General features: G+C 43.8%; 4 protein-coding genes across 18 annotated transcripts; 2 read left to right on the top strand and 2 right to left on the bottom strand.

The window, feature by feature from the left end:
• Positions 1–24513: 24513 nt before the first annotated feature.
• Positions 24514–65637, bottom strand: HIF1AN (hypoxia inducible factor 1 subunit alpha inhibitor). 2 transcript variants are annotated; one of them, XR_016038776.1, is made up of 9 exons: positions 65422–65637; positions 64908–65158; positions 61508–61656; positions 58864–59009; positions 57964–58070; positions 57506–57569; positions 57169–57279; positions 48951–56317; positions 24514–46723 (listed from the first exon to the last, which is right to left on the bottom strand). XR_016038776.1 is itself a non-coding variant. In XM_055424853.2 (8 exons), the coding sequence occupies exons 1-8, from the start codon at positions 65596–65598 to the stop codon at positions 56273–56275; spliced, it is 1050 nt and encodes a 349-aa protein (XP_055280828.1). In that variant the 5' UTR covers positions 65599–65637; the 3' UTR covers positions 24514–56272. The 2 variants fall into 2 exon arrangements, 1 of the variants encoding a protein (XP_055280828.1); XM_055424853.2 differs by having other exon boundaries at positions 24514–56317.
• Positions 65638–68538: 2901 nt separating this feature from the next.
• On the top strand, positions 68539–74268 carry NDUFB8 (NADH:ubiquinone oxidoreductase subunit B8). The gene is made up of 5 exons (XM_055424854.2): positions 68539–68697; positions 68957–69083; positions 70538–70637; positions 71528–71683; positions 74088–74268. The coding sequence occupies exons 1-5, from the start codon at positions 68613–68615 to the stop codon at positions 74178–74180; spliced, it is 561 nt and encodes a 186-aa protein (XP_055280829.2). The 5' UTR covers positions 68539–68612; the 3' UTR covers positions 74181–74268.
• A 3088-nt stretch (positions 74269–77356) lies between these two features.
• On the top strand, positions 77357–108175 carry SEC31B (SEC31 homolog B, COPII component). 14 transcript variants are annotated; one of them, XM_055424872.2, is made up of 26 exons: positions 77358–77448; positions 80025–80111; positions 80463–80586; positions 86593–86788; positions 86966–87061; positions 88043–88183; positions 88554–88696; positions 89551–89650; positions 89769–89930; positions 90481–90615; positions 93850–94080; positions 95069–95143; positions 95405–95503; positions 96951–97050; positions 97539–97717; positions 97983–98109; positions 98470–98615; positions 99297–99470; positions 99935–100096; positions 103275–103452; positions 103843–104151; positions 104379–104437; positions 104736–104882; positions 105175–105291; positions 105754–105825; positions 106061–108171. In XM_055424872.2, the coding sequence occupies exons 2-26, from the start codon at positions 80033–80035 to the stop codon at positions 106238–106240; spliced, it is 3531 nt and encodes a 1176-aa protein (XP_055280847.2). In that variant the 5' UTR covers positions 77358–77448; positions 80025–80032; the 3' UTR covers positions 106241–108171. The 14 variants fall into 14 exon arrangements, with proteins under 14 accessions (XP_055280835.2, XP_088698389.1, XP_055280833.2 ...); XM_055424857.2 differs by having other exon boundaries at positions 88040–88183; XM_055424860.2 differs by lacking the exon at positions 105754–105825 and having other exon boundaries at positions 77357–77448; positions 88040–88183; positions 106061–108175.
• Positions 108176–111299: 3124 nt separating this feature from the next.
• On the bottom strand, positions 111300–140372 carry WNT8B (Wnt family member 8B). Its single transcript, XM_055424874.1, has 6 exons — positions 140308–140372; positions 115234–115267; positions 114342–114480; positions 113359–113484; positions 112048–112190; positions 111300–111845 (listed from the first exon to the last, which is right to left on the bottom strand). The coding sequence occupies exons 1-6, from the start codon at positions 140370–140372 to the stop codon at positions 111300–111302; spliced, it is 1053 nt and encodes a 350-aa protein (XP_055280849.1).
• Positions 140373–143269: the final 2897 nt, after the last annotated feature.

Here is a 143269-nt window from a genome sequence, read left to right as displayed (position 1 = left end):
GGCCCATTTTTTGATTGGGTCTTTTATTTTTCTGGAATTGAGCTGCAGGAGTTGCTTGTATATTTTTGAGATTAATTATTTGTCAGTTGCTTCATTTGCTATTATTTTCTCCAATTCTGAAGGCTGTCTTTTCACCTTGCTTGTAGTTTCCTTTGCTGTGCAGAAGCTTTTAATTTTAATTAGGTCCCATTTGTTTATTTTTGCTTTTATTTCCAATATTCTAGGAGGTGGGTCATGGAAGATCCTGCTGTGATTTATGTCGGAGAGTGTTTTGCCTATGTTCTCCTCTAGGAGTTTTATAGTTTCTGGTCTTACATTTAGATCTTTAATCCATTTTGAGTTTATTTTTGTGTATGGTGTTAGGGAGTATTCTAGTTTCATTCTTTTACAAGTGGTTGACCAGTTTTCCCAGCACCACTTGTTAAAGAGACTGTCTTTTCTCCATTGTATATTCTTGCCTCCTTTGTCAAAGATAAGGTGTCCATAGGTGTATGAATTTATCTCTGGGCTTTCTATTTTGTTCCATTGATCTATATTTCTGTCTTTATGCCAGTACCATACTGTCTTGATGACTGTGGCTTTGTAGTAGAGCCTGAAGTCCTGCAGGTTGATTCCTCAAGTTCCATTCTTCTTTCTCAAGATGGCTTTGGCTATTTGAGGTTTTTTGTATTTCCATACAAACTGTGAAATTATTTTTTCTAGCTCTGTGAAAAATACTGTTGGTAGCTTGATAGGGATTGCATTGAACCTATAAATTACTTTGGGTAATATACTCATTTTCACAATATTTCTTCTTCCAATCCATGAACATGATATGTTTCTCCATCTATTAGTGTCCTCTCTGATTTCTTTCACCAGTGTTTTATAGTTTTCTACATATAGGTCTTTTGTTTCTTTAGGTAGATATATTCCTAAGTATTTTATTCTTTTCGCTGCAGTGGTGAATGGAATTGTTTCCTTAATTTCTCTATTTTCTCATTATTAGTGTATAGGAATGCAAAGGATTTCTGTGTGTTGATTTTATATCCTGCTAATTTACTATGTTCATTGATTAGCTCTAGTAATTTTCTGGTAGAGTCTTTAGGGTTTTCTGTATAGAGGATCAGGTCTTTGCTTCAGCTTTTTATTTTGAAAAAAAAATTTAAACCAACAGAGAAGTTCACCATTGCAATGAACACTTGTTTATACCCTGACACAAATGAAAAATTTGTAACTATTGTCCAGATTTGGTTTATCTCTCCCTTTCTCTTTCTGAAACACTTGTTTGTTCCTTGCTGACATATATGACAATTCACCCCTAAAGATTTCAGCATTTACCTAGGTCAGAGACTTCCAGCTACTGCTCCTGGGATGAGACAAAGCAGTCCTACTTAAGGGATGACAGGCAGACTCAGTACTTGTTCTGGAGTGGGCTGACCTGCCACCATCTTGGAGTCCTTAGGCTCAACAGCCTTCTCCTTCATGCTGCCATCAATGTGACTTTGTTTGTAAGCACCCCTGTCTCTGGCCCCATCGATCCAAATGACCAACTCCCAAGAGCAGAAATCTGATTGGTTCACTGTGAGTAAGGTATCTGACCCTGCCTCAATCAACTGTGACCAAATGTGGCTCCTGGGAATCCATGCCTGTGGGTGGGAAAAGTGGTTCCCAAAGATGCTAGGCAGACACTCCAAGAGCCACATGTCATAAAAAAATCTCTCCAAAGATTAAAAACTCTGGAGAAGAATAACTCCATCATAAAGGTCAAGGCCTTGGCCCTAGGGTATATTGATCAGAATTGAAAGATGGGGCCAAAAAACACATTGCCAAGTCCCATGGACCAATCACACTGTAATAGGACTGGAGGGACATGGTACACAAGGGAAGTATGTCCAGAAGGTGTAGTTCTGTGAGTCTAGATGTCTGGCCAGGGTGAGGCTGAAACACCAGATACTGATCCAGTTTCAGGATTCTGGGTCTTCCAGATGGTCAGTCTCACTCACTTTCCCGACATGTTGCTTTGCTGTTGCCAGCTCCACAAAAGGACATATATCAAACCTTCCTCTTTGGCCTCAAATCCTAGAGCCCCTTAGGTCCTTTCCACTTATAGAAGTGAGTTTGAGAGAAACATCAAGGGCACATCAGTGGTATTTGATATTTTTGAGCAACATGGAAGATTCAGTTCCTTTTTTTTTTTTTAACAAAATATCCAATGTACTTGAAGATTTTAAAAAGAGATTTACATAATTAAGGAAGTGTTTGGATTTGAATTACTGTTAAGAACACAGAAAATTAAACCAACATAAAAACACCAGAAAATAATTTTATTCCAGGGAAAATAAAATGCACTGGACAACTCAAGGTAACGGTTTACCTATGAATAGACGTCACATTGTTGTTTAGTCACTAAGTTGTGTCTGACTCTTTGTGACTTGTAGACCGTAGTCCACCAGGTTCCTCTGTCCGTGGGATTTCCTTGTCCAGGAAGGATTCAGTTCTTTCCCAGCCTGGGTTGTTACCCCTGCCCATTTTTGGGGAATTCTGGTTAGTGCTTTTTCTCTTACCCCTAGACTTTGCAAAATCCAAATATTAAAAAGTTACAATAAACATGTATCTAGACCACGCAACAAATATAAGCTGTGCCCAGGAAACAGCACGTTTTTCCCAGCAGTGTCCTGTCTTGGTGTGCCTTCCCCACCCAGGCCGGTGCAAGCTAAGGCGATGCAGTTGGAGCTGGAAGCCCTCCACCCACCACGGAGTAGCCGGCCTAGGCTGGACTCAAGCTGCCCAAGCTGCTGCTAAGTAAGTCTCCTTGTTGTTCCTTCTCTCAATAAGTAATGTCCCATTTTATCTCCATTAATGTTTTTGCTTTTAAATTCTTACTTGTTATCAATATTGCTAGCCCAGCTTCCTTTTGGTTAGTATTTGCCTAGCATATCTTTCTATATCTCCATTTTCAATCTTTCTGTAACTTTGTTTTAGGCAAGTTTTTTGTGAACAGCCTATTCCTGAATTTTTAAAAAATCCACATGGAAAGTCTCTTTTAATGGGGCAAATTTGATATGTCTACTTTTATTGTGATTAATGCATTTGGACTTATTTATATTTTCTCATTTTGTGTTTCTATCCTCCCTGCTTTTTATTTGCTTTTCCTCTTTTCCCTCTTTCATGCCTCCAATTGCACTGATAAAGTTTTCTTCATTCTGTTTTTTCTTTTTTTTTTTCTACTGGTTTGGAAGTTAAAAACATTCTATTTCTAAATAAACAGTTACTCTTAATTTTTAAACCTTTTTACATTTTACCATTTTTACTTAACAAAAGCTGATCTATTTTTCTGTTCTTTTAAACAATATAAGGATCTTAGACTGCAAACCAACCTCTTCCATATTTTCATGTTATATATTGATCAGTAGTATTTTAGTTTTATTATATTTTAAAAATATATTTCAAAAGTTACTGTTCAGTTCAGTTCAGTCACTCTACATATTTGCCAATTTCTTTGTTCACTACTGCTTCTAATAGCCTTATTCTTCCTTTTAGGTTCAATTTCTTTCTCAATGAAGTCTTTAAAAAAATTTCATCAGTAAGGTCTGTAAATCACTAAACTTTTTTTCAGTTGTATCTAAAATTGTCTTTATTTCACCCTTTCTGTGTTGAATGATAATTATTTGAGTTATAGTACTCTATGTTGACAGTAATTTTCCTTCAGCTGTAATTACTTATCTTCTGTTTCTCCTAATGAGAAGCCTGTCTAATTGTCATTATTCTGTTAGCTTTTAAGACTTTTGTCTTTGATATTTACAATATCACAACAATGTGCTTAGGTGTAAACTTGTTTTTATTTATTCTCCTCAGAAATTCAGTTGTATTCCTATTTACTAGGAATTTTTGCATTCGATACTGGTCAATTCGCCACCACTGTATCTTCTTCATATACTGCTTCTCTCTCTCTTCTCTCTTCTTTTGGAATTTCTAATATTTCTATTGTACCTTCTATTCCTCATGTCTCAACTTCTTCATATTTTCCCTGACTTCAAATGCAGCTCTAAGAGCTACATTTTGGGTACTTTTGAATTTGTCTTCCAATTCACTAACTCTTTTTTGAGCAGTGTTATCAACTGTTCAAACCTTCCATTGAATTGGTTTTATGTAAATATGATTTTATTTCTAGAAATTCTATTTTATTCTTTTCTGACTCTTCCAGCATGTCTTATTCTTGCCTTTTGGAGTCTGTTCTTTCCTTTTTTGAGGGAACATTTTAAAGTATTTTTCCATATTGTTTTCTTTTAATATAAATTTATTTATTTTAATTGGAGGCTAATTACTTTGCAATATTGTATTGGTTTTGCCATACATTGACATGAATCCACCACGGTATACATGTGTCCCCTATCCTGAACCCCCCTCCCACCTCCCTCCCCATCCCATCCCTCTGGGTCATCACAGTACACCAGCCCCGAGCATCCTGTATCATGCATTGGACCTGGACTGGCGATTCATTTCACATATGATAAGATACATGTTTCAATGCCATTCTCCCAAACCATCCCACCCTCGCCTTCTCCCACAGAGTCCAAGAGACTGTTCTATACATCTGTGTCTCTTTTGCTGTCTCACATACAGGGTTATTGTTACCATCTTTCTAAATTCCATATATATGCGTTATTATACCGTATTGGTGTTTTTCTTTCTGGCTTACTTCATTCTGTATAATAGGCTCGTGTTTCACCCACCTTATTAGAACTGATTCAAATGTATCCTTTTTAATGACTGAGTAATACTCCATTGTGTATGTGTACCACAGCTTTCTTATCCATTTGACTGCTTATGGACATCTAGGTTGCTTCCATGTTCTGGCTATTATAAACAGTGCTGTGATGAACATTGGGGTACACGTGTCCCTTTCAATTCTGGTTTCCTCAGTGTGTATGCTCAGCAGTGGGATTGCTGGGTTGTATGGCAGTTCTATTTCCAGTTTTTTAAGGAATCTCCACACTGTTCTCCATAGTGGCTGTACTAGTTTGCATTCCCACCAACAGTGTAATTTCACAATTTGTATGGAAATACAAAAAACCTCAAATAGCCAAAGCAGTCTTGAGAAAGAGGAATGGAACTGGAGGAATCAACCTGCCAGACTTCAGGCTCTACTACAAAGCCACAGTCATCAAGACAGTATGACTGGCACAAAGATGAAATATAGATCAATGGAACAAAATAGAAAGCCCAGAGATAAATCCATGCACCTATGGACACCTTATCTTTGACAAAGGAGGCAAGAATATACAATAGAGTAAAAACAATCTCTTTAACAAGTGGTGCTAGGAAAACTGGTCAACCACTTGTAAAAGAATGAAACTAGAACACTCCCTAACACCATACACAAAAATAAACTCAAAATGGATTAAAGATCTAAATGTAAGACCAGAAACTATTAAGCTCCTAGAGGAGAACATAGGCAAAACACTCTCCGACATAAATCACAGCAGGATCCTCTATGACCCACCTCCCAGAATATTGGAAATAAAAGCAAAAATAAACAAATGGGACCTAATTAAAATTAAAAGCTTCTGCACAACAAAGGAAACTATAAGCAAGGTGAAAAGACAGCCTTCAGAATTGGAGAAAATAATAGCAAATGAAGCAACTGACAAATAATTAATCTCAAAAATATACAAGCAACTCCTGCAGCTCAATTCCAGAAAAATAAAAGACCCAATCAAAAAACGGGCCAAAGAACTGAACAGACATTTCTCCAATGAAGACATACAGATGGCTAACAAACACATGAAAAGATGCTCAACATCACTCATAATCAGAGAAATGCAAATCAAAACCACAATGAGGTACCATTTCATGCCAGTCAGAATGGCTGCTATCCAAAAGTCTACAAGTAATAAATGCTGGAGAGGGTGTGGAGGAAAAGGAACCCTCTTACACTGTTGGTGGGAATGCAAACTAGTACAGCCACTATGGAGAACAGTGTGGAGATTCCATATTGTTTTTATTGCCTATACAGTTATTAAAATTCTTCAGTATACTGTGTTTGCTGATTCTCATAGTGGTTCATTTATTCTTGTGGTTTGTAGTTTTTGATTATGAATTCATCTCTAGCAAAACTTGGTTTCTGGAGAAGGAAAAGTTTACCTGCCCTTGGCCATGGAGGAGGAATCATGTCATGTCAAAGTTTTGCCTCTATTGGAATTCTATGGGTTTCATCATTTATGGACCAGTTTGTTATTTTCTTGAATTGAGTTTCCCACATTTTGTGAGTAGTACAAAATTTGCAGTGTAGAACCATGTTTGGCACAGACTTGGAGTTCTAATTTTTCACAGATGACTCTTATTCTACCCTCAGCCTCCAAAAGATGACAAGCTTCTCTACTGAATGTTTATCAATGAGTGGAGTTTTCTGGTTCCTGTTGCATAGATAAGTAGCTCTTCATGGTTCCTAACTTTATGAAGGGAGCTCAGTTTTAGCTCCCCAAATGCAGAGGTTTTAGGCTTGCTACTCTATCCTCATCACTATAAACTCTAGCTCTTATGACATATTACTGCTCTGAGAACTCTGTGAAATCCCCCTGGACACTTTGGCTCTGAGTTTTCTTTTTCATTCCTGGCATTTAGCCTCTTCCATTTATTGATTTAGAATGTGATTATATACTTGTCAATTATTTTGCTTTATATTTTTAAAGTTTATCATATACACAATTATAAATTTCTGTTTCTAGTAGGAGACTAGAAACATATATCAATTCAGTCTGTGACATTGTAATGAATGTAACCTACCCCTTACATTCTTGTGCTTATGATCCATTCCATCTTTTCCACTAGGTTATAAGCTCTTTTAAGGTCAGAGTATTTACTATTTATATTTTTATACTATTCAAGTACATAGCCCAATTCTCTTAACTGAGTAGGTCCTCAGAAAATGTTGTAATTTTTCTGATTATTTTTACTATCTCCAACCTCACTGTTCAGGAATGATGGAAAATCAGGTTCTGGATATGCTATGAGCATTCAAACTATACAGTTAGTCTGTTCAGCCTTTGGCATTGCTCATTTGAATTTCATTATTCATGAACAACATCTTTCTCAATCACCTTCAAGGACAATTCATCATCTATTAGACCAGTGTTTCTCAAAGTGCAGGCTGCAATCCATTAGTAGGTCAAGAAACCAATTTAATGAAATACAATAAAATAGAAAAAAAAATACCAAGGTGTTTCACATATGTAAGTGTAAGTACTGATTACAGAAATTATATTTCACTTTTGTATGTGTGTGTGTGCACACATGCATACACGCATATACACATACTGGGCTACCGTGCACAATGTATTTCAATCTGTAAGTCAGGGTGAAAATGTTTGAGAGTCATTGATTAGACTTTTCTGAGCCTCCACTAAACCTACCATCCATTTCTAGCAGGCCCATCTTCAAGAGCAAAAATTAATTGCAAAGCCAGGCAATTCAAGACCTATCTTTTCCATATGAAGTTCTGCCCCAGCGAGGCGGGCAGGTTTCACAAAGGCCCACACTGCCCTGGACTGGAAGCCCCACAAGGGGTCAAGAATACGCAGTGTGACCTGTGAATCACAGATATTCTCTGTGCTCCAGGTCCCTGTACTTCACTCCACTACTCCTATCAAAAGCCTGGACAGGCCTTTCAGCTGATGTTTAGCTGACCTTTGAGACCCTTAAATGCAGTTATTCTAGGGTCATGACCCTAGACATCTCCTTCAATGTAGTTCTCAAGGCCACCATATAATATCCACCTGGAAGGACAACTGGACAGTTACTCCCCTGCAGTCAACTCCCAGGGAAATTATCATCTGGAGAACTCCCCTGCAGTCTAGAAGGTAGAAGTATCAGATGTAAAGACTCTGTTTGGAGCATCAGCATTATTGAGAAAGACCCCAGCACTTGTTTCTTCTCTGTACAATCTTGAATATCTGCAAATCACACAAGGATTCAACCCATCTCATATAAAACGATCCCTGGCATGAAGGGATTTGAGCCTCACTTAACTGCACATTTGGCACATTCCAAGGTTCTGAATTAAAAGAAAGAGCCAGTTATCTCTAAAAATCAGACTGGCATTTTTTGAGCTCCTACTATGTATCAAACACTTTTACATGCATCATCTCATTTAATCTTTACATCAACCCTATGAGGTTAGTATGATTGTCCTGATTTTATAAATGAGTATAAGAGTGAGAAAGGTTAAGTAACTTGCAAGAGGTCACCTAGCTAATAAGTGCTTGGTGAGCTGGGATTTGAACTTCAGTTTGGCAGACTCTTGGCCTGAGCACTTAACCACTATTCCATACAGTCCCCAAATCAAGCCCCTCCGCCGCTGCCAGTAAAGAGATAGACTCCAGGACTGACTCATACAGACCAGTGCTTTCTCTGCATGACTGGCCTAAGAAATGAAATGATCAGAAGTGGATGCCTGTTCCCTGGCTAAGTCACTGTGTCCTTAGGTAAGCTACTTACCTCTCTGAGCCTCAGATTTCCCGTCTATACTAACAGTTGGACTATCTCCTTCAGAGGGCTGATCCAAGGAAGACGTAAGATAATGACACGAAAGTATTTTGTAAAGCATTAAGTGCTACACCAACGAAATATCTTATAAAAAGCCATATAATTAATTAGCTGAATGTGTCTGCATTTTTCCTGTTGGCTTGGGAGCCCCAATTGGTTCCAATTGCTTTTCAAATGAAATTCAAAATGCCAACTTGGCATGTGAAGCCTGCATGGCATAGCCCTTTGTTCATGGTTCCTTTCTCAATGTATTCCAACTTTATTGGCCCCTCTGTTTTCCACCTCAGGGCCTTTGCACATGCTGTTTTCTCTGCCTAGTACATTTCCCACCTCTAGCCACTGCTCTCTACTCCTACTTTGCCTAACTGCTCATCTTGTAAATGTCAGATTAATTTCCTTGCAACAGTCTTAACTTGACTATGCAAGGTCACTTTGGAATATATTTACTTGATATGGCATCGTAAGGATGGCTGTTTGAAGTTTAATAGTGTCTTCCCCATTGAAAGGGAGGCTTGATGAGAGCAAGGACCATATATATTTCAGCAAGTCCTATATCCCCAGCATCTGGTAAAGTACTTGGCACAAAGTAAGGGCTTCATGGATATTTATTGAACATATTCTGAAAATCAACAAATGTGAACAGAGACTGCTTTACTCATATTTTATCACCTATTAGATGTGCCACAAAGGTTTGATCTGCTATAAACTCTTTAGACTGGCAGCTCTGAGCATGAGGTCCATAGGGTATAAATGATTGCTGCATAACAAAAAGGAGTCTGGGGTCAAATAATTTGGGGAACAGAAGGTTAAACAAATATAAACAGGATTTTAACTTCTTTAAACCATGATGCTTCTTAAAACCATGCTTGGGTTCTTCAGAGAGAACAGTGCAAAGCTGAGTCCCCAGCCCAACCATGATGCACACATAGTATGTGTGCCTTAAACTACTGAAACGGGGGTTGCTGCAGCCACACACCCATCATCCTGACTTATACAACTTCCACATACAATTTGTTTGTTTTTTAATCAGAAGATCCTCAGACATAGAAAGCCAGGAGGTTTCTGAGAACCCAGGAAGAATGAGTCCATTGAGAAAGTGAGTAGCTAGGTGAGCTGCACTTGCTCATTCACTAGGATCAGGAGGTGAGAGTCATTCTGTCCCACCCATGGTCAGGGAGACAGAACCATTCTTATACAGTAGGTGAAAGTTGATGGGTAGTAGGTTAGACTTTCAAACTATTAATAAACGATATTCACTGAGCACCTAATTCATAACAAACACTGTTAGGTGCTTGGATTACAGCAGTGAACAAGACATAGGTTCTCAGGGATCAGAGCCTAGAGCAAGAGAAATATAAATAACAAGTCAATTTCAGTATGATGTTTTGAAAGTTAAAAAGGCACCCAACACAGAGGAAAGGAAGGCACCCAGCACAGAAGTATTGGAGAAGTTTCTTGGAAGTGGTGACATCTGAGTTGTGATCCACAGGATAGTTAAAAGGTATCTAGGTAAGAAAGGAGGGAAGGGCATTCCAGGTAGAAGGAATTACTTTCAGGAGGTGAATAATCTGCTGCAGACCATGGGAGGAATCCAGCAGGAGACAGTGAGGCACCAACGAGCACACTGCCTTCTTTAAAGTACAAGGCAAAGGAGACACCAGACCCAAGTACCAGCCAGGAACCTGAGTGAGGAAGAAAACTAGCATAAACTTCAGTCATTAAGTATGCTTTAGGTAATGGGATTTAAGAGAGCAGGGAGAAATGGGTGGGCCTGAGGAGGTAGAGCAGAGCCTCTTCTAAGGATAAGTCACCCAAGAAGCAGAAGAAATGGCCATGGTTGGGGAGCAGGAAGACAGAGGAGACTGAAATACAAAGATGAGCCAAACCTTGACTGTTCTTCCTCACTAGGAGACTAGGCCCCTAGGAGCCCAGTGGCTTTGAGGTGCAGAGGTATGCAGCTGGCCAGGGGACAGATGCTTAGGGAAAGCAGCTAAGAAGGAGGCCTGGGGAGGAACTGAGCATCCCCCTATACACACTCCCAGCCTCGGTCAGATCATAGTGCCAGCCTGAATCCATCCTGCTTGACCCACCCAGAGCTGAGGTGAGAAACAAGAAGGTGTTTGGCCCATAAGCTGTAGCAGCCAAATTCAGCTTCCAGTCCAGGCACTGAGAGTGTAGCTTTGCTATTTTCCCTTCGTTTGGTAATTAAGATTTTAAAATTCTAGGCAGATTCAGTTGAAATAAAAGGCAAAACTGAACTAAAGGGAGGCCACTAGTGATGGTGGTCAGAAGTCTGGACAAGATAAAAGAGAGTTGCTCCACATTATCCCCCTCTCCTGAGTCCTCTATGGACAGCTAACCCTCTTCTCCAGAACCCCTCTTACCTTAAGAAACTGCCAAGGGTGAACCAGTTGGTCTTTAAGGGATACTTTCCTGACTGTAGAAAAATATCTCCCAACTTCCAACCTTACCCTGTCCTCTGTATACTTTCCTGAATTCATTCCTTCATCCATTAGATATATACTAGAAATAACATGGGCTTCCCAGGTGGGTCAGTGGTAAAGAATTTGCCTGCCAATGCAGAAGACAAGAGTTCAATCCCTATGTTGGGAAGATCCCCTGGAGGAGGAAATGTAAATCCACTCCAGTATTCTTGCCTGGAGAATCCCATGGACAGAGGAGCTGGTGAACTGCAGTCCATGGAGTAACAAAGAGTCAGACACAACTGAGCATGCATGCACGCAGAAAGTGAAGAGGAACTCAAAAGCCTCTTGATGAAAGTGAAAGAGGAGAGTGAAAAGTTTGACTTGAAGCTCAACATTCAGAAAATGAAGATCATGGCATCTGGTCCCATCACTTCATGGGAAATAGATGGGGAAACAGTGGAAACAGTGTCAGACTTTAGTTTTTTGGGCTCCAAAATCACTGCAGATGCTGATTACAGCCATGAAATTAAAAGACGCTTACTCCTTGGAAGGAAAGTTAAGACCAACCTAGATAGCATATTAAAAAGCAGAGACATTACTTTGCCAACCAAGGTCCGTCTAGTCAAGGCTATGTATGGTTTTTCCCGTGGTCATGTATGGATGTGAGAGTTGGACTGTGAAGAAAGCTGATCGCCGAAGAATTGATGCCTTTGAACTGTGGTGCTGGAGAAGACTCTTGAGAGTCCCTTGGACTGCAAGGAGATCCAACCAGTCCATTCTAAAGGAGATCAATCCTGGGTGTTCATTGGAAGGACTGATGCTAAAGCTGAAACTCCAATACTTTGGCCACCTCATGCGAAGAGTTGACTCACTGGAAAAGACTCTGATGCTGGGAGGGATTGGGGGCAGGAGGAGAAGGGGACAACAGAGAATGAGATGGCTGGATGGCATCACCGACTCGATGGACGTGAGTTTGAGTGAACTCTGGGAGTTGGTGATGGACAGGGAGGCCTGGCATGCTGTGATTCATGGGGTCACAAAGAATCGGACACGACTGAGCAACTGAACTGAACTGGAGTGCATAAAAAAGCACAGATTTTGGAACTGGACAGAAACTCAGCTCTACCACCTAAAACCTGTGAGAACTTATAGAGTTGTTGGACTTCGTTGAGCTTCAACTTCTTTACCTATAAAATGGGGATAGTACTTTCTTTAAGTAGGATTAATTGAGATATGTATAGAAGCATTTAGCATGATGCCTGGCACAGTAAGCACTTGATAAGTGTTAGTTATTACTAAGATTATTAAAATACTGATATTATTAAAATAGAACTTCAACCTGCACTTACCTGGCTCACTGGCTTAAGTGACACCATCAATTCTTTTGTAAAACATACTAACATTCATGGCTCATCAAACCTTCATGGCTAGGATGCTGTACACTTGTGCTCCCCCATTGGGTTAAACTGCATGTTTACCAAGAGTCATTTGTTTCTAACTCTGCCTATTTATGCCAGCTGTGAATATTATTCTTATTATCTAATTTAAATAAATACTACATAAGCCATTAAAACACGAGTGCAAAACTAATGTTGCTGGGACTTCCCTGGCAGTCCGGTGGTTAAGATCCCCTTATAATGCAGGGGACATGTGTTCAATCCCTGGTTGGGGAACTAAGGTCCCACATGCTATGGAGCAACTAAGCCCATGCACCACAACTACTGAAGTCTGTGTGCTCTGGAGCCTGGAGGCCACAACTACCAAGCCTGTGCACCATAATCAGAGTCTGTGTGTCGCAGTGGAGGATCCCACATGACGCAAGGAAGATCCCACATACTGCAACTAAGAACCAATATAGCCAAATTAATTTTAAAAAACAAAACAAAACTAGTGTTGCTGTTTGGAAAGTTTCCATAACAGCAAGTTGCTAAAGAATTTTGTTATCAAATTTCGTATTGGTGATGCAACTGAAAAAGAAGAGGAAAAATTATTTAAAGTCTAAGGCTCTGCATTCAGATTGTTTCTCTCTCTCTTTTTTTTTTTAAAGTTTCCAATCCATGTGAAAGAAATCAAAACTGAAAATGGCAGTCAGTGCATTCTGGGTATAGCTCATGCAGGGAAGATGATGAAGGAATGCTAGCTGGCACACCCATATACAAAGAAAGGTCTTAGCCATACATCTAAAAAAACTGGACAGTAAATAGTCTTTTTGTTTTAACTCAAAAATAAAACATTTAAGGTATGCAGAGGCAAACTAAGAAATGATCTCAGCCTTCAAGAAATGTATGGTCTAGAGGGGGAGACAGAGAAGTAAGTTATTAATCATAGTAAATTGTGATGCAGGTTAATGGAGCAGATGGAAGGGGATACCTAACTTGGGCAACTGTGCAGAGCATTCCTGGAGGGGGTGGCTCCTGAGCTGGCTCTGTCCTCCCTCACATCTGTCCCTCAACTCCTTTCATATCTTCCTCCAACATAAAAACCAGAGACTTGCCCTGCAGCTTTGCCCTATGCTTCCTTGAATTTCAGGTCCCATATTGAATAAGTCCCACAGAGTGTTACAGGGGACATGGCTGTCCTCCCTGGTATTAAGGAAGAGCCCCAAAGATCAGAGAATGACTCACAGACCTACCGTATAGGCATTTATTTAGACTTTGATTCTGTTTATGTTTTCAGCTGTGCCTCAACTCCCAGGGTAAGGTTTATGAAGGGCTTGTGTAAAGTAGTTGCTGACTTTGATCATTTCAAAACAAAATTTATTTTTATTTGTTTATTTATTTGGCTGTGCCCAGTCTTTCTTTGTTGGGGCATATGGGATCTTAAGTTGTGGCATGTGGGATCTAGTTCCCTGACTAGGGATTGAACCCAGAGTCTTTAGCCACTGGACCACCAGGGAAGTCCCACGTTGATCATTTTTTTAAATTAAACTTTTTATTTTGAGGTATTCACATGCAGTTGTAAGAAATAACACAATAGTCTTTACCCAGTTTCACTGAATAGTAGTACCCTACAAAGCTGTAGCATAATATCCCACAATCAGGATATTGATACTGATAAAGAAAAGGTACAGAAAACTTCCATCACAAAGATCTCTCATCTTGTCCTTTAAAAAGCCACACTGACTTCCCTCTAGCTCTCATTACCTCCTTAACCCCTTGCAACCACTACTCTGTTCTCCTATTTTGTTATTTCAAGAATATTATATAGGTGAAATCACATAATTTCACTTATATAATATTCACACAAGTGAAATCACCTTTGGAGATTGGCTTTTATTTTTTTTAACTTGGCAAAATTTTCTGGTGAGTCATCCAGATTGTTCTATATATCAGTAGTTCATTCCTTTTTATATTGATGAGTAGTATTCTATGGTATGAGTGTACCACAATTTATTTCCCCACAGAAGAACATTCACTTATTGAAAGACATTTGGGTTGTTTTTGGTCATTATGAATAAAGCTGTTATGGACTATTGTGTACAGGTTTTGTGTAGACATACATTATTATCATTTCTTTAGGATAAATGCCTAGGATTACAGTTGCTGGGTCATATGATAGATAGATAATTTTAAGAAACTGCCAAACTGATCTCCAGGGTGACTATACAATACATTCCCACTAGCAATGTATGAGTGATCATTTTTCTGCGTCCTTGCCAGCATTTGGCAGTGTCATGATTTTTTTTTAATCTTAAGCCATTTTGAAAGGTGTATTGTACTCATTGTGGTTTGGTTTTGGTTTTGTATTACCTTGAATATCTTCCCATGTAATTATTTGCTGTATGTATATCCTCTTTGGTGAAATATCTCTCTTCAGGTCTTAAGTCCATTTCTATTGGATTGCTTGACTTTTTTTTTTAATGTCAAGAATTTGAGTTGCTTATATATTTCATATACCTATCAATCACTTGTTGGATATATGATTTGCAAATATTTTATCCCAGTTTGTAGTTTGTATTTGCATTCTCTTAACAGCCTTTAGGAGAAGGCAATGGCACCCCACTCCAGTACTCTTGCCTTGGAAATCCCATGGATGGAGGAGCCTGGTAGGCTACAGTCCACGGTGTTGCTAAGAGTCAGACACGACTGAGCGACTTCACTTTCATGTTCCACTTTCATGCATTGGAGAAGGAAATGGCAACCCACTCCAGTGTTCTAGCCTGGTAGGCTGCAGCCCATGGGGTCGCTAAGAGTTGGATACGACTGAGCGACTTCACTTTCACACATTGGAGAAGGAAATGGCAGCCCACTCCAGTGTTCTTGCCTGGAGAATCCCAGGGACGGGGGATCCTGGTGGGCTGCCGTCTATGGGGTCGCACAGAGTCGGACACGACTGAAGCAACTTAGCGGCAGCAGCAGCAGCAACAGTCTTTAACAAAGCTAAAGTTCTAAATTTTTATGAAGTTCAGTTTATCAACTTTTCCTTATATGGATCACGCTTTTGGTCTAAAAACTCTTTGCCTATTGAGATCCTGACAATTTTCTGTTTTTTCCTAAATATTTTAATTTTACATTTGAATATGTGCTTCATTTTGAGTTCACCTTTCTATAAGGTGTGAGACTTAGGTTAAGGCAGTTCTTTTTAAAAGTCTATGCATTTCCACTTGCTTTAGCACGAACCAGAGATCAAATTGCCAACATCCGCTGGATCATGGAGAAAGCAAGAGAGTTCCAGAAAAACATCTATTTCTGCTTCATTGACTATGCCAAAGCTTTTGACTATGTGGATCACAATAAACTTTGGAACATTCTGAAAGAGATGGGAATACCAGACCACCTGACCTGCCTCTTGAGAAACCTGTATGCAGGTCAGGAAGCAACAGTTAGAACTGGACATGGAACAACAGACTGGTTCCAAAGAGGAAAAGGAGTACGTCAAGGCTGTATATTGTCACCTTGCTTATTTAACTTATATGCAGAGTACATCACGAGGAAAGCTGGGCTGGATGAAGCACAAGCTGGAATCAAGATTGCTGGGAGAAATATCAATAACCTCAGACATGCAGATGACACCACCCTTATGGCAGAAAGTGAAGAGGAACTCAAAAGCCTCTTGATGAAAGTGAAAGAGGAGAGTGAAAAGGTTGGCTTGAAGCTCAACATTCAGAAAACAAAGATCATGGCATCTGGTCCCATCACTTCATGGGAAATAGATGGGGAAACAGTGGAAAGAGTGTCAGACTTTATTTTTTGGGCTCCAAAATCACTGCGGATGCTGATTGCAGCCATGAAATTAAAAGACGCTTACTCCTTGGAAGGAAAGTTAAGACCAACCTAGATAGCATATTAAAAAGCAGAGACATTACTTTGCCAACCAAGGTCTGTCTAGTCAAGGCTACGGTTTTTCCCATGGTCATGTATGAATGTGAGAGTTGGACTGTGAAGAAAGCTGATCGCCAAAGAATTGATGCTTTTGAACTGTGGTGCTGGAGAAGACTCTTGAGAGTCCCTTGGACTGCAAGGAGATCCATCCAGTCCATTCTGCTGCTGCTGCTGCTAAGTCACTTCAGTCGTGTCCGACTCTGTGTGACCCCATAGACAGAAGCCCACCAGGCTCCCCTGTCCCTGGGATTCTCCAGGCAAGAACACTGGAGTGGGTTGCCATTTCCTTCTCCAATGTGTGAAAGTGAAAAGTGAAAGTGAAGTCGCTCAGTCGTGTCCGACCCTTAGCGACCCCATGGAATGCAGCCTACCAGGCTTCTCCATCCATGGGATTTTCTAGGCAAGAGTACTGGAGTGGCTTGCCATTGCCTTCTCCGCCAGTCCATTCTAGAGGAGATCAATCCTGGGTGTTCATTGGAAGGACTGATGCTAAAAGTGAAACTCCAATACTTTGGCCACGTCATGCGACGAGTTGACTCACTGGAAAAGACTCTGATGCTGGGAGGGATTGGGGGCGGGAGGAGACGGGGATGACAGAGAATGAGATGGCTGGATGGCATCACCAGCTCGATGGACATGAGTTTGAGTGAACTCCGGGAGTCGGTGATGGACAGGGAGGCCTGGTGTGCTGTGATTCATGGGGCCGCAAAGAGTCGGACACGACTGAGCGACTGAACTGAACTTAGCACGTTTGTTAAGAGAACAATCTTTCTTCCATTGGATTGCTTTTGTACCTTTGTCAAAAATCAGTTGGACATAACTGTGTGGTTTATTTCTGGATGGTTTACTCAGTTCCATGATCTGTGCCTATACCTCTACAAATACCTTACAATCTTTGTTACTGTAGCTATATAATAGCACTGGAAACTGTACAGATAAATTCCTCCCACTTTATTCTTCTTTTTAATAATGTTTTAATTATTCTAGTTCCTCATCCTTTTTACAAACAAATTTTGGAATAATTTGTTTATATTAAAAAATCTTACTTGGATTTTCATAAGAATTGCATTAAACCTATATATCAGTTTGAGAAGAATGGACATTTGTAGTATATTAAACCTTCCAATTTGTGAATATGATACATCCTTCCATTTTTTAAAAAGACCCTCTCAAAGAAAGAAATACAAGCATACAAATCCTGCCCATTATTTAGTTATTTTTAACTAAATACTTCCAAACTGTGGTGCTGGACAAGACTCTTGAGAGCCCCTTGAACTGCAGGGAGAGCAAACCAGTTAATCCTAAGGGAAATCAACCCTGAATATTCATTAGAAGGACTAATACTGAAGTTGAAGCTCCAATGCTTTGGCCACCTGATGCAAAGAGCAAACTCACTGGAAAAGACCCTGATGCTGGGAAAGAGTGAAGGCAAAAGGAGTAGAGGGTAGCAGAGGATGAGATGGTTAGATAGCATCACTGACTCAATGAATCTGAGCAAACTCTGGGAGATAGTGAAGGACAGGGAAGCCTGGTGTACTGCAGTCCATGGGGTTTCAAAGAGTTGGACATGACTTAGCGACTTAACATTTCACTTTGTTTTTGAGCAATTATATAAATATTTTAAATGTGTCCATATGTTCATTGCTCTTGTATAAAAAAACAATTGAGTTTTATATATTTATCTTGTATCTTGCAACCTTGCTAAATTTACTCATTAATTCCAGGATAGTTTAAATTTTAAAAAAATATTCTTGGGATTCCTTAAGTAGACATAATGTCTTCCTTTCTCATCCATATAGCTTTTCTCTTCTTCTGTTGCCTTATCATCCTGGCTAGAAGTTTAAGGAACATGTTAAATTGGAGTGGGGAAAATGGATATCCTCATTTTGCTCCTGGTCTTAGGGGGAAAACATTCTGTCTTTCATCATTAAGTATAATGTTAGCACTAGGACTTTAATGGATGCTCTTTATCAAATTGAGGAAGTTCCCCTCTATTCCTATTTTTCAGAGTTTTTTTTTTTATCATAAATAGGTATTGAATTTTATCAAATGACTTTTCTTCATCAACTAATATGTCTACGTGGTTGTTCTTCTTTAGCTGGTACATAGAATATATTGACTGATTTAAAAATATTGAACCAGCCTTTCATGACTAGAATAAACTCCAATTGCTTATGTTATATAATTCTTTTTATATATTACTGGATTTACTTTGCTAGTATTTTGTTGAGGATTTTTGCATATATTCATGAGGGATATTGATTTGTAGTTTTCTCTTTTTTTGGATACAGTCTTTGTTGGTGATATCCAGGTAACATTAGCTTCATAAAATTAATTGTGAAGTGTTCCTCCCTCTTCTGTTTTCTAGAAGAGATTATGTAGCACTAACTCCGGGAGTTGGTGATGGACAGGGAGGCCTGGCGTGCTGTGATTCATGGGGTCGCGGAGAGTCAGACACGACTGAGCGACTGAACTGAACTGAACTGACATTCTTCTTTAAACAGCTGGTAGAATTCCACAGTAAAACTGATCTGGGCCAGGAGATTTCCTTTATAGGAGTTTTTGAATTATTAATTCAACTTCCTCAATAGTTAGAATGCTATTAAAATGATCTGTTTCATATTGGATGAATTGTGGCAGTTTGTGTTCTTCAATGTGTGTAAGAATTGTTCATACTACTCCCTTATACATTTGATGTCTACAGGGTCTGTAGTGGTATCTCCTGTTCATCCCTTATACTGGTGATTTATCTTTTTTCTTTGTTGATTTTGCTAAAGGCTTGTCAGTTTTGTTGATCTTTTCAAAGAAGCAGATCGTCGTTTCACTGATTTTCTCAGTTTTACTGTTTACAATTTCATTAACCTCTGCTCTTATTATTTCCGTCTCCTGTTTGTCTTATGTTTATCTTGTTTTTCTTTCTCTAGATTCTTGAAGTGAGAGCTTGTAAAACTAATTTGAGACTTTTCTTCTTTTCTAATGCATGATTTTCATGTACAAATTTTTCTGCCAGTACTACTTTATCTGTGGTCCATACATTTTGATTTATTGTATTTTCATGTTCATTCAGTTCAATCTTTAAAGTTTCCTTTGAGACTTCTTCTCTGACCAATGGATTACATACAAATGTGTTGTTTTATTTCTAAGTGAAGAGTTTCTTGTTATATTTATGTTATCATCAGTTCTGTTTATAAAAAAACTTTATCTGTGGCCAATGGACACACCATAAATGATTTCAGTTCTTTTAAGTTTGTTGAGGTTATAGTCTATCTTGGTGTATGTCCCACATACACTTGAAAATAAGGTGTATTCTGCTGTTGCTGGACAGAGTGTTCTGTAAATGTAAATCAGATTATTTTGGTTGATGCTGGTGTTGAGGTCTAATTTTCTATTAGTTATTGAGAGGGGATGTTTACGTTTTCAACTGTAATTTTACATTTGTCTTTTTCCTTTCAGTTCTATCAATTTTTGCCTTAACATATCTTGCAGCTCTGTTGCTTGGCACATACACACTTGGGATTGTACATTTTCTTGATGGAGTAACCCTTTTACCACTATATCACACCCCTGTCTCTGGTAACTTTATTTGCTTTAAAGTCTACTTTATTTGACATTAACATGGCATATGGACTGATATACATATGAACTGCTGCTTTTTTGATTAATATTTTAATGTTTTATGATAATGTTTTATGATCTTTTCCATCCTTTTGCTTTCAATTTGCCTTTATATATAGGAGATATGTTTGAAGTGAGCTCCTTGTAGACAGCATATAGTTAAGTCAAGATTTTTAATCATTCTGTCAATCTTTTAATTTGTATATTTATACCATTTATATCTAATGTTATTATTGATATATTAGGTTCTGCCTTTTTATTTTCTGAGGATTTTTTGTTTATTCTGTCTTTTTTTTGTTTTGTTTTCATCTCCCTGCCTTTCTGTGGTTTACTTGAGCATTTTTTTCGAATTTTGCTTTATTTTCCTGTAATGTTTTTGAGGGTATTTCTTTGCATAGCTTTAAAAAAAACTTGTCTCTGTAGGTATTACATTATATTTGCATAACATCACAGTCTACTGGTGTCATCATTTTACCCAGCCCGAATGAACTATATAACTTTACCTCAGTTTACATTCTTTTATCCTCTCTCATTTATAAAATCATTGGCTTAAATATATCCTTTACATACATCAGTGTTATAATTTTTGCTTCAACAGACACATTTTAGAAAACTCAAGAGTAGAAGGAAAGTCTATTATATTTACCCATATTTTTACTTAGTATATTCTTTCTTCCTTCTTGATATTCCAAAATTCCTTCTTTTATCAATTTCTTTCTATTTTGAGAATTTTCTTTAGCCATTCTTTTAGGATACGTCTGCTAGTGACACATTCTCTTCATTTCCCTTCATCTGAGAATATCTTGATTCCCCGTTCATTTCTAAAGGATATTTTCGCTGGATATTCTAAGTTGATGGTTCTTTTCTTTCAGCACTTGAAAAAATGTTGTGCTACTTCTTTCTCATCTGTATTGTTTCTGATGAAAAATCCACTGCATTTGAACTGGTTTTCCTCTATAGGTAAAGGGTCATTTCTCTCACTTTTTTCAAGAGTTTTGTCTTCAGTGTTTAGAAGTTTGACTATATGTCTTGCAAGGGGTTTCTTTAGGTTTATCCTGTTTGGAATGTACCAACTTCTTGAATCTGGGGGTTTATATCTTTTGCTGAATTTCTGGGAGTTTTGGCCATCTTTGAGTACTTTTCCAGCCCTGCTCTTTCTTTCCTCCTTCTGGGGCTCCAATGACAAATAAATATGTTAGACCTTTTGTTATAGTCTTGCTGTCTGTTTTCAGTGTTTTTTTCTCTATGTTGTTCAGATTGGGTAATTTCTACTCTTCTACCTTCCAGTTCACTGATTCTTTCCTTTGCTCTCCATCCTGCTTTTGAGCCCATCCATTGAGATCTAAAATTTCTGTTTGGTTCTTTATATTTTCTATTTATTTGGTAAGACTTTCTATACTTTTGCTGAAATTTTCTGTTTTTTCCTTTGTTTCACATATGTTCATAATTGTTCATTAAGACATTTTTGTGATGGTTGCTTTAAAATTTTTGTTAAATAACTCTAACATTTTTGTCATCTCAGTGTTGGCATCTATTTCATGTCTTTTCTTTCATTCAGTTTGGCATCTTCCTTGTTCATGGTATTATGAGTGATTTATTTTTATCCAAACTTGAACACTTTGGATATTACAAGACTCTTGATTTTATTTAAATCTTGTTTTTGCTGTCTTCCTCTGACACTCATCCAGCTGAAGAAGCAGGGAGAACACTGTTTTGTAACTGTAAGGTGGAATAGAAGTTCAGATTCCCCACTTTGCTTCTGATCTTATTACTGCTGGATGGAGGTGAAAGTTCCAGCTCTCCATGAAGCCTCCTCTGATACCTCCCTAGACACAAGGGGGTACTTTGTTACTGCTACCCACATGGCTTCCATTGACATCATGGAGGCAGGGAAGTTCTAGCTCTCCAGTAAGCCTCCTCTGATACCACCCCAGAGTGGAGGGGAAGGGTTGCTTTATTGCTGCTGGGTATGGATGAAAGTCCAGGTTCCTCATGTGGTCTCCACTGATACTGTGCAGTGGAGATGGGAGCTTGCTACCACTGGCCAGTATGAACATCCAGGCTCCCTTCTTAGCCTCCTCTGACACCATCCTGCAGAGGGTTGGGATGCCACCTTTTGGACTAGTGAAGGTAGAGGTATAGACTCAGCAACTGCCCTTGCTGGAATAGGTGAGAGGCGGATCACTGGTTTTTCTGTGGCATTTGGCTGGAGCTGAGCAGTTTTTGTCTGTAAGTTGCCTTCCTAGGCTGTCTTTTTCCTAGTTCTTAGACTAAGGAGAACAAGCTTTCATTGGAACTTTTAAAAAAAAATCTGTACTTATTAGTATTTCTGGGTTGCTGCCCTCTTTAGCTCTAGGTCTGAGATACATGAGGTGAGACAAAAAGAAAACTCAGGGAACTCACCATTATGTTGTTCCTCAGGTTTCAAGTTCCCTAGCCGATCTGCCTTCTTATCTCTACTTTCAAAGTTTTCTGATGTTTGCTCTATTTATTATGTCCAGGAGTTTTAGTTGGAAGAATGGAAGAAACTGGGAAAAGTATGTCTACTCTGCCATTCTAGGATAGAAACTTCTCTTTGATAATTTTGATACTTATCCATTGGCAGAGACTTCAGGACTATATAGTCAATGCAGTGTGGCAGAAGTATATAAATTATGGCTCTCATGTATCAGGACCTCACCACTTAGGCGAATAGATAGCCATGTTTTATTTAGTGTGGCACATAGTTAGGAACATGGTTTGGAATCCAATAGGACTGGGTCCCACTTCCAGCTCTGCCACTTCCAAGTTCTGTGCCCCTGGGTAGGTGAGTAAACCTTTCTGAACCTGTCTCCTCTCTTATAAAATATGGGATAGATTAGTAGCAATCTCACAGGCTGTTGGTGGATTAAATGAAATGAAATAGTGCATGTACATCACTTTGCATGGTGTCAGCATATAGCAAGTACTTAGCAAATATTAGTCGGTGTTGTTGTCATTGATACAATGCAGGCTGGGCCAAGTGTGATTATACTCCGTTAGTCTGGTCCTCTCCAGACAGGAGGTGCTTTGGCTTACTTTGTGCTCATTGCCTGTCTCTCCTCCTTGATCAACTGTGGGGATCTTTTCAACCTTGTGAAGGGATTTTGATGGATGCTGCACAGGATGAGGAGAGAAAATAATGTTTACTATTTGTTTTCACTTACTCATTCCTTTATTCATGAGTTCTTTCAGCAAATCTTTGTTGAACAATAACCCTGTGCTTGAGTATCTGAGTAATGATAATTTGAGGCAAACTCTAAACTGCCAAGAAGGATACAATCAGAATACTCTGAGAGTTCAGAAGAGAGAGAAATCACATTTGGATGGAAGAATCAGGGAGGGGAATTCATGGAGGATGGCATATCACAGCTAGACTTCAAATCGGTAGACAAAGAGAAAGAGCATGAGATAAGCAAGGAAATAAGTCTCTAGAAAAAATAAAATAGTATGTTTTTTTATTGGCCAAAACAACTTTGAAAAAGAACAAATTTGGAAGGCTTACATTACTGGATTTCAAGACTTAGTAAGATAACAGCAATACAGAGTGGTACTAGTATAAAGACAGTCAAAACAGATCAATGGGGCAGAATAAAGTTCAGAAATAAATGCTCAATTGATTTTTGACAGAAGTACCAAGGCAATTCAATGGGGAAAGGAGAATCTTTTCAACAAACAATGCTGGAATAACTGGATAGCCACACACATACACACAGACACACAGAAAATTAACCTTGACCCTTACCTCACACCACATACAAAAGTTAACCCGAAAAGAATCATATACCTAGTAAGAGCTAAAATCATTAAACTTCTATAAGAAAATGTAGGAGAAAACCTTAATGACTCTGGATTTGACAAGGACTTCTTAAATATGTCCAGAAAAGTGCAAATAATAAAAAATCAATAAATTAAACTTCATCAAATTAAGAATGTCTGCTCTTCAAAAGATATTGTTTAAATAATGAAAATGTAAGACATATACTGAGAGAAATTATTTGTAAAACACAAATCTAACAAAGCACGTGTTCTAGAATATATAAAGAACTTTCATGTCTCAATAGTAAGAAGACAACAATGCAATTTTTAAAATAAGCAAAAGATATGAACAGACATTTAACCCAAGAAGATAAATGGATGGAAAAATAAGAACCTGAAAAGTTGCTCAACATCATTAGTTATTAAGGAAATGCAAATTAAAACCACAAAGAGATACCACTACATACCCACTCAAATGATTAAGATTAAAAAGACTGATCATACCAGACATTTGTAAAGATGTGGAACAACTGGAATTCTCATACACTGTTGATGGCTGTGTAATATGGTGCAACCAACTTGAAAAACAGTCTGGCAGTTCCTTAAAGAGCTAAACATACTCTTACCACATGACTCACTTCACTTCCAAGAGAAATAAAAGCACAAAGATTTTTACAGAAATGTTCTCAGCAGCTTTATCTGTAATAGCCCCAAACTGGAAAACCAAATGTCTATAAACTAGTGAACAGAGAAACAAACTGTTATATATTCATACAATTGACTAACACTCAGTAACAAAAAGGAATGAGCTGTTAATAAATGTAACAAATAATTATGCTGAATGAAATAAGCCAGAAACAAGAAAGAGTACATATTTAATGACTCCATTTACAAAAAACTCTAGACAATGCAAACTCATCTATACTGACACAAACAGGTTAATGGCTGCCTGGGGATGGAAGTGGAGGTTGAGGAGAGAAAAAGAGGGATTGTAAAGGGAAACAAGGAGTTTTGGGGAATACAAATATGTTCATTATCTTGATTGTGGTGCTGGTTTCATGGGTGTACTCATATATAAAACTTGTCCAATTGTTCACTTTAGATATGTGTGGTTTGTTGCATGTCAAGTATACCTTACATAATGCTGTAAAAAATATTCTCAGGCCCTCTGTAGGCCTACTAAATCAGAAACTGTGGGAATAGGTCCAGCAATCTGTGTTTTAACACTCTAGGCAATTCTAATGCACAACACAGCCTGAGACCCAGAATTTAGGTGATAAACTACCAGCAAGTCCTTGAAATAATGCTCTGGACTGGAGTATAGACTTGAGAGTCACCTTTCCTCATAGTGCAGTTAGTAAAGAATCCGCCTGAAATGCAGGAAACCCCGGTTCGATTCCTGGGTCAGGAAGATCAGCTGGAGAAGGGATAGGCTACCCACTCCAGTATTCTTGGGCTTCCCTTGTGACTCAGCTGGTAAAGAATCTACCTGCAATGAGGGAGACCTGGGTTCGATCTTTGGGTTGGAAAGAACCCCTGGAGAAGGGAAAGGCTCCCCACTTCAGTATTCTGGCCTGGAGAATTCCATGAACTGTATAGTCCATGGGGTCACAAAGAGTCAGACATGACTGAGTGACTTTCACTTCACTTTACTACTTGGAGGTCATAGCTGAAGCTGTAGGATGACAGGATTTAGAAAGTAAAGAAAAGAAATTAAGAGGGACTAAAGAAACCTACCCTCATGAAGTGGGAGGGAAAGAAAGAACAGGTGACAGAAGCAAAGAAGAAGCTGCCTGAAGTTGGAGGAAGAACTAACAGATGCTAAGCAAGGGATTTTAAGATACAGGGTGATCAATAATGAGGATACCAATGTGGTATCTTATATTTGCAAAAGTGCTATCCAGTTTCTAAATCGTTTTCACATATTTTCAGTGCATTAACCATGCCAGGGATGAGCAGACAGACATCAATAATATTATCCCTGGGAGGCAGCTCAGTTTACAGGGAAGAGCCCAGGATTTGGAGTTGGACAAATCTGGGTAGATTCTCTAGCTCCTTCACTTACTCATGTGTCAATTTGGTCAAGTTTCTTGAACCAAGTCTCCATTTCCCTGTTTTCAAATTGGAGATAATTCTACCTACTAACCAGGTAGAATACTTGTGGTCTGTATAATAAAATACCTGCTTCAGATGACTTGCAAAGTTGTTCATTTCTATGGTCTCCATCTCATGATTCCTCATCTTACAGATAAAGAAACTGAAGCCAAGAGTGGGTGAGTGATATACCCCAGGTCACAGGACTTCATTTGGAAGCACCTTCTGGGCTTGAAACCCATGGGACCACTGGACAGGTTCACAGATGAGCCTCAATGGGTATGAAACTCCTGAAATCACATGTGGACTGAATATGAGTGTGTGACACATATTCTTCTTGGGGCAAGTGTTCATTATTTACATTGCATCTGCAAGGGATCTAGGATCTAAAAAGGCTAAGAATTTCTGCTCAAAAGTCAGTTGTATTTATTTTTCCCTAATCACGCCTCCCTATATACTTAGATAACCCTCTTGCCCTCACACATCTTCCTTCAGGACATAGTTTCACTACTTCTCTGCTGACTGACCAGTCTACAAACCAGGAAACTTGCTTCCTGGTCTCACCTCAGATGGTTCATTCTCTCCAGAAGGACCTGCTGATTTCCTGCCCCTCCAGTCAGTACCATTCATCTGGTACAGAGAAGGACCCAAACATGGATGAGGATCCCAGCGTGAAGGAGCTTCTGGTCCAGTAGACACAGGGGAAAGGATAGAGGTAACTATGATAGATACGGTCTATGATGGGAAACACGAGAGGAAGGCACAAGCAGAGGTCATCTGGAAAGACTGTATTTGGACGGCCTCAGCATGGACCTTGGTGAATCTCTCCATCCATATGTCTGTTCATTCAGAGATATACAACCCTCAGCTTCATCTTTACTCTTCAAACCACCACAACTTGCCTTCCATCCACCACTCTGATGATATGCTTTCCTCAGGGTACATCACCAGGAACCCCTCACCCTCTTCCATAGACTCTGCCACTTTTATTGTTGATGCTTTCTCTGTGACAATGAGCTGTGTTGGCTGTTCCATGGGGGTCTCCTTCCTCCCTTGGCTTTCCTGACATCAGCATTTTTCTTTCTTCTGCTTCTCTGAGATCTCTTCTGTCTCACTCCCAAGCTCCATCACAGTTCCATCCACGGCCATCTCATTGCTCTTTCTACGGGTCTCTGCCCATCCCAGTCTAGCCTGTAATAGCTAATAACAACAGCTAATCTTCACCAAGGGTTGCCACATCCCAGTTCTATCCATACTATCTTACTGCATTTGTACAATAACTCCAAGAGGCAGGCACTACCAATGCCCCATTCTACAGAGGAGTGAATTGAGGCACAGAGAGGTTAGGTCACTTTTTAGGAACATAGCTAGTAAGTGGCATGTCAAGATTATTCTAAAGTGCGAATTTTAATTATGCCACACACTGTCCTAAGATCCTTAAAGGCCCCACCTCCTTAATACACAAACTCAAATTCTTCCCCCTGCCCTCCACCACCATTTGTACTGCACAGCATGTGGGATCTTAGTTCCCTGACCAAAGATCGAACTTGTGCCTCTCCATTGGAAGCGTGGAGTCTTAACCACTGGACAACCAGAGAAGTCTTCAAAACCTCAAATTCTTTAGCACAGCAGTGCAGAGCTTCAGATCTGAGTCCCTATCTACCTCTCCTGTGTCAACTTTGTCTTTGGGTTTTAGTACATGCTGTTCTTTCAACTAGAAACTCCCCTTTGCCTACATGTTCCCCTTCCTGACTTTTTTTTTTTTTTGCCTACTTACACTTCTCAAAGCCCAGGCGCTGTCTCATACACAGAAGCCTTCCTTCATTGTGTGAGTGCTCTGTCCTCCTCAGCTCAGGGAGGTGACTTGGCGGACACTATAATGTGCTGCCCGATCCCCTTCAGTGAAGGACTTACCCCAGTTGCTGGGAGTGCCTGCAGACAGTCCTCAGCTTTCTGTTACCATGGTGGGTTGGCCTCAGTTGAGGAGAGCTGCCCAGCCTAAGGTCACACCCACTTCCAGGACTACTTGTATTCCATGACCCAAGGGTAGAAAAGGGCAGAAAATTTGGCCCCAACTTGGGGAAAAGTTCAAAGGCCATTCTATTCCCAGAGTGGTCCAAAGGGTTGGCCTCTGCCCAGTCCTGATTCCTTCCTCTCCCTCCAAAGGTTTTGACCCAAGAGCTTCCTGATAACACCCTGTGTATTAATCTCTATCTCAGAATCTGCTTCCTAGGGAAGCCCTCAGTTCTTAGGTCTCCCAGTTAGGCTCCCTGAGGACTCAGTGGTCCAGCGTGGGGGCACTACTGGAGAAAGGCAACAGTCCTCATGAGCCCCTACAGTGCAGCTCTTTAAATGCAGGGTAATAAGTGGCAAAACCCTCTGTCTCCATTGATCTACCTGGTCATGGCTTCTTAACCAGATAATTCATCTCCAGGTGGCCCTGGACTTCCTGACCTCAGGCAAGGCATTAATTTGGTGACTCCTGCTGTCCTCCAGTACTCACCTGACCCTCACCCCCAGAAACCTCCAAATCATACTGTGAGACCAGCATTGATTTCAGAAGGTAGAGGGTGGGGATGTGTGGCAGGGAGGCTGCAATCCCATGTCACACACTCTAACCACTCTGAAAACAAGCTATTCATATTCCAACTGCTCTCAGTCAAGGTAACGAGGACACCCAAAGCACCAGCACCTGAGTCCTCATATCCTTGAACTGCTAACTCCAAATCCTAAACTCTTGATCCACAAATTAAAGAAACAGCACAGTGTCTTGGAAAAGGCACAGCTTTCAAATCAACTAAATCTGAGTTCAACTCCTGAATCTTCCCCGTACAGGTGGTGAGGCCTCTTGAGAGTCACTTCAGCCACCTAAAACCTTGTTGCTTTGTTCAGGAAACATATGTGGTGACAGTTCCATCTCACAAGGCTTTTTTTGTTTTAATTGAGACACCACATATAAGACCTTCAGCATACAGGGGCTGCTTAGTTACTGATAATTATCTTCCTCTACACTTGAGAATTCTGAATTCCTAGAGTCAGAAGCATAATAAAGTGAGAAGCAGAACTCTCACTTTTATAGTACTGACTATGTGTCAGGGACTGTTCTAAGCTCTCTTCTCATACCAAATCAATCCTCTCAACAGTCCTATGAAGCAGGTATTAATACCATTATTAATCTCATCTTGTAGATGGGGAAATGTGACATAGAGAAGCTAAGAAATTTGCTTGAGGTCACACAGCTAGGAAGAGGTGGAGCCAGATTACAACCCAGTCAGGCTCCAGATTTCTGCCCTAAGCGTGGAAGGAACACACTCTACACACAGTAGGCTCTCAAGGAATCTCGTTGATGTTGAGAAGGAAGAGGAGGAGGAAGAGCAGTGGAGGAGGGGAGGAAGGAAGGGTCACTGTCTGGGCAGATAACGAGCAAGGTTGAGGGAACACATCAAGGGCCATCACCCAAAAAACATATTAGGGCCTCTTTGTTAAGAGTGGAATGGAGAATATGAAAGGTCAAGGGGATGAACCGAGAGCCTGCAGGAGCCTGGACTTTGACCAGAACAGAGAAGAAAGCACAAGACATGGTGGAGGAATTTCTTGAGGATGTGATCAACACAGTTGGAGGTCAGTGTGCATGTATACAAGGGGAGGCACATGAAGCATGAGGAGAAAGCAGAGGGGAAGAACATGGGGAAAAGGAAAGGAGAAGAAAAGAGAAGAGAGAGAGGGAGGAAAAGAGAGACAGAGGGAAGAGATAGGAGAGAAGTTAGGGGAGAGGGGGACAGGGCACGGGGGAGGGGAGAGGGACAGAGAGAATTTCTCCCAAAAAAGAAAATTATGCAATTATAGGAACAATGAAGTATCTAACAAGTGATAAACATAAACCTGAGGGTCAGAGTCTGATTGTAATTTCCAACTGTCTGCTGCCCAGTTTGTCTGTTTCTCTGTCGATCTCTGTCTGTCCATCCATTCATGTACCCATTTCTTTTTGCTTTTAAATTTGTCTAACTAGCCATATAGCTGCATGCCTGAGGTTTGACTACCTGTCTTTGTCCATCTGCCCATTTGTTGTTCTACCTGTTTTTGATCTAACCATTTGTCTGCCAATTTGTCAGTTGATTTGTATAGCAGTTAGGATGCTTTGGGCTGCAAGTGACAGATGGCCCTACCAAAAGTGGTTTAGATGATTAAAAAAAATATTATCTCAGACAACAATAAGTTTGGGGGCAGGGAGATTCCTAAATTGGTTAATGTGACTGGGGGCATCGTCTGGCACCCAGATTTTCACAGCTATCCTCCGCCATCTCTGGCACATTGGCTTTTGACTCAGGAGAAGCCTAAGGGTTTCAAAAAGGCTGCAGCAACTCGACACATTACATCTTCACACAGCAAAGTCCAAAATCCAGGAGAGAAGAGGGTACATCTCTTCTGTGGATCTCTGTATAAGTTTGAGGTAAAATTTCCCCAAAGTTTCCTTAACAGACTTCCTCCCACATTTCAATTGTCAGACTTGTATCATATGTCCATTACTTAAACAATCTCCAGCAAGGGGAATGGAATTATCATGACTTTCCTGGACCAATTAAGAGTCACCTCTGGGGCAAGGGAGAGATTCAACCTTCCCCAAAGCACTTGGTCTCTGAGCACCAAACAAAAGAGTGGGTTCCACTAGTCAGGAGGGAGGATGGAATATGGGGCATGGCCATTGGGGAGGCCCATTCTATATGCTGAGCTATATATCCATCTTCTCTGTGCAATCACCTGTCCATCTAGCTGTGTATCGATTGGCCTGCCTGTCTGTTATCTGTCAGTCACTCCTGGAGACTGCCTGCCTATCCATGTCAGTCTGTGTGTCTATCTGTACGCCTGTTTATCAGTGTCTCTATTTGTCTTTTGGTCTGTCTATAAATAAATCTGTTAATGAGTTCGTGTGTTTACTCAGTGTGTCTATCTGTCTCTGTCCACCCATCCATCTTGAATTTCTGTCCACTTCCGCCCTTCTCTCCCTCACCTGTCCCATATTTTTAAAATGGATAGCTCATTTCTCTTTTTCACCACAGAATAGTCTGAAATAACTCTTGAAACTCATCACTCTGGACAAAGGACTGACCACAGGGCCCACATCTCCTAGCAAAAGAGAAAGACGCAGGGACAGACTGTCTGAGTTCCCACTCTCCACATTTCACGGTATATACCATCTCCTCTCTTCCCAGGTCCTGCCCAGAGACTGGGCTGCTCATGGTCTCTACCCATGATGATCAGGTCCTTCCTAAGCTATCTGATCTTCCAGAGTGACTTTGTTCATTCATTTGTTCTTGAATGAATATTTATTGAGCACCTACTATGTGCCAGGCCCTTTCTTAGGTGATGGAGCTACAGAGAGGATACTTGGTCTTGCCCCTATGGGGCTTACAGTCTATGTGTAGACACGGCCATACAAAGCCACACTTACACAGGTTTATACACCACAATGGATGCTCCCATTGTGTGTAGACACAGGTTCTCAAATATACATTTAAAGACAAACACAGCCATACCCAGGCCTTGCTAGCCTCTGTAAACATTTGTTGAGCCTAATATGTATGTGGCACTTGTTAGTCCTATTCAAAAGCACATCTTACACACACACACACACACACACATACAGTTATGCATTTTACTGCCCTGGGACCATGATAGCAGGACACAAGGAAGTGGCACAAAATTATTTCTGTCCCCACATCTAGTCTTGATCTTGAGAAATCACTTGTTGACCATCAGTATCCCCTGGTACAAAAGGGACAAGACCTGGCCCAGGGATGATCTACACCCTGTCATTCTCCTGAGCCACTCATGGTCATCTATGGTGTAAAAGTTGCTTCTGATCTGTCACTGGGAGCACATCTCTTTCCTTCCTCCCCTCTCTACCTGTCTGGTTCCCTTCATGTCTCTGCTGAGTCTCCCCCAGCAGTGCTCCTGCTTTTGGGTTTCCCTTCAGAGTGTCTGTCTTTGTGTGGTGTCTGAGTATTAGGATAGAGTGTTTGAATTTATGTCTGAGTATACATTTGAGCTGCTGTGTATTCCTACGTGTGTCTGCTGTGGGTCTCTGCGTATTTTTCTCCAAGAGTGTGGGTATGTATACACACACACACACACACACACAGGCGCACACTTGGCTCCCCTAATATGCTGAATGGGCCATTACGCCTCTTGCATGTGGGGCTGGGGGTGGTTGGGGAGGGGGACAGAGGGAGGCAGCAGGATTCTGTAAGAACATTAAATCCCAAATAAAGTAGAAAATATTTTTTAAAATTACCGACTTCCCGTTTTCTCCGAAATGGAGTGAAACGAGGCTGGTCCCGAGGCAGGGGCTCCGCAGGGCCAGCCACTGGAAAGGGGCAGCGCTTTATTTTTTATTTTTGTAATAAGAGGAACTGAATTAGAAAAAACGGGGAAGGAAGAGCAGAGTCAGATTGTTAAAGGATTCAATGAGCTGTGGCCAATGTATTCGAAAGGTGCTTAAGGCAGCAGAGCCGCTCACCAAACACACACGCGCACGCACACACGCACATACACTGTCACACACAGCCACACCAAGGCACCACATACCGCCATCACACTCAGGCAACTGAGACAAAGGCACATTCAACCACACTTGCATTGGGACACACACCCAGAGACACACAGACATGCAAACCCATCCCCACACCCCCACATGGCCTGTGTACGCTCCAAGAGGCACCCGTTCATCGCAGGTGCCAGGACAACTAACTCAGATACACCCTGAGACACAAAATCACCTACTGCCAACGGACACATGGGATGACGCGGATACCCAAACACGCACATTCACGGTCACACACAGACACACTCCCCACTCTTGGACCCACACAGACATTTTCGTATATTTTATAATTAGCAAATACATTTCGAACACCTGTATTACTCCCTCCCACAACAATTCATTGCAAATAAAGTTCACACTTCCTAACACACTTGTTCTCTCACCCACTTACCCACTATGGCTGATACCCACCATGACACTCAGGCCTCCAGACACACCCACAGCTTCACACACTGTCACCCAACACACCCCATGTGCAATTACAATGACCCCAAACATTTATAGAGAGACTTACAGTTGAACATGAGCTCAGGGAGGTTAAACGACCTTCCCAAAACGACATACTAGCAACAGGATGAGCCCTGTTTAAAAATTTAAGTTGCCAACAGCAGAGAGCTGAACACAAACACACAGGGTCTTGGTCTTGCTCACACGTTCTCCTGAACTCAGCCTCACGCTCATTTACGTAGCTGGTTCAATTTCACACACACACACAAATACACACACACACCCCCACCTGACAGTAACCTGCATGTGCTGTGCCCACATTTGTACACACATCACCCCCTTCTGCCTCCCTTTCTGTTTTTCTGTTTCTCCAGCTGCTTCCTAACCTTGCGTCCCTGGATAGCCTGAGCCAAGGTAAGTGTTTAGGGGACAGCGTTTAGGGCATGAGCCAGGCTCTCCCTCTCAGTTACATCTCTGACTGCTTTCCTCCCACCCCACCAAAAGCAACCCCAGCCCCTCCCCCAGGGCCTGGGAAAGGTGAGCTCTGGCTCCCTTCACCCCAGTCCTCCCGCACACTCTAACCAGGGGGACATTAAAAAGTGCTGACAGGGCAGGGGAGAGGCCACCTGCCTGCTCACCAGTCGGGCCGCTTTCATCTCAGCTGCCTCCTGCTGCAGCCGCCGCCCTGGCCTTCCCTCCCCCGGGTCCCTCTTTATTAATCTGGCCTCGTCTGGCCAGTCCAGAGCCGCCTAGTCGCCCCTATCACCCCTCTCCCTCCAGCACCAGTGGGGGAGGCTCCAGCTCCCCAACGTTCCAGGGCCGTGCCAGGCGGAGGCTCCATTCCTGCATCAATCATCTGGGGGCCACCAAGAGTGCCTCCAACAGTCCAGGAAGCTCATTCTCCTCCAGATTTACAGCAGGAGATAGTGGTCTCCCATGGCCCCCACCAACACACACACACACATCACACACCAAGCCTCACCTGGCCAGGCCATGCATGCCATACACTGACAGTCCTACATCCACACTGCACAGCAACACACCCACAGCCTCAAGCACACCCACTGTTGTTATATTGAGTGACACACAACACCCATAATGACTGTCACATACAAGGACACCTAGGGGAGACATACACCAATAGCCATGTGGTAACACAGCCACCTGCAGTGACCGTCATTAAGAGCACACAGTCAACACATTCACACACAGGCACCCACACATGACGACACAACACACCAACATCACACACTAGGACATGCTATCACTCAGCTTATTGGTTGCCCATAATGATAATCAAATGGTACCTGGCTCAAGTGTGTGTGTTCCGTTTTTCAGTCGTGTCTGACTCTTTGCGACCTCGTGGACTGTAGCCTACCTGGCTCCTCTGTCCATGGACTTTTCCAAGCAAGAACACTGGAGTGGGTTGCCATTTCCTACTTTAGGGGATCTTCCTAACCCAGGGGTCAAATCTGTATCTCTTGGCATCTCCTGCTTTGGCAGGCAGAGTCTTTGGCACTCAGTAACTTAATATTTATTGAATGAATAAATGATACAGTCACAGCACATTCACACACTACACTGCACACATATACCTCAGAGCTGAAATGCATATGCCATAAAAAATGAAAACAAACTCTGCTAGTACCACCCTAAGCAGCATGTAACTGAGGTCAGAAAAGCAGATAGGAGATGGAATGAAAGGAACCCAGCTGGGACAAAGTTGGGCACAAGTCATTCAGTTACTTTTGCAACTGGAGACAAGTTTCCAAAACACGAATCTAATTCCAGTACTTCTCAACAGCCTGCACTGCGCCGTCTTATACACTGCCCCTGTATGCCTGCCCAGCCACAGCCCTACTTCCTACGCTCAGGTCACACTGGCCTCCTCTCATTCCTCATCCCACTCAGCTCCCTCCTTCCACTGGGCTATGCTTACGCCGCTGCCTCCACCTGGAACTCTTCTTTCCTGTTCTCCTAGTTTACGTTCAGCTTTTGGCTTCAAGTCACTTCCTCACTAGGTTAAATCCCTCATGCTATAGACCGAATGTCTGTGAGCCCCTCCAAATTTGTATGTTGAAATCTAATCCCCATCATGATGGTATCTCGAGGTGGGGCCTTTGGGTGGCGATTGGTGCCCTCATGAGAGGGACTCCAGAGAGCTCCCTTGCCCTTCTGTAGTGTGCGGACCCAGTGAGAAGACAGTCATCTATGAACAAGGAGGGGGCCCTCAACAGAAACTAATCCTGTTGGTGTCTTGATCTTGGACTCCCCAGCCTCTGAAACAGTAAGAAATAAATTTCTGTTGTTTATAAGCTCCTCTATGTGTTTTGTTCTAAAAGCCCCAAAGGACTGACATGCCACTTATAAGCCCTCCTTATTAAACTGCTGATCTCTCCATTATGGTGCTCTTCACAGGTAGAGTTTTACAGTTTCCACCACTGGACTGAAGGCCCTATGAGAGCAGTGTCTGCTTTTGCTTTCACTGACTCGCAGGACTGCTACCTAGTAGTCCTGAGGGCCTACTCTGTACTCAGTGCATAGCAGGTGCTCAAGAAACATCTAAATGACTGAATGACAAACACAAAATAAATAAAAGAACTCTAGAGGGACAGCTTGGCTAGTTAATAAGTCCTAGAATGCCAGAACTGCAAAGATCATGGGGAAATCCTGAGTGCTTGCTCTTGCTGTGTGACTCTGGCAAGTCTCTTCATCTCTCTGGGCCTCATTTCCTCACCTGTAAATGAAGACATCAGAATGTGCTCCGTGGAGCTCCAGGGTCTCAGGAGCACCTACGCTGCTGTGGGCAAGGATGGGAGCAAAGGTGAGCAAACTTTAGCCACAGCATTTCTCCTTTTATCTATGTGTGTGTGTGTGTTTAGAATTGAAGGTTCTAAAATTTAAAATAGTCTTTGAAATCCCTGAACTAGGTGATCTCTAGGTGCCTTCTGGAATATTACAACAGAAGCAGAATAGTTCCAAAACAGGAAGATGCCAGAGCATGTGCTGCTTTTTATCTGCAAAGTTATCTAAGTGGACCACCATCTGCAAAATCGACAGAGGAAGTAGCAATAAGAATTGAATGAGCACAATTGATGGAGGATTCCTCGAGGAGAGGAGTTTTCAACATCCTTTGCTGATTCCTAAGTCTGGTGACAGACTCAGAGACCAGGGAGTTGGTGGGGGAGGGATCAGGGAACCATTTCTCAGAAGGGACTGTGATCAAAGCAACATACAAAAAAAGGCAAGTCCTGCCTGAATAGGACTAGCAGAAGACAATGGGGAAGGGGGAGAAGGGCACAGGGTGGTCCACAAGCTTTCTGAAAAGCCCACATGCACTGAGGATGGCAAACAGGAAAAAACTCTATAGTCCAGTCACCTTACAGGAACTGAACTTTATCCTGGAGAAGGGAAGGCTGAGGGCACAGGAGGTGAGAATCGCTGAGTCTGGAGAGCAGAGTGGAAAAGCCAGATAAATCAAGACAGCTACAGGACATGGGCTGTTTTTCTCTGTTTCTTGAGGCAGGGAGAGAGGAAATAATAACCTAAACTAGGGGTTAAAAGAGGAGCAGAGAAAGGCCAGAGAATGGAGCCAAGAGAAATCTACTACTTCATACCCTTGGTGGGTGGTTCTCTGGGAACCCCTCAGCTCAGGAGTGCTTCCTTTCCTACTCCAGCAGTCTTGTTTCCTCTCTCTCATATACCCACTTTACAACCTGCCCCGGAAACCTCAATTCTTTTTCTTGAGTTCTCAAACTTCTGCAGCCCACCAGCCATCCTTACCCACTGCCTCCTTCCTTGAGTGGCCCCTCTGCCTGTCTCTGGCCTCCACCCTACTGCTATCCTGAAGTCACTTGCTCTGGAAGCAGCCAGCCCCAGGCCTCTTCTCTGGGGTATCTGGCGCTGGTGATGCCCTCCTGGATGCTTTCTGCCCTCTCCTAGTTCTCCAACCTCTCTGATTCTCTCCTAGCAACTCTTCTTACCTGCAGAAGGGGCCAACGCTCAGTCTGAAGGTTTTCAGTGCTTTTCTCGCCACACTCTCCCATGACCAACTTATTTACAAGCAGGACTTTAAATTCAACTAGCAACCCCATAGGAATGACCCTCAAAGGGTCCCTCTTTTATATGTGTATTGAGCATACTCAATAATGTGGATTAATGACTCCCAAATCGGTACTTCAGTCCTGACTTTCAACCAGCATCCCCAGTTCCTCACCAGACATCTCCTTCCAGATTCCTCATCACTACACACTAAATTCACTGTGACCACCTGTGTCCCAAACCAGCTCACCTCTCCCAGAATTCTCCTAGGTCATGTGCCTGCTAGGTCAGGTTCACATGCTAGGTCAGGTCTCCATTTATGCATCTTCACACTGGGAGTTTTCCTTCAAGTGTCCCTTAGGTTGCTGCTTATTCGCATATTTCAGCCCCTAATCTAGTCCAATTTATGAGTCTTTCATCCAGGGTTTGGTCCAGATTCTCCCCCTTTCACCCACTGTCTTCCCTGACTGCGTAAGTGGTCTCCCTAAGTATGCCATGCTCTCACCCAGAACCCCATGGGTTTCCATTTCTCTGCTCAGTGTCCAGAGCCCTCAGTCTGACCCTCTAGGATGTGTTCTCAGCCTCCTCTGAAGCCCTAACCCTTCCCTTCCCTCCAGGAACACTTGCTTCCAACAGAGTCTAATTCTCCCCAGCCAGGCAGATCTTCAAGCTCCTCCTGACACTTGCTCGAGCTGCCTCCAGTCTCTGGAACTGCTACTCTTCTGAGGAGTTAAATACCAAGCATCCTTTCTAGCTAAGTTTCTCCTGCACATTCTCAACTGGGAAATGACTGCACACTGTTAACACTCCTGATTCCACCAAAACCCAGGAGCTCCTCCTGGCCACATAAACAAAAACATCCCTGGTTGAGAACCACTGGTACGATACGGTTCTCTCACTTTTCTCCCACTACTTGATCCTTTCTAAATCACCTGTATGTTCCAAGATCTTCTTTCACTTCTCTATAAGTCCTTAGCTTCCGGCTGGAAGCTATGAGGATTAATGACAAATAATAATAATGGCAGCATCCTCTTAAGTAGCACTTTCTATGTACTAGACCGTGTTTTAAGTCCTTTTCATATATTAATTTCTCACAAAAATCTATGCGCTAGCATTATTATTCGGAGAAGGCAATGGCAAGCCACTCCAGTACTCTTGCCTAAAAAATCCCATGGATGGAGGAGCCTGGTAGGCTGCAGTCCATGGGGTCGCTATGGGTCGGACACGACTGAGCGACTTCACTTTCACTTTTCACTTTCACACATTGGAGAAGGAAATGGCAACCCACTCGTGTTTTTGCCTGGAGAATCCCAGGGATGGGGGAGCCTGGTGGGCTTCCGTCTATGGGGTCACACAGAGTCAGACACGACTGAAGTGACTTAGCAGCAGCAGCAGCAGCATTATTATTATCCCTACTTTACAGATGAAGAAAGTAAGGAAGAAATTAATTTGTTCAAGGTCACTTACCTAGTAAGTAGTGATTAAAAGGCACAGCAGAAAGCACATGCTTGGGAATCAGAAAAACCAAACACTTAACTCTGACACTGACTGGCTGTGTGACCTCAACTAAGTTACTTTCCCTCTCTGAACCTCAATTTCCTCATTTATAAAATAATAATAATAATAGCAGCATCTACCTAATTCATGGATGGGTTTCCCTGGCGGCTCAGTGGTAAAGAATCCACCTGCCCATGCAGGAGATGCAAGTTCGATCCCTGTCTACAACTTGGCTCTTTCCAGTGTCTGCTCAATCTCTTCCTTTCCAACAGCTCCTCCTCCCCTGTCCTCTGTCCTGATTTACTCCTCTTCCCCAGGCTAATAAAGCTTTGCTGCAGCTTGTTTTTCAGACTACAGCCCATCTCCAGCCCTCTGTATATTTCTCAAAGGATAACCTAGAGTGGTCTACACTTACTGCCCCATTTTTTATCCACAAACTCACTCTTTAACCCCTACTATTCTGCTGATCTCTTAATCACCAACTCTAAGGACCTTCACTGGTCTTCACCCCTGCCTCTTATACCAAATGAGGCTATTGGAGTTTGAGCTGTGACTGCCCCTCCTGTGTTCTCTCCCCAGCTCAATGACCCCCATTCTCTGGGTTCCATTCCTGCTTCCTTGAGCAGTACTTCTCTGGATGGGAAGTATGTTCACACCTGGCCCTGGAAACCTCTTCTCTCTTCTGGGTGCTCTCAACTGCTCCTCAAGCCTCAACCCTCGCCATCCTTGCTGAGAGCCCAACCCCCAGTGTCCTTTCTCTGACTTCCAGTCTCGCCCCTCCCACCACAGCCAGACCACTTGGTCTTCCTCACTTACTCTGCTCTGACAGTGGTCCCAGCTCTCTAACCAAGGTGGTCTCTCTACTGTCTTCCAAACCTCAGATGGATTCAGGCTCCCCTATAGACAGATGCCTCACCCTCTCACCCCAGTATTTTTTGTTTCCTTAATTTTCATAAAATCATCAAACAAATGTAACTAAAACTAAATTTCACCCATTTTAAGGTGTAGCTCCAGCTGCCTGGCTCTAAGGAGTCCTCTACAGGCTCTCACCTACCTCTGACCTCCTAGGTGTTTACCAGCAGAACCCACAGACCCCTACCTGACTCTACTGAGTACCCCCTTTCCCTAGGTAATGTATGAGTTATCTCCCACACCATGCTCTGGGATATCCAAAGAATTAGAAAGTAGGGTATCCTATCAAGGTCTTTCCAGGACCAAACTGATGGAGACTGCATCAGGTGGCATCTAAGATCTCTTCCAATTCCAGTGTTCAAGGATTTGAAAAGTGAGGATTCTTTCTAGAATGTTCCTCTGGGAAGATCTTCATAGCTTCTGGAAGGTGTTTCAGTCAGCAGACATCCTCATGTTCACGACCAGCTGACAAGGGTGCCCCCTTTTGGCGAGTTGAACCCCAAGTGAAACCAAGCAGGTCAAACATTATTTTGTATGTGAAGGTAGGGGAGAGAAAACTGACTGAGTAGAGACCGACTCCCTCTCCTCCAGTCAGTCAGGAAATTCAGGGAAAGACGTTTCAAAATCTCATCATGTAAGCTCACCTTCCCCTCCGCATACACACACACACACACACAGACACACACAGACACAGACACACACGCATCTCATCACGTAAGCTCACCTTCCCCTCCGCATACACACACACACACACACACAGACACACATGCATCTCATCACGTAAGCTCACCTTCCCCTCCGCATACACACACACAGACACACACACAGACGCATCTCATCACGTAAGCTCACCTTCCCCTCTGCATACACACACACACACACAAACACACACTTCGCCAGTACATTCTGGGAGGAGAAAAGTTACCCCAGAAGCTTAAGGAGCATTCACCTCCCCTCTTAGAACCAAAGAGAATAGGCAGAAGCCTGGGCTTGATGTCTCACCATAAATCACGAAGCATGACTGCCCCCGTGGGGCTTCACTGAGCATCACAGTCTCCACCACTTCATCTTCATGGCCCCATCATGATATAATAAAGCTCCAGCTCCTCAAGAAAACGCCAATGTACCCCAAGCCACCGTCTCCGCTCCTTCCCCCCAGTACACTTTGATCTCATTCCCTTCAACAACACATTACATTCAGCGTTACAATACATTGACACACCCCATCACTCTCCAACAATGCCAGCACCCCAGATCCTCTATGGCTCTGCTTACATCAGCCTCCTCAGGTCTCAAACACCCATTCTGGACTTAAACATTGTGTTCCTGTCCCCAGACCCATCCTCCTCCTTGCAACATCTCGGCTAAATAGAGAGCAAGACTGTGTACTCCTGATCGCCACACTGTCCTTGTATGCTCTGAGAAACAGAACTAATGCAGTATATACTAGGTAGTCTTGCATGTCCTAGGTCAGTTTCTCAAAATGCATGGACATCAGAATCACCTGAGGAGCTAACTAAAAAGATTCCTGAGCTTCATCCAGAACTACCAAATGACTGCCGACGGAGCCACAAATCTATACTTTCAACAAGCTCCTCTGTTGATTCCTGTACTGTTCAGAATCATTGCCCTAGAGGCCTGACTCACTCAGTCCTAACAACTCTATGAACTTGGCAGTGTTATTCTACTTCAAATAGTTAAGGAACTCAAGACAAACAAAACTAAGTTTAGGGAAACTGCGAACAGTCAGTTAGCCAGCCCATGGCAGGGTATTTGGGCTGGTCCATGACCCCACAGAGATGAAGCTCTTGGTGCCAAGGAACCCTCCTGTCAGAGGATCAGCTCTCTGCACCCTGGGCTCTGTGTCAGGGCAGACAAGAGGCTGCATGCACAGTAGCTCAGGCCAGAATGCTCAGCTGTAACAGGAACCACACCTGAATCCCATGTCTGTCTTCTTGCCACATGGGAGCCCCAGGCCAGTCACACATCAGCAGAGCGGCCCCGCAGTCTCCCTGCAGTGGGGAGTGTGGGAAGGGCAGCTGCGGCCTTGCTGCCCACTTGGCTCCCGCTGTGGACTAGGGATCTCGGCATGGAGTGAGGGCGCCACACTGTGACAGAAGTGGGGACTACATGTCCTGGAGAAGGACGCTGGGAAGGTGTTGCTGGGGTCCAAGTGTGCAGATTCCTACTGCCACACTGCCCCATTTCTCTACCTGCTCTCACAGTGACCCCCAATTGCCCGACTTCAGGAAATCCTGGATGAAATTCGCAGGCCAATACCTCTGGGTACCCATAGAAAGTGAGGGAAAGTAGGTCCCTGTGTGTGTGTTAGTCGTTAAGTCATGTCCAGTTGTTTGCGACCCCAGGAACTGTAGCTCACCAGGCTCCTTTGTCCATGGAATTCTCTAGGCAAGAATACTGGAGTGGGTTGCCATTTCCTTCTCCAGGGGATCATCCCAATCTAGGGATTGATCCCGGGTCTCCCACATTGCAGGAAGATTCTTTACTGTCTGAGCTACTAGGGAAGCCTCCCAAATAGCAGAAAAGTGCTCCAGATACAACCGTCTTTGCCAGGGGTCACTCCTGCCCTTCATCCCAGAACCTCAGCACCACAGAATTTCTGGAAACTTTCTGGCAGTATTCAAGCCTAACACCACACTTGGCTACTTGTTCAAAATATTCTGTCACTGACCTCCTTAGGAAAATGGACCTCAGAATTGGACCCAGTATTCCAGAGGTGGCCTGACAGTCTCAGAAAGCAGTGGGGAAAGCATTTCCCTTTATTTGGCTGCTCCTTTTTGGTTAATGCAGTTCGTGATTGTATTTGAGGTTTTAGCAGTCACATCACACAGCTGACTCATATTGAGTTTGCAGTCAACTAAACCCCCCAGGTCTTTTCTTCATGAACTGCTGTCAAGCTTGGTCCGCCCCCCCACCCGGTACTTATGTCATTGATTTTGTTTTAACCTAAGTGCAGGACTCTACATTTATCCCTGTTAAATTTAATCTTGTTGGTTCCAGCCCAGTGTTCCAGCCTGTTGAAATCATTTTGAATCCTGACTCTTTCATGCAAAGTATTAGCTGCCCCTTCTAGCTCTATCACCTGCAAACTTGATGAGCCTGCCGCCTTGGTCAGTTGTCAATAAAAATGTCAGACAGGTCACAGGCCCAGACTGAGCCCTAAGGCATACTGCTGCAGACATCTTTCTAGTCTAGGCTGATGTGGATCCAACATCAACCTTCACTGGGTCTCATTTTCACCAAGCTTCATGACCATTTGGTTCAGATGTTTCTACTACATCTACAGACACTGCGAGATGCTGTTGGCTGCACTGCTGCAAATGCCTCTTGCCCCAGATCTGGCCCCACCATGGCCATGCCCTCTTTCTACTCTCCTAACCTCTAACATTGGAGAAGGAAATGGCAACCCACTCCAGTGTTCTTGACTTGAGAATCCCAGGGACGGCGGAGCCTGGTAGGCTGCCGTCTATGGGGTCGCACAGAGTCGGACACGACTGAAGTGACTTAGCAGCAGCAACCTCTAACATCATTTACTTAACCCTAACTCTAGGTGACTGCAGAATTCCAACAGTGCCCACTCCTGCAACTCTTGAGGTGTTAAGATGCATGTAAGCTTCAGAATCTCCCTGGGTGTCAAGACCAACTCTTGCTATTTCCTATCCTATCAACCTGTGCCTCCTCTGTGACTTTCTTCTCACACCTGAATTCTCTCTTCTGCTGCCTTCTCCTCTGTCTACAACTAGGCTTGCTGGCCTCCCTCACCTAAAAAGCCTTCTCCTGTCTGCCTCCTTACACTGTGATTGGCTTCAGCCTCCACCCTTCTCTTGAAAGTGCAAACACTCCCAACCTCACCTCTATGTCTCCTGAACCTTCGACAGTCCTCCATTCCTCAGCTGAGTAACCACACTGCCCAGTGAGTGAGCAGTGACGGTGGAGATGGGTTGGGATTTGGGAGTCTGAATCGGAAGATTCACAACCAAGCCTGACAGACCAGGTCTAGTCAGCTATGGGAGCTTCATAAAGCAGAGACTGGGAGCCCTAAACCCCAAAGCAAGGCTGTGGTTAAATAACCAAGGTAAGCAGAAAGTTCACATCAACTGAGATGTGAGATCAGAGCCCAGGCAGATAGGGTAAAAGAATATCTGAAAACAGTCTGGTTATAGACAAGAGCAGCAAACGTGGAGAAGTTTGAGCCAGGGAACTTCCAGTGTATTTCCTCAACGGGCTGAAGCCAGCCCTAGGGCCACGTGGATGGGAAAAGATGGCCCAGCCATGGTAGGGACGATGAGAATAGAGAGGCGGGCAAGGACTGCACTTTTCCTGAGCCCTTCCCTCAGCTATCAATCAGCTGTTAGGAACCTTGAAAAATCTCTAGTTCGGAGGTGACATGCATAAAAGTCAGTCACACAGGTCACAGAGGTGAGATAAACCAGGTATTAGGTACCAAAATGAAGAGTGGTGACTGGCAAACTGGAAGGAATGTGCCCAAAGTGGTGGTAGCTACTCAGCTTGAGCCAACTGTTGTCAAATGGGAAATGTGATTTAACTGTTGCCAGATCTTCTAATTTTCCAGAGAAACCAAAAGTTTTTGTTTTTCAAGTTTATCCTAAATGTTGCCAATCAACTTCAAAAACTTTCAAAACCCATGTCTGTAGCTATGATTTGACCCACGGTGGTCATCTTAACTGCTGCCAGTACTTGGAGAATGACTGGTACCTGGAGAGGCTGAATGGGTGGGTCTGTTATAATACTAATGCTACATGCAGTTTCCCTGGGAGGTGTCTGATACTTCTGTGTGTAAGGATACTTTTGTGTGTAGAAAATAATTAACCAGAAATTACTTTGATTTTCAGAGTCATACTCAATTTTCAAAGTTCATATTCAAAATCCTAGTTCTTGCCTAAGCTGTTTAGTTCAGCTTGCAAACCTTATTGTTTATAAAACAAAGGAGTTATGTAAGGTTAATATATTTTATTTCCTTAAGTGCTTCATTTATCTGACTAAAACAAACCTACCCAAGTACTTATCACCAATAAATCACACTAATACAGCAAATCTCAAATCATGTCAAATCTCCCAAAACAACAGAGACTCGGCAAGATTTCACCTTAAAATTCAAGCCTAAATAAATTATTCAACACTCTTTAGTTGGTATTCTAAGGTAAACCTATCAAACCAAAAGGCAGATTCTCCCTCTTATGTTAAAAGATTTAAAAACTGCATAGATTCCTTCAAGTCAACATAGTGATGCTGCAGGTTCCATGTTCGTAAACATGCCTATCCTTCATTCTAAGTTCTCCAGAGTCAAAAGATGCTTTCCTGTCAAGGCAACAACCAGAAACACTGATTGGGCTACTGAATATATTCTAAAAAGGGACCCAGAAACTCCTTATTGTCTCTGAAAGCCTTATCACAGGGCCTCCATTACCTAATGAGTTGGTCCCCAGCTCATATCCGAGTTTGATGTGCTTCAGTACCTACGACATTTTCTCAGACATCTTGAACCCCACCTAGGCTGTCAAGATACCTTGCTTAGGTCGTGCATTTCCTCGGTTCTGAAAACACTTAAAAGGCTTTCCATCTTGAAGATTTTTGCTTTCTTTTTATATTCTTCCTTTCTGGAAAGACCACAAGTTTTGAGGTATTAAGATGACAGCAGGCTGAATATAAGACTTTCCTCACAACTTTTGATTTGTAATCACAATTTCTAAGGTTTTTCCTGGCAGAACTCTAATCTCAACCATAGCTCACTGACTTGTCCCTGTCTTCCACTCCACACAGCCTCCTCCTCGACTGACTTTTCCCTCTAGCATTCAGCACCCACCTTCTTTCTTCAAACTCATTTCTCAACACCATGGTTTCTTCACCCACCCCCATGCCAAAGAGATGACCAAAGGACCCCTACTCCAGCTCCAATATAGCAGAGTCCTGCACTCTTCTCCCTAAATTTCTTTCTCACACTCCTTAGGGCAACTGATCCCATCATAGAAAAGGGAATTCTGATATTACTTGTTCACACTAAGGCATGGACAACTGAGTTCCTTTTACACTGGGTTAACTAGATGCTTCCTAAAGGAACAGTAAGGAACTGAGAACTTCCAGATGGATTTAGAAAAGGCAGAGGAACCAGAGATTAAATTGCCAACATCCGTTGGATCATAGAAAAAGCAAGAGAGTTTCAAAAACATCTACTTCTGCTTTTTGACTACTCCAAAGCCTTTGACTGTTTGGATCACAAGCTGTAGAAAATTCTTAAACACGTGGGAATACCAGACCACCTTACCTTTCTCCTGAGAAATCTGTATGCAGGTCAAGAAGCAACAGTTAGAACTGGACATGGAACAACAGACTGTTCCAAATTGGGAAAGGAGTATGTCAAGGCTGTATATTGTCACCCTGTTTATTTAATTGGTATGTCGAGTACATTATGTGAAATGCTGGGCTGGATGAAGCACAAGCTGGAATCAAGATTGCCGGTAGAAATATCAATAACCTCAGATATGCAGATGACACCACCCTTATGGCAGAAAGCAAAGAGGAACTAAAGAGCCTCTTGATGAAAGTGAGAAGAGAGTGAAAAAGCTGGCTTAAAACTCAACATTCAAAAACTAAGATCATGGCATCTGGTCCCATCACTTCATGGCAAATACATGACAACAAAGGAAACAGTGACAAACTTTCTTTTCTTGGCCCCAAAATTACTGCAGATAGTGACTGTAGCCATGAAGTGAAAAGATGTGTGATCCTTGGAAGAAAAGCTATGACCAACCTAGACAGCATATTATAAAGCAGAGGCATTACTTTGCCGACAAAGGTCCATCTAGTCAAAGCTATGGTTTTTCCAGTAGTCACGTATGGATGTGAGTTGGACCATAAAGAAAGCTGAGCACCAAAGTATTGATGCTTTTGAACTGTGGTACTGGAGAAGACTCTTCAAAGTCCCTTGAACTATGAGATCAAACCAGTCAGTCCTAAAGGAAATCATTCCTGAATATTCACTGGAAGGACTGATGCTGAAGCTCCAATACTTTGGCCACCTGATGCAAAGAACTGACTCACTGGGAAAGACTCTGATGCTGGGAAAGATTGAAGGCAGGATGAGAAGGGGATAACAGAGGATGAGATGATTGGATGGCACCACCAACTTGATGAACATGAGTTTGTGCAAACTCTAGGAGCTGGTGATGGACAGGGAAGCCTGGGGTGCTGCAGTCCATGGAGTTGCAAAGAGTTGGACACCACTGAGTGACTGAACTGAACTGAAAGGAAGAGAAAGAAAAGAAAAGGGAATTTATATTGGGCATTTGCTAGGGAGGCTTCCCTGATAGCTCAGTTGGTAAAGAATCCTCCTGCAACGCAGGAGACCATGGTTTGATTCCTGGGTCGGGAAGGCTATCCACTCCAGTATTCTTGGGCTTCCCTTGTGGCTCAGCTGGTAAAGAATCTGCCTGCAATGGGGGAGACCTGGGTTCAATCCCTGGATTGGGAAGACCCCCTGGAGAAGGGAAAGGCTACCCACACCAGTATCGTGGCCTGGTCCATTGGGTTGCAAAGAGTCAGACACGACTGAGCAACTTTCACTAACTACTAGGGAGGTACTAATCATCGAGTGTTTACTTAAGGTGTCTCATTCATTCCCAATAGCCACTCAAAGGGGCCTGCTAAGAAAACTAAGTTCAGAGACAGTGTAAGTAATCTGACCATCTCAGCACTGGGAGTGGTGAAACTGATTTAAACCTAATCCATGGAACTCCAAAACTCACGACCTTTCTCAGCACACTGCTTTTCCTTCTTAAACCAAAAACAAAATTCTTACCAGACAAATATTAGCAGAGTGAAAGTACAGTGTTTAGGTGAGAAACAACACTGCTTTACTGTCTCCTGTTGAAAATGCAAGAGGCTCTTATCTGTGAGCCCCTGCAATTCTGTAAACTACCACTCTGGGAAAGCTCTCTAAAGCCCGACCCCAACCACCACCCAACTAACAGATAGTGCTCAGTTTAGACAGCATTCTCACATATACTGTCCCATCAACCCTGTAAAGGAGGCAGCAGTCATACTAACCATTGTTAAGGAAGAGACTGAAGCATGAAGACAAGTGTGCACAGTCACTCAGCCTATGAAAAGCATCTAAGAGTCACACATAGGTTCACGGCCCCTGAACCTTGGGTTCCTTCCACTTAGCCACACTGTGTCATCCACAGACACCCTCCTGCCCCATTTCCTTCATTCTACAGGAAAGGTAGAATGAATTGGATGGTAATCTAGAGCCTAGGTCTCTGCTTCTGTTCCTTCTGACCCCATCCTAGCCAAACCATCTTTGTCCCCATCTCTGCCTTTCAGACTTCGTCTCTTTCACAACCTGATCTTTTCCATTTTGCTTCCCCCACCCCAAAATATCTGTGATTCCACTTCACATACTAACTTGAGGGTCAGGGTAGGATCAAAAAAGCCCAGCCCTCCAAGCACTAACTAAATACTGAGTCTTCATAATAAACCATTTTCTGAGTGCCCATACTGAATTGAGTGTTTTAAAAACATCATCACACGGACTTCCCTGGTGGTGCAGAGGCTAAGATTCCACGTTCCCAATGCAGGGGGCCCAGGTTCAATCCCTGGTTGGGGAATTAGATCCCACATGCTGCAGCTAAGACCCAGTGCAGTTAAATATATACATGTTTTTTAAATCAAGAGAGAATAGCATGGAAACATACACATTACCATATGTAAAACAGACAGCAAGTGGGAATTTGCTGTGTGTTGAAGGAGTTTGGCCTGGTACTCTGTAATGGCCTAGAGGGCTGGAATGGGAGTGGAGGGGTTGGGGGAGGGTTTGGGAGGGAGGGACATGCATGTGCCTGTGTGGCTGATTCGTGTTGATGTGTGGCAGGGGTTGGGACAGTCTTGTGGGGCAATTATCCTCCAATAAAAAAAAATCGTCACAAACGCTCATAACGATGTTGCAAGCCATGTGCTATTTTCAACCCCTCACAGGTGAAGTGGCAGAGACAGAGACCTAAGAAATTATAGTTATGAAGTGGACAACAGGGATTTAAGCCCAGGAGTCACAGCCAACGTCTCCATTCTTGTCAAAACATCACATAAGGCCCGTGAAAACAATGACTGTACTGACTGTGAAGTGGGTGGGGTTTTGCTCCAACAAATCAAAAGCTCACTATTCAAAAACTTAAGAGGGAAATTTAACAAGCTCATGTGCTGCCTCTGATGAGCACGGCAGTTTCTGTGCCAACCTCCTTGTCCCCGTGCCCCTGCCACACCCACCTTTTACCTGTTGTGCCGGCAGCCCAAACATTTTCAGTGCCTCTGATCCCCTTGGTGGCAGCAGGTCTGAGGCTTTTTATTTTCACTGTGTTTCAGGTATTTTTAATATAACTGAAAACAACTTTCAGACGATCAGTCCCCAGCAATGGCAGTACAGTAGATTAGAGTCCTTGTAAAAAATAAGTTGGAGATCACTAAGAAGGGGTACTTAGTTGCTCAGTCATGTCTGACTCTTTGCAACCCCATGGACTGTAGCCTGTCAGGATCTTCTGTCCATGGGGGGATTCTCCAGGCAAGAACACAGGAGTGGGTTGACATGCCCTCCGCCAGGGTACCTTCCCAACCCAGGGATTGAACCCAGGTCTCCAGCATTGCAGGCGGACTCTTTACTGCCTGAGCCACCAGGAAAACCCAAGGGGTAAGAAATGGTAACATGAGCAGGAAATTTATGCTCCAGTCTCCATTCTGCTCATGACCTGACTAGACTTGCTCTTGGAGTAGAAGCAGGACCTTTGTCAGAAAGCAAGATGGGAAGAGAAGTAAAGGCTTTGAGAGACAAGGCTGGAGCCAATAACAAAAGAGTCTGAGCTACGGAACATTCACCCTGCTGAGCCTTTCTTTACATACCTGATTTCATTACCTACCTGACAAGGTAGGTAATTTATACCCATATATATATGAAGTTTCAGGCAGTGTCACTTGCTCAAGGTCACATAAGATGACAGACCTAGGATTCAAAGCCAAATATGCAAAGTCCTCATTCTCAACCATGACCCTATATTGCACCAAACACTACACATTCAAGAGGTAACAGAACCTAGCTCAGAAGTAGTTGTGATTTGGAGATAAGTAGTAGAGCTTTCCTGAAAGGCAGCACTGACCTCAATGACCAAGTAAGTTTAAAGCAAACTGAAAAAAACACAGCAACATTTTCTGTGGCCAAAGAAAAGGCTGCCAAAGTCCAGGGCAAAAGACATCTAGATGTGATTGTAAAGTGACTACAGAATGGCCTGCAGTCCAAAGATGGCTTGGAATCTGCTAGAGAGGTCTTTTTCACCCACAGGGCTGGAGGCCAGGGTCAGATGCAAACGGATATGACTGGCTCACAGTGGGCAGGAGGGGAGTGGCAAGGGGTGAAGGCAGAACCTAAGAGATCAATGGGTATCAGTGTGAAGGTTGAGCATTCCAGGCAATCAGAGTACATCTCAGGCTGACGCCCAAGTACTGGATCCAGCATTTCTTCCGGGCAGAGAGGCAGGGTGTAATTCCAAAGGCCAGAATGCAGTCTTCTGAGAAGGCACTGATGGGGTTACAACTGAGCAAGTCAAATCTATTTGCACTCCAGAAGAAACCTGGGCTGACAACCAAAATAATTTTCAAAGGTTTCTCTGGCCAACCGAAGGGTTTTCTTCTTTTGGGGGCCCACTGTCTAGCTCCATTCTAGAAGTGATTCCTAAAACGTGAAGAAGAGACTGTTTGCCTTGGGAACTGGGAGAGAGAAGCCAGAGGAGAAACAAGCCTTTCACTTCTCCCAAGCCCTGGCTGCCTTCCACCACACAGCTTCGACTATGTGACTTCTTGCAGGTAGCCTGTGAACACCTGAGCCTGTCAGGTGCTTCTCCTCTGCAGACCTGTGACACCAACTGCCTGCCTGATGGCCGCGATGAACTGAGCACAGGTGGGCAGAGACGAGCCCTGGGTATGGAACAGAAATGCTCCAGAGGCTCCACAAACGGTAGCTGTTAAAGATCCCAGTCTTATATTTTTCTGAATTCTCTTCTGAATGCCCTTCTGTCCCAGGATGATCTTCACACACATAACTACATGAAAACTGCAAAGAGGGGACCTGACTTAGCGGCTGCAATGTTTCATGGTGTAAGGTTGGCAATAGCTTCTTCGGGTATAATGGACACTCATACAACTGCCTTCAGCCCTCAGAGTCTAAGGAGAGCCTGCACCTAACAGCTTCTCACGCCGGCCCTGGGCTGGTGTAGAGAGGAAAAATCTGGCTGACCAAGCAGAAGGCATCAGATTCTACCCTGTTTCCCTCCCTCTAAGGTGGGTTTAAGATGCCAAGGCTCTTCTGTCTGTCCCCATCTCAATATGAGCTTCTCCAGCATAATTTATTCTTCCTTACGCTTTTCTTGAGTGAAGGTATCATTAAAATTGAGTTTCTGAATAAGTCACATAAAAAATACAACCACAACTACCACAGCCATTTATTAAGTGCTTGCCAGGCACTGTACTAAAGCTTTACAAACATTGTTTCCATCAATTCATCAGCCCTGAGGTAGATATTTTCACATCCACTCCCTCTCCCTACACACGTATCATTATAGTTGAGGAAACTTGAAGCTCACAGAGGTCAACTCAATCAATAAGGTTCAGCCCAGCCAGTAGGCAGCAGAACTAGAGATCTGAACCAAATACATCTGATTCCCAAATCCATGCTTTTATACGCTATACTAGATTACGCTGTTTCTCACTGGAAGTTAAAGGATACATGCTTCTTCCTAAAACATCACCTGAAGACCAGATTTAAATGGGGAAGGCAAGGCCCAATTTTTTTTTAAACTCCTCTAACCAGCTATCATACTAAACACCTGGAGGAACTGAAGTGACAGTCTGGTTATATACGCTGACCTGGTTCCTGTCTCCTGCTATCCTGGCTTCCAGTCTTTCTCATCTAAGACCCTCCATTCCTGACACATGACTACTCAGTGTGCTTCTCCCTTTCGGCAAACACTGAAACGCAGAAGTGAGCCAAATTTGGTGACTCATAGCATCACCAAAGACACCTGAGAGAAATCGGGGGACATTCGCAAAACACCCACCAAACCCAAACTGCTGGACCCTAAGGCACACCAATGCATGTAGACAGAAACACAAACTTCAGTTCTTCCCTCCAGGCTTGCCAGACTCAACTCCACTCCTGGGGAGTCTCCTGCTTGATCTCTACTCACTGGCCCTCCACTGTCCATGACTCTGGATTCCCTCCTCTCACTCCTCACTGGAGATCTCACTCACCCTTGGGACTCAAGGCTGCTCACATGTGAGGTTTTGTCCCCCAGAATCACACCAAAAGTGCTCAGCAGGGCTCTGCTGAGGACCCTAAACCCTATGAGGATTGAATGGAACTGGCTGAAGACTAGCAGAAAGGGCTCCCAGAGTGAGCAAAGCCAAACCAGGATGTGCAGACATGACAAAGGACTGGATGGCAAGAGAACAGAGCAGACACACGACAAACAGGTACACAGAACTACTGCAGATCAGAAAAGGAAGACAAAGGGACCCTGGAGAAAGTCAATCCAAAACCCGCAGCCAGGGATCTTCTGAGAAAGTGACTGTTCACAAAAACGACTTTGGTGAAAGGGCTGCTGGAGAGACTAGGCAGGGAGAAGATAAGTAGGAGAAACTGGGGGAAGGGGTCCTCTGGAAAAGGAAGCTGGAATATCTCTTTAGAGCAGGCAATTTGAGAGGATACCAGAGAAGTGGGCTGGGACTGGGGAACCTGGGGAGGCAGCACTAGAGGTACCAGAAAAAGGGAAGATGACATGAGCAGAAAGGCCAGGGTGTCTGCAAGTCCACAAGCATTTCTTAAGTGTATCCCTATATCCAACTTGTTTGGGTAAAACTGACCATTAAGGAACCCCCTCTCTGCAGTCCTACTGACCTCTGCATTGGATTTTGAAAGGTAGAAGACCCAGAGGTAGGGAAGTTACCAAGGGGAGAGACAGGTCTATCCACAGGAAGTTCCCACTCTGAGGAGACAATGAACCACCACCGCCGCCATCCCTGCCTCCAATCCCTGAGGGAGCCTCTGACCTAAGGAACCACCAACATGTAAGTCACAAGACTGAGAAATAACAACTGATGCAAATACTGTCCATGATCTTTGAAGAATCAGAAGGATGAGAGATGAGGTGACATGGAGACATAAGATCCAAGTAGGGACTCTTCACACTTTAACACTCAACCTGTTAGTTCATCTCATCACCTGCTCACACATCCGGCCTTCCACATAACTACAGCCGCAATGGTATGTGAGGGGGGGAGGCCCAGGGTGAAGCATGCTCCCTGATGAGCCCAAGGACTGGGAGGGGCCCAGAGGTCGAGCTTTGCTCGCCACTCATCTTCTTCCTCTCTCAACAGCCTCTAATCTTGTCCTCACAGGGTGCATGACACATGGCTTCATAACCTCTGGGTATTTCGTGTGCTTTCCTCTCCAACTAAAGAAGCTCCTGGAGGATAAAAGAGCAGTTTTTCTCCACATCCTTCGGTGTTGGAATCTAACAAATTCTTGTCACAGGTGGGGTATCTGTACTGTTGGTTACAAAAACATTTTCCACAAACAAGAAACCCATGTCAAAACCATTCTATTGCTATTCTTTGCCCTACTGCTTGCTTTGACACTCCTTGTTGGCTCACACCTCTAGATGTCTGTTCCTGTATCTAACGCAGCCGGGGACTGGGCCCACCCAGCCTTTGTTAAGAAATAACAGCTCAGCCTGTGGAGGGAACAGTGAAAGGGTATGTGGCCCAAGAGTCTCCAGGGGACAGAGGGAGGGTCTCCTCACATTGGGCTGGTCCACTGATAAGGATCCTTCCCTTCTCTGTCTCCTAACAGATTCAGATTAATGATCGCTCATTCCTAATTGTCAAATTTCTTTTCCTTCATCCTGTGTCTAATCACCAGTGACAGAAACCATTACGCAAATGAGAGCAGACGACTTCCCCCAACTGTTCGCGTTGGTAAAAACCTTGTAATTTAGAGCTCTGATTTGTAGGAGAAGCTGGTCTCCCCCAGGCATCCTGGGCATCTGCTCAACTGATGCCCAGAACAGCCCCTCCTCCATCCCCCAACTCCAACCCCCCAACAAATATTAGACTTCACAAGAGTGGTTTCCTCTGTACCTGCTGGTTTAAAAATAGGAGCATGCAACATGGCTGACCTCTATACAGGCCCAAACCCCTACCTTTCCCTCCTGTGCCTGCCCTTATGCTGCTAGTTAGGATAGGTATTAAGCAACAGGGCAGAGACGCTTCCTCTTCGACAAGCAGAATTTGTGCCTGAACAGCCCTAGCCTAGCTATGTGAAGGGAAGGGCCTCAATCTTTTCATCAGGGAAAATGCAGGCAGCAGAACATCAGAGTTCTCAGTGAACTTCCAGATCTAGATCTTCAACGCTCCAGATCCACAAGCATGCTGGGAGAAGTAACCAGACCTATTCAAGGACACACAAGTAATCAATGGGATACAGAACTGTTTCCCTGTAACTCATTTCAGAACTCTTTTAACTTCATAGTATGGCTTCCTGGCATTTTTCCCAAGTGTTGGCTGGAGTCCAAAAGAGCTTTTAGCCTGAGCTGTACCTTCTGTATTCTTTTGGGCTAAGCCTGTCTGTACTAGATATTGCCCATTGGGTGAGATCTGAGCAAGGCCTGTAGTTCAGAGGTATGGTAGGAGAATCAACATAGTTTGCTAGAGAAGCACAGCAGGGAGGTTGTAGCCAAATATTACTAGGTTTGAATCCTGATTGCCACCAATCACTTACTCTTGAGCCATAAAATGAGAATACCTACCTTGCAGGATAACGAGGAACAAAGACAAAAGCATTTGACACTATTAGGTGCCTTAATAGTCAGGGGTCCCTGTTATATTACCCAAGGATCAGGACCCAACCTGTGAAGGCCCCCCACCTTGGTCAGAAATGGGTGGGCACAGCACCCAGAGAAGATCAGCTGAGAGGACCAAGCCATCACCCACATTTTTGAGGGATGAACCAGGAAGGCTGCAGACATGCTGAGGAGAATGAAAAGAATGTGCTATATTTAAAAATGTAAATGTGGTCAATTTATCCTTCCTCTGCCCTGTTTTCTTTGCTGTATTCCTTTTTCCCAAGAGATGGAGGGATGGAGACCACTGCGGTCACATTTTCCAGCATTGGCTATATTTGAAAGAACTACACTTTAGAAGGTACCGTGTTTGAACACCCACACTGCATCAGAGAACCCCAGCATGGGGTACTAAAAATAAACACCCCACCCCAAAATACACACAGGTGCGCTCATGAACACACACACGCGCATCCTCTCAGCCCATCAGTGCACTGTGACTATAAACTGAGCTCTGGGGGCAAGAGCCACAGCTCAGACACTGGAAGTAAACCTTTGGCAAAAAAAAAAAAAAAAAAGGAAAAAAATGAACCCAGAGACTTCCAACTCCTTTTTCCTTCCAGAGAGAAGGGGCATGGAGATGGGAGTGGAGGTGACAGGACGCAGGGCTACCACACTGCCCAATTCCAAGGGCCCCACTTCCACCACACAGGCCCTTTGAGCTGTGCAGTGCCCAGTGGCCCAGCTGTAAGCTGAAGCCCTGAGAGGGGTTCCCACAAATAACTATGAACAGAAAAGGAATTCCACTCCATGCTCCGCCAGTTGCCCTGACTTTTGAGAGTGTTTGTGGAACATTACAGTGGGGTCTGGCAGAGGTGCTGGCTTCAAGAGGCAAGGCTACCTTTTTGCCCTTGCCATGAGGTGGATGACAGGTGGTGAGTTAGCTGCCTCAAGCTTGACCCCACTTAGTCTACTTGAGCCAGGAAGCTCCACAGACGTAGCAGAGGACTTGGCCTGGGCAGGGAGGGCCATAGGATCTGGAGGCTCCAGCCAGTCAGTCTCAGGCAGGTTGTTGCAGTGAGGCCTGACCAACATCCAATGGCTAAAAATGAGTTTAAAAGCTTTAGACCAGGTCAGGCAGTATTGCCTTGGAGCTCCCACTGTATGTTCCACTGGACAAGGTTAAGCAGTAGAAACTTGGTAGGCAGAGAGGCAGGCCAGTGTAGACACACATGCACGCACACACATCCACAAGAGGCTTGCACCCTTAGAACCTACAGAAGCCACTGCTAAAGGACTCCTCTGGCACCCAGGACAGAGAGCAAGAGCTGGTGCTGAAAGAAAGAAGCTGTATGTAAAAACTCCTGTAATTTGGAAGTTTTGCACAATCCTTGGTTCCTTTGTCCCAAGGCGCTTTTCTGTGTATGGCTTGAGCTTGAAGGTCCAAGTTGGAACCCTGCCTAATACGCTCTCCTAGGAAGCTATTGAGGCTCTTAAAGGAAAGCCTCCCCCTCCCTCTCTCTCCCATTAGAGTCCCTGCAGCATTCCTACCAGCCTAGAGCCTCACTGTGAAAACTGGGAGGGGGCAGACTGACCTCACAGACAGGACAGCTGTGGCCCTGTAGCCCAGATGTGGGGGCATCCGAGAGCATCTCCTCTCTCTCAGGCTGAGGCACTGAGGTTGCAGGAGACAGAGCCGAGAGCCAGAAGTGGCATCCTGACCCAGAAGGAGGGAGCAAGGAACAAACACATACACGCGTGTGCAGGCACACACACGCACACACACCCCGAGGTTGACAGACTAACACAAAGACGTGATGACAACCAGAAGCTGGGGACTCCACACACTGAATGCAGGACTTTAGGGGGCAGAGAGGGAAGGTGCTGGGGCACAGAGGCAAGGGTAAGAAGTCCCTCCGAATGGGAGTGGAATGCCAACCACCCTGCCTTGCCCCAAACACCTGCCTCCAGGGCCATGGCAAGAGTCCAGTCCATTAAGTGCAGCGTGCAATACTAGCGCTTGGAGTCTCCTGTCCTCATCAATGAAGCGGTGTGGACGGGCTAGCAGTCACCTGGCAGGAGGCCTTGACTCCTGGCAGGCTAGTTGTATCGGCCCTTGATCATTGTGTTCAACAAGGGCCCCACCTGTGGAAAGACATGAGGAGCCAGTCAGAACTGTCTGTCCTCTAGCCCCAGAGCAGGACGGGGTGTGTCTGGAGACATCGACGTCCAGCCAAGGGCAAGGACAAGGCTTTCATTCAACCTTGTAAACCCTCTAATCAACTCTCTTCCTGGAGGTCAATCCAGTATGCTGGGGCACGATCCCCTCCTCTGGGTCCATGTTGGATTACTTTCCCTCTCACAACACCCTATACACATAAGCAGCACCAAACTGACAGACAGACGGTCAGAGGAGCTAACACGCCCCAGACACCTCAGCGTGTCTATCTGCGTGTTTCGTAAATGTGCCTTAAGAATCTTAAATGCTTCTTTATCCTGAAAGGATCACTTGCAGTTGGGGCTGGTGCTCTCTCCCCACAGGTGCTATGGATGCAGAGGCTATCCACAGAACAGAGGTAAAGAGCATCACAAGTACAATCTCCCCCATTTATGCAATGGGCCACTGGCACACCTGTGTGGGAAGCAGGTCTCAACATTACCTAGAGCAGCCTTGGCACAGCTGGGAGCATGCGAGAAGATGCTTTACTGCTCGCTCTCCGCTCCAGAAGAATCCCCTCAGGGGTCCCCAGCTGGCACACAAGCCCCACGAGGAACATTACTACTAGCATGGAACAGATTATAATTGATCCGCCAGTCAAGCCCAGCTCTCACCAAAAAATTAGAATTTTCTGAACATACCCATAACCTCTAAGAAGAGAGAGGACAACAGATGCTGAAACAGACGAGCTATAGAGAACATGACACCAACCCTGACTTTCCCAGGTCACTCTGCCCACTGAGTCACAGTGGGGACTCACTCTGGAGCAGCCACATACCTCTTGTGGGTTCCCCAAGGCCTCTCCAAGCATCTTCTCAATGTTTCTCATTATGGCCACTTTCTGATGGGCTTTGAGAGGATATTCAATTCTCTTAGGAGTTGGGGCCCCCTGCAAAGGAAGCAGCAGCTCAGGAAATGTCTTTAGCAGGCTTCAGTGTCACCCACTGTACCAAACACCATCCTCTCTTAAGAAACCCAGTTCAACCCCAACTTCTTCATCTCCCCAAAGACCCGGGAATCACTTCCAGAGCCAGCCAACCTCCCTGCCCCACCCCCAAATAATTCATCACACCTACCTCACCGCACTCCCATCTAGAGCAAAAAACCATAGTCACCTTATACCAGAAGTTCACAGTGATGGTTATCCCCCCATTTAGTAATGACTCTATGTGATGCCACCTGCAAGAAAATAAACAGGTAGCTGTTTGCCACCAGTACTTTTCAGAGGGATGGATCTTCTGAAACTACTAGGTAGAGTCCAGCTAGGGGATATAAGGAAGACAGTAGCTTCACACCCTGGAGCTAGAGGGAGTGGTGTTTGGTCTTCAATACCAAAGAGCCAAGCCTCAAGCCCCTGGGGCCTCTTTGAATCAGAGGAACTGTTATCTCGTCTAGAGACAGTGTTGTCATTTCCCCCAGGTTAAGTATGCCCATCATCTGGATATGCCAACTTTCCTGTACATCACATTAAGTCCAATCCTGCCACAATTCAAAAGAAGGGACATGGATAAGGCTTTCCAGGGAATGGGAAAGAAAGCTCTCCAGAAGCCCCCAGTCCTAGCCCCGTCCTCACCAGTACATTGGGATGTAAAGAACATCACCGGGGCCAACCACTGTTTCGTAACCAACCACGTTCTGGAAATTGGGAAACCTCTCGTAGTCAGGATTGTCAAAGTCCACCTGAGAGGTTCAAGAGAAAAAAAAAAAAATCAGTCAATCACCAAATTTTTATCTGTTACTTTGGTAATCAAGAAAGATCCTTTAAAAAGTCTTGAGAATTTTTTTTTTAAATCCAGCAAAAGACACAACACACATTAAACATACACAAACTCTTTCAGAGAATGACATAAGAAGATGGGCACTGCTGAATGTTAAATGAATACTAGGCCTTGTGATCCTGAGGTCAAAAGCCAATCATCAAGGTTTACAGGTCAGAAACCTACTCATGGCCTGCAGATCTGAGGAATGAGGACTTATCTTTCAGCCAAACTTTCAGAAACTTTCTCCCAAACACATATTCTAACCAGCAAAGACTCCTATACAAGGCAGCTAAGCATCTTTCTCAAGGAAGAAGAGGAGCTCTCTGGTTGGCCACAAAGTCAACTACATACCTCACAGAGATCCAGAAAAGACCTTAAGTGACATATCTCAATTCTATTCATCCTTTTCTTTATCAAAAAGAAGTAGCATCTGTGACAAAAGTAAACAATCATAAAATCTAATAGAGACATACACATTTTGTTTCATGAATTTATAATCCAATTAAGCAGAATAAGTAGAGCCCACCAGCATCAGTGAGGGCTTTGCCCTGAACATCTGGGGACCACCACAGGGGCCAGGAATATGTAAGCTACATTGTGAAACTGTCCTCTGAGTTTATCCAAACCTGGCATACTGCCACAGAGAAGGGGGACCCATGCCCATCATGGACCTCAAAGGAGTTCCATACCCTCCTCAGATCACACAAGCTCACCTGGCTCTGTCTGTCACAGGGATGATGAACAGGATACGGGTAGAGGCACTCAAACTGATCCGGAGGGAACAAAATGCATCGCTTGTAGCCTTTTATCTGAGCAAAGAAGTTCTGTTGCTCATCATAGTGAGCAGGTGTCACATTTCCTGTAGGAAAAAAGACATTTTCTTATTCAAGACAGTAGTTCTACTGCACAGGATGGAACACAGGCTTCAGTGTTATAGAGAAACCATAGTTTGCCCTCTCAGCAAAAGGTTCCAAATCAAAATCACAGAGACTGTAATCACAACTCTCATTCGATTAGGTCTTACACTTTTAATAGGTGATAGGTCTAGTAGCAAACATCGCTGGCTAAGGGTTCACCATCAATTAGCAGAGTAGATTTCCTTAAATGATGGCTGCTGCCCTTACTGTATACAACTACACATCAAAATGATACAAGCATGACAAAATAATACACTCCGTACAGTTATGCCCTGCTTTTCAGAAGTTTGCTTTATACCACTTTGCTTTTACAGGAGACCTATATTTTCACCTATTTTGCTAACTGAAAGAAATTCAAAGAGAATTTTCATTTTTACAAAGAAAAAGACAAAGTATCATTCAGTGTTTGCTCTGGAGTGAGCTATTAGAGGCAGTGAGCACGAGCAGTAAGAGTGGCACTGCCAACCTCCTCCCCTAGAAACTACACTCAGCATCAGGCCACCATAGCTCTGTGTCTGTGAGCATCTGTGCTTTATCTCTATTTACTTTGTGCATCCGTTAGCAAGATGTGCCCTAGGATAATTGCTTCTTTGTTTCACATCATCTTGGCTTATAGAAGGTTTCACAGGGATGGTCTGCTTTCAGACAGCTAGTGGGAACCTGTACTTCTACTCTTCTTGACAACGGCACAAACTCAAGGGAAACACAAGCAAGAGTTAGAAACAGTTGAAATGACGGTATCAGCAACGCATGCATGCTCTTCTGTGATGGAATTAACCAGTCATTTTAAGTTGCATATATGTACTTACTTTGGGTAGCTCTTCTGGAGCTCACCAGGGGCTTTCCTGGTGGCTTAGACAGTAAAGAATCTGCCTGCAATGCAGAAGACGTGGGTTCGATACCTAGGTCAGGAAAATACCCTGGAGAACGGAATGGCTACCCACTCCAGTAATTTTGCTTGAAGAATTCCATGGACAGAGGAGCCTGGTGGGCTACTGCCCATAGGGTCACAAAGAGTCGGACACAACTGAGTGACTAACACTTTCTGGAGCTCAAAGATTCTCAACCTTTGCTCCCACTTCAACACACCTGTTGGACTGCAACACTTCTTCAGATCAACACTGGAGCTGTTGATTCTTATGGGGGCAGGGGGAGCATAACAAATTCCTGAAGAGTGTTGTGTACTCCGAATAACGCAAATTATCTAAAATGCCATCTTGAATTATCTGCCCTTGTGTATGCATGCTCATCTTTACAACTGGGGCTGCATCTGACAGTTATAAAGAGCCCCACTGTCTCTCTGCACAGTCCTTAAGAGCTCAAGGGCCCTCTGCAAGGCATGAAGTTTAGAAAACATTCCCCAGTCTGCCTGAGTGGGCCAAGACAGCCTCTTTACTAGGTGCACAGTCCATGATGCATCCCTGAAGAAGACTTGCTCTCTCATCTCTACCTGCTGGATCTGTTTCCTTGCCCTCTACCACAGGATAGAAAGGCAACATACAGATTCAGAGTCAAGTAAACAAGAACTGACTCCTGGTAGGTCAACCAAGAGTTGGCTTCAAAGGGGCAGGCTAAGAGACAATTCATAAGCTGTAATACTAGAAGTTTTCATTAATACTAGCAGGAAAAGATACAAATCTGGAGAAAAGACAATCAAAGAGGAAGAAGAGACTTCAGAGCCTAGTGGTGACTGATAATGAGTAATTACTCCTCTTCCTTGTTCAACTCAATTTAGTCACCATTACTAAGTACCTCTACTATGAGCCTGGCACTGAGCTAGTGACAGAATTGAGACAATGACTCTGGTTGGTAAGTAGCTTTCTTTCTCCTCATTGGAGTTTAAAGGTGTCTCTTTTTTTAAAAAAAGAAGTACTCAAGTATTTGCTTATGTACACGCAAAATCCTCTAGCACGATACAGAAGCAGCTAACAACATTTGGTGCCTCCAGGGAGGGATGGAAACTGGGAGGCTGGGAAACTGGAGTGTAAGAGAGATTTATCATTACATACCTATTTATACCTTTTGAATTTAACCCCAAAAATATATTATCTGTTCAAAAGATAATTCAATTTATATTGGAAAAACATTTCTCTTCTACTAGGATAAAAACTGGCAGACATATCCAACAAAAAACAGCAGAATTTGAGAGAGATCTCCAGTATCTGAGTATACGTATTCACAAAGCAGCTGAGGAAAAGAAAAGGGAACTTTCTTTTTAGAGTGCCTGAAGCTATTTTAAAGATTGTAACATATATTAATCTCACTGTACCTTCATAGTCAATTTTAAGGTATTACTGTGTCTGTTTTACAAATTAGGAGACTGAGGCTTAGGAAAGTTACATGACTTGTTCAAAGTCGTGGACTGAGTAAGTGGTGGGGAAAAGATTAGAAATCAGTTCATGTGACCCCAAGTTGTGCTGCTTTCTGAAATATTTCTTACCTTCCATGCCGATAAGCAGCAGGTTAGAGGTCAGCTGCCCCCAGCCACGCTTTCCCTGTTGCTTATTAATCCAGTTCCAGTTAAAACCCAAGAAGTCCATGACAATCTTCCTGCCCACAGTATCATTGAGTGTTTGCTGCAGATACAACCTATGTTCCCCAAAAAGAAAATCCCATTAGTGCAAGTACACACTGTCTGCGGCATGGCCTCCCTAAACCTGGAAATTCAAACCCAAGCCCACACCAACATTTCTAACAAAAACAGCTGCAGTCATGGGACTCTCACAGAGCTGAATCCTCTCCTATCCTTCTTTGAGCTCTGTTCAAAATCAAATTTTGTATTTTAAACAAGTGATTCTTGCTTTTTCTGGGTCACATTATGAATCTTTTATGAATCCAAGAGGGGAGAAAAGTACCCAATGGAAGTTCCCCACAAAAAAAGCACACACATCAAACTTTCATTTAATTTCATAGATTCCTCAAAGCCTACCCACAGACCCCAGAATGATGACTCAGCCTGTTCCAGAAACTCTCAGGGCCTGAGAGGTCTCCTTTGGCCTCCAACAGCCACTGTGGCAGATCGTATTCCCTCCTTGTGAGAGTTATTCTTCTGCACCTCTTTGAAGTAAGGCTTGCTTATTTAACTTCTTTGGCCACCAAGCTGTCCACAGAAGTGACTGGTGCTGCTTCCAAACTTTAAGAAGCGGGACACATTACCACCACATTACTTTCCCTCTGCCACAGCAACTGCAAAGTTTCAGATAGCAACTGCTGGAGCAATCTGGGTCCCAAAGTGGAAAAGATGACCTAAGAGCAGAGCCTCCAGGTGACCCAAGATGGACATGCAGCATGTGTGAAAAATAAACCTTTGTTGCTTCACATTGCTGAGTCCTGGAATGAAGCCTAGTTTATCTTAACTGATTCAGCCACCTATCTATAGCAGCCATCTAGAGCTGAAGGAAGAAACCTCACTAAGCTTTCTGCAGACTCAGGGCCCCTAACACGCCTGAGGAAGGTAAGAAGTTACTTAATACATATGAAAACCCAAACACAGTTGCTCAAGTCCCCAGAGAAATATTATTTAGGGGGCAAACATGAAGGAAAAAAGTAATGGTTCTGAGAACATTATTTCAAAAGGCTCAAAGGCATCTCAGTGCCTGATGATAACCATGATGTTTAAAGCAACCTTAATTAAAAATCTTGCTAACTTGAAAAGAGCTTTCTGTGTGGGGACATGGAACCGTCAAGACTTGAATACAACCTTGGAATGCTCCCCAGAGATTATGAAGTATGTATATTCATACAAGTATTTCTCAAGTAACTCTGAAAGAATCAGAAACACTTCCCAAACAGGAATCTAAACAATTTCTCTGAAACCTTAACAGTAAATGCCTAAAACAGCTCAAAGAGGATCCTAATACCCTTTACCTCAGAATCATAACAACCTGTATCATTATACAATGGAGTTAGTTGGTGCTAAAGTCAGCCGGTAGGGAAAAATCTGCAAACAGTAAAGAAATTTTCCTTAAGTCATCCATAAAGTACAGACTGCGCTTCCAGCTCACACTGAGGCAAAATGTTCTCACTGTGGGAAACAAGAACCTTAAAATGACTGGGAAATCAAAAGACTCACATCTTATCTCATGCTCATTCTAGAGCATATGTTCACCCAATAGATTTACACTCCACCAGCATCATTTAAATCAATCTTTCTTCTCAGTGTTGGGTGGGTGTGTGTTTGTCTGTGTGTGCATGAGCGCACACTGTGGTAAATTTGAGGACATTAATGCATGAATGGATTCAACTGCAACAGTCTCTAGAAGACATAAAGAAAAAATCTACTGTAGTTCAGATTCTAGAAACTCTTTTGGTCAAAGTTCCAACATTATGACAATAGCTAAGAGTTAGGAAGACAAAAACAGGGGGTGGGGGTGGGGAGGCGTATTTTCAAATCCTTTCACTCTGCCACATACTGCTAACGGAGTCTGAAAGAGAAATGGGGCTGGAAACTGAAGAAAAGCCCAGGCTTGGGCACCAAATGTGAGATGGAGACAGTCAGTCACCATCAAGTACTCAGTGACAGCAACTCCCCAGGAGCAAGGTTAACACAGGACTGGATGCTGTCTGAGAGCTACACAAGAGAAGGGCCTCACAGAGAAAGATAAAAGGGAGAGGTAAATCACTCCCCTGTGTGTCTTGTGTTTGCTACTGTCAATACGATGCAGAACATCAATATTCTCCCTATTCAACTTTTCAGCCTGTGCTGCCCCCATTCAAATGTTTTAGGACAAAGGCTGCAAACCTGCAGTCTCAGGAAATTCACTGACGTTTTAAACTTGCCTCTGTGGAGAAGGAAATGGCAACCCACTCCCGTATTCTTGCCTGGGAAATCCCATGGACAGAGGAGCCTGCTGGGCTATAGTTCCACTGGGTCGCAAAGAATCGGACACGGCTGAGTGACTTCACTTTCACTTTCTTTCACTTTCCAGACCCAGAGGTAGTTTTTCCTTGCTGTCTGACTTTATCCTGAGGCGCCTGACTGATACTACAGCTTTAGCCTTTATTCTCTTAACACGCAGTGTGCCTGTCTTCTACGACATTGTTTTACTGCCTTTCACCAAAAGCCAGTTTGGAACTCAATTCTTTTTCCCAAGTTCAACCTTTGGACCCAAGAGTACCCTTCTGTTTTTTAAAAAAACTTTTTATTATGGAAATTTTTAAAAATAAAAATAAACTGGTAATTAAACCTTCATGTACCCATCACCCGGATCCCACATCCATCAGCCTGTGCCATTGTTTCGTATCTCTCATCCCACACATACTTTTTTGCCCGTGAGCCGGAGTATTTGAGAGCAAATAAAAGAAAACTCTATAAACACCACTATGTAGCTCTAACTGATCATAGGGCCATGAATGTATGTCCTTAACAAAAATTTTAATATGAAAAAAATAAAAAAAATAAATTGGCCTCTGCCAGCATTTAAAAAAATCTGAATTAGCTGCCCACACTTAAAAGCTCAAAAATTTTTAACATAAAAATCCTGATTTCTAGCTTCTCCTTGGGGGGTGGGGGTGGGGGTGGAGGAATCAGACTATCTGGCAACCCTGGGGCTGCACTCCAAAACAGAAACAAGTTAAGTAATGGCTTCTCACTCTGAACAGGGTATATGCCTTCAGCTTCATCACAGCTTTCACCCAAACCTTCACTCATTTCATTCACCTACCAGACTCTGCTAGGCAAGTGTGACTCTCACTTTATGAAGACAACAAATCTGAGAGTCACACTTCAAGTCCAGTCATTCCATCATCCCTCAAGCTAGAAAATTCAGCCTCAAATAAATACAGGAAAGAAAAATGGATGCCCTAGATTCAATAGAAAAAGCCATGATCTTGGAACTTACCTCTCTTCACTTCCTCGCTGCTGTATATCCTGCAGTTTCTCAACAAACTCATGAAATTTCATTTCTTCCCTGTTGGACCTTGGCTTAAAGTTCTGGAAATTAGCCATCTTCTTCTCATCATAGTATAAGAACTTGTGGGTGCTGGCACTGTACACGGAGAAGTCACCGTTGCCAATATTTTCTTGCAGGTATTCAAGGTCCCATTTTAGCGCAGGATACACAAGATTTGTGTCCGTCAGCACCACAGGCTCCTAAATGGAAAAACAAATCAGTTTTCCCAAGGAGCTGATGGGTTCTTGTCCCAAGATTCCAACTTTTTCCCAACTTCAAAATAACTTCTGTTAACCAGCATGAAGTCCGAAAGTTCCATTTCTCCTCGCTTCCCTCTCCATCCCCGCTTAGGCCCTATTCCACAGCCCAGCGGGTCCCTCCATTCTACCACCACTCGCCTTTGACCTCTCCTCCCAACCTGGTCCCTTCCCCCTCCCGCTTCGAAAGCGGCTCCGCCCCCTACCTCATTCTCGATTAGCTCCTCCGCCCGGGGGTCGCTTTGACTCAGACGCGGGATGGGCCGGGTCGGGAAGGTATAACTGCGCAGCTGGGACTCATCCCAGGCGGGGCAAGGGCCTTCAGTCTCTTCCCGGGGTTCTCCAGAGGCCGACGACGCGGCCTCCGTTGCAGTCGCCGCCATCTCTACCGCTAGGGACGGCCCCGCCGGAAGCGGAAGCTGCGCCTATTCCGGAGAAAAATACAACGGAAACCATAGAGATAGGCAGCAAGAGAGAGCGGCCCAGAGACATTAAGAACGCCGGCCCGAGCCCTTGGGGTGTGCCTCCTAATGGTAACCGATAGCTCTACACTGTAGACCTGCTGCTGCTGCTAAGTCGCTTCAGTCGTGTCCGACTCTGTGCGACCCCATAGACGGCAGCCTACCAGGCTGCCCCGTCTCTGGGATTCTCCAGGCAAGAACACTGGAGTGGGGTGCCATTGCCTTCTCCAATGAATGAAAGTGACAAGTGAAAATGAAGTCGCTCAGTCGTGTCCGACTCTTAGCGACCCCATGGCTCCTCCGTCCATGGGATTTTCCAGGCAAGAGTACTGGAGTGGGGTGCCATTGCCTTCTCCAACACTGTAGACCTAGGACTAGACAATTGTTTCACTGAATAGGGGTAATCATTTGGGCTAACCAATTCACAAAATATTATTGCTCAGTGCGTCCAGGCCTACACCACAGGCAAAGAAGGCAAGTTTCAGTTCAGTTCAGTCGCTCAGTCGTGTCCGACTCTCTGCGACCCCATGAATCACAGCACGCCAGGCCTCCCTGTCCATCACCAACTCCCAGAGTTCACTCAAACTCATGTCCACAGAGTCCGTGATGCCATCCAGCCATCTCATTCTCTGTCGTCCCTTTCTCCTCCCGCCCCCAACCTTTCCCAGCATCAGAGTTTTTTCCAGTGAGTCAACTCGTCGCATGAGGTGGCCAAAGTATTGCAGTTTCAGCTTTAGCATCAGTCCTTCCAATGAACACCCAGGATTGATCTCCTTTAGAATGGACTGGTTGGATCTCCTTGCAGTCCAAGGGACTCTCAAGAGTCTTCTCCAACACCACAGTTCAAAAGCATCAATTCTTCGGCAATCAGCTTTCTTCACAGTCCAACTCTCACATCCATACATGACCACGGGAAAAACCATAGCCTTGACTAGACGGACCTTTGTTGGCAAAGTAATGTCTCTGCTTTTTAATATACTATCAAGGTTGGTCATAACTTTCCTTCCAAGGAGTAAGCGTCTTTTAATTTCATGGCTGCAATCAGCATCTGCAGTAATTTTGGGGCCCAAAAAAATGAAGTCTGACACTGTTTCCACTGTTTTTCCATCTATTTGCCATGAAGTGATGGGACCAGATGCCATGATCTTTGTCTTCTGAATGTTGAGCTTCAAGCCAAACTTTTCACTTTCACTTTCTTTCACTTTCATCAACAGGCTTTTGAGTTCCTCTTCACTTTCTGCCATAAGGGTAGTGTCATCTGCATATCTGAGCAAGTTTAGTGAGGCATTAAATTTTACCCTGACGGATGGGGAAAGACACAAACTTGACCCACCTAAGAAAGTCAGAAGGAAAAGCAGTGTCCAATACTTAGATGTTGAGCAAAGTTTGACCTGAAGTCCTCTGCAAAAAAATACATGCCAACCTGAATTCTTCTGAAATCGAAGGCGTGTTTTTTGTTTTTTTTTTTTGCTTGGCACCATTTGATTTCTCTGCTATCTCACCTACTTAAAAGGCATTTTTGCCTTAGTCCAACTCTGTTTCTCGACTGAATTAGATCAGGGTTTGCTATTGGTCGAGTGCAGATGTCATTCCACCATTCTGAACATCAATTACTTGCTCATTTGCAAGAGGGCAAGTTGCTGTAAAGTAATTCTGGGGTCGCAGAGAGTCGGACACGACTGAGCGACTGAACTGAACTGAACTGAATTCTCCCCCAAATTTCATATACTGAAGAGTATATATCAATTTTTACTGCTCTGATATATATTTGGGAATATCTATAATAATGGATTCTACTCCAAAACAGTAATCACACTGAAAGTTCCTGGAAATATGTGCATGTATATACTGTAAATTATGCAAACCATACTTGTGTAAATAAAAGCATTCATATACGAACAATAATGCCCTTCCCATTCTTTTGTTTGGCTAGTGTTCACTGATTGTGGTTCGGCTCCAAGTGTGTTTATCCAAGTCTAGCAAATCTGAGGTGGGTTCAACTAATCAGACTGGTTTTATATTTGTTGGGTTGAGGTGACTGAGACATTCCAATGTAAACATGGGACTGAAACTGAAGAACCATTTGAGGGGCAGGGGATAATTCCCCGGTGGTCCAGTGGTTGGGACTCCTCGCTTTCAAGGCCAAGGGTGCAGATTCAATCCCGGGTCGAGAAACTAGGATCCCACCAGCCCCGCGGCTGAAACAGAACAACCAGTTTGGGGCCAATTTGTGTGTTGCATCATTCCTCTAACTGAAGGAAATAATTAATGTGGAAACAAAACATGAACAAACAAAACCAAGCACTAAATTTGAAGAATGATCACGTTTGAATATGGAAAGAGGAACTGCCACTGAAGGAGAGGAACAAGGCAAGCAGTGAGAGAAGAGATTCTCTCTGCGACCCCATGTACTGTAGCCTGCCAGGCTCCTCAGTCCATGGGATTCTCCGGGCAATAACACTGGAATGGGTTGCATTTTCCTTCTCCAGGGGATCTTCCCGACCCAGGAATCGAACCCGAGTCTCCTTTATTGCAGGCGGATTCTTTACTGACTGAGCTATGAGGGAAGTCCTAGAAAAGAGATTGAACAGGCTCATTTTACTTATACAGGTCCTGGGGGAGATGGGTCAGCTGTCCACCCGAGATGCTCAGGTTCCGAGTGCCCGCTATTCCGGGATGCGTCTAAGTCAGCAGAGGGAGAAAAGGGACTCAACAATCAGAAATGTCAAAGCAGTGACCCACTTGTTTTTCTGTCCTTTCCGCCTTGCCTCTCAGCCTCTAAGGATCCGCTCACCTTCCCTCTGGCTTCCCAGCACCGTTTAAGCCCCGCCCTTACTGAACCTTTGACACTTTTCTCCCTAGTCGCGTTTGGCCCGGCTCAGCCTCCGTGACAAGGTCTTTGCGCATGTGCGGGGTGAAACGGGAAGAAGGTGAAGATGGCGGCGGCCAGGGCTGGGGTCCTGGGAGTCCGATGGCTGCAAAAGACAGCCCGAAACGTGGTGCCGCTGGGTGCACGGACAGGTCCGCTAGAACGGGCGAGGCCTCAGTGTGGGTGGGAGGGGGAGTGCCTGAGGTTTATTGTGTCGGACGAAGGGTGGATTTGGTGGGTACCACGGCCGCCGAGTCCGGGGAAGGGCGGAGGTGGAGTTGGGATATCCAAAAAAACGGAAGAAAGGTCTGCTGGTCCCTCGAAGCCTCGGGGTCTGACCTTGAAGCCTGAAGCCTTTAGAGTGGCAGGAAAAATGAGGTCGCTTCTGACCTGCACTCATCTGCCCTCCAGCTTCCCACATTACCAAGGACATGCTCCCGGGACCCTATCCCAAGACCCCAGAAGAACGGGCTGCCGCAGCCAAGAAGTATAATATGCGGGTGGAAGACTACGAGCCGTACCCAGATGATGGCATGGGGTGAGATAGGGTCTGCTCGCACCTGGGTAGTAATGGGAGAAGTTCGGACTGGGTGGGTGGCTCTACTCTGACCCTTTTACCCGAACCTTTTCGTGACCCCTCAGAGTCAGTGGTGTGGGTGCTTTTCTCGGTGGAGAGGGGTGGGAGGGGATGGGTGAGCAGCTGTAGTCGAGAGAACTTTAATTTTCTCCTTGGCTCAGGCTGTTTCCTCAGATGAGGAAGCTGAGGTTTTAATAGCTCCCTTGAGGACCCCTGAATAGCGGGAACCTTCCTTGGTCCATCCAGAGCGCAAGGTTTCATTTAGATTGAGCATCTGCTGGGCTCAGGTGCTGTCATCCAGGCACGTGACCAGGCTGGAGCTGGACTGCTGTCATGAGAACCTTATTTGTAGATAGAGTACTCTATATTAATATGTGTATGTTTTTCTCTTTTAATCGTTGCTGTTAGCGTTGTGGAAATCTTAGCAACTGAAAAAGGTTAAATAGCTAACTCTTACTCTAGTTGACTTTCCCCCATACCGCATAACATCTCTGTGGTTAATTACCTGAATTGATTACCCTCACCCTCATTTTCTCCCTAGCATCACTCTTTCAGCGGTGATTTCAGCAGCTCCTATTCGTCTTGTTTTTCCAATCACTTTCTGTGACACATGTCTAGTTGTCATCATTTCCTATGACTTTTATTGTGTTGTGGACAAGAGCAGCCTCCGTAGCAGTCTGTATAAGTTGAACCTGGACTTGTTGGTGAACAGCCTATCACACCCATAAGGTGTTTGAGGCTTGGAGATGTATGTCAGTTTTGTGGTTGAGAAACACAGTTGCTATGAAGAGTGCTTCTCTCATCTATACCTTTTTGTTTTTATTCCAGTTAACTGGGCAAACTTAGGTTCAGACTCTAAACTTCAGTTTCTTTTTATGTCTACTGAGGAAAACAGAGTGATTGATTGTTAAATTCCCTTCCATTGCTAACATTATACCATGGGGTGACTTTTTTTCTTTTTGTTGAGAGAAGATAAGGAAAGCTTACATATGTTAAATAATGTTTCGGAGTTTGACATGAATTTTTAGTAACAATTTGGACTTCTGCAGTTAGTGCTGTGCTTAGTAAAAATTGAGATTTAATAAAATAATAAAATAACAAATATTTTATTAATTATAATTTTGATACTGGAAAGCATTCAGGAAAATTAAACTCTTTTATACCATTTGTAGGAATGTAAATTGCCACAGTCTTTCTGGGGGGATATTTGGGATATTTACCAGCAGCCCTTTAACCCAACATTTCTCAATATGTGCACCACAGGAAAACACTGAGATCTTGACTGGAAGGTTAGTTCCTCTGTCCTTAGGGGGAGGCCGTTATCTTGTTACTTGGTTTCTCATCTCAGAGATGAGGAGGCTGTGCATTGTCGGAGGCTCTCAAAGCTGTGTCTAGAAGTTCCTGGTGTCTCTCAGGTATGGTGACTATCCGAAACTGCCTGACCGCTCACTGCAGGAGAGGGATCCATGGTATGACTGGGACCACCCAGACCTGCGGTTGAACTGGGGAGAACCGGTGAGAGAACCATGTCCCATTTGCCCTTTCTTCCTTTTCCCTATGTCTTCTGTAGATCAGATGGCACTTTTCTGTCCAAGTGGGCTTTCCTGGTGGCTCAGTGGTGAAGAATCTGCTTGCCACTGCAGGAGACATGGGTTTGATCCCTGATCCGGGAAAATCCCCTGAAGAAGCAAATGGCATCCCACTCCAGCATTCTTGCTGGGAGAATCCCATGGACAGTCCATGGGGTCGCAAAGAGTCGGATATGACTTAGCGACTAAACATCAACAACACTAAGGTTTTTCTGCTCTGAGATCTGGGGGTGGTGGTGGGGGGTGTGGTGTGTGTGTGTATGGGTGGTGGTGGGGGTGGGGTGGTGTGGTGTGTGTGTGTTTTCATGATTGGGAGTGTCTCTGATCAGCCAAACCCAGAGTCGGGTATGACTTAGCGACTAAACATCAACAACACTAAGGTTTTTCTGCTCTGAGATCTGGGGGTGGTGGTGGGGGGTGTGGTGTGTGTGTGTATGGGTGGTGGTGGGGGTGGGGTGGTGTGGTGTGTGTGTGTTTTCATGATTGGGAGTGTCTCTGATCAGCCAAACCCAGAGTCGGGTATGACTTAGCGACTAAACATCAACAACACTAAGGTTTTTCTGCTCTGAGATCTGGGGGTGGTGGTGGGGGGTGGTGTGTGTGTGTGTGTGTGTTTTCATGATTGGGAGTGTCTCTGATCAGCCAAACCCAGACATAAGCCAGCCCTGTGGGCGGAGTATCTCAGATGTGGCTCTCAGAATATTGCCCAGGGCAGGAGAATGCCTTTCAAGTCTTGGATGAGGCTCTAATCATGCTGGACTGCCTGCCTTTTGCAGGAAGAACAGTATGTGACGGTGATCTGCCTTTCTGTCTCAGATGCACTGGGACCTGGACATGTATATCAGGAACCGTGTGGACACATCCCCAACTCCTGTTAACTGGAACCTCATGTGTAAGCACCTCTTCGGCTTCGTTGCCTTCATGCTGTTCATGTTTTGGGTAGGGGAGACTTACCCCGCGTACCAGCCTGTGGTGAGTATCTGAGGAGTGCTCCCTCAAGCACACTTTCCTGAGGGAATGCAGTCTCTGGAGTAGAGATCTACCTGATAGCAAGCTTGGCTTCCTGGTGTGGCCTGTAGAGGGCCTTGGCTACTGGCCTGGAACAAGTACCAGAGCACAGCTTTTGCCTGTATCTTGGGTCAGTCTGAGTGAGAAGAAACTGTGTAGGACTAGGTGAGGAATGAGAATGAAGAAGCCAGCTAGTCTTTAGAGTTGCCATTTGGGGAAATGTACTTAACACCATATTTCAGCAAGTGATCTTTTAAGGTAGAGTCCAGGAATCTCAAGTTGAAAGCTTATCCTTTATTGGTGTGAAGGGCATTTTTTATAGGAAGCAATTAAATGTTTACTACAAGCATGAACAGTTAATTTTAGAGAACATGAAGAACACAGCAAATATACTGTCTGTATAGAACACACTTGTTGCCAGGGAGGGTGGGGAAGGGATGGATTGAGAATTTGGGATTAGCAGATGCAAACTAATATAAATAGAATGGATAAACAACAAGGTCCTATTGCAAAACACAGGGAACTATATTCAATATCCTGTGATAAACCATAATGGAAAAGAATATGAAAAAGTGTGTGTGTGTGTATGCTGCTGCTGCTAAGTCACGTCAGTCGTGTCCGACTCTGTGCGACCCCATAGACCGCAGCCCACCAGGCTCCTCCGTCCCTGGGTTTCTCCAGGCAAGAACACTGGAGTGGGTTGCCATTTCCTTCTCCAACATACACACATAACTGAATCACTTTGCTGTACAGCAGAAATTAACAAACATTGTAAATCAACTATACTTAAACTAAAAAAAGAATGAAAATATACTCTAGCTTTGAGGACATTTAATTTGGATAAGAAAATTTAGATATGTGATGTGAGCAACATTGGAACATATATAGGAATTTGGCACAGTTTTTGTGTATATGTGTGCATAGTGAATGTATGTGCTTGTGCTGTTAGGGAGGATTATGCTAGATGCTCAAACATATATTTTTAGATGATGGAGAGAAGTTGAAGAGAACATTTGGGGGAAAAAAACAGAATGGAGGAAGAGGACAGTGAGTGAGCTGGAGCGGAATAGGTTTATAAATAGCTCTCAGACAACCAGCTGCACCTGGGGAACTGCTCAAAAGTCAGATTCCTTAGCTCTTGGAGCCTAATTCAGCAACTCCACAGTGGGGTTCTACAATCAATATTTAACAAGTTCCCAGGTAATTTTGATGTGCTGGGAAATCAGGTGTGGAAACTGCTGTGTTAAAAATATTGTGAAGTGCATTTGATCAGTTTGGTTGGGCACCTTTTATTGCATGGCTGAGGGATCTGGACTTGATGGTATAGTAATGCATTCATTCAATAAATGTTTATGAAGCTCCTGTCATGTACCAGGTACAGAAGGTGCTAAGGGTTGGGAATACATTGATGACTTGGCCTGCCTCTAGGAAGCAGGGAGCCATGTTGGGATTTTGAACAGAAGAATGTTGTAATGATGCCTCGGTTTTTAAAAGATTAACCTGGGAATAGTCTACAGGGCAGACTGTGAGAAAGGTACTGAAAGCAGGAGGCTGCCATGTCTCCAGTTGGCTGCACAGTGCTACCTCTGCTGAGACAGGCAGTGTCCTAATGGTAGTGCGTATGTCTGTGCACTGACACAAGCCTTCCTACCGAGCCCCAGGGGCCCCAGGCTGGAGAGTGCACACAGGGCTGGTGTGAGCACTAACTTCACTTCAGGAGAGCAGGAAACACAGTGTGGCTCCTCCATTTTTCAGTTCTGTAAGCACATCACCCTTTTCTCCTCCCCTTGAGCTATGTTCTCTGACAGCTGTTTGTTGGTAAAGCCAGCAGCCCCTAAAGCACGTCCAAGCCATGTTTCCTCTGTGCTTTCCCCCACTGCTGCTCCTGCACGCCTCATTTGCTAGGCCACTTTAGTGGTGGAACCATTAGAGGCTGAGTGACTTAAAGGAGATTGAGTCTGTCTCGACCCCAAGAGAGTGGGATGGATGGATGCATCGTCTCATTTAGAAAGCTTCCCTCATACTCTCCCTTTCTCTCTCTCCCTCCCTCTCCCTCCTCTTTCTCTCTTACACACACACACACACTCTCTCTCTCTCTCTCTCTCCCCACCTACCTCTGTAGGCTCCCTTTCTCTTAAAAACACACACTCTCTTTCTGTAGGCACCACTTCTCTTACAGTCTAGGCTTTCTCACTGCCTTGGGCTGAGCTGGGAAGAAGAGTGCTGTCCCTGCTGTTCTGGCCCAGCTGGGTCTGACCAGAAGCTACTGTGTACCCGTTCACTGCGTGTGATTCTTCACTCAGGGTAGGCTGTAGCCAGGTGTTGGCTGGATATACATCGTTCTTGCTGACCTGTGTTTTTTCCTTAGGGGCCAAAGCAGTATCCTTACAATAACCTGTACCTGGAGCGAGGCGGCGATCCCAACAAAGAACCTGAGCCAGTGGTTCACTATGAGATCTGAGGAGGCTTCATGAACTTTGTGTTCCCTAACTGACTCCTTCAATCCTAGAAATTTAATGAAATCCCTAATAAAACTTAGTGCTGTGGTATCTGTGCCTCATTTCCCCTGGGAATAGCTACTGCTTAAAGCATGACTTGGGCTTCCCTAGTGATTCAGACGGTAAAGTGTCTGCCTGCAATGCGGGAGACCCGGTTTCGATCCCTGGGTTGGGAAGATCTCCTGGAGAAGGAAATGGCAACCTACTCCAGTACTCTTGCCTGGAAAATCCCATGGATGGAGGAGCCTGGTAGGCTGCAGTCCACAGGGCCGCAAAGAGTCAGACACGACTGAGCGACTTCACTTTAAGCATGACTTATTTGAAAAGACCCTGATGCTGGGAAAGATTGAGGGCAGGAGGAGAAGGGGATGACAGAGGATGAGATGGTTAGATTGCATCACCGACTCAATGGATATGAGTTTGGGTAGACTCCGGGAGTTGGTAATGGACAGGGAGGCCTGGCGTGTTGCAGTCCATGGGGTTGCAAAGAGTCAGACACGACTGAGCAACTAAACTGAACTGAAGCATAAGAGGATGTTGATTTGTTAATTTTGCTGGGAAAGGTAGTTATGGACAGCTCCCCATTTACAGGGTTTTCTGACTTCTCAAATTGGAACAGATTTATTTCCCATAAAAAAAACTTTTTAAAAATAGTAGTTAGCTAAAAAAAAGGTGTACTCTTACATGTTTCAAAATACTATAGGATAAATAGGTGTTCTGGGACAGGCCCAGGGCTGTGATTGCCTCTAATGTTGTATGTATGTCTTATAAGAATATGTATTTATTAAAAACACAGCATTGTAAATCAACTATACTTCATTTAAAAAAAAGTATGTATTCCAAAGCAGCTTCTGAATCCTAGACTGTTACAAGTTTACATTACCTATATTTATGAATTGGAGGATAGTCACTGAGTTATTACTGAACCTATGCATGGCTTTCATTACCTTAATGATTCATCCAAGCTCCTATGATAGCCTTAGAGAAAAACCATGTTTTTGAGGGTCTATCTCAATGCATCTGTTAAAGAGAACCAATTTATGTTCTTTTCTTCCCTTTAGGGACATTTTCTTAAATTACAATGATACAGTCTAAAAACCTGTCCCATAAAAAAGTATACATTCAGCATGATCTGTGGAAGCAAGTCCATTCACGTTAGATAAGCAGTCTTTTAGAGGTGTGAAGACAGTGAAAGATATTTATGAGATCAGGGAGTGGGGGTCTTCTGAAATGCCTCTTTTTTTTTTTCTTTTTTGAAATGCCTCTCTGAAGGTCTCCACTGCTTTTTATGTCTTCATTCTCTGTCCTTTAGAGCATTTGATAATCACTTAACAAACGTCTGTCTGCCTAATATATGACACTGATAGGCCTTGGGGATATAAATTGAACAAGAAAATAATTCCTGGAAGAGAAGATTAGCATTTATAAAACAAGGTGAAAAGAATTTCTAAGATGTCCCAGTTGCAGGAAGAGTGTGTTGTTGTTTTTTAAATCATGTCCTACTTGAAACTGTAACCTTATGCCTTTGGTTCAGATTTCTTTCAGAACACTTCAGTGACACCTTGGTGTCATTCCCTCCTTTGAGGTGTTGCCTGAGGTTCAGTTTTCAATCCTGTTTCTTATCCGCTGTTGTGCTGAGAAATTCAAGAAATAGTAGATTAAAAGAGTGGGCAGGTACCACCAGTACCCTACATTCTTGTCTATTCTGAGTTCAAAACCCATATCCACGTGAAAAGGAAATCTAGAGCTATGTCACAAAGACTTAGGGCCCAGTCATAACCAGCTCACCATCTTTGGAGGTATATCAGACTGGACTACAGTAGAATTCATGCATTAAAGTTTTGAATCAAAATAACTTAGGTCCAAAATCTTCAGCTGCATACAGAACATTTGGAAATGCCATAATTCCCTCAATCAATAGATACATATGATCACAGATACCCCTGCCAACTGTTTACCTATATCAGTCACAAGAACCTGTTCAGCTATTACCGTTTGTTAATCCAAGAGTTCATCACCTGGTACCTGAATTGTTCTGTTAGTCTCCTAATTTGATTCCCTGCCTCTAGCTCTGCAAGGGGATCCATATTGCTAGTGATATAATCTTATTGCATGTTGTTCAGTCACTAAGTTGGTTCCAACTCTTGCAACCCTATGTGCTACAGTTTGCCAGGCTCCTCTACCCGTGGTATTTTCCAGGCAAGAAAATACTGGAGTGGGTTGCCTTTTGCTTCTCCAGGGGATCTTCCCAACTCATGGATCAAACCAGAGTCTCCTGCATTAACAGGCAGCTTCTTTACCCCTGAGCCACCATATCTACCTATAATTACCTGCAGAGTGGAATTAGTATTCCACAATCTGTAGTCAGCCCAGTTCCCCAACTGTAGGCACTTTCATTCACAGTATGGTAAATCCCGGGGCGCCTATTAATCTGTTGGGCCCCTTTCTCCTGTTGGGACATCACCTATCTTCTTGAAACTTAAACGTGTAACACCTGTCTCGTCTCTGATACCTTCCGGGTAGCCCCTGGTCTACAGTGCCTCGCCCTCCGCCCATCTACAGCCCTTAATTAGTTCAACCAACGTTCGGGAACACCAGTTTTTGGTTCGCCGCACAAAGTAACTCTGCTATTAAGGCCTGTGCGGGCTAAGTCGTTTCAGCCGTGTCCGATTCCTTGTGACGCTATGGACTGTAGCCCGCTAGGTGCTTCTGTCCACAGGCTTCTCCAGGCAAGGATACTGGAGTGGGTTACCATGCCCTTCTCCAGGGAATCTTCCCAACCCATAGAAGGAAGCCGCGTCTCTTAGGTCTTCTGCATTGGTAGGCGGGTTATCGCTAGCCCCACCTGGCCTAGATTGCTTTTCAGCTAAGTGTTTTCCACAGAGCGCTCCTGGAGCTAGGACCAGGTCTTTTCCGCTTAATTAGTATTTTCCCTTTTCAGAGGGAAAATACACCATAACTTTAATAGTCGCGGGATCTGACCCACTGCACAATCACAGGACAGGTGAGGGAAGCCCCATTAAAAGCTACATTTCTATGAGGGAACATTCTCCGTGGGCTGTCCGGGTCCCGGGCCTGACGGCGCCTGTGGGCGGCGGTGCCCGCGGCCTGGACTACTTTTGGCCCTCCGCAGCCGCCGTCCAGAGCGTCCGCTGAGCTCCAAGGCCCTGAGGGAACAGGCTGCTGACTCCAGCTCTGCGGCGCCACTCTTGAGCTGGGCTCTCCGCGCAGGTTGGTTTTCCCCGCCTGTCCCCGGGCTCCTGAGAGCAGAAGGCGCGCCGGTGACCCAGAGCGCGGTCCCTCTCTCGCAGGAGTGCCGGGGGGCGCTCGTCCTCGGCGAGACCCCGGCCCGCCAGGCTCCCGCCCGGGGGCTCCGGCCGGCGTGCCTCTCAGGGGGCCCCACGATGCCCGCCCTGCTCTCGGCCTGCAGCCGGCTCACTCTCCCTGCGGCGCCCGGGGCCCGCAGCCCGACGGCGATCTCTCTCCAGCGCTGCCCTCGCGCCTCCCTTAGCAGCCCTGGGCCGTGACCTGTCCGGGGCCCAAAGTCAGCCGCGGGTCTGTGCGTCCCGCCCGGGCGAAAACGCCCGTCGGTGCTGACGCCGGTGAGCCGCGGGGAAGGCCGACAGTCCTCCAGAGGGAGTGGACAGCTAAGGAAGGCTGGCTTTCCCCCTTCACTGCACCAGTGTGTCCAGCTCTTGGTTGCATGATCATAGTTCTCCCCACGTTTGACGCTCCCGGGCGCCGCCATTCTGACCGCATCGGGGACCATTTTTGCCAACAGTTGTTTCTGAACAAAGTAGATGACAAGCCTATCTTCTCAATTTGTAGGCTGTCTGGGATTTAAACACTATGGAGTTTACTTTAGACTGGTATAATGGTTAAAAGCAACGGTCTCTGAAGGCTGGTTGGGGTTCACAGCTTGGCCTAGCCAGTTTTCTTCCCTGTAAAATGGGGATAGTAACACTGACCGCACGGAACCATTGTTAGAATTAAATGGGAGGTGCACGTTAAGTGCACTGAGCTAATTGTAGCTCCCACTTAAGAGACCTTTCTCCAGACACGTGAAAATGATCTTGACCAGCAGGTGGCACTGGTGACCGTATAGTAAGATGTCAAATCTCGTCACAGGAGTCCTGTTGTAGCCTCAAGTGTTTAGAGGTGCCCGGGAAGTTTTGGTTGAGTTGGCAGCCCTAAGCTTTCTTCAAGCTGGACAGTACCTTTGAGATTAAGTAATAAAACTTTTGGGTTTTTTTGCTCAAGACTAACCTGGCTGTGGCTTGCTCAAGCAGGTCACAGTGGGTCCCAAGTTTACTCCATCAAGTTCATTGTTTTTTTGTTTTTGTTTTTTTTAACTTTCCTGCTGCTTTGCTAGCCTGTTGGAATGGCACCTTGAGTATGTGTTAGAATTGGTTTGGAAACCCGAGTTAAAATAGATGTCTGCATTCATTCATAAAATATTATTGAATACTTATTATGTGCTAGACATTGTTCTGACACTAGGTATAACATGGCGAACAAAGCAGATACAGCAGTAGCTTTCATGGAATTTACTTATTAGTGTACAACACCAACAATGTAGATGTAAATGAATATACAATTACAAATTGCTAAGAAGCAAAAAATACTATTTTGGACTGGGTGACTCACCTCCTTGAGGTGGATGTGATAAGGAACCACTTATCCAGAGAATGAAATGAAAAGCTTTCAAAGTATAGCAAACCTAATTTACAAAGCTCTAAAGTAGGGAAAAGCCAAGAAATTAAAAGAAAAGACTAATGCAGATGGAACCCAATAAGTAAGGGGGAGAGTAGCAAGAGAGGAAGTTGAAGTGGTAGTTGTGAGCAGGGCTCAAAGGGGTTTGTGTTTTATTGAGTGTGATTGAAGCCACTGAAAAACTTTAAGCATGGAATGCCAAAATCCTGTTTTTTATTTTAAAAGTTTACTCTTGCTCTATGCAAAGAAAGAATTGGGTGATGGAGATGAGCAGCAGGGAGATGACCAGTAATCTAGGTGATAGATAATAGTGTCTTCAAATAGAGTCGTGGTGGTGAAGATGGAGAAAAATAGATTAAGATATATTTTGGAGGTACAATCTGGAAGACTTAATGATAGATTAGAAGGGAAAGAGGGAGAAGGAGGGATCTAGGGTGATTTGCAGGTTTTGGGGTTGAGCAATTGGCTGTTTGCTGAAATGAAGAAACCTGAAGGAACAACAAATGAAGGGGTGAGAAGGTAGAATAGAGAATTCCATTTTAGATAGACCAACATTTAGATATCTTTACTATACCCAAGTGGAAATATTTGATTAGCAGTTGTATATAAGAACTTGTAACTCAGAGGAGAGATTTATGTTGCTGATAGAAATTTGGCAGTCATCAGCATATTGATAATGTTTAAAACCAAGGGAATGGATAGAGTGACTGAGATTTTCTGGTTTGATGGTTATCATCACTATTGGGCCTGTGGCAACCAGTGTGGTTCAGTATCTTTTAGGATTTAAAGCATTAGATTTCAGTAACTGGGTAAGTTCAGTTCAGTAGCTCAGTTGTGTCCAACTGTCTGTGACCCCATGGACTGCAGCACACCAGGTTTCCCTGTCCAACTGGGTAAATGAATTGTCATTACAGATCTGCAGTCGATCATGTATTTGTCACCCTGTATTGCCCCCAAATACTCCATCCTATGGTGGAGCGAGGAAAACAAGTGCTCGTGTCCACAGGTGTTCCCTTGATCTGGCCAAAAAGCTTGTGGTTTCTACTGTTGTTTTCAGTAGGCTAAGGATCATGTCACTTTTCTGCCACCTACAGGACAGACCATGAAGCTGAAGGAGCTTGAGCGACAAGCTGTCCAAGTGTGGAGCCCAGCCAGCCAGTACCCCGTGTATCTGGCCACAGGTATGGTGGTACTGTAGATGAGGATCCACTGGATAGGTTGAAGGGAAACTTAGTATCCAGTGTTCTTGATTGTGCTTCAGAGAAAGTTTCAGAGTCATGGAAAGGTGGTGTTGGCTAGCAGCATAAGCAAGGGGATATTAGGAGTTTTGGTCCCTGGGGATAATCTTTGATTATGGCTCAAGGCTAAGCACCTCATGCTTTCTTGCTTTTTTTTTGGAGGTACCACTTGAAAAAGGGTGTATCCAGTTTTCTCCTGTTCCTCATTTTCTCTACTGCCTAACCATTTATACGCAAATCCATGCATATATTGTTGCTCACATGCTGCCTCTTCCTGACTTTTCTTGTGCCTAGGAACATCTGCCCAGCAGCTAGATGCCTCCTTTAGTACAAATGGCACACTGGAAATCTTTGAGGTTGATTTCAGGGACCCCTCTCTGGACTTGAAACGCAAGGGAGTCCTTTCTGCCTCCAGCAGGTACTATGTCTGAACTGTTGATGGGTATGCAGGGCAGATCCTGATATAGACCTTGACGGGGAATCTCAGGAGCGGTGTGTGCTTCTCGGGGCTCATGAGAGGACAGGTGAGGGGAGAATGATCTTTAAGTTGGAGAGAAGTTAATTCTGGGTTTATTTTGCAAGAAGATTTTGAAAACTCCCACTCGCACCTTTGTGGGGAGCAGCAGCATCAGGCAGAATCATGTGATAGAGACGCCTCACACAAGCCTGGACCCACGAGTACCTGATCTCTCTCTGGAACCCAGAGATGTTGGCTCTTTCCTCCTTTGGCTCTTGTGAAAATAATAGCCTTACACAGTATGTCTCTTTTCTGCCAATGAGAGGCGAATTAATGATCCTCTCCTCGTTGCTGTCAGGCACTGATTGGGCACTCATGGATTTCATGGCTCTAGCAGACTTACAGGGCTGGGTATGAGCATTCACTGAGCATGTGTACACATGCCAGGCACTATGCTGGGGCTCTGTATATTGTATTCATTTCTCAACATGAGCCTAGCCAATAAATACCATTATTCCCATTTTACATAGGAAAAGCGAGAAATTTAATTCCATCGGTGATCTTAGGTTTCCTCACTTACGTATAAAGAAGAGGTTGTATAAGATGACTTCTAAGAACCTACTGGACTCCAAATTTAGGTCTTATGTTCTTCCCTTTTTCTAGCTTAATTTCCTTCCTTTTTCCCTTAAAAAAACAAAACACAACCCTCTCTGTATCTCTCTTATTATTGATTTAACATACTTTTACCCAGGAAAGCTAGACTTTAAGTGTGGTCCTAGCTGACTCCAAGACCTGCTTTCCATTATTCAACTATTCTTTTATTAGATGAGGCTTTTGTAAAGATGAGGCTTATAGTCTGAATCAGTGATCCCCAGATTTTTGCACCATCAGGAGAAATGTGAATATTCACTGCACTCAAGTATGTTTTCAATATAACTAATATACATGTATTACTGTATTATTTTTTTAGTATAAAAATATAAATCCTTTTCTTACAGCCCAGAGGATTTTCTTGCCATCCCCCTTAAAAGATTTCTGGTCTGTTATGTAACTTGTCATCTTACACCTTTTTTGGTTCATTTGAGTGATTAGATTAAGATACTTAGAAGTACCCTCCTCTTTCTGTTCATGGCTTAACTTAATAATGAAAATTAGTTATTCTTCTTACTTTCTTGAGCTCGTATATCACTTTATCACTCTTTTATTATTTATCACTGCTTTATCACTTTATTACAGTATCCCTTATTTTGTAGTTTTTTACATTTCTTTGTATTTCCAGTACCTTTACCTTTTGAAGAGAGGCCTTGGCAGTTTTACCAGTAATGATGAGATATTCTTAGCCTGTAAGTAGGCATTTGAGAAAGGGCTGCTGAAAGAGGAGAGCTAATTTAATCATGTTTTTACTCCTAAAGATAAGAAAAGGGGCAGTGGGGAAGGGCTCTTTTCTTAGACCAGCCAAGTAGCAGCTTCAGCATGGTAGTGGCTCCTTAAGGCCAAGAGTTCTTAAGAAAGAGCTAATTGCTTAAGAAACCTTGAAACTGAATCCTGAGAACCACGTAGGCAGAGATTTTTGTCTGTTTTATTTATTGCTGTATCTCTAACATCTAGAATAGTGCCTGGCGTTAGGTAGTTGAAAAAATATCGGTAGAATAAATGAGTGATATTAGAAACTTCTGGATTACCAACCTGAGCATTCATATCCACCAGTTAGCTAGTTGTGGTCAGTCTTCTGTTAGTCTTAGTGCCTGAAGAGCTTTTCAAGGGTAACAACCTGTTTTGCAGTCAACTAGGTTGAAGCAGCTTCCTTTTTTCACCTCTATAATTGTGTCTAAAGATTGATTCTCATTTTCAAAGACTTAGGGGATTACCTTTGATGCAGTTCTGCTGCGGCCTTTCTGAAGAAATCATCTTAGATGCTCCAGGGTCTAAGGCACTCACTTCTTTTCATTCTAGCCTAGGTTAGGTTACTTACTCAAAAGCATTACAAACAATTGACCAAAATGATCAGGGTAGATAAAGGTCAACCCACCCTTTGCTTTATGCTTTCCTCTTTTCTGTGTCTTCTTCTGCATGGTTTAATGGAAAGCACAGTTGTGTTGGATTGCTGCCTTGCCTAAAACTATGTGACTTAAGGCAAATTTAATTCCATCGGTGATCTTAGATTTCCTCACTTACGTATAAAGAAGAGGCTGTATAAGATGACTTCTAAGAACCTACTGGACTCCAAATTTAGGTCTTATGTTCTTCCCTTTTTCTAGCTTAATTTCCTTCCTTTTTCCCTTAAAAAAGCAAAACACAACCCTCTCTGTATCTCTCTTATTATTGATTTAACATACTTTTCAAAATCTTCCATTGTCAGCCCTTTTTACCAGACCCAGGCCTCAACTACATTTGAATCCTGAAGATCCCCTTATACTCAATCCATGTTGCAACAGAGAAATATTTCTACTTAGAAATACCTGACTGAAAGAGGAATGTTCTGAAAGCAATGAGTGTTTGAGTGTAGCTAAGAGATAGCCAAAAGCTATAGAGTGAAGAGAGCGTATGGATAAATGCCACTGGAAGCAGTCAGCATCAATATGGATTAGCATGTGCACTGATGCAAGTGATGTTTGGTTTGTCAGATGAATCCCACTCAAGAAGAAAGGTTTCTGGGAGAATAATACATTGTTTATGTATTGACTTTTGGGTTGAGGACACGGCTGCCTATGCCTGAATGAGTTCAGAAGTCAGTGGGTGATTTGCTGCACTCTACCTCTGTGTGCACTGAGGTTCTAGATCTTTGAGTGGCCTCTGTAACCTATGTCTGACTCATCTTCTAGTAACATGGAGAAAGTAGGTGATCTATCTTACAATACATTTATGTCAGTTCAGCTCCTTGGGGGGCACTACGACCCCTCTTAGGTACCTCTGTACAGGATAACAACAAGCAGTTAAGAGATCATTTTGTTACCACTCCTAGTTTTCTAGTTTCTAAGACTTGCCTTCTCTTTAGAGACATCAGGATCACAGAGTAGAGAGAGCATGGGCTTTGTTGTTGGGTTTAAATCCCAGCTTTGCCATATTCTGTCCTATTGGGCACCTTATTTTAACTTCTCTGACCCTATTTTCTCTACTGTAAATTTGAGATATATAGTCAGCACATTGTAGCCTAGTGCATACTAGGCATTCAGAAAAGTAGTTCTCCTCTCAAACAGCCATTGCTCCACCCCACTGTCTTCATTCTCCAGCTTGGAGCACTGTCCTCATTGCTCTGTTTAACTTCTAAGGAAACTGGGATTTCCTTATTTATTTTGGCCAAGATGTGGACAAACTCATTTTCACTTTAACCCACTAACATGAGGTTGAGGTTTTCATAAGGAACTTTATTAAGCAAATAAAAATCCAAAATAGAGAAGTACAGAAATCATGGGAACAAGAATTTATATAGCATGTATTCCTAATCATACGGCAGCTGAAGCTTGGCCTCAAATGAGCTTACCTGGTACGATAATCTGATCTCACAGGTCTCAGTTTATTCTCTCCAGCCTTGTCTTTTCCTTTTTACCAAAAGTGTAGCCATGAGTTGATTATTGGGGATAGTTCTTTCTTTATGAATTCAACTACTTCCTGTTGTTCTAGGCTGGTATGCAGCCTGATGTATCTCAACCTTGGCAACTTGTTAGAATCACGGGGGCCACTTGTTAACAATGTAGATTCTAAGGGCCTGGCTCTAGAAATTCTGCTTCAGAAGGCCTGGGAGGGAATCAAGGAACCTGTATTTTCTTCAGGTGCCTCATCTCATTCTGTAATGTATGGTCTCCATCACTGCCATCATTATCCTGGGAAACTCTTAGCAAAGAATTCCACCTGTATTTTCATGTTTTCAAAGTTCCCACCTTCCTATACACACTCTTCTCCCAATGTCTTCTCCTTAAATCTTTTAGTTCCTATTTTCAGGCCATCTTTTTTTTTGTTTTATAACTTTTTGTTTTCAAAATATTCAAACATAAAAAAGTTGCAGAATATTATAATGTTACAATATTCTGATAAAGGCTTCCCTGGTGGCTCAATGGTAAAGAATCTACCTGCAATGCAAGAGACTCAGGGAATGCAGTTTTGATCCCTGGGTCAGGAATAGCCTCTGGAAAAGGAAATGGCAACCCACTCCAGTCTTCTTGCTTGGGAAATCCCATGGACAGAGGAGCCTGGCAGGCTACAATCCGTGGGTTGCAAAGAGTCAGACATGACTGAGCGACTAAGCACACATTCCTTCACTTAGACTCATCAGTTGTTAATGTTTTAACACTAACAAACGTCAAATTTGCTCACATGCTGTGTGCTCTTTGTACATATATACACACACACACGTCTTCTTTGCCAGACTCTCCCAGGTGTTCCCCTCTCCCAGATGTTGTCTATCACAGCTATTCAGGCTCCAGTTCCACTCTCAGTGAAGTGTTAACAATAGGAATGTGCTGTCTACATGCCTACACCAAGAATAATGATTTTGTGGCACCCTGTATTCTGCAGTTCAGCCACTCTAAAGTAACTGGGTCCTCATCTCTAATCCTGTGGTGACTCCTGTGAGGTCTCAGGTACCTTTTACTCTGATTCGTATGTCGTGTGCTATGACCATACTGTGGTCACTGCATTCCCATGTGAGTTTCCCTGGGTGTACCTTCCTCTGCTTCTTGTGTGGCCTATTTCAGGCTTCTCTGGGTAATCTGTTGTCTTGCTCTCTGCCCATGCTGAGCTCTAGCCCCTGGATGACATGGCATCCTCTGGAGCCAGCATGAAACACATTCTTCTGCCATGTCAACATCAGCATAACTTTAGAAAACAGCCTTTCTGACAGTAGCTTTAGACCCACTGTTTGTTCAGCTGTGCTGTTTCTGTTCAGATGCTGACCTTGTCTGAATTAGTGCTCAGCTCTTCACTTCTGAGAGGTTGGCTCTGATCTAAGGACTGGCTAGACAGGTTCCTGCCTGGTTTCCCCACTCAGTTTCTTTGCTGACTGTTCCCAGAGTGTGGAAACATTTAATTTCAGTTAGGCATCTTACATGACATCATTCAGTGTGACATCTGCCTTCTTGGAAGGGCTATGGAAATATCCTTGGCTAATAGCTGTGAAATGGAGTGAAGACCACCTGTGAGGCATTGGGGGTTTCACATGCCTTTCCTAGGGGCTTTTCAGGGGACCTGTTCTTGACCAGGGAGCCCAGGGTCCATCTCTTTCTTGTGTGCCAGGATGCACGATGCTCAGAAAGCCAGAAAACTGTTTCCCAAACAGTGCGTTTATTCTTCATGCCTCTCTGTTTCTCTAAGGCTGGCCCACAGAATACATATGGCAGCTCCAGTGGACTAGTCACATGAGCATGGCATGGGAAGGGAAGGTCTGTAGATCTTTTCTCACTTCCTGTTTAAGAGGGGACAGCAATTGTTGGCCTAGGGAACCTGCTTCTATTCAGCTGTAGAAGAGTTTGGATCTTCCTATCAATAGAAGACCATATTTTATGATGGTTAAGAGCTCAGGCTTTGGCATAAGATGGGCCTGACTTTGAACCTTGAGTCTGTCATTTCCTAGCTCTTAAATGGGAGTAAAATTACTAGCTGTATAACAAGTTTTGTAACTTCTCTGTGCCTCACTTTCGTCAATTGAAAATAAGGTAAATACCTCGTGGGATTGTTGATCGGCTAATACATGTAAAGCACTTGAAGCAGTGCCTAGTACATAGGAAGTTATCAATAAGTATTGTTATTTGAGTTGGGAGGATTAAGTGAAGTATTCTATTTGAAGTATTTTTTTCAGCCAAAGGGCAAGGCCAGGCAGAGGAGACTTCTGTTCTGCTTCTGGGAAATGAGGGAGACAGGCGGGCCCTAATGTTGGGGTTGCCTGCGTAATGGCAGAGGCCGACAAAGATGCCCATTTTCTACTGACTGATGTGGACCTGAGTTGTTGCTGATGCCAGTTCCTCCTCTTTGTAGGTTTCACAAGCTGATCTGGGGGAGCTTTGGCAGTGGGCTTCTGGAAGCCTCCGGGGTCATTGCAGGCGGCGGGGACAATGGCATGCTTACTCTGTACAATGTGACCCACATCTTGTCTTCGGGAAAGGAGCCTGTGATTGCCCGGAGACAGAAGCACTCGGGGGCTGTCAGAGCTCTTGACTTTAATCCTTTCCAGGTACTACATCTCAGCTGATCAGACCTGGGAGGCATGGAGCAACAGACCTGAGGGGAAGCATTTACTTGTGATCTCTGGTCTGTAACTCCCAGGTTGTTACGGGGGTGGCTTTGGACCCAATATGCCCTCATCTCTTCCTGGGATGGTGTGTCTCCAAAGGCATATTCCTTCATACAGGGCAACCTCCTGGCCTCAGGGGCCAATGATTCTGAAATCTTCATTTGGGATTTGAATAACCTGAGTGTGCCAATGACCCCAGGATCTAAGTCACAGGTGAGGAGGCTCCCGGTGCTGCTGCTTAAAAGTGTGCAGCTGATTTTTTCAGGGAGAATTAAATTCTGGAGGCAGCCAGCACACAGATTTCAGTCTTCACCACTGGAGGGCAGTAAAGCTCCACAGACTAACATGTTGCCTACCAGCCAGATAATAGAGGGATGGAGGTGGGTGGGGACTGGTGGGAGGTCGGGGAATAGGGGTAGGGGTGGAAGCTTGTGGTCATTAACTGTCCTAGAAGTTTCTGGAAGGCCAGAAGAGTGAGGGGAGTAAAAGACACTGAGAGAAGGGGTGACTGTACTGTTTATCATAGTATAATTTAAGCAAGACTGGGCCCTGGGTGTAGCCAACCAGGGGCAAGAGTAGGACACCAGATACACCCTTGTCCTTTTGTGGGAAGGTCAGCTTTGTGCTTGTGTCCTGTTCCCCCATGCAGCTGGGGGTCTCCTGTATCTGTATCTGAGTGTACCTGTCTTGTCAGTTTGTAACTGGGCCCCCATCTTTTTCTTCCTGGCTTTTCTGTCTTATGCCTACAGTATCGTGAGGTAAGTTCAGTATGAATTTGATGGCATCTTGTCCCCTCAAGTATCAATGGCTTTTCTCTCTGCCTCATTCTCCCTGGGGGTCTTGTGTGTCTATATTTCCCTCCTTCCTACCCTCACCTTTCTCCTCTCCCTCTCTCTCTTGTCATAGTTGAGAAGGCTCTTTTTAAAATCTTGACTCTATCCTGTCAGGAGCATCTTGGGATAGGAGTAAAACCCAAGTGCACCTGTCCTTCTTTCAGCTTCTACATCATTTTCTAAAGTATCCTCTCTGGAAAACTTCCCTTCCAGCTTCCTGAGACTGGCATGGTTTGGGTAGCCCCACGTCTACTCTTGGCTTTTCTGTGGGTGGTTGGGAGCAGTGGCAGACCAGCTGTTTCTTGGTCCAGGTATGACAGGCTGTCCTCATCCCGCCCTCTGCCCCATTCTGCCTTAGCAGCCCCTGGAAGATATCAACGCTCTCTCTTGGAATCGTCAAGTTCAACACATTCTGTCTTCTGCTCACCCCAGCGGCAAGGCAGTCGTGTGGGATCTCAGGAAGAATGAACCTATCATCAAAGTCAGTGATCACAGCAACCGGGTGAGTTGAATACAGGCAGAATATAGGCTCGGGTTCTGCTGTCTCTCTCAGGTCTGGCATTGGAGCTGCTCTTCCCCAGGCCAGGGTTCTGCTTTCAGCTGTTACATGTGTGGATTCAGCCCTGTAGTAGATTTCCTATTGAGAGTGAAAGCTCAGAGAAGCCAGACTGAGCTGATCTGGAGGCTTCTAATGCTCCTTGCTTACGGTCATCACTTGTTCCCCAGTGGCTGTGGTGTTACCAATTACATAAGAAAGACACAAAACACAAAGACACAAAATCCTCAGAGAGGTCCCATTTCAGCTAGACAAAAAGGGTTCATAAAAAGAAGAGTCAGGTTCTATTGCCCATTGGGATCTGCTTTGTTCACAGATGCACTGCTCAGGCCTGGCCTGGCACCCAGACGTAGCCACCCAGTTGGTGCTTTGTTCAGAAGATGATCGTCTTCCAGTAATTCAGCTGTGGGACTTGCGCTTTGCCTCCTCACCCCTAAAGGTGCTGGAGAGTCACAGCAGGTAGAATGTCATCTTTGCTGGAGGGCAGGGCATAGCTGACCTGGGTAGAGGGCAATACGTGCCTCACTTTGGCTGGCAGACGTTCTCCCCAGCTTCAGAGCCATCCTGGTGAACATATAGTTACCCACTTCTGGCCCCACCTTCAATCAAGAAGAGTTCCTGTAGACCCTGAGGTTACAGAAAAGAGCCTGAGAGTCCATGTAACCTCCAGACATGCGAGTGGGGGTAGGGTCATGAGAAATATTGGAGCCAATGTTTAGTTCCTCTGGGAGAGCCCCCAGGCTCTGATCTGAGGACATGCTCATTTCTTAGGTAATTAGGTTGCCTCCTCCAAGACTTCTCAATAAAAGAACCTTGGCTACTGCTTTTCCTGTGAACAGGCTTGCCTCTGAAGCTGTAGCTCTTGGGCCTACAGCAGAAGAAGCAGCCCTATAGTCTGTTTTTTCTAACTCAAGGGTCATATCTTTGTACCTCCTTGGGGACTTCTGAGAGTTAGGGCCTCACTACCTTCCTGGGCTAAAAGCACCCCTAGGAATGGGTGCGTCCCTGATTCATGCTGATTCAGAATTTCTACCCACCCTACAATCAGGGAAGAGAAGCAGGCCATCCTGCAGGGACCTGTGGGTGGCAGAGTGGTTATCGCACATCATGCCCACACTCTGAGATTTGACTTGGTTTCTGGCTGCATGACTGCAGCAAGTTTCTCAGTTTCTTCCCAAGCCTCCTTTTCCTCATTTGTAAAATGAATCCACACTGCTTATTTTGAAGGGATGACATTTACCCAAGATACAGAAGGCACGCTACTCGTAGTAGGCATTCAACAAATGTTAGTTCCTCTTTCCTTTCCTTTTTAGGGGGATCCTGTCAGTGTCATGGAGTCAGGCTGATGCTGAGCTGCTGCTCAGTAGTGCTAAGGACAACCAGATCTTGTGCTGGAACCTGGGGAGCAGTGAGGTAGGCTGGCCCTTCTGTGGGTATGCTGGGATGGTAGGGCAGTCTCAGCTGTACCTCTGTGCTCTAGTTGCCTTACCTAAGTCAGAGTTTCCCTCTTGGTTATGTTCCCTCACAATAGGTGGTGTATAAACTACCCACGCTGAGCAGCTGGTGCTTTGATGTGCAGTGGTGCCCTCGGGACCCTTTGGTGTTCTCTGCTGCCTCCTTTGACGGCTGGATCAATTTATACTCTGTGATGGGTAGGAGCTGGGAAGTCCAGCAGATGAGACAGGCCGACAAGGTTTGAAGGGCTTGGTGGAAAATGCTGGAGGGAAGGGACTGTCTCTGTTTGGTGGGAGAACAAAGGACATAAGCCTGGGGAGAAGTGGGGACTACTGAAGACTTAGGAGACTAGGGCCCTGGTTTCGGGAACCCCAGGTTTATGAACCTTTGCACCAGCGTCCATCCTCCTGGAGTGATGTCTTTCCTGCCCAATACAAAGGAGGCCTTTACCTTGACTCTTGTTCTTGGGTGTTCTTTGTGGTATTTCAGGGCAATTGGACTTCCATGCTGGGACCCTCCACTATTTTGAAGAATGAACTTACCTCCCTGTCTCCTATAGATACATTTTGTGTCACACTTCACTGTAGACATTGGATGCAGTTGGCTTTCCAGGAGCCTGCTGCATGGGCAACCCATCCTTACTACCAGCCCCCTGAAATATGAGAGTCCTGACTTTTGTGGGCCAGATTGGGTATCTCAAGGATCCCACCCAAAATGGACTTTGTAGGTGGAGTTCCTGGCTAAGCCACCACTCCACACCGGTGATGCAGGTGTCCTTTTGTCTCCAGATCTCTTCTTCCTTCAGCAAAGGCCAGCCTCTCCCACCATTGCAGGTGCCAAAGCAAGTGGCTCAAGCATCATTGATCCCTCCCCTGAAAAAACCCCCCAAATGGATGAGGAGGCCAGCAGGTGTTTCGTTTGCTGTAAGTGTAGTGTGTGTGTGTAGCCTACTGTGTCCCCAGCATGGAGCCCTGTTCTATAAGAAGTTTATTCTCACTGCCTGAGTCTCAAATCAGGTTCCATTTTATTGCTCAAGCAGCGATTTGCTAAGCTTTCTTCTCAACACCTTTACCCTGCTTGCAGTGCCGGTCCTATCTGAAAGAATTGATTGCTTTTGAACTCTCACTTGTGGAGAATTGCCTGCCATTCCATCTGATCTTCCCGCATACCTGGACTGATAGAGAATGCAGGCATGGTTAGAATACAAAGCAAGAATGGAATGAATAGAAAGCAGAGGAGAAAGAACGTAAATCTCCTCCTCCCCTCTGCTCAAAACCTTTGACGCTCCCCACTGCCATTACCTTATAGACTCCAGGCCAAATGTACACAGAGCCCCATTTACCTCCAGGGATGGTTAGGGGGTGGGGGTTGTTCTTGTTCAGTTGCTTAGTCATGTCAGACTCTTTGCAACCCCATGGACTGTAGCATGCCAGGCGCTCCTCTGTCCTCCACTATCTCCCGGAGTTTGCTCAACCTCATGTCCATTAAGTCTGTGATACCATCCAACCATCTCATCCTCTGTCGCTGCCTTCTCCAGCCCTCAGTCTTTCCCAGCATCAGGGTCTTTTCCAATGAATTGGCTCTTTGCATCAGATGGCCAAAGCATTGGCGCTTTGGCATTGGTCCTTCCAATAAATATTCAGGGTTGATTTTCTTTAAGATTGACTGGTTTGATCTCTTTGCAGTCCAAGGGACTCTCAAGAGTCTTCCCTGGCACCATAAGTCGAAAGCATCAATTCTTCAGTGCTCAGCCTTCTTTATGATCTGGTTCTCACATCTGTACATGACTACTGGAAAACCATAGCTTTGACTCTATGGACTTTTACTGGCAAAGTAATGTTTCTGCTTTTTAATACTCTGTCTAGGTTTGTCATAGGTTTCCTTCCAACAGGCAAGCATCTTTTAATTTTGTGGCTGCAGTCACCATCCACAGTGATTTTAGAGCTCAAGAAATAAAATCTGTCACTGCTTCCACTTTTTTCCCCTTCTCTTTGCCGTGATGTGACGGAACCAGATGCCATGAGCTTAGTTTTTTGTGTGTTGCATTTTAAGTCAGTTTTGGCACTCTCTTCTTTTACTCTCATCAAGAGGCTCTTTAGTTCCTCTTCACTTTCTGCCATTAGAGTGGTGTCAACTGCATTTCTGAAGCTGTTGATATTTCTCCCAGAAATCTTGATTCCAGTTTGTGATTCATCCAGCCCAGCATTTCAAATGATGTACTCTGCATAGAAGTTAAATAAGCAGGGTGACAATATATGGGGGATGAGGGACACTATCCTAAACATTGTTTATTGTACTGTTCTCACATTCCAAACCCAACCCCTCTCCCAGTGGGGGACAGCAGAGGGAAGGATTTTCCTGCATGCCTCCCACCAACATCCCCTCTTAACCCTCAGTCCCTCTGTCTGTGGTCCACTGAGACTCAGCTAGGGACTAGGGCCAAGGGGAAATGGAGATCTCTCCTTAGGAAGGACAGGAGGAAGAGGGTAGAGAATTTGATACCCCCCACATCTCCTGCCCTCGGAGAAGGCAATGGCAAGCCACTCCAGTACTATTGCCTAGAAAATCCCATGGATGGAGGAGCCTGGTAGGCTGCAGTCCGTGGGGTCGCTAAGGGTCGGACACGACTGAGCGACTTCACTTTCACTTTTCACTTTCCACTTTCACACATTGGAGAAGGAAATGGCAACCCACTCCAGTGTTCTTGCCTGGAGAATCCCAGGGACAGGGGAGCCTGGTGGGCTTCCGTCTATGGGGTCACACAGAGTCGGACACGACTGAAGTGACTTAGCAGCAGCAGCAGCATCTCCTGCCCTAGGAGAACAGAGGTTAGCAAACAGTCCATGCCATTCAACATTCAAAAAAGAATACATATAAGCACTTTGTAAAACTATTGAGTATTATACAGATCAAAAGTTAAGATGGCTGTGTTTAGCACTGACCTGTAGTGTAGATTTTGTGCTGTAAGAGTCACGAGAATAATTCTGGCTAGAAGTACTCATTAAAGAGGGAGAGTAGTGAATGGTTGGGGAGTAGAGCAGTAGTTGTCTAGCATGACTGCAATTGGAGTAGACTGAAGAACTTAAAAAAAATTACCAGTCCCTGGGTACCACCTCCAGAGCTTCTGATTTTTTTGTCTGGGGTATAGCCTGGTAACATTGGATAACTCCCCAGGTGGTTTTAATGTGCAGCCAAGGTGAAGAACTGCTGGAGTAAGGGAACTTGACTGGGCTCTGCTTCTGTGCCAGGTGCTTTATATAATAAAGTACCTAATTTGGTGAGAAGGATGCTCAGGTGGGAGTGTTGTGGTGGATGAAGGCATAGAAGCAGGAATGTACCGGGCACTTTGGAGAGACAGAGTGATCACATGAATGAACAGAGAGAATGGTGCTAGAGAGGCAGGTCTGGTCCTGATTTTGAAAGATTTTGTGCATTATAGGCAGAGAAGCTTATCTCTTCCGTGGCTTTGTGAAACCAGTACAAGCTCCGGGATGGCCGTAGGAAAAGGGTGGTAGTCTAGGGCTTGGAATGGAGGAGGAAAATGCTAGCACAGGGCATGGGAGACACTGAATAAGAGGGGGGAAGATTTTATTGTTGCTCAGCTACAGTGGGTAAATAGACTGTGATAATGACAAGGAGTTTAGTTCAGAGTTACCTGGGATACTGATAACTATCAGTCGTGTCCAGTTCTTTGCGACCCCATGGACTGTAGCCTACCAGGCTGCTCCATCCATGGGATTTTCCAGGCAAGAGTACTGGAGTGGGTTGCCATTTCCTTCTCCAGGGGACCTTCCCAATTCAGGGATCGAACCCGGCTCTCCCGCATTGCAGGCAGACGCTTTACCGTCTGAGCCACCAGGGAAGCCCCCTACCTGGGATAGTGATAACTATCATATAACTCTAGGAGAATGATGGTACCAGAACAGGTGAGGAAAGGATGAGTCCCATGGACTGTACCTTTTAAGTTAATGGTGCTGAAAGTGCAGGGGTGGTTTTGGTATGTGGGCACATTCACTACTCTATTCCTGATTCTTTCTACCCCCAGGAATTTTTTTTTTTTTTTTTCCTATCTTTTAGGGTTGACCAGTAGATAGCCTCCCCTGTAATCCTGACTTGGTATTAATTTTTACCCTACCCTTCTTGTTTTTCTTTATCAGTTTGGGGGCAAGCTGGTGACCTTTGGCCTCCCCAGCACCCCTGTCCATCAGGTGTCACAGCCTTGCCTCCGCCTAGTCTTTATCAGTCAGGTCACCACAGAACCTGAATTCCTGACACAGTCAGCTGAGCTGCAGGAGGCCCTGGGGTCAAGAAATCTCCTGAATTACTGTCAGAACAAGATCCAGCAAGCATCACTGCAAAGCGAAAAGATGCTCTGGCAGTTCCTGAAGGTAGGAAGCCTGAAGGCTGGCTGCTCAGAAGTGTCTCCCCAAAGCCAGATACCTCAGTCTCTGTCAACAACCACCCTATGGCCAAGATTACAGAGGTCTTAACTCTGCTGGGTTTTTTCCTACATAGCACCCAGCCTGGGAACAAAATCTTCATTTTACCAGAGGCTCAGAAACTCTCTGTGGCTAGGGAAACTGAGGCATACAAGTGACATTGGCCTTTTTTCTACTATTGCTGATGTCCTGGGTACTTTACCAGAGCCAAGGTGAAGGCTTTTCCAGTACCATGCCATGGGGCAGTAGGAAGGGAAGAAGATCAGCTGGAAGGAGTCTTCTCACCTCGCCGTTTAGATTCACAAGACTGCATCAAGTGGTTCTCTTCTTCAGGAGTCCTTGTTGCAGTCCATGCAGCAGCTTAGAGTTCTCCCCTTCAGCTCCTCGGAAGACAGCTCAGGTGCAAGAAGATGAGATATACGTCAAGCTGGTGTGTTAGCTGCCCTAGCTTAGAAGCCTCAGACCCACAAGGGCCAATATCTCTTTTATGAACTCCAGAAGCATAGCTTCTAGGGTTCCTGCAAGGGATTTGCTTAGTACAAGAGTCCTTGCTCTCAGGGAACCCAAAGTGTGGTGTCCACATCAGTTATTAATAGTTTACATAGTTCCAGTCCAGATGCAATTTACTAGTCACAAGCAGTGTTGCCTAGAAATTTAGTTGACATTTTACTCTTATCAGGTTACCAGCGTAATAGATCTAGGAAGTCAACTTGAAGGTCCAGTTCTCATGCAGAAGGGAGAAAGGATTTGTTAACACATCTACCCATAATCCCACAGGAATCAAGTCTGCGGAAAAGAGTGGAGAGATGGTGTTGGCCTCAAGGGGCACTTCTGGTAGAGCTACATTTGAGGGTACACTAGCACAGATGTCCAACTGGTGCAGGAGAGAGTCATTCACATTCATTTAATGGACACTTCTGTGTTCTGTGGCTCCTAGGTGACTTTAGAGAAGGACTCCAGGATGAAATTCCTGAAGCTATTAGGATACAGTAAGGATGAACTTCAGAAGAAGGTAAGCTGCTTTCACATCAGAAATACATGTTTGTTGCAGAAAAAGAGAATCCTGCTAGTGGAAACCATCTCAGAATACCTCTTCCTGGGCTTCAATAATGCATATATGAGCATTTTACCTCCTGGAGTTATTCTGTTTCCCAGGAAAATGGTACAAAGATCTTAGTAAGTCAGTTGGTGGAGTATGAAGGTGGGAAGAAAAGCTTAATATTTATTTGATCTCGTGTTGGGAAGAGTGGTATTCATATATTTCTCCCTGCAGGTGGCCACATGGTTGAGGAGTGATTTGAGGCTGGGTGAGAGCCCTCAGTCCAAGGGAGATGACCTCAACAGTAACAGACAACAGGCCTTCTCCATACAGGTATAGAAGGAGCCCAGCCAGTCCCATCTAGGGTAGCATAGAAAACCTGCCCTTAGGGAATCTTCCCCTTCCTAGCCCTTCACTTTGCTCTCAATAAGTGCTCAGCTTCTGTGGACGTTTTCAAACTCCTCACTCATTTAGAACCAGGGAGAGACACAGACCCCATAAGGTTTGGAGCTAGGAGTGGAGCTCTTTTAAGCACGAAGTATAGCACTTCCCAAACTTTACCTGGTTATTCTTTTAGCTTTACCCATTAAGAGCCAACTTTTTTTTTTTTAATTGAAATATAGTTGATTTACAATGTTGTGTTAATTTCTGCTGTACTACAAAGTGATTTAGTTATGTGTGTGTGTGTATATATATATATACACACATACATACATTCTTTTTTATATTCTTTTCCATTATGGTTTATCACAAGATACTGAATATAATTCCCCATGCCGTACAGTAGAACCTTGTTTATCCATTCTGTGGACCTTAGTTCGAATCTGCTAATCCCACACTCCCACTCCATCCCTTCCTCACCTCCCTCCCCCTTGGCAACCACAAGTCTGTTCTCTATGTCTATGAGTCTGTTTCTATTTCACAGAGAAGTTCATTTGTATCATATTTTAGATTTCACATATAAATGGTATCATATGGTATTTATCTTTCTTCATCTTGCTACAAATGGCATTATTTCATTTTTTATGGCTGAGTAGTATTCCATTGTGTATGTATCACATCCTCTATCCATTCATCTGTTAGTGAACATTTAGGTTGTTTCCTGTCTTAGCTGTTGTGAATAGTGCTGCTGTGAACATAGGGATGCATGTATCTTTTTGAATTATAGTTTTGTCCATATATATGCTCAGGAGAGGGATTGCTTTATCATATGGAAACTCTAGTTTTTTAAGGAACCTCCATACTGTTTTGGCTACACCAGCTTACATTCCCACCAACAGTGTAAGAGGGTCCCCTTTTCTCTACACCCTCTCCAGCATTTATTTGTAGACATTTTAATGATGGCCATTCTGATTAGTGTAAGGTAATATCTCACTGTAGTTTTGATTTGCATCTCTCAATAATTGAGCATCTTTTCATGTGCCTGTTGACCATTTGTATGTCTTCATTCGAAATATATCTGTTTAGGTTGTCTGTCCATTTTTCAGTTGGGTTGTTTTTTGTTGTTATTGAATTGTATGAGCTGTTTTGTATATTTTGGAAATTAAGCCCTTGTCAGTCACATCGTTTGTAAATATTTTCTCCCATTCTGTATATTGTCTTTTGTTTTTCTTTGCTGTGCAAAAGCTTGGAAGTTTGATTATGTCCCATTTGTTTATTTTTGCTTTTATTTCTATTGAAGGGACAACTCTTAATAGCACTCCCAGAGAGAGCGACTAAGCCAACTCTCTGTCTTCTAGGCTCATTTCCCAAGTCGCCACTTTTGTCCTTCTTTGTACAGATCTCCAAACATACCACCTGGGAAGCCTCAGCCTCCTCAGCCTTCTTTGATGAGCTGATCCCTCAAAACATGACTCCGTGGGAGATCCCCATCACAGAAGGTACCCTGACCCTGAGGGAGAGGAACTCTCTGTGTGGGGGTAGGTGGGCTCAGAGTTCTCGAGACTTGGAGACACTGCCTTCTTGTCCCCGGCTTCCTGCTTCCCCTCATGATCGCAAATGCTGGGTGGTCCTGTACCAGTCAGAGCTCTCTCTGGCTAAAGATTTTCATGGATGCATCCTGGCCTTCTACCAAGGTATTCTTCATTCTTCTGTCTTCCTGCTTAAAGAACTGTGACCCTCTTCTTGTTGAGCAAACACACGGCACACCTGTGATGCTGCCATGAGTCCCTCCCTTGTCTGGGGTTCTGTCCTTAGAGATTTACCACTGGACCTGGGCACCCCTGGACAACCCCCTGCATTTTGTTGTGAAGGAATCAATCTTGGGAGTTTGGGGTCAGGGAGACTCAGGGAGGCAGGGTATAGGAAGTGGGGACAGAAAGCGCTGGTCTGAGGGCAGGCTGATGCAGAGGGGATACTCTGCCTGCAGACACGGAGGGACTCCTGAGCCGGGCTCTCCTGCTTGGAGAACTGGGCCCTGCTGTGGAGCTGTGTCTGAAGGAAGAACGCTTTGCTGATGCCATCATCCTGGCCCAGGCTGGAGGCTCAGATCTGCTGAAGCAAGCACAGGAGCGCTACTTGGCCAAGAAGAAAACCAGAATTGCCCCGGTAACTGCCCACCATACAGAGAGGAGGAGGAGGGTATTACTTGGACCTTGTCAAGTGGCTGTCCACACTACAGGACTGTCGTTTAAAGGATCTGCCTCTCTCTCCTCCTACTCCAACCACCCTTACCTTACCCCGAGCCCCTAGTCAGTGGTTAAATAGGAAGGCTACTTAGGAGGGGCTTGTCTCAGCATATCCCTGTGTGTGACTCCTGCTGCCTATGCTGCATGAACAGCTGATGGCCTCCTTCCCTCACTGCCCATTACAGCTGCTAGCCTGCATTATACAGAAGAATTGGAAAGACATGGTGTGTGCCTGTAGCCTGAAGAACTGGAGAGAGGCTCTGGCCTTGCTGCTGACATACTCAGAGCCAGAGAAATTCCCCGAGCTCTGTGGTAGGTGGCCCTTGGCTCCAAGATGGAGTGGTGTGACTCTAGCATGGAGTCAGTGGACACACTGAGGGAGGAGACAGAGGCACAGCCTGAACTCTGGGAAGCCAAGCTATGTTGTCAGGGACTAGAGTGCATCTCTACTTTCTGTGGAGGGCATTTATTGTCTTCTTTTACTTTTTCTTGTCAGATCTGAGTGCAAAAGCTTTGCCCTTCACTGCAGAGCAGGATTAGCCTTGGTATTGTCTTAAAGTCACTGTAGCTACTTGTCCCATAGCTCATGGTCCCCCACCTGTTTTCAAACAGGAGAAGGAGGAGAAGCACAGGGAAGCTGTGCCATTTTAAGAAGCTTCTCTCTCTCTGCAGACAGGCTGGGAACTCGTATGGAGCAGGAAAGTGGCTGGGCACTCACCTCTGAAGCCAGACTCTGTTACGTGTGCTCAGGGAGTGTGGAGCGGCTGGTGGAATGCTGGGCAAAATGCCAGCCAGCTTCATCCCCCATGGCTTTACAGGTACCCCTTCACTTCAGGACCCTGGTCCCTCCATACCAGGCCTTCAGGAGAGGCTAGCAGTGGAGATTGCAGGGACATCAGAGGCGAGTCTTCTATGTATCCAGGCTAGAATCAGGAGTTTTAGGAAAGAGGGAAGGGCCCTCAAAGTCTGGGACCTTTTCCATGGATAATCTGTCATCTTCCCTCCTTCTCAGTCAAGGGAGGTTGAGTAGCAGCTGCTTAGATATTAACTTCATAATTTTTTCCCACTTCAGGTTTGGGTATATAAGTTGACTCTGTATTTGAATAATACTGAGTTTGGGCCTTCTATTAGCGTCTATGAAAAGTTCTATGAATCTAAGTTGTACCAGATACTCTGCGGGTGCCCAGAGAAGATGGTGATCACAGTCACAAGGAGACAAAGTCACATATGAAATAAAAGGATAACAGAATCTGAAATTGAGATGTATTAGCATAAAAGGTAAAGAATCCAAAATGAAGAGGCAGAAATGTGTAAGAGTGTAAAACCCAAACAGCTTGGGAGGTGAAGCCAAGTGGACCTTCTCTGGCTGTCATGTCTCTTACATATCATATAGCATTACCTGCTATCCATAGCAGGGAAGTCCTTGGTTGAGCTGCCTGAGCTAAGAGAGCAGCGTGTACGTTGATGAGGACCGACTGCCCTTTTCTTTGTCCTTCCAGGACCTGATGGAGAAAGTGATGGTCCTTAACAGGAGCTTGGAGCTACTGTGGGGTCCTGATGGAGTGAGCCCAGGCCCTGCCACAACCTACAGAATCACTCAGTATGCCAACCTCCTGGCAGCCCAGGGCAGCCTGGCCACTGCCATGAGCTACCTACCCACTGACTGTGATCAGGTGAGTGGGAACATGTGGAGAGAGCAAACCATTTCTTTCAGACATCTTTACACTGGCTGAGCACTTCTGTATTGCAGGCACTATGCTAAATGCTAATGCTCCCAGGATAAATAAGACCTAGTCCTTCAGGAAGTTCACAGTCTCTTGGAGAAAAACCAGATGTCAATAATTTATCCTGCCATAACAGAAGCTTATACTAAGCATTGTGGGACTTCACAGGCAAGGGGCTGGCTTTGTTTGGAGAAGCCGAAGGCGGCTTCTCAGTGGTTTAAAACAGTTGAGTTGGACCTTCAAAGAGAAATAACTAGTAAAGCAGATGTTAGTTTGGCAGGGGTTAGAGACCTTTTGAGTTCTCTGAGATGGCTAAAATGTGGAGGGTCAGCTGAGGTTTGAAAGCTATGTGGGGCTAGTCTTGTAAGAAAGGATGTTTGCTTGTTTTAATTTCATTATTGTAACTTTTATAGCTACCAGTTCAGCAGCTGAGAGATCGACTTTTTCATGCCCAGGGTTCTGGTGTCTTGGGCCAGCAGTCTCCCCCTTTGCCTTTTCCCCGGGTTGTCGTGGGAGCTACCCCCTACTCTCAAGAGACATCCTCTCCCAGACTGAAATTCCAGTCTTCTCACCAGGTAAGACCCTGCTTATTCTATCATTCAAAAATACCTATTAAGTGTCTACCAAGTACCAGGCATGATTGGAATATATTAATTAAAAAGATGATGAATATTCCTATCTTCATAAAGCATAGATTCAGTTATTTTTAAATAGCTGTTTATTGAACAACTGCTAGGCACTTAGAACAGAAAAGTATACAAACCATGATCCTTGCCCTTAATTTGCTCATAGTCTAGTGAAAAGATAGATATGTAAAAATTAACTACAGTAAAATTCACAAATGCCCTGATTGGGATATGATAAAAGAGCCCTGAGATCACACAGAAAGCAATTTACTGATATTTGATCTGAGTCTTGAAGATTAAAAGTTATTTAAACAAAGGAAGAGGGAAGAAAGGTTATTTCAGGCAGAGGGAATGGCATCTGCCAAGGCAGTAAAGGGAAAGTAAGCAAAGCCTGTTTGAGGAATGACTAACATTTTAATGACTTTACAAAGCAGGTGTTTGTGGCAGTGGAATGAATTAGTTGAGGCTGGGGTAACAGTATGTATAGTTAGATCAGGAGAGACCTGGTATTTCTGTGTTCAGGAGTTTAGACTTGACCCTGAAGGCATTCTGGAGCTATTGAGTGGTCTTATGCAGGGGTGGGATTAGCTATGTGTCTAGGAAGGGCAAGGCTAGAGACGGTTAGGAGCATAGCAGGAGATGATGAAGGAATGAAGTGATCTAAAACTAGTAAGTGAGGTTGGATTTGAGATATTTAGTAGGTAGAATTGACAGAAACTGATGATGGTGTAGAGGACAGTGGATGTCCAGAGGATGGATAGGATGCTGTTAATTTATGAGACCAGGAGCCTACCTGAGGGGAGCAAAATCCAGGGAAATTGTAGATAAAGATATTAGGCAGGAAAATTCTGATGATTTATCCTGTCCCATCTTTTAATTTCCACCCTCATTTTTGTCCCTTCCTCTGCTCCACCTCCATTTTCTTACTTGCTCATTTTCTCTCCCTCCCTCCCCAACCTTCCTCTCTCTTTTCTACTTTGAAATAATTATAGATTCACAAGAAGACACAATGAAATGTACTGGGAAGTCTCATGCATACCAGGCCCACCACATCCCATGTCAGTATCTCAGACAACCACAATACAATAGCAAGACCAGGAAATTGACATTAATATTATCCACAGATTCCACTGGTTTTACATGTCCTCATATGTGTGGAGAAGGAAATGGCAACCCACTCCAGTGTTCTTGCCTGGAGAATCCCAGGGACGGGGGAGCCTGGTGGGCTGACGTCTATGGGGTCACACAGAGTCGGACACGACTAAGGTGACTTAGCAGCAGCAGCATATGTGTGTGTGTGTGTGTGTGTGTGTGTATAACTATGTAAGAAACTTTCTTTCCATCTTTTTAATAGTCCTTCACAGAGCAAGAAAAAAAATTAATTTTATAAGGTCCAATTTATAAAGTTTTCCTTCTGTGGTTCATGCTTTTCATGTCAAGTCAAAGAACTGTTAGCCTAGTACAAGTTTCCCTAAATTTCCTACTGTTTTTTTCTAGAAGTAGTTTTATGTTTTAAGTCATGTTCTACTTTGGATTAATTTTTGTGTAAGTGTGAAATTTGAGTCAAGGTTTATTTTTTTTTGCCAATGGATATCCAGAATCATTTATTAAAAAGGCTATCCCTCTTCCTTTTTTCCCAGATACATGCCTTTCATTTCTCTTGCCTTTTTGTAGTATTAAAATGAGAATGGTGAGTGTGAACACATTAACCTTGTTTCCAGTCTTAGGGGTAGAACGTTCAGTCTTTCAGCACCAAGAATAATGGTCAGTTCAGTTCAGTTCAGTTCAGTCGCTCAGTCGTGTCCGACTCTCCGCGACCCCATGAATCACAGCACGCCAGGCCTCCCTGTCCATCACCAACTCCCGGAGTTCACTCAAACTCATGTCCACAGAGTCGGTGATGCCATCCAGCCATCTCATTCTCCGTCGTCCCCTTCTCCTCCCGCCCCCAACCTTTCCCAGCATCAGAGTCTTTTCCAGTGAGTCAACTCGTCGCATGAGGTGGCCAAAGTATTGCAGTTTCAGCTTTAGCATCAGTCCCTCCAATGAACATCCAGGATTGATCTCCTCTAGAATGGACTGGTTGGATCTCCTTGCAGTATAAGGGACTCTCAAGAGTCTTCTCCAACACCACAGTTCAAAAGCATCGATTCTTCGGCGGTCAGCCTTCTTCACAGTCCAACTCTCACATCCATACATGACCACGGGAAAAACCATTGCCTTGACTAGACGGACCTTGGTAGCTCTAGGTTTTTGTAGATGCTCTTTGTGAAGCTAAGGAAATTCCTTCTTTTCCTGGTGTGCTGAGTCAGGAATCAGTGCTGAATTTTGTCAGATGTTTTTTCTGCATCATTTTGTATGATCAAATGATTTTTCTTCTGATATGATGGATTACGTTGATTGATTTTTAAATATATCATGATATGCATTCCATGACCATGAATAAATACTATTTGGTTGTGGTATATTATTTTTATATACATTGCTGGATTTGATTTACTAAAATTTTGCTGAGGATTTTTGTGCCTAAGTTTATGAGAAATATTGATCTGTAGTTTTATTTTGTGGTGTTGGTATCAGGGTAGTACTGACCTCATAAAGTAAATTAGGAAATGGTCCTTCTATATTCTAGAAGAGATTATGGAAACTTTGTGTCAATTGTTTGAGTGTTTGGTAACATTTCTCCAGTGAAACTATCTAGTTCTACCTAGAAACTTTTTGGGGAAGGGGGTGGGAGGAGGTTTTTAATTATAAGTTTAATTCCTTGAATAGTTATAGAACATTCAAGTTTTTGGTTTAATTTGGCAGAGTTTTGGTAGTTTGTGGTTCTTGAGGAATTGGTCCATTTTTCTAAGTTGTCAAATTATTTGTAAAGTTATTTGTAACATTCCTTATCATCTCTTTCATGGATGCAGGGTCTGTTGGAGTATTCTCTGCTTCATCCTCTATCCTGATGAATTGTGTCATCTCTGTTTATCTTTGTTAGTCTTTATAAAGATTTATCCATTTTGTTGATTTTTTTAAAAATTAGCCTTTGGTTTCATTTTCCCTGTTGTTTTTCCATTTTCAGTTACTTAGTACTTTCTTTTCCTTTCCAAGATGCTGATCCTTTTTTCTCTTCCTACAGGTTCCAATTCTACCTCCAAGGTCAAGGATTTTTACACCTCAGTCATCACTAATGATGCCTTTGACACCTTCCCATCTTATCTCTTATCAAGGCTCCAGAATGCAGAATACAAGTGACTACAGGCCATCTGGGGTCCAGGAAGCACAGCCTTTGCCTCTGGGCCCTGCAGTAAGGCCTGGTGAGTGACCAACTGAATGGAGATCTGGCTAGACAGAGTGCAGAGAAAAACAGCTGGCATGGCTGGCATGGATTTGGGAAGTAATATGTCCATATAGTGGGAGGAGCTTGGAGTCTGAATTCTTTCTACTGTCAGTACTTGGCTTTGTACTTTGGGCACTATACCTAGCCACTTTGTTTCTTTTGAAAATTGAGAGTGATTGTTATATTTTTCATTTCAACCCCACAGGATTGTTTTCAGGGTCAAATAAGGAATATAGTTAAAAACAGTTTGTAAATGGTAGATCTCCATACACTTATATTATTTATTATATATATATATATATATATTTTAAATTCCTCAGTGATTCCTCTCTGATGTGGTCTGAATCTCTTCTCTGTCCCATTTCAGCTTTATCTCAGCCTCAGCTGTTAGGAGGGCAAAGGGTGCAAGCTCCTAACCCCGTGGGATTCCCTGGAACATGGCCTCTCCTGGCTTCACCCATGGCACCCCCAGACATTATGCAGCCTGGCTCTGTCTCGCTGCCTTGGGCTCCTCCAGTGCCCACTCTGTTACCCGTGAGAGCACCAGGCTTCAGCCCTATGAGCTCCCAGCCACCGGCCCCTCCTGTCAGCTTCCCTGCGGCCCACCCTCCAGGAGGGCCAGGCACTCCACGCGCTGGTGTCCTCCCGGCCACTGGCATCACGATTCCTCACCTAGGTCAGTCTTCTCCCACGGCCTCCCTCTCCTTCCCTCCCCACTACCCCCTTGGGAGTCTCTTTCCTCAAGCCAGTGAACTAGGATTAGGAATGTCAACTGAGAGTGTGGCTGGTCTGCAGAGGGTGTGTGTGGAAGACTCCAACCAAAACAATTTTACTGATCTTCAGACCGAAAATTTCCGTGTTTCTGGTCATGCCCCTAAATACCCCTGTGTTTATACTATGCAGGACCTCAGGATTCCTTGAAAAATGCTCCAGTGCCCAAAGGAAACCTCCAGAGGAAAAAGGTGAATACATCTCTCCCCACTCAACCCTCACGCATTCACCAACGAGCCACGCTCTAGTTCTTACAGAAGCAGCCTGGTCCTTCCCATTCTCAGACGGGCACTCTGTCCCCTCTCTCTCCCCACTCACTCTCCCCGCAGCCACCTCCTCTTTCCTTCTTATTCACCATCTTCTGACTTCTAGGTTCCCCACTCACTGTTCTGTGCCCTTGTTCATTCATAGTTTCTGCTCCTCCCTCAAAGCAGGGTGGAAGGAGTCTTTCAGCTTAGACTCATGTGCCTTTCTTTTCTCTCTCTTTAGTTGCCAGAGACATTTATGCCTCCAGCACTAATTACTGCTCCAGTTATGTGCCTCGCCCCTGAGCCTCAAGGGGTCCTTTCCTCACAACCCGCTGTCCCCAGTGTGAGTCATGCTCACCCTGGAGCCCCACAAGAACTCAGCCAGCAGGTGACAGGAATGATGTGTTTTCCTTCCTCTTGGAAACCTGCTTTTCTTGGGTGTAGAAAAGCAGGGAGCATGGAGAATGGCTTCATTCCTCAAGTTGGAGGCAGACTCTGGGCTGAAAGAGATGGGGTGGGAAGCAGATACCAAGTGTCCTTACTGCAGAGAAGGGGGATGCCCCTCCCCAGCTCTGGTCCAGTGGTAGCAGCATGACCCCAAGTCACAGGGGACTAGTCCTGAGGGGAGCCATAAGCAGGACAGCTTGCCTATCTCTCCTGTCTCCCTGCTCCCTCCTCAGCAATGTCAGCAGCCACTGGAGAAGATCGACAGGAAGGAGCTGCCCCCTGAACACCAGTCCTTGAAGATCAGCTTTGAGGCGCTTCTGCAGCGCTGCTCCCTGTCTGCCACTGACTTAGTGAGTCTGAACCTTCCCCATGATGCTCCCTTCCAACCCCAGCTGGTCCCAGGATCCCTTAAGTGTAAGACCAGTTCCTTGTGTGAATCTTCTTACTGTCCCTGGACATGCTGTCTGTAGCTTATACTTATTTGATATTGTCGGTGTGGAGTTGGGGAAGACTTGTCTGGTCTGAAGTTTAGCTCCTTGGTAGCAGGACCCAACAGCACCGAGACTTAGCTCTTGGAAAGGCAGCAGGGAGTACTGGAAGGAGGGTGAGATCAGTAGTGAGGAGACCTGCCATTCATTCCTGGCTGAGTCAGCTGGAGCAAGTCAGTTACCCTTGTCAGGTCTCCATGTGTCCTCTGTCAGATGAAAGAAAGAGCATTGAGCCATTCTAGCTCTAAGGGACCATGATTCTTTACAGTCCTGTGTAGTATTAGGCTTAGGGATTGGAATTAGAATCCATTTCCCTCCCTGCAGAAGACAAAACGGAAGCTAGATGAAGCTGCGCAACGTCTAGAATGTCTGTATGACAAGCTCTGTGAGGGGACAGTAAGTACACTCAGTGGTGCTCACCTGCCTCCTGCTTTTCCACCCTCACCCATGGCCAACGGGCATACAGTGTCCCTTCCCATAAGCCTCACTGACACTGGGTTCCCTACAGAATATAGACATGTTGCCTGGACTGGGCTCCACAACTCCAGAAGGGAGTCCTCGCTTCTCCCTTCCATGCCTCCAGGGTAGGGGTGGAGTTGGGCTTACTAACTCTGGGCCAATCCCTCCACAGCTCTCGCCTCCTGTGCTGGCCGGGCTCCATGAGATTGCCCGATGTGTGGACTCAGGAAGCTCTGAGCAGGGCCTTGTGGTACATGCCCAGGTGGTGAGCTGCAGCAGCTTCAGTGAAGTCTCCAGCTTCATGCCTGTTCTGAAGTCTATCCTCACCATTGCTCATAAGCTGCACGTCTAAACAAGGCAACTCCTCCAGCCAGGAGTCCACTTTTATGTAACTCCTTCTGGCAGGAAGGGAATTTTGGAACAGATCCTGTTTATTTTTCCCAGCCTTCCTCCCTTGCTGCCAGGTATATAATGCTGTTGGCTTGGCTCCGAACCAGCAGAGTGCCTGCTCTCTACCCCTTTATGCCTGGCCCTCTGGGATCTGCCCAGGGCTCAGTCAGCCTGTTCTCCTTCACTTTCCCTAAAACTATACTCCAACAGGGGCTGGCACAGGGTGCCTTCTCCCCCAGGGGTATTCTGTCCAAGTGGTTTCTGAGAGGGTGAGCAGAATCATTTTTTCAAGTCTACCTCTACCGTACACATCGTGTGGGTCTTTTGTCTTTCCCCTTCTGTGGGTTATGAGCCTAACTTTATCTTCTCCTTGCCTCTGACTTCATGTTTCCATACTTCTCTGAGCCCCAGAGACTAGGGTAGAGTTGACTGCTGCTCACCCTTTCAGCAAATCCTAGACATGAGTGATGGGTGCTGAGCAGAACCAAGAAAAGGAACTCAGGCCCTTTTAAGAAGGGACTTCTCCTCTGCCAGCATTATTAAGGGTGAACTAGGTGAGGTGGAGGGTGGAAGGGGTGCACTGCCTTTTGCTGAGAGTTGTCTTAAGCTATGGGATGGGAGCAGAGGGACCACTGCCCATGGGGGCAGCCTCTGACTCAGCCTGCCTGAGTCCTGGCTCAGGCAAGATCTAGACCCATTCATTCTTTGATTAGAAGCCTGGTTCTGGAATAGGAGCTATATTAATGAAAGACTCTTCTGGCACTCTTCTTCAAGACTTGGAGGCCCTTCTTCCCAACCCCCACACATCTCAGGGCTGCCTTCTCTCTCTGGCTGCACTTTCATGGTTGGATGCACTGAAGCCCTGATGTACTTTATGTGCAATAAAGCTGCTTTAGTTTGGTTTCCTCAGTCATTTCCCAATTATTATCTCCTCTGGGTCTTAGTTTGCTCTTACCTGTCTTCCCAGTCCTTTGTTCTTGCTCCCTGTACCTCAGTAAGGCAGGGGAGAGGCTTGGGGACAGATAGAAAGTCAGGAGAGTTGAAGAAAGGAGGTGGCACTGAATTAACCTCTCTCCTTGCAGCATTTATGGCCACTCGGAGGTATGTGTGTGTGGTGTGTGTCTTCATCCGTGCCTGACATTCAACTCCAGGGTTTTCCCCACACCAGTGAGTGTGTGCATCTCCATCTGTGCTTGATATTCAGTTCCAGGGTTTTCCCCACACCAGTGTGTGTATGTGTGGTGTGTGTCTTCATCCGTGCCTGACATTCAACTCCAGGGTTTTCCCCACACCAGTGTGTGTGTGCATCTCCATCTGTGCTTGATATTCAGTTCCAGGGTTTTCCCCACACCAGTGTGTGTATGTGTGTGTGTGTCTCCATCCGTGCCTGACTTTCAGCTCCAGAGTTTTCCCCACACCACTTCAGGGCTGAGCTCAGCTACACAAAGGGGCTGGGTGTGAAGCCAGGGCTACGATCTCTAATCCTGTTGTAGATCCCATCATGTCTGCAGGCTAGATGTGTGTGTTTGGGAGGAAGGGATTGTTAGGCAGTATTTGTTTGTAAAGCCACTTGCTCTTCAGATAATACTTGCACTAACTTCTATTGATGAAGCAGTGTGAGCCCCAGCAAAGTCCTTTCCCAAAGTGTCTTTGAAGCCAAGAGCCCATTGAAGGGAAGAAAGGCCGAGAGAGGGGATTAGTTTGTTCAGCAGCTGTGAATTTCAGTGGGAGGTTGATGAACTCCCGAGTCTTTGTTTAAATTAAAGGGGGGGAGAAAAAAGCCGCTGCTGGAGCGAGAGCCCCACTTGGGGCCCTGTACTAACACAAGGAGAAGTCTGAGCTGCGGGGAGCTGTGTACTGACTGCGAAGACTTTTCCCAAACACTTTTGGAAAGGTGTTGTGAGAAGGGAAGGGGGCGGAGTGGGGGATTAGCATGTGAAATGAAGTTTTCATTGACTCCGGTGGGGGTAGAAGGCTATTTTAATGGCATTTTGTTCTCTTATTTTCTCTTCTTGAGCTCTTTAGAGATATTGTTTTGCTAAGGCCGGCTTTCTTCCCCCTTCTTTCCAGTCTGCAGATTGCCTCTATGGGAGCCAACATAAATATTTCTCCTCCAGGAATGCGGGTTAATTAAAAGGAAATGAATGAGTGGAAGCGTCCAATCCAGACCCACAATAGGCGAGTGCCCTGGCCTGCCCTTCCCTCCCACCACCCCCAGCACCGCCAGCGCTGAGCATGACCCCGTCTCTGTCTTTGCCCTAACTTGCTGCTAAGGCCAGGTGAGGCTGAGATTCTTTTCAAGGAAAGAAAGCCCTGCCTGTGTGTAGGCTCACAGGCCAGGGACAGGAAGGAGACAGTGTTTTGTCCCCTCCACCCAGCATCCTTGTCACTTCTCAGGACCTCCCTCCGCTTCTGTCCCCTGGCTGAGACAGATGGACTCCTAAGGAGCACACAAGAGGAGGGGAGGGGCCTGGGTTCCAGAACTCACCCCATGGTACCTTACTAGTTGGTGGAACAAGCCAGACATCTTTCTCAGCATCAGTTTAAGTCTGTAAAACAAAAGATTTTTCACTCGCTGACCTTGAAGTTGTCTTCCCAAGCAGCCAGTCTGGTTGTCCACATTTACAAAGGGGAACACAGCACTGGTGATTGATTATAAGAGAGAACTTAAAACTCCACGAATGCAGGAGGTCAGTATGTTGTTCACCACTGTATTTCTACTGTGGTGTTTGCTGAATGAATAAATGAATCAATGGATAATGTAAGGGGCGGGGGGAAAGCAATCCAGACCTAAGGTAGCTCAGTATAGTTTTCTTTATAGACACAAATGAATTTGGTATCAGTCATAGCCATTTGGGAATATAAAACCTGTGAAAGAACTTTCTGGCATCATGACATGTTTCAAATACTGACCTGGAGTTGTCACACATGAAGCACGATAGTTCTCCTACTAGTATGCTGAGAGACCGCCTGAGGAATGCTGCTTTCCTTTACAAGGTTTTACTTTTATATTTTCTAGCTGCCTTGCCAGATTTTCTTACTGAACACTGTCAAGCAATTCTGCCAAGTGGGACAGCCAAGTTAGTGCATGTTACTGCTTGATTAGGGACAAAGGGCTAGCTGGGAGATCGACGAGGCCCAGATCAAAGCTGAGGAAGGGAGCAAAAGGCCTTTGCTGATAGAACTGGAAGTGAAGCACTCCAATACCCTGAAGGACAGCACGTACCCTGTAAGGAGGGAAGGTGAGCCTCTCTCCTCAGTAGGTGTTAGTGGGACCAGAAAACGTGTAGGGATGAGGCCAGGAATTTGAGGTCTGCCCTTGCTGTTGTCTCAGTTTGGAGTATGGGAGCCATTCTGCTCTCACTGATCGACCCTTAGAGCCTCCTCCCATTTTACCCACTTCGAGCTACTCTTCCTCTGTGCTCTCCTCTACAAGAGATGAGATGAAGTCTTCTAGCATTTGACCCATTCTGCTTCAGAGGGTTGCCTGGCACCCAGATCCAGGACCAGCCTAGGGGAGGGAGATGACTGGGAGGCTCCTTGGGCTGCAGAGGGTCTGTCAGGAGTTAGTTCTTCTTTCCCGAGCCCTATTCCATCAGCAAGTCCCTGCTGTACTGCTTCCTTCTGAGAAAAGAATGAGAAGCAGCACCACAAGTAGCAAGGTCTTAGCCACTGAGTGAATGTATCAGTGGAAGATTTATGGGCATGATTTCCTAATACTTGGCAGATGAACCTCAGTCAGGCCAGGATAACTACTTAGGCCATCAGGGAAGTGAGGTCCCCAGGAGGATAGTATCCAGGTAAGGTGGGAGGGAGGAGAGGGTCTAGAGGTTACATCTTCCATGCACCCTTCCCCATAGCTCCAAGAATAGGTTCAATACCTGGAAAAAAAGTCAGATGTCACAGTGACTGCAATAAATTAAGGTTCAAGGTACTGAACTTCCTATTAACAGTTTCAATGCAAGAAGTTTACATATTGAAGGGAAGTATCCAGTGCCTGAATCCTGCCTATTTGAGAATCAGGTTAGTGAAAAGGAGGGATCCCAGCTTCTCATTCCTCATGACCTGTCTTCAGAGGTGCAAACCAGGGTCTGAAGGGAAATTAGCTTTATTTATCTCAGTCTTGGCTCAGAGGAATAAGATCCTTTGGGGAAGAGTAGAGGTAAAGTTGGTTTCTAGGAGAATGTAGGGTCGGAGCACAGAGAAGCTTATTTGAAAGGGTAGGAAAGAACTGGCACTCTCCCTTTACCTTTTTCCTGGATGTTGTGGGTATGTGTCTGGGGCACCTTGGATGAGTGTCTAGGAAGGTCGTCGCCCCACTGGCAAAGTCCATTAGAGACATGACAGGGGTGAGTGGCACCCTTGGTTTTCATCAAGTCAGCACTCAAGTGTTCTCACTTCCTCCATGTTCAACTTCTTCCTCTAGGAACCAACCCCTAAAGACATGCTTTTTCTTGGGTTAGTTTCCTCAGTATCTCTTTCAGAGAAGGAAGGAAGGATAAGGGGAGGGAAAGTAGAGATTCTTGGGGAGTATATGCCAGCAGTTAGGGAATCAGAAGCACAGGAGGGCCTCTGCCAAGGAAGGTGTGGCTGTGGCAGAGAGCTGACAGCAGAAACTTGGGGAGTAGGGGTAGAGGGGGGAAGATGGGTTAAAAAAAAATCCATTCTTTCTCTGGGCCCTGCGTATCTCAGAAGGGTTCTTCAGTTCCTAAGTTCCACAGGCTAGGTCAGGCATTAGGGCAGGTAGGACTGGGAGAAGGAACACCCATTATCTTCGAAGTCCTGGGAAGATCAATAGCTCAGAGTCTCAGAACAGAGCGCTGTCAGGTCTCAGTGGTGGGTGGTGGGTGGACGATGCCGACAGCAGAGAAACTGTGGAAACAGGTTGGAAAGTGGCGAGCTCCAGGAGAATGCAGCATCCCTGGCCTTAGTCGTGTGGGGGTCCCTATTCCCTAGGTTCCTCACTACTGGGGTCTCTAAAAAAAGCCAAGGGCCAACGGGAGAGAGGGGAGAAGAGTCGCTTAGGGTTTTCTCCCGGGTTCGTGCGCCGCGCCCCCCCGTGGCCGGTCCGCGCGGCTGCAGAAGTACTTGGTGACTCGCCGGCGGCACTGCTCGCAGCGGACCGCACAGCACCAGTGAAATTTGCAATTGCAACTGGACACGGTCTCGGCGCGGCGCTCCTCTACCGCCAGCCCGCAGTCCCCGCAGAGTCGACGGCAGCTGCGGCGCTCCCAGCGGCCCAGGGCCCGGCCGCGCCGCAGGCACTCTCTGCCTTCGGTGCCCAACAGCCCTAGCGTCTTGTTCTCCAGGCAGTAGTCCGGGGAGTCCTCCAGGTGCACCAGCTCCCGTGTGGAGATGGAGCGAAAGGTGTCAGCGATGGCGCCGCGGCCCGCCGCGCTGTTGCCTGCACCCTGCAGCAGGTCCACCTTGAGAGCTGCGTGGTACTTCTCTTTCAGGTGCGCGCCCACTTCTCGGAACTCCGGCAGCTGCAGCCAGCAGGTCTGCGTGGTGCAGCTGCCAGACACCCCGTGGCACTTACACGTGCGTTTCATGGTGCCCTTCACCGCCTGGGGAGAGAGCTAGGAGTGAGCAGGTCAGGGATTGCGCCCCTGGGGAGTCTCGCCCTCTGGCGAGTTCCTGCAAGTCTACCTGGCCAGCAGGCTTGGTACCACGTTTGCCCAGTCAGAAAAAAGACTTGACGGGCTGTCCGCACCTAGGCCTGGTAGTGGATGGAGCCAGGCGCCTGCTTCCAGGGGCTGCAGGACTCACCTTGCGGCCGGCCTCGTTGTTGTGCAGGTTCATGGCTGCCCGAGCATCCTGTCCTGTCTCCAGGGCATCGACGAATTGCTTGGATATTGCCTCTCCGAAGCCCACGTTGTCGCTGCAGCCTCCCCACAGCCAGCCTTGGCCCCCTGGAAAACGTGGTGGGAAGAAAGGCCGTTGATCAGGCCGCACAGAGCCTCCTGGGCAGCTGGTTCTAAGTGGGTTAGGGGGATTGAGGAAGGATTCAGGTGGGGCGAGTGCCCTTGCTCCAGATTAGTTTCACCCCAGATTTATTTTTGACACCTTTGTACTCCTAGCTTCAGCCCATCCCCTGCTCAGGATTCCATGACATAAGTAGCTACCAGGGGAGGCAGGTGCGTGCTCCCGGGACTATGTTTCTGGTCTTTGGGCAGAGAGTACACATTTTCTGCCAGAGACTGACGTCCGGAAGGCACAAAGTGGTGTGGAAAAGGTGAGGAAAGTGCAGACACTGAGCGGGAGAGAGGCCCACTGAGATAATATGGAACAGCCGTTGGCATTGGGGTGGAGCGCAGAGGACTGCAGAGGACAGTGGAGGTAAACGGGAAATGAGATAGGGATGGTGTCAGGTGAGAGAGGGTGAGGTTCGAGGAAAAAACACAGGACCGGCACTTGACAGGAACAGATCACCTTTAATGAGGCGAGAAGGGGCAGCAGTCAGATTAGTGGGCTGCTGTGATAAGTCAAGAAGAGAGTGGGTATATATAGAAAACATATATATGCGGAGACACATTGTTTTGAGGGGGTCTGTTTTTCCTCATGATTATTTTTGACTAGTTAGCTTTCAACAACTGGGGCAAGGAATTCCTGAGACCGGCCAGAGACTGGGATCAGCTGGGAGCTGAACGTAATCAATCTTAATGTCCATTCCTTTCTTCCGGGAAGAAAGTGCTTTATTCTGTATAGAACAGTGGGGAGGACCCGGAAGGGAGTTTTAATTCCAGGCTATTTTGAGCCGTGTAGCTTTCCTTCATTAGTCAGTGTGGAAGGGCCCCCCTCCCATGGTTGAGACAGTAATAGGTTAGAATCTGAAGGGACTGTTCTTCTTTTATCGCTATTGTATTTAAATTAAGGGAACCACCCAGTGAGAGAAGGGCTCCCAGCTACCTATAGCCTTGTTTGTCACTGTAGCGCTTGGGCTCAAAGTGGTCCACCTAGATTTTCCTCAGATTTTGAAGACTACAACCCTTCTTCACTCCACCAAGTACCTGCCAAGCTTTTCATTGCCTGAGTGAACTTCACTGGGCTGCCCTACCCACCCCCAAGATCACTACTTACCCAGTTGCCCATTGCGGGAGTCATCACAGCCACAGTTGTCAAAATCCCCAAGGCTGCAGTTTCTCGTCAGAGTGTACATGACCCCGGCAGAACTGATGGCATGCACGAATGCTGTCTCCCGATTAGCTGACAGGAACCAAACATTGAGTGAGTGAGAGGGAGGACTTACAGCCCAAAGACATACCTTTAATACCATCCTTATACCCTCCTCACTCTGCTCCCTTCTATTGGGTTGGCCAAAAAGTTAGGTCAGGGTTTTCCACAGGATCTTATGGAAAACCCCGACAAACTGTTTGGCCAACCCAAATGTCTTGCCATCTTTATAATGTACCCTACTCTCTTCCAGGATCTGCTCCAGTCCTGGTCTCAGCTCAACTCTTCTCTCTTCCCATCTTTTCAGGTTACACATTTTATGACTGAGTGGTTAGAGTATTGTTGATATGCGTGGCATTTAGGTGGGAAAGAGACCAAGAAAGAAATGGGGAAGAATCTGAAGGTCAGGTTGTAAAGAACCCATCCCCACTTTCTCTTGGAACATGGAAGTCTGAGAGGCTTCTGAGAGGTGCTAGCTAGTCCTGAATCATTTCCTGGCATGGCCACTTTTTAATCTTCTGTATGGGAATCTGGTCTCCAAGTCAGTTCCCACTTGCCCTGTACCTCTCTACTGATCCTGCTAAAGGCAGAGAATAAGAGGCATGAAAATATATGACCTCTACCTACCTACCTACTTATATTTTGAGGAAGCTAGGAGGCTGCAGATGGTATAGGATTGGGAATGAGGCAAGGGCCATTTGTTGAGTAGAGAGGGTGTCAGTAAAGAAAAAGAGGAGCTGGAGCAAAAAACAGAGAAGATACTAGAGAGGGAGATGACCTGAGAGTAGAGACCAGCAAAGGTAGAGAGAAGGATGGGTTCCATCCCTGGAGAGTGGGGCTCTAACCTGTGGCCAAGGGGTCCAGGGACCTGTGGCTGAAGCTTTCCTTACCACTGCGAAGGCCACCATGGCTGGACAGCTGCAGGGCTCTCTCAGGGCAGTTCCAGCGGTCCCAAGCAAACTGGTATTTGCATTCTTCAATTCCACTCTGGGCACCAGCTGCCACGCTGCTGGAGTAGATCAGGTAAGCCTGCAGGGACACAGGGGTCAAACTTTAGACTCACAGCAGCTGAACTTGGTAGGCATTTGCCTTAAAGTGGCCAAGCACGTCTTGTCCTGCACATTTTCCCACTCCTCCAAATTAATGACAGAGTAAGCACTTTCAATATGCTGTCTCATGTAACATCACAAATAACCTTGTGAAACTGGTACCATTTTATAGAATAGAAACCTAAGGCTCAGAGAGGTGATGTGAAACTATTTGCTCAAGGTCTCACCACTAGCAAATGGTGGAAGTAGGAATGAAACTGGTGTTTCATTAGACTCTAGACCTCACTATCTTTATTCACTGTACTCTGTCACTTCAGAATGAGACTCAGTTACATGATTCATGAATTTTTAACTGTTTTCATCCTATGAAGAGAACATTTTGTAGCTGGAAATATTCTTAGAGATCATGTAGTAGAATACCAACATTTTAAAGATGGAGGACGGCCTGTCTGCCCTGCGCTGAGAAGGATGGCTAACTATAGCCTAACACTACGAAAGAAAACTTTTATTCTGGCCATAAATTCAGAGTCAATATTCCTGAGTTCTTGTCCTGGCTCTGACATTAGTTTGCTGTGTGATTTGGGGTGTATCCCTTTCTGTGTCACAGTTTTTCTGCCTAAAAGAAATACAGTATAATAAAAGATGTGAATATAATGAAAAGAAATTGACATGTATAGTCTTCAGTCAAGAAGCTAAGTGAAGTCCAAATAAATTAAAGGAATTTTTTTCTTACCTTTGGGCCAGTCATCAGGAAATTGTTCACTGACCTAGGAGAGAGAAAAACCACAGAACATAATAGAGATACACCAACTCATTTCTGATGCCAAGAGTTTTAAGAATTGCTTCAGCAAATATATAGGCATACCTCAGCGACATTCCTGGTTTGGTTTCAGACCACTGCAATAAAGCAAATATTGTAATAAAGCCAATCACATGAATTTTTTGGCTTCCCAGTACATACAAAAGCTATGTTCACACTATACTGTGTCTATTAAGTGTACAATAGCATCGTCTTAAAAAAATACAATGTATGTACCCTAATTTTAAAATACTTTATTTTTTAATGGATTTTACAACCTTGACATGTATTTATTTTTGGCTGTGCTGGGTCTTCCTTGCTGCATGCGGACTTTCTCTAGTTGTAGGGGGAGGAGCCACTCTTCACTGTGGTGTGTGGGCTTCTCATTGCCACCGCTTCTCTTGTTGCAGAGCACAGGCTCTAAAGCGCTGACTTAGTAGTTATGGTGAACAGGCTTAGTTGCCCCATGGCATGTGGTATCTTCCCCGAGCAGAGACTGAACACAAGTTCCCTGCAGGCGGATTCTTAACCACTGGCCCACCAGGGAAGTTCTTAAAAAAAAATAGCTTATTGTTAAAAGTGCTAACCATCACCTGAGGCTTCCTAAGTCATAATCTTTTTGCTGGTAGAGGGTCTTGCGTTGAGGTTGATGTCTGCTGACTGACCAGGGTGGTGGTTGCTGAAGGCTGGAGTAGATAGGGCAATTTCTTAAAATAAGACAATAAATTTTGCCATATTAATTGGTTCTACCTTTCACGAATGATTCCTCTGTAGTATGCAGTGCTGTTTGATAGCATTTTGCCCAGAGTAGAACTTCTTTCAAAACTGGAGTCAATCCTCTCAAATAGTGCCACTGCTTTATCAACTAATTTTATGTAATATTCTAAGTCCTTTGTTGTCATTTCAACAGTCTTTACAGCCTCTTCACCATGGGTAGAGTTCATCTCAAGAAACCATTTTCTTTGCTTATCCATAAGAAGCAACTTCTCATCCATTCAAGTTTTATCATGAAATTGCAGCAATTCAGTCACATCTTCAGACTCTGCTTCTAATTCTAGTTCTATTTCCACCTGTAGTTATTTCCTCCATTGAAATCTTGAACTTCACAAGGTCATCCATGAGGATTGAAATCAACTTATTCCAAACCTCTGTTAAACTTGATGTTTTGACATCTTCCCATGAATCCTGAATGTTCTTAGTTATCTAGAATGGTACAGCCTTTTCAGAAGGTTTTCATTTAACTTTGTACAGAGGACTCATTCATGGCAGTTACAGCCTTACAAAATGTATTTCTTAAATAATAAGACTTGAAAGTCAAAATTATTCTTTGATTCATGGGCTGCAGAATGAATGTTGTGTTAGCAGGCATGAAAAATAGCATTAATCTCACTATACATCTCCGTCAGAGTTCTCAGGTATATTGTCAGTGAGCAGTCATATTTTGAACCGAATCTTTTTTTTCTGAGCAGTAGTTCTCAACATTGGGCTTAAAATATCCAGTAAACCATGTTGTAAACAGATGTGCTATAATCCAGGCTTTGTTGTTCCATTTATAGAGCAGAATTAGCATAATTCTTAAGGGCCCTGGAATTTTCAAAAGGGTAAATGAACATTGACTTCAGTCTATATCACGAGCTGCCTCAGTCAACCTGTCCTTTGAAGTTCTGAAACTGGACATTGACTTTTCCTCTCTAGCTATGAAAGTCCTAGATGGCATCTTCTTTCAGTAGAAGACTTTTTCCTCTACATTGAAAATCTGTTGTTTAATTTAGCCTCCTTTATTAATTATTTTGACTAGATCTGGAATCTGGATAATTTGCTGCAGATTTACATCAGCATTTGCTGTCTGCCCTTGCATTTTTATATTATGGAGATGGCGTCTTTTCCGTAAGCCTCATGAACCAATCTCTGATAGCTTCAAACTTCTCTTTTGCATCTTCCTCACCTCTCTCAGGCTTTACAGAATTCAAAAGAGTTAGGTCCTTGCTTTAGGTTAGGCTTTGGCTTAAGGGAATGTTGTGGCTGGTTTGATCTTCTGTCCAGACCACTAATACTAATACTGTCTCCATATAGACTGTTTCATTTATCATTCTTTTTTTTTTTTTTTTGCTGTGTTGGGTCCTCACTGCTGTGCAGGCTTTTCTCTAGTTGCAGAGAGCGGGGGTCATTCTCTTGTTGCTGGGTGCAGGCTTCTCCTGCTGTGGAGCACAGTGTCTAAGGTACGTGTGGACTTCAGTAGCTGCAACACATGAGCTCAGTAGTTGTGGCTCCCAGGTTCTTGAGCACAGGCTCAGTAGTTGTGGTGCGCAGGCTTAGTTGCTACATGGCATGTGGGATCTTCCTGGATCAGTGATCGAACCTGTGTCTCCTGCATTGATTGGCAGGCAGATTCTTCACCACTGAGCCACCAAGGAAGCCCCTCACTTATTCTTGTGTTCACTGGAGCAGCACTTTAAATTTCCTTAAGAACTTTTCCTTTGCATTCACAATGTTTGGGAAAGAAGCCTAACTTCCTCACTAAACTTAATAATTTATAGCTTTTGATTTAAAGTGAGTGATTCTTGTTTTCACTGAAACACTTAGAGATCATTGTGGTATTTTCAACTGGCCTAATTCCAATATTGTTGTGTCAGGGAATAGGGAAGCCCAAGGAGGGGGAGAGATGAGAAGGGCTGGTGGGTGGATCAGTCAGAACCCACACATTTATTGATTAAATTTGCAGTCTTATATGTCCTTCTAGGGAGTGACATAGAATAGGGGTTATAGAAGGCATAGAGAGTGTGTAATGTGAGGAGAGCCAAAGAGGAAGGAATTTAAGTGTATATGTGTGCCACTTAGGGACAGTAATATGATTAAAAGGAAAGATGCTAACAGACAGTGGAAGATGGAGACGGCTCTACGGAATGTGTTTTCAAGCAGCATACCGCTACTACATGGAGGTGTAAGCTTCCCATTCCCTTTACATACAGTTGCTGATGACATGACCCAGGCTGGTGTCAAAGCGTTTGTGTCTTTCTGGACACTCTCAGCTCTTCTCAGACCTTTTGTTAAACTCCAGACTTGCATAAATACATATAATATATAAAACTCAGTTGTGTCTGACTCTTTGTGACCTCATGGACTACAACCTGACAGGCTCCTCTGTCCATGGAATTCTCCACGCAAGAAACTTGAAGTGGGTTGCCATTCTCTTCTCCAGCCGACCCAGGGATCAAACCTGGGTCTCCCACATGGCAGGCAGATTCTTTACCGACTGAGCCACCAGGGAAGCGATATATATATACATAAAAGAACTAGGGTTTGAGGCATTATTTATTTATTTATTTATGTTTTGGCCATGCTGCATGGCTTACAGGACCTTACTTCCCTGACCAGGGACTGGACCTGGGACCCCTGCAGTGGAAACTCAGAGAGCTAACCACTGGACCACAGGAATTCCCCCAACTATATTCTTGACACCACTTCAGGCTTTAATAGGCAGCTCAAACTTAACATGTCCAAACAGTTTTGATCTTCACTGTCACCATTTCAAACCTGTTCCTCCCATTGTCTTCCTCATCTAAGGAAAGGACAGTTCTTTCTTCCAGCTGCTGGGTGTCATCTTTAACTCCCTTTCTCTCACATCCTGTGTTCAGTCTGTCATCAACTCCTGCCAGCTCCAGTTCAAAATATATCCAGACTCTAACCAGTTCCCAACATCTTCACTGCTGTCACCCTGGTCCAAGCTGTTATTATCTCTTGCCTGGACTGTTGTTATAGCCTGCTAACTGAACCCCTTGGTTCTACCCTTATTCTTCCCATAATCTATGCTCAAAATGATTAATCCCTTTAAAAGGTGATCCATTTAAAATATAAATCAAATTTTTGCCTCTCTGCTCAAAATCCTCTAGTGTTTTGTTTTGATTCTTAAATCTCACATAAAATGATAGCCAAATTCTTACTGTGATTTATGAGATTCTATGCAATCTGGTACCCAGTTATGCCGCTGATCTAATCTCCTGCTACTCTCCCCTCACTTAATCTGCTCCAGCCAGACTGGTCCTCTTGTTCTTCCAGCATACCAGGTACTCTCCAGCCTCTGGGCTATTGCATGGGCTATCTTTTCTGTCTGGAATGCTTTTCCATATAACCATATAGCTTGTTCCTTCACTTGCACTGGCCTTTTGATCAAGCGTGTCATTTTCCCTGAGGCTTTCCTGGATCACCTATTTAAAAATTGCAACTTCTTCCACTCCCTCTCTCTGCTCCATTTTTCTCCAGAGCACTTTTCATCATCTAAATGCCATGTTTTACATCTTTATTTGTATATCCTCCTTCCACTATATTGTAAGCTTCATTAGGCAAGGGTTTTTTTTTCCCTTGTTTTTTTCTTTTGGTTTGTTTTGTTCACCAAATATTATCAATGCCTTGAACAGTGCCTGAGGATAGTAACCATTTAATAAATATCTGTTTAATGAAAGAACAAAGAAACTCACATTTAGGGGTGGGAGCAGGAAGAAGTATCATCTGAGGAAACTCAGAAGGAACAGCAATCTAGAGAGATGGGGAAAGGAGAGAATCCTTCATTCATGCGCAAGGTCTTACCACCATGAATATGCAATATCTCTCAAATCTTTACCTCCGACCCTGACTTCCATCTTGAGATCCAGAGCTACGTTTTCAATCAAATGCTAGACTTCTTTACTGGGAATGCTTCAGATTGTGATGGCAGTATGTTTATTTTTTGAATTTTTACCATTTAATATGAAAGAGCACCTTCCAAATAACTTCAACGCCTACTTAAATATTAACAATGAGAATACCATATGAAGACTCATGGGAGGGGGTTAAGACTTGAGTTTTTTTCTTACAGGGGAAACACACAGCTATTAGAAAGCACTCTCAAAACAGTATATTCTTCATAGGTTGGGGTGGGATGGGCAGTTGGTGCAAGGGACAAGAGAATAGTAGATTATCTGTGAAAAAGTCCTCCTGGAGATTATAATTAGCCTGCCTCCCCATTCTCATGCTGGTTAAAAGTCATTATTATATTAAGAGAAAAACTAAGTACTTTTTTTTAAGAGTTAAAAAAATTTTGCTATGTGTTCTTGAAATCAGCAAAATGAACGTAAGAAAAATAGGGAACTATAATTAGGGAACTATAATAAAAAAGAGCAAAAGTTAAAGAAGTAGAAACCAGAAAATCAGTAGTTTTATAGGGCTGTCTTTGAAAGATAATAAGACAGCAAATCTCTAGCTAGAGCCATCAAGAAAAGAGAAACACAAATACATGCAATTAAGTTTGTGTGTGCAAAGAAAATACTATAGAAGATTTAAATATATCCTATTTTCTTTAAAATTTATTTAAAGTACAGATGATTCTCTAGGAAACTATTACTACATTTGCTTTATTATGAGGCAGAAAACCTGAGAGAGGAAGTTCTATAGCCAGAGGGTCGGTGTCCCAGCTCTGCTACTTATTAACTATGTGACCCCAGGAAAGAGACTAGTCTGTGCTCAGTTAACCTCAACTATAACTAATGGGGTTATGATGTGGCAACTTCAGAGGCTATTGAGAGGGTCAGATGAGATAATACTTGTATAGGACATATGACAAATTGGGGTAAATGCTTACAACATATGACACATGAAGAGCTCTTACGTATTAAAAAGAACAAACAACATTATTTTTTAAAAAAGGACATGAACAACATAAATCCCCAAAGAAATAGAAATAGCCAGTAAACAATGGAGGCCAGACTATTTAAAAGGTAATTCGTCTTCCCTGCCAACTAGCCACTGCTGACTTCACTGTTTCCTCCCCCACCGCCCAGTCTCTCTCAGTCCATTCTCGGCATCCAACTGGTAATGAAAACCCAAGTGTATCTTATCTTTGTAAAATTTTTCACATACAAGTTCCCTCTTTTCTTCCTTGTTTTCTCAGTGACTCTCACTGTTGCAGCCTGAGTTGTGGCCCCCGACCTAAACCACTGTAGAACTCTAGTGATTAACCTCTCTACTTAACAGTTTTTATCCAACTCCTGTCAGGTACGGTCTGAGCTAGATCAATCTTCCGAAAGCCTGATTCCAGTGTCACCCTACTCAAGAATCTTCTGTTGTTCTCCAACTCTGGCCACTTAAGGCCCTCCATAATCTGACCCTACATCCTTTTCCAGCCTCATTTCCCATTAAACACCCCTACTTGTCTAGTCCTCTAGTCAGGCCTCTGCTGTGCTTAGTTGCTCAGTTCTGTCCAACTCTTTGTGATCCCATGTAGCCCACCATGCTCCTCTGTCCATTGGATTCTCCAGGCAAGAATACACAGAGTGGGGTTGCCATGCCCTCCTCCAGAGGCTCTTCCCAACCCAGGGATCAAACCCAAGTCTCCTGCATTGCAGAGAGGTTCTTTACTGTCTAGGCCACCAGGAAGCCCCTAGTCAGGCCTAACCAGTTGCTATTCTTGGAAATCCATGCATTCATGCCTCTGTGCCTTTGATTATGCTGTTCCATTAATCTTACCTATTCTCAGTATTGTCAGCCAATAGTACTGGGACACCTGGATATCCACATACAAAAGAATGAGGTTGGATCTCTACCTCATACCACATAAAAATTAACTAAAAATGAATTATAGACCTAAGTGTGAGAGCTAAAACTACAAAAAAATGAAAATACAGCTTTAATTTTTCATGACCTGGAATCAGGCAGTAGTTTCTTAGATACACCCAAAGAACATGTCACCAAAGAAAACATGGATAAATTATAGTAGTAGTAAATCGCTCAGTCATGTCTGACTCTTTGCGACCCTGTGGACTGTAGCCTACCAGTCTCTTCAGTCGACGGAATTTTCCAGGCAAGAATACCAGAGTGGGTTGCCATTTCCTTCTCCAGGGGATCTTCCCGACCCAGGGATCGAACCCGGGTCTCCGACATTGCAGGCAGAAGCTTTGCCATAAATTAGACTTAATCAAAATTAAAAATTTTTATGCTTCAAAAAACACTGTCAAGAAAGTAAAAAGACACCCCATAGAATGGAAGAAAATGTCTGCAAGTCATATATCTGGTTAGACACTTGGAGAAGGAAATGGCAACCCACTCCAGTGTTCTTGCCTAGAGAATCCCAGGGATGGGGGAGCCTGGTGCTCTGCCGTCTGTGGGGTCGCGCAGAGTCGGACATGACTGAAGCGATTTAGCAGCAGCAGCAGAACATATAAAGAGCACTTCAACTAAAGAGTGAAAGGCAAATAGCTCAATTTGAAAATGAGCAAAGGACCTACTGTATAGCACAAGGAACTCTACTCAATGCTCTGTGGTGACAAAAATGGGAAGGAAATCCAAAAAAAAAGGAGTTATATGTATACACATAGCTGATTCACTTTGCTCTACACTGGAAACTAACACGACATTGTAAAGCAAGTATACTCTGATAAAAATTAATTGAAAGAAAAATAAAATGGACAGAAGATCTGAATAAAAGTTTCTCCACAGAAGGTATACAAATGGCCACTAACTACATGATAAGATGCCAAACATCGTTGCACACATCCTAAGTCACTTCAGTCATGTCTGACTCTTTGTGACCCTATGAACCTGTTCATGGGATTCTCCAGGCAAGAATACTGGAGTGGGTGCCATGCCCTCCTCCAGGGGATCTTCCCAACCCAGGGATCGAACCCATATCTTCTGTGGCTCTTGCACTGCAGGCAGATTCTTTACTACTGAGCCACCAGGGAAGCCACATTGTTAGTTATCATGAAAATACAAATAAAAAACATAAGAATTCACACCCACTAGTATTGTCAAGGATGTGCAGAAATCAAAACCTTCATACATTGCTGGTGGGATTACAAAATAGTGTAACTAATCTGGAGAATAGTCTGGCAATTCTTCAAAAGGTTAAACATAGAGTGACTATATGACCCAGCAATTCCACTCCCATTTACTCAAGAGAATTAAAAGCATGTGTCCAACAAAAACTTGTAATACATGAGTGTTCATGGCAGCATTATTCATGATGGCCAAAAAGTGAAAACAACCCAAATGTATATCAAGGGATGAATGGATGAATAAACTGTGGTCTATTCATACAATGGAATATTATTTGGCCATAAAAAGGAATGGAGTACTAATGCTACATGAATGAACCTTGAAAATATCATTCTAAATGAAAGCCAGACACAAAAGGCCATAGGTTATGATTCTTTTTATGCAAATGTCCAGAACAAGCAATTCCATAGAAACTGAAAGTAGATTAGTAGTTTCCAAGGACTAAGGGGTGGAAGAATGGGACGTGGCTGCTAATGGATAAGGGATTTCTTTTTAAGGTGAGGAAAATGTTCTAAAATAGATTGTGGTGAGGGTTGTACAGATTTTTTAATATCCTGAAACCCACTGATGTGTACATTTTAAGAGGGTAAATTTTATAATGCATGAATTATATCTCAATTAATATGTAAAAAAGAATATCAAGGAGAGATAAGAAAGCCTTCCTCAGTGATCAATGCAAAGAAATAGAGGAAAACAATAAAATGGAAAAGACTAGAGATCTCTTCAGGAAAATTAGAGATACCAAAAAACTTTTCATGCAAAGATGGGAACAATAAAGGTCAGAAATGGTATGAACCTAACAGAAGCAGAAGATAGTAAGAAGAGGTGGCAAGAATACACAAAGGAACTATACAGAAAAGATCTTCATGACTCAGATAATCACGATGGTGTGATCACTCACCTAGAGACAGATATCTTGGAATGCAAAGTCAAGTGGGCTTTAGGAAGCATCACTACAAACAAAGCTAGTGGAGGTGATGGAATTCCAGTTGAGCTATTTCAAGTCTTGAAAGATGATGCTGTGAAAGTGCTGCACTCAATATGCCAACAAATTTGGAAAACTCAACAGTGACCACAGGACAGGAAAACGTCAGTCTTCATTCCAATCCCAAAGAAAGGCAATGCCAAAGAATGCTCAAACTATCACACGATTGCACTCATCTCACACGCTAGTAAAGTCATGCTCAAATTTCTCCAAGCCAGGCTTCAACAGTATGTGAACCATGAACTTCCAGATGTTCAAGCTGGTTTTAGAAAAGGCAGAGGCACCAGAGATCAAATTGCCAAAATCAGTTGGATCATCAAAAAAGCAAGAGAATTCCAGAAAAACATCTACTTCTGCTTTATTGACTATGCCAAAGCCTTTGACTGTGTGAATCACAACAAACTGTGGAAAATTCTTCAAGAGATGGGAATACCAGACCACCTGACCTGCCTCTTGAGAAATCTGTATTCAGGTCAGAAAGCAACAGCAAGAACTGGACATGAAACAACAGACTGGTTCCAAATCAGGAAAGGAGTACATCAAGGCTGTATATTTTCACCTTGCTTATTTAACTTATATGCAGAGTACATCATGAGAAACACTGGGCTGGATGAGGCACAAGCTGGAATCAAGATTGCCAGGAGAAATACCAATAACCTCAGATATGCAGATGACATCACCCTTATGGCAGAAAGCGAAGAAGAGCTAAAGAGCCTCTTGATGAAAGTGAAAGAGGAGAGTGAAAAAGCTGGCTTAAAGCTCAACATTCAGAAAACTAAGATCATGGCATCCGGTCCCATCACTTCGTGGGAAATAGATGGGCAAACAGTGGAAACAGTGACAGACTTTATTTTGGGAGGGGCTCCAAAATCACTGCAGATGGTGACTGCAGCCATGAAATTAAAAGACATTTGCTCCTTGGAAGAAAACGTATGACCAGCCTAGACAGATTATTAAAAAGCAGAGACATTACTTTGCCAACAAAGGTCCATCTAGTCAAAGCTATGGTTTTTCCAGTAGTCGTGTATGGATGTGAGAGTTGGACTATAAAGAAAGCTGAGCACCGAAGAATTGATGCTTTTGAACTGTGGTGTTGGAGAATGCTCTTGGGAGTCCCTTGGACAGCAAGGAGATCCAACCAGTCCATCCTAAAGGAAATCAGTCGTGAATATTCATTGGAAAGACTGATGCTGAAGCTGAAACTCCAATACTTTGGCCACCTGATGCAAAGAATTGTCTCCTTTGAAAAGACCCTGATGCTGGGAAAGATTGAAGGCAGGAGGAAAAGGGGCCAACAGAGGATGAGATGATTGGCATCACTGACTCGATGGACATGAGTTTGAGTGAACTCTGGGAGTTGGTGATGGACAGGGAGGCCTGGTGTGCTGCAGTCCATGGAATCGCAAAGAGTCAGACACAACTGAGCGACTGAACTGAATATGTTCAGTTCAGTTCAGTTCAGTCGCTCAGTCGTGTCCGACTCTCCGCGACCCCATGAATCACAGCACGCCAGGCCTCCCTGTCCATCACCAACTCCCGGAGTACACCCAAACTCATGTCCACAGAGTCGGTGATGCCATCCAGCCATCTCATTCTCCGTCGTCCCCTTCTCCTCCCGCCCCCAACCTTTCCCAGCATCAGAGTCTTTTCCAGTGAGTCAACTCGTCTCATGAGGTGGCCAAAGTATTGGAGTTTCAGCTTCAGCATCAGTCCCTCCAATGAACATCCAGGATTGATCTCCTTTAGAATGGACTGGTTGGATCTCCTTGCAGTATAAGGGACTCTCAAGAGTCTTCTCCAACACCACAGTTCAAAAGCATCGATTCTTCGGCGATCAGCTTTCTTCACAGTCCAACTCTCACATCCATACATGACCACGGGAAAAACCATTGCCTTGACTAGACGGACCTTGGTCGGCAAAGTAATGTCTCTGCTTTTCAATATACTATCAAGGTTGGTCATAACTTTCCTTCCAAGGAGTAAGCGTCTTTTAATTTCATGGCTGCAATCAGCATCCGCAGTGATTTTGGAACTGAATATGTTACTTATTCTTAAATTAGTATCTAACTCAAAAGCCACAATCAGTTTCTTGAAGACTCACAGCAACTTTTTTCTGCCTCATATAAAGGTTTTCGTTTATTCCCTTATACTCAACTTGAAGTAGAGGCTGTCTTAGTTATCACTGTATCCCCTCCAGTACCTTGAACATAACAAGTACCTGATAAAAATAAATTAAAAGATTTTGCAAAAATAAATGAGAGGATCATCAGAATCAACAGAAAATTCTAGGATAAAAAGGACTGAAAAAAGATTTGGGGGGGATATGAGAAAGAAGTTTGTGGCAAGCCTGTGCTCCCACTAATTTTCTACCATGGTGAGCAGATGAGCGTGGTACATTAGCAGATCATTCCACAAGAGCATCAGTGAACACTGAGCATATGTACACAGAGGTTGATGTTATAATCAAAACTTTTAGCAACGTTAATCTGACACACTTAATGCTATGTATAATTGTTATTGTGCTTCATAGCAATTAGGCATAAGTAGCAAGCAATTTACATAAATAACTGTAGTTAGTTTTGCTTTTACGCTGCCAAATAGAAATTTTACAGTTGTTTCCTCTCCTTTGGTTAGTCCTCCAGTATATATACTAATCCCATATAAAGTTTAATTTTTATCACACAAGTAATAAGAATGTATTAGGTATATAAGGAACTCTTTTGGGTGCTCTACCTGTATCATCGTTTTCAATTTTTTTATATCAACCCCATGGAGTAGTTACTGCATGACTTATTGGGTGTTCTGTGCACACAAAATACTCTTTTTAGTGCTTTAGATGTTTTAAGCTCACATAACTATTACAACAATTACATGAGGTAGAAGCTAGTATGTCTTCCATTTTACAGTCAGAGAAACAGAAACAAGAGTGTTAGCCAGTGTCACACAGCTAGTTAAATGGTAAAGACGGAGTTGGAACCTAGTCGGTCTGATTTCTGGAGCATGTACTCCCTTACTGCTGTGCTTTTCTGCAACTCATATTTCTCTTGCTCTTATTCCCACATGCTAATTGAGGACTCCCGATCCCCGAAAATTTCTTGGTATTTCTTGGAGGTTTTAGGAGTGTTTTGCCCACAGTCATAAAAGGTTCAGTTAACTATCACCTTGTCTCTGCTGCTTTTCTATTATTCCATTGCTCTAACTCTTCTTTGGCTTCATGCCCACCAGGCACCCATATCTGCCAGGCTCTGCTTTATCTACCACCACATTCCCTGGGTACATTTTGGGGTACTGTTGCTGCTCACATTGGGCTCAACAGATGAAAAAGCAGGAACAAACAAATGTACCACACTAATGCAAGATATTAATAATTGGGAGAACTGTGCAGGGGAGAAGGGGAGCAGATAGGTGTGAATTCTGTACTCTCTGCTCTAATTTTCTGTAAACCTATAACTTCTCCTTTTAAAAGTCTATTTTTTAAATGTCAGGGCAAATATCTTTTAACCCCTTTTAGAGTTTTACTTTTCCACTTCATATCAAAACTGCTGTTTGTGTACAAGTCTTACAGGGCTTCATGAAACTGTTCTTTTGTTTTTGTTTATAACCCCCTCCTGGTCACCCTCCAACCTCCTTCACTGGACTGAAACTGAGGGGCTTACTAACAAATTCCAGTGACCAGATTTAAGAGCTGATCTTCTCAATTCTCTTCCTTTAAAGAGAATGCTGTCTTAGGAAGACTCCATAGTTACTCCTTTAGATAAACTTCTGGGGCCTGAGCCCTCCCAGTTTTCCTGATCTGCCTGCAATATGCCAAATCCAAGCAGTGATCCCAGCCTGGAGCACCTTCATACAGTGGCCCTTCCAAAGGGTGCCATCTTCGCAAGGAAATGGGAAATATTTTTAAGTATTAGACTCTGTAGTGTTCTTTCAGTACTTTTCTTGGGATCAGCGTTTAGGGATCTCGTGCAAATAGTGCTTTGCCCACTCAAGAACAGTGTGCTTAGTCTTGGCACTCTGGCCATTATTGATTCACCCACCCTGGACCACTTCCACTCCTATAACAACTCTGAAGAATTTCTGATTTTAGGGAAGACTATACCTTGGAAGCTAACAGTTTCCAGTGGCTCAAAAGCAAAGACACAGAGACTTGGATTTTAGCCAGAGAAGCAGGATGATTCCTCAATAAGACTCCAGTTGAAGCTCCAGCCCTTTCCTTGTCTTCAGATACCTGAAGACAGTGAATTTGATGAAAGCATCTCCTCAGACCTGCCCCGGCTTTACTGTTAGTCCCAGTGGAAAATGGTGTAAGCCACAGCCACGCTGCACCAGTCCCCTTAAACTGTCAGGTGGCCATAAGTGCCTGACCTGGACAGGACTTGATTCTTTCCCAACCTCCCTTCTCCTCCCGTCTGTCTTGCTTTGGTGATCTTTTAGAGGTATTCCATTAGTCTAGGACAGGGAAGTGCTGACTGTGGTGTATATAAAACTGGTAAAGTCTGAGTAAGCTTTATGGATATCATACAACACTTGTAAGATGTTAATGCTGGGGGAGGCTGGGGAAAGAGGGCATAGAACTTCCCTGTACATTTCTTTGCAACCTTCTGCAAATCTTTAATAATAATTATATAAATAATTATATAAAAATCACAACATGTATATATACATAATCTGGAGTGCCAGAGATTTGTAGAATGGACTTCATTATAGCCTTTGAAAATCAATCCAGATATATTATCTGTAGAGTGCATGAGAATCTTCTGGGGAGTTTATTAAACATGAAGGCCCACAGCTCCAGAGTCTCTTGTTGGGCAGTAGAGTATTGATGGGAGAGTGGGTAGAATCTGTATTGCTGGTGATCCTGAGAGTCAACTCTGAGAAGCACTAGTCAGGGGGAGAACAGGGAGGTGCCAACAAGCATCCCATGCCTAGGTATAATCTGAGGGCCTGGGAGACTCAAATATTGCCTCGATCTTCTGGAAAATGGCTGCTCCAACTGCAACAGTAACAAACAGGTGGACATTCTCCTTTTTGGTGTCTGGATGGAGCACCTTCTGGTTTGGGCAGTTCCCAAAGCTCTCACTGGTCCCTGTCTTGAGGGACTGAGCCTCTGACTGCACTGAGAATGAAAACCATGGATCTCCTTCCTCCCCTGCAGTTTTTTCTTGGTATCAGTGTTTTCCTGGCGATTTCAGCTGCCCTATTTATGTCCACATTCCCCATACCAAGACTGAAATATTTATTTGAGGAGAGTGGGATATGCCCACAAGGATTCTGGATCTTTACCTAGGGGCCCTCTGTCCTCTAGGAAGCATGCTAACTACTTTCACTCACAGAAGTCTTTAATGCCATAACTAGTATTCCATATTCTCAGGCCACCTCCACACTCCTGTCATTAACCCTGAAGGGAGTCTGTGACTCATGTTTTGCTTTATGCTTTTCCTACAAGCTATTTCATTCTTCAGTTCAGTTCAGTCACTCAGTCGTGTCCGACTCTTTGCGACCCCATGAATCACAACACGCCAGGCCTGTCCATCACCAACTCCCAGAGTTCACTCAAACTCATGTCCATCGAGTCGGTGATGCCATCCAGCCATCTCATTCTCTGTCGTCCCCGTCTCCTCCTGCCCCCAATCCCTCCCAGCATCAGAGTCTTTTCCAGTGAGTCAACTCGTTGCATGAGGTGGCCAAAGTATTGGAGTTTCAGCTTTAGCCTCAGTCCTTCCAATGAACACCCAGGATTGATCTCCTTTAGAATGGACTGGTTGGATCTCCTTGCAGTACAAGGGACTCTCAAGAGTCTTCTCCAACACCACAGTTCAAAAGCATCAATTCTTCGGCAATCAGCTTTCTTCACAGTCCAACTCTCACATCCATACATGACCATGGGAAAACCATAGCCTTGAGTTCACCGACTCTGTGGACATGAGTTTGAGTGAACTCTGGGAGTTGGTGATAGACAGGGAGGCCTGGCGTGCTGTGATTCACGGGGTCGCGGAGAGTCGGACACAACTGAGCAACTGAACTGAACTGAAATATGTTTTCAACTCTTGTTAAACAACCATCCATAGATACAGATATATTAGCAGTTCTGAGGCTGTGAATAACTGCTGAAGCAGAGCCTTGTGGACCTTTTTTTTTTTTTAGTTATTTCCCCATAGCTGTAATCTGCCCACAATCTAACCACAATTCAAAATTCTTTGATGTAGAGCATAAACACCCACAGCTTCCAACATTACACAGCTTTTTTCATGGGCTATCTGGCCTCCTGAATTGGCTATTCCAGAATCAGCCGGATCACCAGCAAAATTTTCCCAGGGAGCTGGTACAGGACAGGAGGGACTTTGGATCAACCCAAATACAAATGCCACAGTTTCTCTTTTAGCTCTTGGAAAGCCTCCAAGTTTGTTTGTTTGTCTTTTCGTACATAATATTTATTATCCATAGAGCCATACACTCAGATTTTCAAAGCCATTCTTCACCTGATACTATTTGAAGAAATGTACTTTATTTTACCTGCTTAGGAAGTTCTAGGGTCTTCCCAGGTGGCACTAGCAGTAAAGAACCCTCCTGCCAACGCAGAAGACTTAGGAGATTTGGATTCAATCCCAGGGTCAGGAAGATCCCCTATAGGAGGGCATGGCATCCCACTCCAGTATTCTTGCCTGGAGAATCTCATGGACAGAGGAGCCTGGTAGGCTACAGTCCATGGGGTCGCAAAGAGTTGGACATGACTGAAGCAATTTAGCATTCATGCATGCAGACATAACTAATAGAGAATGGGAACACTGCAATTTTCTAGAACTTCCTGTGTGCATGTGTGCTCCGTTGCTCATAAGTTCTAGAGCCCACCAGGCTCCCCTGTCCATGGGATTCTCCAGGCAAGAACACTGGAGTGGGTTGTCATGCCCTCCTCCAGAGGATCTTCCCAACCCAGGGATCAAACCCACATCTCTTATGTCTCCTGCATCGGCAGAAGGATTCTTTACCACTAGAGCCACCTGGGCACTCTTAGTTATATCTAATTGTGGGAAAACATTATCCAATTAGTTTTACTTATTTCTCCCTATTTGTAGGCTTTCTCCAAACTAGCGTGGCCTGTGAGGAGGTCTGTAGCCCACCACCTCGTGCTCTGAGTGGTATGGCAGTCCTCGTGAGGACACAGGCCTGATTCTGTGCAGCGCCATAGCACAGACCAGCGCAGGCCCAGGAAGGGGCACCCAGCGTGCTACCTGCAGACTTACTCATCCCTTTGCATGACCAGGACCTTGTTATTGAGCCACGTTTGTGGGCACGACTCGCTCTCCCCTCAGTACTAGAGTCCCTCCCAGGAAAGAACTCAGGATCATGCAGCAAGGCTAACAGGCCAGCCTCACTGATTGGCAAGTGTAACCAGATACACTGGAACTCCAGTGGTTAATATAGCTTCACTCTAAGTTAGGATTCCCTTTTCCCCTTCCACACACCTATTTAAAAAAAAAAAAAAAACAAGGGTCCTAAACAGAATTTTCCAGGATTTGGTGTTTTCTTCTCAATGCCCAGGACTTTCATCTCTATGCCCTCTGATCCCCTCCTTGGTTCACTCTCCCCAGAAATCCTTGAGTAACAGGTTTGGCTTCTCTTTGCCCTTTGAGGTCCACAGAGAGTCTCTGGGTCATGAAGCCCTAGTTGACCTGCTTCAGGAAGACAGTCTGATAGTAATAACTTTGGGTGAAGCCCAGGGAAGAGGAGAAGTGGTGGTAAATGAATGTAGATACAGATCTTCAGCTGGAGCTGGTGGTTTGGCACAGAGAGAGTGTAGGGGAAAGGAGGAGAAAGGTTGAGGGGAGGGTCAGACTAGCGGAGCTGCTGACAGATGCCCCAGTGAAACAACTTTCTCTTAGAATGTATGTCTCATGGCCAGGTGTTTCACCCCATGGAATTTACAAGATCCATTGGGCTGGGGAAAACCCAAGGACAGCTCTTCCTGAGCAAATTTCATTGTGACTCTAGCCTCTGCAACATCGGACCTACAGAGCACACACACAGATATATACACACACACAATTAAATACATAGAAGGCAAGCCTTACTGGTGACTGAAATAATATCTCATTGATCCAAACATTTTCATTTCGTTTGCTGATAGTAACTAAGGAGATTTGAGCTAGAAACAACTCACTGTACAATTAGAGAAAGTTAAGTTTAAAATGCAGACTTTTCTAAGAGTGACCAGCATGACTAATTCTTATACATTGTAAAGTAGAAATAATTGAAATCAGGCTCTTTCTGATTTAGTCATTGGATGGGATTAGAAAGTAGAAGGCCCAAGATATTTATAAAGTCTAGAAGGGAAGAGAAGGATTCAGGATTTCAAAGATAAGCTTCCTCCAATTTAAAAATCTGTCAGGAGGGAACAGAGGTAATATCAATGGAAAGATCTATTTCAGTGGAGAAATAGAACAGAGGCCAGATTACAGCAAGCAAACAGTTGTGAAATGAAAGCAACTAGCATAGATTCATTGAAGGAGTGTGGATGTGAGAGGAAAGAAAGGAATGATTGCGGTGAAGACTGGAGCCAAGTGAAGGTTTTTTTCAAGATCAGGAGGAAAGGAAAAAGTAACGAATGTGTAGTTTTGGCCATATCCCCGTTATCTCTTTCATGGTTTTAAACTCCCTCTCATTCTTCAAAAGGAATTCAGCTCTATAAATAATTCTCAAGCCGTTTTATATAAATGTGAATTTTCTATATTATAAAGCAGTACCCTAAATACTAGGAAAAAGTGTTATACACCACCTGGCTATAAAGAAAGAAACGTTAAACAGATGCTTCAGTTTTAACAGATGTCCTTAATGCTTGTATTAAAATCACATGTTATCTCAGATTTAGCCCTTGCCAAGTAACTACCGGCAAAGGCAAAGATAACATATAATAGCCCACAGGTGACGATGTATCATGCATCTCTGCAAAACAATCTCAGGCAGATTCCTTTCCCAGGGAAATCACAAGTTTTCAAGGGATAATCTTTTCCCTTGAAACTGGAAAGGCATTTGTATTCCAGGATATTTTATAGAGCGGTCTTTCTGTCCTCATTTCCCTCCTTCTTTATGTATTGTAGCAAACTCTGCTGAGAAACACTGAGCTACAAAAAAGCACTTCAACACTTAGCATGTAAATGAGGACTCTAACTGGGAATAAACTGAACTCATTCTCTGTTCTGTGGTCTCTAAGTGAAAGCTGCTAAGGTACAGCTCAAACCACTGTTCCCAGAAAGCCTGGGATTACAGGAACCACTTCCAGGATTGTTATGAAGGCATAAAACTTTGTTTTGTTTTATGATCTTTAATGTTGGTCCCTGTAGTATAGACTTTAGAAAATATTCATGTTCTCAGTTGCATTGATGGATCAGTCAATTGGTTTATGTCAGGACAAGGAGGAAAGTACGTATGGTAACTGTAAGAATTATCTTACAACACAATTAGGAGACCAGTTCAAGGTGGGAAAATTGACAAGCATTGACACTTTGGTACCATTTTTGTTACTTAATGGAATCTTCCCTGGTGGCTCAGAGGTTAAAGCATCTGCCTCCAATGAGGGAGACCCGGGTTTGATCCCTGGGTCAGGAAGATCCCCTGGAGGAAGGAAATAGCAACCCACTCCAGTACTCTTGCCTGGAGAATCCCGTGGATGGAGGAGCCTGGTAGGCTACAGTCCACAGGGTCACAAAGAGTCGGACACGACTGAGCGACTTCACTTTCACTTTCATTACTTAATGGAACTAAATCCAAATGGATGGTAAAAGTTTTCTTTCCTCAATCTGACCCAACTATCAATTTCTGTTGCCTTTGCTAACCAGCCACATCTCAAATAGAAATAAATTCAAATATCTGTTTGAATAAATTTTCTCTTTTCACTAATTTGTGTTCTTGATTTTCCCCCAAGGGCAGTCATATCTATATGATGTTCCCCAAAATTCACTCTAATTACTGGCTCAAGATCTCTCAGGCACAAGAATCCTTTTCCTATCCTTCTTTTGCCTATTTTGAACCATGGTAGTATTTACCATGGAAGGTTTAGACAAAGAGAAATATATGCAGTTGACAATAATACAGAAAGTATAGATGAAGCAGGATGAGCCAGAAGTTGATAACTGTTGAAGCTGAACTATGGCAGTTCATTCTATATGCTACTCTATCTTTCTAAGCAAATGTTTATAATATAGAATTAAACAACAGAATAAATAGTCTGAACAGAACCAACCATCTGTGCAGTCTAGTCTCTACCAGATGCCTTAGATTAACACGAAGAAATGCCAGACAGGATAAAATGGTTCAACTCTCACTATTTATTAGCTTGGATATTAGTATGAAATGAAATCTTCAAAGTCTGATATGGAGGGCCCGAGTAAAGCAAAAGGACTGTGATTTATGGTAGCAAAAATGAATTACAGTTTTGAATGAAGGGGAATTTCCCCTTCTGAAGGATGGTTTAAGCTTGACCTAGTAAAAGTAAGAATTTCGTTTAGGGAACTGCATAGAAAGATTGAACTATTGTCTCACTTACAGGGTCTTTTTGAGACTGCTGGCACATAGCCTCACATTGTACTGGTACCAGAGGATGCTGAAGTTGGGAAAATATCCTATTAAGAAAAGTGAATTTGAACTGGTCAGACAATAGTGGATTTAAATGATCCCCTTATGGTTTGATTTCTCTTGGTCTGGAGAAAGCTCTGATCTTAGAAGCATACAGTGAAATGATATGATCAATAACAAGAACCAACAATAAAGATTGAGAAAAACAAACCGTAAAAGTTTGGCTCATAATGAGACTAGAGAGTCTGTCCAAAGTAGACGGTAGTTTCTTTTGAGAGGCCCTCGAGTATAAGTATATTTCAAATGGGAGGCAGTGGGGAATGTTGTTTATGTGAACCAGGCTCAGAGTTCCCCCAACTATTAACCCAGCCTGATCTTTTACCTAGGAAGAAAAATCTGTTTTCTGAAAAATGAGAGTTTATCCTAAGAAAAATTGTATTGCCCTCTCTCTCTAAACTCTATGAAATCTTCTCTGCCTTTCTGATGGAAATAGGGAAGAGTTTTTTGGGTGTGTTTGGTTTAAGATCAACACTATATATTTATTCTATATGTCTCCTTGTCGTGCAATTAAATTAGGAATATTGGATAATTTGTTTTTACTATTGGCTAGTTACTTTGATAACCAAAAGACAAAAGAGCTCTAAAGATTCCCAAGTGTTTATTTAAAAACTGTTAAATGAAAAATGATGAAACAGAGGATACCCATAATCATCCTTGGACTCCTGGAAATTCTAACAGATGCTACAAATATATGTCTTTATTCTTAGGATAATATAGTCAGAACTAGCTTCCTTATGTTGCAAGTAAACTTTTAACGTCAGAGGCAGTACAGATAGCACAGAAGTTTTTGCACTGATCTCCATACAAACACAAACCTGCTATCTTGAAAAGAACAGGTAATTTGAGTTTTGGGACAAAAACCAGTACTTCATATATCTAATCCAAATCAAGAGGTAGAAGATAGTTTTCAGTGAGATGAAAGGAATGAAATAAAAGTGCATTCTATGGATAATTACTGTAAGAGACAATTTAAATAAGCTTACAGAAGAAATGCTTTTAAAAATAAAAATATTAGCCAGGTATAAGCTTTTGTTTCTCAGTGCCAGACTTCTGCATGTTTGTCAGACTAAACTTAATATCATTAAAAATTCCCAGAAGAATTGGAGTGCCAGACAGAGAAAAAGTCTGGCCATAGTATGAAGGCGCACGGTCCAGTATGCTGGCTACTGAGCTACAAATCATGGGCAGAGGAAACAAAGCAGTCCTGTCTGACACAGGATGGTTTAGTGGCTCAGCGTAGCAAGTGATGTTGAGTCAAATTCCTGTCTCACTACTAACAAGCTATGTGTCTTTGGCGAAGTTACAGAGTGAATGCTCACTAACTATTGGTTCATATCATTATTATTCCTGAGTATAGATTGTGTCCCAAGACAAATCTGGGACAAAGCCAAAGCTAATCATAAGTTCCCCTTTCTCAGGAGCCTATAGCTATACAGCCGTAAGAACTTCAGTAAGCCAGGCAACTTTCTATTTTTAAACTACAAAATATGAAAAATGGAGGCAGAGGTAGCTAATTCAATCTAGGAAAACTTCCTGGAGGAAGGAATACCTGAGCTAAGTCTTTAAGGATGAGTAGATGGCAAGGCTCTGGTGGAATCATTGGAATCTTTTAGCCAAAAGCCCATTTCATCCAAATGTGAGCAAATGAAATCCTTTAGAAATTCCCTGATTTATAATAATAATAATCAGCCAGCAGATTAAGAGAAATTGATTAGATGAGTTGGATAAAAAAAAAAGTAAATGGAATCCAGGAAAAATGGATTTTATTAATAGTCCCGGAGATAATAGCATTACCCAATATAGAGTAGCATTAAACCAATTGTCCCAGCTGGGAAAAAGGGGAAAAAGTAAACTCTTTTCATGGAAAAGAGAGGGTTTGGTTTGAAATCTCTTTTCTTCCAACCCTTTTTAAAAATACCCCAATTTGCTTATTATTATTGTTGTTTAGTCACTATGTCATGTCTGACTCTTTGTGACCCCATGGACTGTAGTCTACCAGGCTCCTCTGTCCATGGGACTTCCAAGGCAAGAATACCAGAGTGGGTTGCCATTTCCTTCTCCAGGGGATCTTCCCAACCCAGAGATCGAACACTGGTCTTCTGCATTGGCAGGCAAATTCTTTACCACTGAGCCACCAGGAAAGCCCAGTTTTCTTTCTATAATGTCATAAAAAGAAGATCTTTCTTTGTATCATATTATCATCCACACACACAAAAATGAAGATGTATCATAGAGCATTGTCATCATCGCTTCTACAAACTGGTTTTGTAAGAAAGGTCTGTGTCCTCCAGACCTCATAGCCTTTGTAAATAATAATAGTTATTATATTAATATTATTATGTGTGGCAAGAGATACAGAGACTCTGAAAGAAACAATGCATGGCTCCACTGTTGAGAAATCAATGACAAAATGGAAATTAAATTTCAGTAATCATGTCACAAGCCCTTAGAAGGACTTCCTACTGTGCAGCTGCCAACCTAATCCACCTCCAAGTTACTCCACAAACCTCAAGCCATTTTTTTAAAATGGGCTATAAACTTTTTTTTATTGAGCAGGGAAGCTATTAGGTATGTGACTCTTTCATATTGGCATATTATTTTCCAGATTCCAAAGCAATTTCACACACCTTACTTTTTATGTCCCCAACTTTGAAAATCCCCAACCTCTGTGGGGATGGGAATCCTCTTAGTTTGACGAAATGGAATGGATTCTCACCTGATCGCACCTGTTCTTTTCATATCTATCAGTGGGAAGAACTCAACAAAAACTTAATATGCAACAAATCACCATGAACTCATTTTTAAATGAGTGTGTGTTTTATTATCCATAATTTATTTGAAAAATAGTTTCACATACATGAAAAAAATAATAAACTATAGATGATGTTCGGTGAGAATATGGACTCAAGCCTGCCTTCCCCAACACACACGCATAATCTCAAATTAGGGGTTTTGCATGTCATTATCAGATGAAATTTCAAGAGCCATAGAAAGGTTACCAAAAAAAATGCACCTGCAGAGAACCAAGGAATTATATATATTTCAAAGCTGCCTTGAAACCCTAAGTTTTCAGATAAATTCTTTCTCTACTGCAGAAAAGAGACTGACCCTGTTTATCTCCTTTGTAAAGAAGGATAAGTAGTTAAAAATCTCCCTTAAAGCATGAGGGCAGAGCCAGGGCTAACATCTACGTCCCGGTCCATCTTTCTGATTTGGTGATTGAGTGGAGCAGAAAGAAAGAGAAGTGGATAGTACTGAGCAAGACCTAGGATCATTATGAGACATCATTTGGAGTAAAATGAAGGTAAAAGTTAAGAAAAAACATGTTCTAGGCCTGTTCACTCCAGATAAATACAAGTATTGGAAGTGAAAAGTCAAATTGGCTTATCTCTGGCCATCATTATAACCATCACCATCTGCTTGGCTGTGTCATGCGCTCATACATTCCCCTTCTCTCTCTCTCTCTGTTAAGCCATTAGGATTAAGACAAATTCAAAGAAAAGATTTTTCTCAATTTACTAAAGAAAATTATTCTCAAAGAAGTCCCAACAAGAAGGAACAGTGGATGGAGAATGGTTTTTTTTCCTCCTAATTATCTTGCACTGAGATATCTAGTAAAACTGCAGATTGTAGGTGAATGTCATCTTTATTCTCTTCTTTTCAAGCTCAAGAATTTCTGTTGATAGGCTCCTTTAGACAGCAATTTCAGGAAAGCCTACAATTGAACAGCCAAGCAGAAATTGTGGTTCTCTATTTGTTAAATGCTTTTGGGATCCTTACATAAAAGGTTGATAATGAAGTATTAAGAGAAACTCTGAAAGGCTGCGGTTGGTCAAATTTCTCTGCATGGCACAAAGGGAAGGATGACCTTATGTAAAACCCTGATAGTTCCATTATAAGAATAATCAAGATTTAATGTGAAGCTTAAAAATCACTTTCAAATGCTACCCAAATCAGACTCTTGGCAAACTATAAATGTTGCATTCAAATTGGGGCTTATAGGGGAAAGGCAATTAAAATCTAATTGCATTATACAGGAGATTTGTACATTTTCTCCTCAAAGTCAGGCGAGGCAAGAAGGGGTTCTTAAACCCTGTTTTTAAATTAGAACTTTCTTTCACATCTCTTTTTTTCTTGTCTCTTTTTGAATCCAGACACTTGAATTTGGACAGACAAGCAACCCAGCCACCTTTCAGTGTGGCTGTGTCAGTATTGGAATGAAATGAACATGACCCTCTCCAGCAGGGAAGGAACACACAGTAAAGGTATTTTTATAGAACAATTCTTCACACTGCCCTGGTGACTGGGGAAAGGAATCTCGTGTTTCTATTTTGCTGATACTGAATCAGCTGAAGAATACCATGAACGTCAGTAGAAATGCTCTGAACTAGTCTCCTCTCCCTTTTGTTTTTTTGTTCTCACAAAGGAGAGAGAAGACAGATTTTTTTTTAACATGACATATTTAATTAAAATGCCAATTAAAAACTGACCAGTTATTTGGTGGTTCAGTTCATAATCATCGATGTTGCAAATTATTGTGTTAGCTTGCAAATTGTTGTACTCATTTGACACACTTCTGATCGACTCTCTAATAAAGATGGCTTTACTCATTTAAAATTAGAGTACACTCTCAACCAGCACAGGAAGCTGATTTTAGCAATGAAATTCCTATTTTTGTTTTCTCAATAGTTTATGCAGCAATTGGATTTATATCTTGGTTACATAGATGGGCAAAGCTAAAACTGATAAAGAGAGAAACTGAGTTTATATTTTAATTGGGGAGAAATTCCAAACACTCGCGACATGTATCTCCGAGGTCTTTCTTCTGTATGTTATTGCATACTTGCTTGTTAACATTTCCTTATATAGATATTTATATGGTTTCCAAGAGCTAAATGAAAAGGATGATAATATCATCTATGATTTGTGTAATGGTTTATAGATTACAAAGCATTTTCAGACACATTTTCTCATTTTCTGAGCAATTTAGCAATATGTGTAAATGGAATAAATTAAATACATTTGTAGAGAAGTTTATGTTTCTAAAACAGTTTATTTCAAACATGTTTGTTAACCTAGTACCAACTCAGTAGCTTGAGTAAATTTTTCAGTGTCTAGGAAGTGTCGATATGAGCAGTTACTTAGAATATTCTGAAAAAAATATTTCAGTCAGAAAGTGCAAAATAAGGTTCCATTGAATTTTGTCTTGCGCCTCCACCTCAAAGATCAGATTCAGCTTACAGTAGATCTTGCTCTGAACCACCTCTTCTTCACCACAATGCTGACATCAGAATTTGGTAAAAAGGGTTACTGTCCATTTCCCCCCAAATGACTTGAATATATGTGGTCCAGCAGTTTACAAAAGTAAGAACCCCCCATCTTATAATCCATTCCTATATTGCCAAGAATCTTAAAGATTTACTAAAACCGACCGTAAATTTAGAGAGAGTCCTACTCCGTGGAACAATTCTTTTTTTCCCTAGGAGAGATCCCAAGGCTTCCTACAGTTCTGGAAATGAAAATAAGCTCTCTCCAATAGATTACACACAATTACCTATTCTCAGTTCCAGGTAAGAGTCCAGGTTACTTACCAGGTATGGCTGAGTTGGAAGATACAGGTGAAAAGAAAGATGCACACAGAAGACTTCACAAGCATCCTAATCCTTTGGAGTAATAAGGATAGAAAATTCTAAACTTTGGGAGACAGAGAGGTAAGACGGAAAAGTATTCTCCTCAGTGGTAGTGGGGTGGAATTCCCCTCAACCCCCAACTTCCTTGGTGTGTAAGTGATCCCAAACAGAGTTAAGGGGAGGTGAAATGGAGCTGCCAAACTTCCAAAGAAGAGATTATCTCCTTAATTAAAGTTTTTTTTCCTCCCTAAGTCCTTCAGCCAATCAGAACTCAAGTGCCAGAGAAAGATTGATTCGATCAAAAGAACACTCCAGGATCCTCTCCCAGACAAATGCAGAAGAAGGGGACGAGGAAAAGGGGACAAAGAGAGGAACGCAGAGAAAGAGGACAAAGAAAAGCGGGGGAGAAAAGGGACATAGCAAATCCCCTCCACACAATCACTGCATGGACTCTTTCTCCTCCCTCTGCCTCCCCCACCCAGGCATACTCACCGCAGACACAGACACACGGAGAGGGGAGCCTGGTCCCCAAAGGGATTTAGAAGGAACTGTGTTTTCCCAACTGTACTTTGTAGGGCTTTGAGACTTCATTTGCATTCCGTGTAGCTTTCTTCAGAGAAAAATATACCATGTACCGGGTGAACCTCAGCCCTCTGATTTGAGCATGCAGGGATATGACTCAACTCTGTATTCTTCAAGTTAGAATGAAGCTTAGGCAACTTTAGGAGCCTGTTGGTTTCTTCCTTTCAACTTTTCCATTAAACACTTACTTGTTGAACACATTACTTTCTCAACCCAACACTAAATATTATGGACATTTTTTAAAACCAAAATAAGATTTCTGCCCTAAAGGCACCTAGTAAGATGATAATACAAGAATGTCATTTAATAAGGTATTAAATCACTACAAACTGAGTATAAATCATGTAAGGCTCTTTTGGGGAAGGTTTTCTGAAGAAGGTAGGATTTGAGCTTCAAAGAAAGGATGAGATTTCAAAAGGTAACCAAGTCCCTAAGGTGAAGCCAAGAGGGTACCCACGCTTCTTGTTCTCACATCTCAGAGCTGCTTTCCCTTCTGTTCCACTTAGGAAGGAAGGGTCACCTGAGTCACAGCACAGGAACCCAAAGGGCCCCCAACACACTTCCATGTGGTCACATCTGCTTCAGCGTCTGCATCACCTTTCCTCAGGGCTCCCCAGAAACAATGGTCTGTCTTTGTTTTCTTTCCTTCATCTTTATTTCTCTTGCTTCAGAACCCTCTCTGGCCAGATCTACACTGGCAAAGGGAACTGAAAATAAAGAATTATTAAATCCATTCATTATTGGATTATTCAGGCCAGAAAATATAGGACTCTTGAATTGAATATTTTGACCATGAACTTTGTTGTCCATTTTGAATCTTCCAGATCTTTATTTGAGATCACTTAAAATAAGGGATCTCAGTGAGATAAGCTCAGTCAGTTGTGACCCCCACACAGCTTTAGGTCCTTCACACTCTCTTTTTTTCTCCTAGGCTTTATTGAAGTATAATTAACAAATGAAAATTGTATATACTTAAGGTGTCCAATATGATAGTTTGATATATGTCTGTATTGTGAAATGATTACCACAATCAAGTTAATTCATACATCCATCACCTCACATGGTAACAGTGTGTGTGTGTGTGTGTGTTTGTGAGAGATGAGAGCACTGAATATCTACTCCCTTAGCAAATTTCAAGTGTACAATACAGTATTATTAATTATAGTTACTATGCTCTACATTAGATCTCTAGAACTTGTTCATCTTGTAACTGAAAGTTTGTACCCTTTGTAGATCTTTCTCTCTTTCATCTTTCAGAAAGGGAGCCTCAGAGTCTGTTTAAGTCTGTTTAAGTCTGTTTATGTATAATCCATGGGAAAACAAGGCACGGCGACTCATGAATTTCAGTCCTAACTTCTTCCCTGACAACAGGGACACAGTACTCTACAGTTACTTGACTAGGAAATTCCCAGGGGAGGGAAAAACTTGTAGGAAGTAGAACAGACTTGGGTGACTTTTCTGTGAAGAGGGAGACCTGGTTTAAAACAAGTTTTTTGATGTGCTCTCCCATTCCCTCAGAATTTTTTCCCACAAAGTAAAGATTTCATACCCATATTGTTTTGAACAAGGCTAATGCCTTCTCATTGTGAATACTTAAGCCTAACAGAAACATATGAAGTAGAGAGCACACGTGCCCTTGCTGAACTGCCTTCTCCCTACTCCAGGATAATAACTAGATTTTGGATGGTGTTTTGGGTTTTTAAATAAATATATATATAGTTCATATATATATATATACATGTATATTAACATTTTTCACAAAAATTAGATTATATAGATTACATTTTGCAAGTTGCTTTCCTCTTTAATATTATACAGCTCCCTATGCTAGGGCCTAAAGACCTCTCGCTTATTTTAAGACCATGATAATATAAATTGTCATCACTCTTACTTTGCTGAATCTTTGGGTTGTTTTCTAGCAAAGAAACCAGAGGCTTTTTGATTTATTTCAATTTGGAGTTAAGGAGCCCAGCAGGCTACCGTCCATAGAGTCACAAAGAGTCGGACATGACGGAAGCGACTTAGCACAGCCGCACACAATGCTGTTTTAATCACTTTGATACTGGAAAAAGGAGTTATCTCAATATCTGAGGTATAATGGATTATACATAAAGTTATGAGTTTCACATTACTTTTGTGTTTGTGCTCAACTTTTTAATCTTCTTTTCTTAAGTCATTCTGTAAGTTGATCTGATACATGCTGATTTGAAACATTGCAAGATGATTACCATTAAGGTGTTAGTGCTTTATCAGGTCACATAATTATCATTTCTTTTTTATTGTGAGAACAAATTTTAGTCTTTTAGCAACTTTGAGGTTTATGTTACCTTCTTAATCTCCT

The sequence above is a fragment of the Moschus berezovskii genome, chromosome 12 (assembly GCF_049115385.1).
Source record: "Moschus berezovskii isolate FMDL1 chromosome 12, NW_MosBer_1.0, whole genome shotgun sequence".
In the NCBI taxonomy this organism is placed as follows: domain Eukaryota; kingdom Metazoa; phylum Chordata; class Mammalia; order Artiodactyla; family Moschidae; genus Moschus; species Moschus berezovskii.
Note: the sequence above shows the minus strand (reverse complement) of the source record. Positions and strands in the feature narration are given on the sequence as shown.

Excerpts from the sequence above, each read along its gene's own strand:
- SEC31B (XM_055424857.2), top strand. The coding sequence starts at position 80,033 with ATGAAGCTGAAGGAGCTTGAGCGACAAGCTGTCCAAGTGTGGAGCCCA. Across the intron at positions 80,587-86,592 it reads GTCCTTTCTGCCTCCAGCAG|GTTTCACAAGCTGATCTGGG; the intron begins GTACTATGTCTG and ends TCCTCTTTGTAG. Across the intron at positions 90,616-93,849 it reads CAGCAGGTGTTTCGTTTGCT|TTTGGGGGCAAGCTGGTGAC; the intron begins GTAAGTGTAGTG and ends TTTCTTTATCAG.
- WNT8B (XM_055424874.1), bottom strand. The coding sequence starts at position 140,372 with ATGCTTGTGAAGTCTTCTGTGTGCATCTTTCTTTTCACCTGTATCTTC. Across the intron at positions 114,481-115,233 it reads TCCTGATGACTGGCCCAAAG|GCTTACCTGATCTACTCCAG; the intron begins GTAAGAAAAAAA and ends GTGTCCCTGCAG. Across the intron at positions 113,485-114,341 it reads CCATGGTGGCCTTCGCAGTG|CTAATCGGGAGACAGCATTC; the intron begins GTAAGGAAAGCT and ends GGTTCCTGTCAG.
- NDUFB8 (XM_055424854.2), top strand. The coding sequence starts at position 68,613 with ATGGCGGCGGCCAGGGCTGGGGTCCTGGGAGTCCGATGGCTGCAAAAG. Across the intron at positions 69,084-70,537 it reads TACCCAGATGATGGCATGGG|GTATGGTGACTATCCGAAAC; the intron begins GTGAGATAGGGT and ends GGTGTCTCTCAG. Across the intron at positions 70,638-71,527 it reads GGTTGAACTGGGGAGAACCG|ATGCACTGGGACCTGGACAT; the intron begins GTGAGAGAACCA and ends TTTCTGTCTCAG.
- HIF1AN (XM_055424853.2), bottom strand. The coding sequence starts at position 65,598 with ATGGCGGCGACTGCAACGGAGGCCGCGTCGTCGGCCTCTGGAGAACCC. Across the intron at positions 59,010-61,507 it reads GCTGCTTATCGGCATGGAAG|GAAATGTGACACCTGCTCAC; the intron begins GTAAGAAATATT and ends TTTTTCCTACAG. Across the intron at positions 58,071-58,863 it reads CCTGTGACAGACAGAGCCAG|GTGGACTTTGACAATCCTGA; the intron begins GTGAGCTTGTGT and ends TGAACCTCTCAG.